Genomic DNA, 144,179 nt, shown 5'->3' with positions numbered 1-144,179 from the left:
GACTGCCAGTTGAAGTAGATCAAAAGATTCTTGGCAATAATCTTAGAATGAAAGAGAGATTCATTATTCATTTGCTGTTTATAGGACGCAGCTGTGCACAAATTGGTTGTCGTGTTTAAGACCAAACAATAGTTACTGAACTTCAAAAACTAATTAATTGGCTTTGAAGCGCTTTACGACGTAAACAGCTCTATAAAAATGCAAGTCTTTATTTTAAGCCTTACTCCTTGCACCTCACAAAACGAAATACTCGCATTCACATCAATACTATCAGAACAAAAAAACATAACAACCGCCATTGCCCAGTGCCTTCCATGTAAGATAGCAAGTTGCATGTACTTTCTGCTGCAGTGGCTCAGTGGGTGGCACTCGTCATTCTCAGTTAAAAGGTTGTGGGTTTAAGTTGCACTCCAGCAGATCCAAGCACAAAATCTAGACCTGACATTCTAGTGCTGTACTGAGGGAATGCTGCACTGTCAGAGATCCCATGGCACTTGTTCAAAGAGGAGCAGCTGGAGCTCTCCCCAGTGTCCTGGCCAATATTTATCCCACAATCAATATCACTAAAACAGATTACCTGGTCGTTACCTGAAAGGGTGGTATAGAGGCAGAAACCCTCATCGCATTTAAAAAGTACTTGGATATGCACTTAAAGTGTTGTAACCTACAAGGCTACGGACCAAGAGCTGGAAAGTGGGATTAGGCTGCATAGCTCTTTTTCGGCCGGCACAGACACAATGGCCCCGATTTTCTGCCAGCCGTTGGGTGGCTTTTCATGCGGCCGGGGGCCGAAAAAGCGGGTCGCGACCCCCCGCCTGATTCCCCGCCCCGTCCGACTTTCAGACCGTCGTTTCTCCGCGACCCGATTCAGTCCCACCCGCCGCTGGCGGGACTGGCCGTCGGAACACTAATTAACACATATTTCCATGTTTGACCCGATTTTCAGGGGCCGTTGCGATTTTGTGGGGTTCCCCACGCTAAACACGCCTGCGGGGAACCCCGCTGATGAAACCTGGCGTGAAGCTTGCCGGCTTGCTTGCTCTCAGCTGCAGGTCATTCGGGAAAGCTGCGATTTAAAGGGACAGCATTTGTTTGGTGAAGGACCTTGTTGCTGCAGGCTTGGGGCTACTTCTTCAAGGCTTAGGCACAGCTGTGGAAGGTTAGAGCCTCACACACTTCTCCAATGCGATCTCCTGGGAAGCCCCTCTCGCCACCCTCACTCAACGTTTCCTCAGCGGAGGCATCTACGCGAAGCATGGGACGCCTTTTTTTCCTTTCCTTCTTGCCATTAGAGAATCTCCAGCAACAGAGGTGGCAGCAGCAGAACCAGGAACAGCAGGATCAGCAACAGGAGCACCAGGCTGCTGCTCACTCACCTGAAGCTGCACAGGCCAGAAGGGGCCAGCGCTTGGAAGTGGCTTGAGAGCACCTTGCTGCGCTTTAGGGGGCCATGGGGACCTGTTTCTGCACTGGCAGTCCTACTCAGAAGGACTTCCATGAAGGTCTGATTTCTCTGATCAATAGATGGCCAATGCTCCTCAAGAGATGTCATTCTCTTTTTTTTTATTCATTGATGGGATGTGGGCGTCGCTGGCTAGGCCTGCATTTAGTGCCCATCCCTAATTGCCCTTGAGAAGATGGTGGTGAGCCACCTTCTTGAACCGCTGCAGTCCATATGGTGTAGGTACACCTACAATGCTGTTAGGAAGGGAGTTCCAGGATTTTGGCCCAGCGACAGTGAAGGAACGGCGATACAGGTCCAAGTCAGGATGGTGTGTGGCTTGGAGGGGAACTTGTAGGTGGTGATGTTCCCATGCGTCTGCTGCCCTTGTCCTTCTAAGTGGTAGAGGTCGCAGGTTTGGAAGATGCTGTTGAAGAAGCCTTGGCGAGTTGCTGCAGTGCATCTTGTAGATGGTACCCACTGCAGCCACAGTGCACCGGTGGTGGAGGGAGTGAATGTTGAAGGTGGTGAATGGAGTGCCAATCAAGCGGGCTGCTTTATCCTGAATGGTGTCGAGCTTCTTGAGTGTTGTTGGAGCTGCACTCATCCAGGCAAGTGGACAGTATTCCATCACACTCCTGACTTGTGCCTTGTAGATGGTGGAAAGGCTTTGGGGAGTCAGGAGGTGAGACACTCGCCGCAGAATTCCCAGCCTCTGGCCTGCTCTTGTAGCCACAGTATTTATATGGCTGGTCCAGTTCAGTTTCTGATCAATGGTAACCCCCAGGATGTTGATAGTGGGGGATTCAGCGATGGTAATGCCATTGAATGTCATGGGGAGATGGTTAGAGTCTCGTGTTGGAGATGGTCATTGCCTGGCACTTGTGTGGTGCGAATGTTACTTGCCACTTGTCAGCCCAAGTCTGAATGTTGTCCAGGTCTTGCTGCATATGGACACGGACTGCGTCAGTATCTGACGAGTCTCGAATGGTGCTGAACAGTGTGCAATCATCAGCGAACATCCCCACTTCTGACCTTATGATGGAGGGAAGGTCATTGATGAAACAGCTGAAGATGGTTGGGCCTAGGACACTGCCCTGAGGAACTCCTGCAGTGATGTCATGTGATTGAGATGAATGACCTCCAACAAACACAGCCAACTTCCTTTGTGCTAGGTATGATTCCAACCAATGGAGAGTTTTCCCCTTGATTCCCATTGACTTCAGTTTTGCTAGGGCTCCTTGATGCCACACTCGATCAAATGCTGCCTTGATGTCAAGGGCAGTCACTCTCACGTCACCTCTTGAGTTCAGCTCTTTTGTCCATGTTTGGACCAAGGCTGTAATGAGGTCAGGAGCTGAGTGGCGCTGGCGGAACCCAAACTGGGCGTCAGTTAGCAGGTTGTTGCTGAGTAAGTAAGAACATAAGAACATAAGAAATAGGAGCAGGAGTAGGCCAATCGGCCCCTCGAGCCTGCTCCGCCATTCAATAAGATCATGGCTGATCTGATCCTAACCGCCAATCCACTATCACAGAACCATCTCCTGAATCTAACAGAATTAGACACACGAAATAGGAGCAGGATCAGGCTACACGGCCCCTGGGCCCGCTCCGCTACCCACAGGGCCATGACTGATCCGAACCTAGACTCATGTCCAAATTCCTGCCCGCTCCCCGTAACCCTTAATTCCCTTTACTTCTAGGAAACTGTCTATTTCTGTTTTAAATTTATGTAATGATGTAGCTTCTACAGCTTTTTGGGGCAGCATATTCCATGGACCTACCACCCTCTGAGTGAAGTAGTTCCTCCTCATCTCAGTTTTGAAAGAGCAGCCCCTTATTCTAAGACTATGCCCTCTAGTTCTACTTTCACCCATCATCGGGAACATCTTCCCCGCATCCACCCGATCCAACCCCTTCACAATCTTATATGTTTCAATAAGATCGCCTCTCATTCTTCTGAACTCCAATGAGTAGAGTCCCAATCTACTCAACCTCTCCTCATATGTCCATCCCCTCATCCCCAGGATTAACTGAGTGAACCTTCTTTGTACTGACTCGAGAGCAAGTATGTCCTTTCTTAAGTATGGACACCAAAACTGTACGCAGTATTCCAGGTGCGGTCTCATCAATACCTTGTACAACTGAAGCAATACCTCCCTATTTTTATATTCTATCCCCCTAGCAATGAAAGCCAACATTCCATTGGCCTTCTTAACCACTTGCTGCACCTGCATACTAACCTTTTGAGTTTCGTGCACCAGGACCCCCAGATCCCTTTGTACTTCAGTACTTTCCAGTTTCTTGCCATTAAGATAATAACTTGCTCTACGATTTTTCCTGCCAAAGTGCATAACCTCACACTTTCCAGTATTGTATTCCATCTGCCAAATCTCTGCCCACTTACTTAGCCTGTCGATGTCCCCTTGCAGGTTTTTTATGTCCTCCTCACTCACTACTTTCCCTCCCATCTTAGTATCATCTGCAAACTTTGATATGTTACACTCGGTCCCTTCCTCCAAATCGTTAATATAGATTGTAAAGAGTTGGGGACCCAGCACTGACCCCTGCGGAACACCACTAGTTACTGATTGCCAGTCTGAGAATGAACCATTTATCCCAACTCTCTGCCTTCTGTTAGATAGCCAATCCTCTATCCATGCCAGAATATTACCCCCAATCCCGTGATTTTTTATCTTAAGCAATAATCTTTTGTGTGGCACCTTGTCAAATGCCTTTTGGAAGTCTAAATACACTACATCCACTGGTTCCCCTTTATCCACCCTATACGTTACTTCCTCAAAGAACTCCAGCAAATTTCTCAAACATGACTTCCCCTTCATAAAACCATGCTGACTTTGTCCTATTAAATTATGATTATCCAAATGTCCTGTTACTGTCTCCTTAATAATGGACTCCAAAATTTTACCTACCACAGATGTTAGGCTAACTGGTCTATAGTTTCCAGCCTTCTGTCTACTGCCCTTTTTAAATAAGGGTGTTACATTAGCAGTTTTCCAGTCTGCCGGGACCTTTGCCGAGTCCAGGGAGTTTTGGAAAATTATTACCAATGCATCCACAATCCCTACCGCCACTTCCCTCAAGACCCTAGGATGTAAGCCATCAGGTCCAGGTGATTTATCCGCCTTGAGTCCCATTATTTTACCGAGTACCACTTCCTTAGTGATTTTGATCGTGTTTAGCTCCTCCCCCCCTTTAACCCCCTGTTTGTCCAGTGTTGGGATATTCTTAGTGTCTTCTACTGGAAAGACTGATGTAAAATATTCATTCAGTGTTTTTGCCATCTCCATATTTCCCACCATTAATTTCCCGGTCTCATCCTCTAAGGGACCAACATTTACTTTAGCCACCCTTTTTCTTTTTATATAACTATAAAAACTCTTACTATCTGTTTTTATATTTTTTGTTAATTTACTTTCATAATCTATCTTCCCTTTCTTAATCAATCTTTTTGTTATTTTTTGCTGTCTTTTAAAGTTTTCCCAATCCTCTATCCTCCCACTAGTTTTGGCTACCTTATATGCCCTTGTTTTTAGTCAAATACTAGCCTTAACTTCTTTACTTAGCCACGGATGGCTGTCTTTTCTTTTACACCCTTTTCTTCTCAGTGGAATATATATTTTTTGGAAGTTGTAAAATTACTCCTTAAATGTACACCGTTGATCATGTATCGTCTTACCCTTTAATCTATTTTCCCAATCCACTCTACTCAATTCCGCTCTCATACCTTCATAGTCTCCTTTATTCAAGCTTAGCACGCTTGTTTGAGATCCAACCTTCTCACCCTCTAATTGAATATGGAATTCCACCATGTTATGGTCACTCATTCCAAGGGGATCCTTTACTAGGACATTTTTAATTAATCCTGTCTCGTTACACAGGACCAGATCTAAGGTTGCTTGCCCCCTGGTCAGTTCAGTTACATACTGCTCAAGAAACCCATCCTTAATACACTCAATGAACTCATCCTCAAGGCAGCTCTGCCCAATTTGATTTGTCCAATTAATATGATAGTTAAAATCCCCCATAATTATAGATGTTCCCTTATTACAAGCCTCAACTATTTCCTGATTGATACTCCGTCCAACAGAGTTGCCACTGTTCGGAGGCCTATAGACTACGCCCACTAGTGTTTTTTTCCCCTTATTATTCCTTACCTCCACCCAAACTGTTTCATTATCCTGATCTTTTGACCCAATATCATTTCTCTGTATTACAGTGATTCCTTCCTTTATTAACATAGCCACCCCACCTCCCCTTCCTTCCTGCCTGTCCTTCCTGATCGTTAAATAACCTGGTATGTTTAATTCCCAGGCATTGTCACCCTGCAGCCATGTTTCTGTAATGGCCACAAGATCATACCCATATGTAGTTATTTGTGCCATTAACTCGTCTATTTTGTTACGAATGCTACGTGCATTCAGATAGAGAACTTTCAAATATGTTTTGTGACACTTAGTTCCTGCTTTTGCCCTTTTTATTATTTTACCTTTTACTCCATACCTTCTGCCCCTTCCTGACGCACTCTGGTTTTTAATTTCCCCACTGCTACCTAAGTCTATGACCTTCTCTGTTGTCATTTTTATTATTTGCTCTCGAGGAACCTCCCCCCCACTAGTTAGTTTAAAGCCCTATCTACAGCCCTAGTTATATGATCCACCAGGACTCTAGTCCCAGCACTGGCCAAGTGAAGCCCGTCCCAACGGAACAGCTCCCTCCTGCCCCAGTACTGGTGCCAGTGTCCCAGGAAGCAAAACCCATTTCTCCCACACCAGTCTTTGAGCCACGCATTTAACTCTCTAATTTTATTTGTCCTAGCCAAATTCACTCGTGGCTCAGGTAATAATCCAGAGATTATTACCCTTGTGGTTCTGCTTTTTAATTTGGCCCCTAGCTGCTCAAACTCCCTCAGCAGAACCTCCTTCCTTGTCCTATCTATGTCGTTGGTACCAACATGGACCACGACAACTGGATCCTCCCCCTCCCACTCCAAGTTTCTCTCCAGTCCAGAGGAGATGTCCTTAACCCTGGCACCGGGCAGGCAACACAGCCTTCGGGACTCTCGCTCTCGGCTGCAAAGAACTCTATCTATCCCCCTAACGATACTATCCCCTACCACTACAACATATCTTTTAACTCCCCCCACTTGAATGGCCCCCTGCTCCACGGTGCTGTGGTCAGGTTGCTCATCCTCCCCGCAGTCCCTGTTCCCATCCTCACAGGGAGTAAGAGCCTCGAACCTGTTGGACAAGTGCAAGGGCTGCGGCTCCTCCAACACTACCTCCTGGATCCCCGTACCTGCCTCACTTCTAGTCACACCATCCTGACCCTGGCCACGGACTACATCTGAATTAATTAATCTAATTGGTGTGACTACCTCCTGATACACAGAGTCCAGGTAACTCTCCCCCTCCCTGATGTGTCTCAGTGTTTGAAGCTCGGACTCCAGCTCTTCAACACGGAGCCGGAATTCCTCGAGCAGCCAACATTTACTGCAAATGTGATCACCGTGAGCATCAATGGTGTTCACCAGCTCCCACATATTGCAGCAGCAACACATCACCTGATCTCCCATTCTATGTAATTAATTAAATATATTAATATTATTCTTAAATATCCTCTGCCCCGATTCTAGATGGTGAATATCACACCTTAGAAACTATAAACCAAAGAGATTTAAGCTTAAAAAGGGAGAAATACTTACCAACCAATCACTTACCCGCTTTCTGGTGACATCACACTTGGATTACTTTTTACCTCTCTCCTTCCAGACTGGAGACTGGTACACCTTACCTGGTCTCTGGGGACTTTTATAGCCCCGCTCTGCCGCTCAGGATTCCCGCCGAAGCTGTGAGGCCTTACCTGGTCTCTGGGACTTTTATAGCCCCGCTCTGCCGCTCAGGATTCCCACCGACGCACTGAGGCCTTACCTGGTCTCTGGGACTTTTATAGCCCCGCTCTGCCGCTTAGGATTCCCGCCGACGCACTGAGGCCTTACCTGGTCTCTGGGACTTTTATAGCCCCGCTCTGCCGCTCAGGATTCCCGCCGACGCAGTGAGGCCTTACCTGGTCTCTGGGACTTTTATAGCCCTGCTCTGCCGCTCAGGATTCCCGCCGACGCACTGAGGCCTTACCTGGTCTCTGGGGCTTTTATAGTCCCGCTCTGCCGCTCAGGATTCCCGCCGACGCACTGAGGCCTTACCTGGTCTCTGGGACTTTTATAGCCCCACTCTGCCGCTCAGGATTCCCGCCGACGCACTGTCGATGACACCTTCCATAATTTTGCTGATGATTGAGAGTAGACTGATGAGGCGGTAATTGGCCGGGTCGGATTTGTCCTGCTTTATGTAGACAGGACACACTTGGGCAATTTTCCACATTGCCGGGTAGATGCCAGTGTTGTAGCTGTACTGGAACAGCTTGGCTAGGGGCGCAGCTAGTTCTGGAGCACAAGTCTTCAGCACTATTGCCGGAATGTTGTCAGGGCCCACCCATAGCCTTTGCAGTATCCAGTGTCTTCAGCCGTTTCTTGACATCACGTGGAGTGAATTGAATGGGCTGAAGGCTGGCATCTGTGATGCTGGGGACCTCAGGAGGAGGCTGAGATGGATCATCCATGTTAAGTCTGTGTGTCCCAGTTATGCTTATTATAAATCACTGGACACAGACCACAAGAATAACTTTTAACAGGTCTTTACTATTCGGAGGTCAGGGCTGAACTGCCCAGCAAATCCCTACACAACGTTTATATACTGGTGTGGTCACCACCGGTATTACAGTATACAGCAGCCAAGAGAAAGTAGTACATCTCTTAAGGTAGTTCTCTTAAGGTGGAACAAGTTACATACACCACAATCCTCCCTTTTTAGCTTAACAGTTATATCCCCATTTAACATAACATAATAACATATCTATATATATAAATCGGTACATCTGTCTGTCTGTCTGTCTGTCTGTCTGTCATTCTGTCATTCTGTCTGTCATCACCTGTGCGTCTGTCGGGCTATGCGCTGGAAAGTTACAGGGCGTACCTACGCGCGCGTTACCTCCAAAGAAAGCTTACGCTTCCGAGACGGTTTTAAGCGTATTTACATTTCGGCCGGGCTAAAATCGCGCCCGCGGTATCTGAAAAACCTTCAACGTTCCGCTCATTAGCATCTCATTATCCGCTCATTAGCGACAGAGTGACCTTGAGGTCGACCAATCGTACGGCGGCTTGCTGCCGCGTGCGGCCGGCCCTCCTACGGTCGAGTGGCGGGACGATTGACCAATCCTACGCTTTGGTCACCTGACGGTTGTGGTAAACCACTGTTTGTATTCCTGTTTGTCCTGTTTGTATTCCACTGTGTACATGCCTGGACATGCCTCGGCTGACTCCTCCCACAGGTCCTAGTATAAAGGTGCGATAGCAAAATACTGCAGATGTTGGAAATCCGAAATAACAACAGAAGATGCTGGAAAAACTCAGCAGGTCAGGCAACATCCGTGGAGAGAAATTTGAGTTGACGTTTCGGGTTTGACCCTTCTTCAAAACTGGAGAGAAAAGGAACTAGATCGACTGCTCCCCAGCCCTTTGTATCCTGGACCGGTCGACCACGCGAGGCAGACCTCCATTCTGTTGTTAATAAAAGCCTTTAGTTACTCTTCTAGCTCTCAGTCTTTTATGAGTAATTGATAGCGCATCAATTTTATTAACAACATTTTTATAATGGAGAAGATCCTCACACCAGCATGCCTGGACTTAGATCATCGGGAGGCGGACTCATCCACCAAGTTTACTCACTGGCTTAAGTGTTTCGAAAAATTCCTGACCGCCTCCGAAGCAATCAAATCGGACGAGGACAAACTGGATGTCCTGACCTCCAAAGTGAACCACCGAGTGTACTCGGTCATCCAAGACGCGACCTCGTACGCGGACGCTATCAAGCTCCTCAAGGACCAGTACACGCGCCCAGTGAACGAAGTGTACGCCAGGCACCTCCTGGGGAGTCGTAAACAACAACCTGGGGAATCGACCGTGGAATACCTTCAGGCACTGTCTGTGCTTGGCCGGGCCTGTGGTTGTAAGGATGTAAAGGCCGCCGTGTACACAGAGGAACTTATCCGGGACGCTTTTGTAGCGGGCCACAGATCCAATTACACCCGACAGCGACTGTTGGAGCAGAGTAACCTCGACCTCAACAAGGCCTCTGAACTCGCACTATCGTTGGATGCAGCCTACCAGGGCATGGATGCCTACTCCTCTGCACCGTGGACGCCGCGGGGAATGACAGCCTGGGACACGGTAGGAACGCCTCATAGCGCCGTGCCACCCCAGCCACACCCCAACAACGGCCCAACTACCGCAGCAGTGTCCCAAGGCCAGAAATGCTACTTCTATGGCCAGGCAAAACACCCCAGAGCGCACTGCCTGGCGAAAAACGCGATCTGCTCGGGCTGCGGGAAGAAGGGACACTACGCTAGTGTCTGCAGGGCCAAAGCCACCCCGAACCCCAGCAGCGCCGCGTGTGGGCCATGCGGGCCGCCACCTTTGAGGCAAACGGCCGCCTCTATCACTTCCTTAGGGTTCCCTTTGGCGTCACCAACGGGGTCTCCGTCTTCCAAAGGGAGATGGACCGGATGGTAGATCAAAATGCGTTGCAGGCCACTTTCCCATATCTGGACAATGTGACCATCTGCGGCCGTGACTTGCAGGACCATGACGCAAACCTCGAAAAATTCCTCCGCACCGCCCAACTCCTAAACCTGACATATAACAAGGAGAAGTGTATATTCCGCACAAACCGCCTCGCCATCCTTGGCTGTTTTGTGGAACACGGAGTCATCGGCCCCGACCCCAACCGGATGCGTCCTCTTATGGAACTTCCACTGCCCCACTGCCTCAAGGCCCTGAAGAGGTGCCTAGGGTTTTTCTCCTATTACGCCCAGTGGGTCCCCTACTATGCGGACAAGGCCCGTCCACTGATCAAGTCCACCTCTTTTCCCTGGACGGCAGAGGCCCGCTTAGCCTTCCACCGTATCAAGGAGGACATTGCCAAAGCCACCATGCACGCAGTGGACGAATCCATCCCCTTCCAGGTGGAAAGCGACGCGTCCGACTTTGCCCTGGCCGCTACCCTCAATCAGGCGGGGAGACCCGTGGCCTTCTTTTCACGAACCCTCCAAGGCCCGGAGACCAGACACTCCGCTGTTGAGAAGGAGGCCCAGGCGATTGTGGAGGCTGTGCGTCATTGGAGGCACTACCTGGCCGGAAAACGATTTACCCTGCTCACTGACCAGCGTTCAGTTGCTTTTATGTTCAACAACAAGCAGAGGGGCAAAATCAAAAATGACAAGATCTTGAGGTGGAGAATCGAACTTTCCACCTACAACTACGAGATCTTGTACCGGCCCGGGAAGCTAAATGAACCCCCGGATGCGCTATCGCGTGGCACCTGCGCCAGCGCGCAGATCGATAGACTGCGGGCCCTCCACAATGACCTCTGCCACCCGGGGGTCACCAGGTTCTTCCACCTCATCAAGCCCGCAACCTGCCTTACTCTATTGAGGAGGTCAGGACCATGACCAGGAACTGCCAAGTCTGCGCTGAGTGCAAACCGCACTTTTATAGACCAGACAGGGCACACCTGATAAAAGCCACTCGCCCCTTCGAGCGCCTGAGCGTTGATTTTAAAGGGCCTCTCCCCTCCTCCGACCGCAATGTGTACTTCCTCAATATTATTGATGAGTACTCCCGTTTCCCGTTCGCCTTCCCCTGCCCGGACATGACCAGTGCCACGGTCATTAAATGTCTGAACAACCTCTTCACCCTGTTCGGCTTCCCCAGCTATATCCATAGCGACCGGGGCTCATCGTTTATGAGCGACGAACTCCGTCAGTACCTGCAAACTAGGGGTATTGCCACAAGCAGGACCACCAGTTACAACCCCCGGGGGAACGGACAGGTGGAAAGAGAAAATGCGACAGTTTGGAAGGCCGTCCTGCTAGCCTTAAAGTCTAGGGGCCTTCCAACCTCCCGCTGGCAGGATGTGCTCCCCGATGTGCTCCACTCTATTCGGTCACTGCTCTGCACTGCCACTAACGCCACCCCTCATGAGAAAATGTTTGTCTTCCCAAGGAAGTCCACATCGGGGACATCGCTACCGCCATGGCTGACGTCCCCAGGGCCGGTCCTACTGAGAAGACACGTGAGGACCCATAAAACGGACCCCCTGGTCGAGAGGGTCGACCTCCTCCACGCCAACCCCCAGTATGCTTACATCGCATACCCGGACGGACGGGAGGACACAGTCTCCATAAGAGACCTCGCACCCTCGGGGGCCGCAGTAACCCACTACCCACTACCACCCCCCCCCCACGATCCGATATCCAGCCCTAGCAGACGGCAGGCCTGGGCCCCGCGACCCGCTCGACATCTACGAGGACGACACGCCTGTGCCACAGCCTACGCTGGACTCGACGCCGGAAGCTTCACTACCCCTGCCGTCGCCACGCCGATCACAGCGGCAGACAAGACCTCCGGAGAGACTCCAATACACTAACTTTTAATACACTTCACCCCGCCGGACTCAATTTTAAACAAGGGGTGAATGTGGTAAACCACTGTTTGTATTCCTGTTTGTCCTGTTTGTATTCCACTGTGTACATGCCTGGACATGCCTCGGCTGACTCCTCCCACAGGTCCTAGTATAAAGGTGACTGCTCCCCAGCCCTTTGTATCCTGGACCGGTCGACCACGCGAGGCAGACCTCCATTCTGTTGTTGATAAAAGCCTTTAGTTACTCTTCTAACTCTCAGTCTTTTATGAGTAATTGATAGCGCATCAATGGTCGACAAATCGGTGCGTGTGTGGGCGGGCCTTATCGTTCTGAACCGAGGTGAGTAGCCGCCATCTTGCTTCCATTCTTTTTCCTGCTTTCTGCGTCTTTCTTTTCAAATATACATTTCCAGCAAAATAAAATTCAATTTATTAAATTCTTTTAAAATAAATCACTCATTTGTGAATATTTTATCTCACCTGAACATTCTTTTTCCTACCTTTGCCCGTTTTTTTCTTAGGCCTGAAAGCCTGGGCCTTTCTTGCCCAGCCAGGCCCGAGCTAGGTAACTGGGCTGCTGCTAAGCTCCTCACCAGCCCCCCCCCCGACCCCGTGTCACGTTACCCGGGGCAACGGCGTCAGCCATGAGGGTCAGGGTGCGCGCGCAGCAGGAGCAGGTGAGACTCTGTTCCGCGCTCGGCTCGGGCGGGGGGGGGGGGCCGGGCTCTCGAGAGTGCGGATCGGGTTACCCCGGCAACGGGAGTGCGGGCCGGCTGGGGCTTGGAGAGCGCGGCTCTTGGCCGGGGGGGCGGGGCTTGGAGAGCGCGGCTCTCGGCCGGGGGGGGGCGGGGCTTGGAGAGCGCGGCTCTCAGCCGGGGGAGCGGGGCTTGGAGAGCGCAGCTCTCGGCCGGGGGGGGCGGGGCTTGGAGAGCGCAGCTCTCGGCCGGGGGGGCGGGGCTTGGAGAGCGTGGCTCTCGGCCGGGGGGGGGCGGGGCTTGGAGAGCGCGGCTCTCGGCCGGGGAGGGCGGGGCTCGGAGAGCGCGGCTCTCGGCCGGGGGGGGCGGGGCTCGGAGAGCACGGCTCTTGGCCGGGGGGCGGGGCTCGGAGAGCTGGGCTCTCGGCAGTGCGGGGCGGCGCGGCAGGGTTACCCCGGCAACTGGGCGTGGCCGTGCCTGTCTCTCAGCCTCAAGCCCTACCTTCCTCCCTCCCCCCCCGCCCTCCCTCCCCCCTTCCCTTCCCCCCCGCCCCCCCCTTCCCCCCCCGCCCTCCCTTCACCCCCGCCCTCCCTTCCCCCCCTTCCCCCCCGCCCTCCCTTCCCCCGCCCTCCCTTCCCCCCTTCCCCCCTGCCCTCCCTTCCTCCCCTTCCCCCCCTCCCTTCCCCCCCTTCCCCCCCTCCCTTCCCCCCCGCCCTCCCTTCCCACCCCGCCCTCCCTTCCCCCCACCCGCGCTCTCTCTCTACCCCCCAGTCGCTCTCTCTCTACCCAGCAGTCGCTCTTTTTTTCCCCCCCAGTCGCGCTCTCTCTCTCTCTCTCTCTCCCCCCGCAGTCGCTCTCTCTCTTCCCCCCCCGCAGTCGCGCTCTCTCTCTCTCTCCGCCCCCCCAGTCGCTCTCTCTCTCTCTCTTCCAACAACAACATGCCCTCGAAAAAGCCTCGGCACCGCCGGGCACTTCAGCTAGTCTCTTATATATATATATAAATCGGTACTTCTGTCATTCTGTCATGCTGTCTATCTGTCATTCTGTCTGTCATCGCCTGTGCGTCTGGCGGGCTATGCGCTCGAAAGTTACAGGGCGTACCTACGCGCGCGTTACCTCCAAAGAAAGCTTACGCTTCCGAGACGGTTTTAAGCGTATTTACGTTTCGGCCGGGCTAAAATCGCGACCGCGGTATCCCAAAAATCTTCAACATTCCGCTCATTAGCATCTCATTATCCGCTCATTAGCGACAGAGTGACCTCGAGCTCGATCAATCATACGCCGGGTTGCTGGCGCGTGCCGCCGGGCCAATCGGTGCGTGTGTGGCCGGGCCTTATCGTTCTGAACCGAGGTGAGTCGCCGCCAGCTTGATTCCAAGCTTTTCCTTTCTTTTTCCCGCTTTATGCGTCTTAAAAAAAAACGTTGCTTTTAAAACACATAGGGCTAGATTTTCAGTATAGGCAGTTTTGGGGCGCTAACCTTAGCGCCCGCCCGAAGTTAGCGCCCGCCCCAAAGTAGCGCCCCGTTGCCGGGAATTCAGTGGCTTCGCCCTAAGAGGTTGGTGGAGCGCTAAAAGAGGCGTTCCACTACTCTCTTTAGGCGCTAAGCCGGCGGTCCAGAGGGATAGCGCTCAGGCGGGGCGCAGCACGGGTGCGGTCATTTTTGCACTGACAGCAGACCCCGTGGTGCCGACCAGCTCTTAAAGGGGGAAGGGACGAATTGGTCTGCTGCCACGCCCTGCACACTGCAGCCTTGCAAAGAGGCCTCAACACTACTGCTCAGCCCCAGGGAGTCATGGCAACGCCAGAGAAGGCCCGTCAGCGTGCCCTGCGCTTCTCAGAGGGTGATCTGGACATAATGGTCACAGCTCTGGAGGTGAGGCGCAAGATCTTGTTTCCAGAGAGTGGGAGGAATCCAACCCACCACGACTACACCAAAGCCTGGAAGCAGATCGCCCAGAGGGTGACGTTCACCGGCGAGGCCCCCAGGACCCACACACAATGCCGTAAGAAATACAACGATCTGACCAGGATTGTGAGGGTGAGTAGCCTTTCCAGTCTCCTCCTCATTCTTGCATGTACACCTGACATGATGGGCAAAGGGACCTGAAAGTCCTTTTGGCCAGCCCTCAGCCAGCAGCATTGGGACAGTCATGAGCATCAAATGGCCATTCGGCACTCTACACTTTGGCCAAGCTATTCCACCATGGGAGGCAGTGGACAGTACATCAGGGCTTCACTCTGTCCAAGCTATTCCACCATGGGAGGCAGTGCACACTACATCAGGGCTTCACTCTGTCCAAGCTATTCCACCATGGGAGGCAGTGCACACTACATCAGGGCTTCACTGCGCACTTACAGCCCGTCCTTTCTCTTGCAGGCTAAAGTAGCGTTTAATCGCCAGGCCCGTGCCAGGGGTGGCCGCGCCAAGCTGCAGAAGCTCACTCGGCTGGAGGAGCGCGTGTGTGTGCTCATGGGAGCCCGTGTGATTGTCCCCACAGCGTGCGGTGTATCCGACCCTCCACTGCCCGGCAATGGTAAGGACCTCGCCTTTTGGCCCTCTCGCGTCGCACTGGCCCATCCGAGCTACCTCCTTTGCCACTGTCCCACCAATGCGCTGAATCCCACCAGTCCTAACTCCCTCGCTGACGCCGTCTCCTCACTCTGAAGCTACTCTTGTGCATTCCTGCTTTCAGCTGGTGACGACCAGGACCCTGAGGCTGCCAGTGACAGCACCTCCAACCAGGAGGAGGAGGAGGAGCAAGCCGGACCTTCGGGGGAACAGTCACGTCCCGCAGGAGAGGAGGAAATGCTCGACACCTCCTCACTGGACGAGTGCCTGGAGGAACTGTCGCAGGGCAATGCAGCTTCTGAGACCAGTGGCGTCCAGCCACCCAGCAGCCGTGCGCGTGGCCCGCGGCCTTCCCCCCAAAGGGGGGAAGGATCAGAGGGGAGTGCTGCTGCTCGGCACACTCGCCGTCACCAACGCGGCAAGGGTCCCCTAGTTCGGCCCCCTCCTCCCCAGCGGGAGAGTCGCGACTCCAGTCCGGACACCTTCACTTCGGAGGAGGTGCGGAAGCTCGATCAGATGGCCGACGACTCGGACCGGCGCCACACGGAGCTCATGAGCGTGGTGGGGCGCATGCCTGAGGCCATCGAGTCGCTGGCGACCAGTGTGCGCGAGTTCGGGGCAGCAACTGCCGCGACTGGCCGCATGCTAACTGATGCCGTCAAGACCCTGGCGGATGTGATGCGCGCGCACACCAGGACCACAGGGCCACTCACTGCTGCCACACGCGCTGTCTCAGGCAGGCATCGCCAGGGCAGGCGCCGCGCTGGACCATCCCAGCAAGCCGGCCGTCGGCTGATTGCTGCGGATCCTGCAGTGCGGGCCCGGCCGAGTGCCACCGCGCCACAGCACCAGCCAGCGCATCCCAGACGCCAGCTGGCCCACATTGCGCCATCCGTCGCCGCCATTCCCCCTCTGGGGCGTCAAGGGCAAGCGGCTGCAGCTGATGGTGGCCAGGCTCAGGTGCGCCACTCAGGAGACGGCCCCTCGAGGCCCAAACGCCGTGTAGGCCGCCCCCCAGCGGCATCTGGCGGAAGGGCATCTGAGCCTCAGGCGCCTTCCCCCAGCCTCGCAGCAGCCACTGGGCAGAGCTTGCGAAGGAGCAGCAGGCAGGGCAGGGGAGGCAAAATGCTGGCCAAGGTCTCGCCCTCGCGGGCCACTCAGTAGAGGGTGTGGCCAGCTTTCCTTTAATATGGCGGTGGCCATCTTTATTTTGCCCATGGTTGTGCTTTTGGAGGGCTTTTTTTTTGCGTTAGGCCGACGTTGAGGCCCGGTTTCAATAAAGGTGGAGTGGCTCCTCCCCAGTTTGTGGGAGTGAGTCGTTTGTTGGGCTTTTTGTGGGGCCCGTTTATTGTTTTTGGGGATTCATGTGGGAAGGGCTTTTCATTTTTGTTTAATAAAAAATTATCTTTATTCATGCAGTCTCCATGGTTGTTCTTCTTAGTGTTTGTTGGCTTCGCCGGCTGAGGGCTTGCGGAGCGGCTGCATTCATCTTCCCTCATGGCCCCTGGCCATTCCCTGACAGGGGCTTAGAAGTACCGTGTAATAAGGTGGCGTCGTGCGGCCCTTGGCCCTGGTCGCTCCCTCCTGGGAACGTACTCCTGCTCCTCCTCCTCCTCCTCCTCCTCCTCCTCATGCTCCTCCTGCTCCTCCTCCTGAGGTGCTGGTCCAACGTCAGGTGGCAGTGCCTGAGTCCTGCGGATAGCCAGGTTGTGTAGCATGCAGCAAACCACCACAAATTGGGAGACCCGGTCCGGCGAATACTGGAGAGCTCCTCCGGAGCGATCAAGGCAGCGGAACCGCTGCTTGAGGACCCCAATAGTTAGCTCGATGATGTTGCGGGTGGTTTGATGGCTCTCGTTGTAGGCCTCTTCAGCAGCGGTCCTGGGCGCGCGGAGCGGGGGTCATGAGCCAGGTGCACAAAGGATAGCCTTTGTCCCCGAGTAGCCATCCTCTTGGGGGAGGCTGTGCCTGGAACATGTCATGCACAGTACTCTGCCGCAGGATAAAGGCATCGTGGCTGCTGCCTGGGAAGCTGGCATTGACTGCCATGATGCGCTGCTTGTGGTCACAGACCAGCTGCACATTCAGAGAATGGTAGCCCTTCCTGTTGCGATACTGCTCGCCATGCTCCAGAGGGGCCCGCAAAGCCACATGCGTACAGTCAATGGCGCCCTGCACCAAGGGGAATTCCCCGAGTCTGGAAAATCCCAATGCGCGCTGATGCTGGCTCTCCAGGGCCATGGGGAAGGAGATGAATTGGCTTCTCCTTCTGAACAGTGCTTCGGTCACCTGGCGGATGCAGCGATGCGCGCCGTACTGGGAGATGTTTGCTATGTCCCCAGCAGCGTATTGGAAGGAGCCGGTGGCATAGAAGTTCAATGCCACCGTCACCTTCACTTCCACCGACAGAGACGTCCTGCACCTGAGCTTTGGCCGCAGATCTCGGCGAAGCAGGTGGCAGATCTCTGCAATCACCCCCTTTCGGAATCGGAGCCTTTTAACACATCGCGCGGCACTCATGTTTAGGTAGGAGCGCTGCTGGCGGTATAGCCTGACTGGGTAAGGCCTACGTGGCCGACGCCTGTAGCCCCCTCTGCCTCTAGCCAGGGCTGCCCCTCTCACAATGCGTCTGCGAGCCCTACGGACATGGAGCTGCAGCTCCGCGTTGGCACCCCATGCAACCCCCATCAAATCCTGGCAAACACTCTAATTTCCAAATGGCCACTTGCAGCGCTGTTGCCTGAGTCCAAAAATACCTGGCTCTTGCTGCTTGAAACCAGTTAGCTATCCTCCTTGTTGTGTCTCCAGAAATGCGTTGCACAAGACTGTTTTCTGAAAAAAGGATGGCCTTTATACTGGAGAGGACGTTCCCTTTAATTAGCGCCCCCCGGGGCCCGCGCTGGTTGTGTTGCGTTCCTTTTTCCAAACGCTCCGGCCGCCCGCCGCACAATGGGGCGGTCCGACTGAAGTTTGCAATCGGGGCGGCCAAAGGGCGTTGCACGAGGATGTGACGTCATTTTCTGCGCGCGCATCCAGGCGGGCGCTAAACTTTGCGCCGGCGCTAACGGGCAACTTAATTTGGGGCGGGGCGCAAACTGCGCTGCGCCCGGGCGCTACACGCATAGCGCCCGGAAATCACTTCTCTTAAGGCGCTAACTGCTGGCGCAAGCAACTGAAAATCTAGCCCATATTGTTTTAAAAAAAAATGATTCAGAAAGTAATTAACTTATCCAATCTCATTAATTTTCCTACCTTTCCCCGTTTTTCCCGGTAGGCCTCGAAGCCTTGCCTTCTCCTTCGCACCCACGCCCGAAGCTAGGCACCTCCCGGCCCCACTAGAAGGCTGGAGGGCCGAGCCTCAGCCCAGCGCCGCTAGGGTGCGCGCGCAGCAGGAGCTCAGACACGGCGCCTCTCTCTGGCTCGGCCAGGGGGCGGGGCTTGCTGAGCGTCAAGCGTCACCCTGGCAACCGGCCCCCCCGGCCGTCTCGCACAGCCGCAATCGGCGGTCTTCACCTCGGGGGGGGGGGGGCCGCGACCCTCTGCGGGGACCGCGACCCTTTGCGGGGGGGGCGGCGACCCACGGGGGGGGCCGCAACACTCGGGAGGGGGCGCGACCCTCGGGGGGGGCCGCCAAGCGTCACCCTGGCAACCGGCCCCCCGGCCGTCTCGCTCAGCCGCAATCGGCGGTCTTCACCTCGGGGGGGGGGGCCGCGACCCTCGGGGGGGGTGCGACCCATGGGGGGGGCCGCGACCCTCGGGGGGGGGCCGCGTCCCTCGGGGGGGGCCCCCGCCCTCCCATCCCCTCCCTCCCCCCACGCGCCCCCCTCCCCTCCCTCCCCCCCTCCCCCTCCCCTTCCTCCACCACACCCCCCCTTCCCTTCCACCCCTTCCCTTCACCCCCCGCCCTCCCTTCTCCCCCGGATCCCTTCCCCCCCCACCCCCCCACCCCTCCCCCCCCACCCTCCCTCCCCCCCTCCCCCCCACCCTCCCTCCCCCCCCGTGCCCCCCCTCCCCTCCCTCCCCCCCGCCCCCCCCTCCCACCTCCCCCTCCCCTTCCCCCTCCCCCCTCCCCCTCCCCTTCCCCCCCCTCCCCTTCCCCCCCTCCCCCCTTCCCTTCCCCCCCTCTCCCCCTTCCCTTCCCCCCTTCCCCTCCCCCCTTCCCCTCCCTTCCCCCCCCCGCCCTCCCTCCCCGCCCGCCTCCCCCCCCCAGTCGCTCTCTCTCTCTCTCTCTTCCAACAACAACATGCCCTCCAAAAAGCCTCGGCACCGCCGGGCACTTCAGCTAGTAGATATATATATATACAACTTCAAGCAAAACAGTTCAAAGATTCAGTCTCTGAGGAGGCCTCCTGATTCGAGTTGGATAACGCCTTTCAGGGGTCTCTGATTCTCGTTGCTGGGGTGACTCATCTAGTTGATCTCTTATGGATTGGACATCATGCTCAGGTACATTCACTTCTGAGGTAGATGCTTCAGGTTCACTAACTTCTTCCACGGTTGTCTCTGCCGTAACCCTGGGTTCGACCCTTGTTCTCGATTCTACCAGTTGGTCAGCATGACGCCGTATTACATTTTCACCAATATCTACCGTGTACATCAGGGGTCCTTGTCTGGCCCGAATTGTTCCAGATTGCCATTTCTCGTTTTTATAGTCCCGGGCTAACACTGGTTGTCCTATTTCAAAACTCCGAGTGGTCTTGTTATTTATATGCTGGAACTGTTTGTTTTCAACTTCCCTCCTCGCATTTGGTTTTAGCAAGTCCAACCTGAACCGCAACCTTCTGTTATGGAACATCATGGCAGGACTTTGGTTTGTCACTGCATGAGTGGCGTTTCGATATGCCAGTAGGAATTTGTCCACCTTGTGTTGTAGTGGAATCTGATCTTCGCTCATGGCCTTTATTGCTTTTTTGAACGTTTGTACAAATCTCTCGGCCAACCCGTTTGTAGCCGGATGATATGGGGCAGAGGTATAATGTTTCACCCCATTCTTCTTCATGAATTTCTGGAATTCTACTGACACGAACTGCGGTCCGTTGTCTGAACATATTTGTTCTGGCAATCCATTTCTTGCAAATATCGTTCTTAGCACCGCGATCGTCTTTTCCGAGGTAGTGGTAGTCATCTTAATCACTTCTGGCCATTTAGAATGTGCGTCCACCGCAATTAAAAACATGGAGTCCATGAATGGACCAGCAAAGTCAATATGTACACGTTGCCATGGGGTTGAAGGCCATTCCCATGGATGCAGCGCTGCAATCGGAGGTGCATTTTGCACTTTTTGGCACCCTGAGCAGCTTTTCGTCAGATCCTCTATCTGTTGGTCGATACCCAGCCACCACACATAAGCCCTAGCAAGGCTTTTCATCTTGACGCCCCCCAGATGACCTTCATGCAGTTCCTTTAGAACTCTCTCTCTTAACTTAGGAGGAATAATCACCCTTGTTCCATACATCAATGTTCCTTGACAGACTGACAGCTGGTCTCGTCTTGCTGAGAATGCTGGTAACAGTGGATCACCATGTGCTGGCCATCCCTTCACTGTCACTTCGTAGACCCGGGACAGTGTCGGGTCGTTCCTGGTTTCTCTTTCAATACTTGCATTGGTGACTGGTAAACATTCGATGATGGTCGAGTGAAATAACTCAACAGGGTCAACCGTCGGTGCCTCCTCCTCTGTAGGTAGTGGCAGGCGCGACAGCCCATCAGCATTACCATGCTGCTTTGTACCTTTGAATTCGATCTGATATTGATGTGCCCCTAGGAAAAGGGACCATCTCTGGAGTCTCTGTGCTGTCATCACCGAAACACCCTTCTTAGGGTTAAAAATGGATACCAACGGCTGGTGGTCTGTCAGAAGCATAAACATTTGGCCGTGCAGGTAATGGTTAAACTTCTTTACTCCCCACACAAGGCTGAGAGCCTCCCTATCTATCTGAGCATAGTTGCTCTCAGCGGAGGTCAATGATCTGGATGCGAACGCAACTGGCCTCTCCAGGCCATTTGGCAACTTGTGTGAGAGTACTGCCCCAATACCATATGGAGAAGCATCACAAGCCAAACGAATAGGCAGCGTTGGGTTGAAGTGAGCCAACACTTCCTCTGAGGTGATCAATGCCTTGCTTTTGCGAAAGGCCCTCTTACAGTCCTCGCTCTACTTCCATGGTACTCCCTTCTGCAAAAGAGCGTTCAGCGGGTGCAGCACTGTGGATAAATTTGGCAGAAACTTATGGTAATAGTTAATCAACCCTAGGAACGACCTCAACTGGGATACATTATCCGGAGCAGGAGCCTTCACAACAGCTTCGATCTTGTCAGGAGACTTATGAAGCCCCTCCTGGTCAATGACATGACCACAGTACGAGATCCGCTTCTGAAAGAACTCACATTTCTGGCGATTAACTCGAAGTCCATATTCTTTCAATCTGGTGAGCACCAGTTCCAAATTTGCAAGGTGTTCCTCGTCATCATCTCCTGTAATCAGAATATCGTCCAGGTAACATTGTGTGCCTGGAATTCCCTGTAACACCTGCTCCATGGCCCTCTGCCAAATTGCTGGAGCCGATGCCACTCCAAAAACCAGTCTATTATACCGGTACAAGCCTCTATGCGTGTTGATCATGAGATACTGGCGTGACTCTTCCTCAACTTCCATCTGTAAGTACGCCTGCGCCAGGTCTATCTTGGTGAAGTGTTTCCTGCCAGACAACGAAGCGAAGATATCCTCAATCCGCGGAAGTGGATACTGCACCGTGTGAAGCACCGGATTAACAGTGACCTTGAAATCTCCACAGATGCGAACCTTCCCCGGTTCCCCCGGCTTGTTGCTCGATGAACGCTTCATGACGGGAACAATGGGCGTGGCCCACTCACTCCAGTCTACCTTAGACAGTACTCCTGAACGTTCTAGCCCTTCCAGCTCAGCTTCCACAGCAGGTCGTATCGTATAAGGTACCGGTCTGGCTTTGAAAAATTTTGGGTTTGCATGTTCTTCAACCTTGATGTTTGCCGTAATTCCTCTCAGTGTTCCCAGTCCCTGTTGGAACACCTCTTTAGCATCGTCCAATATTCTGGACAATCGTTTAGGTTTGACATCTTTTTTACCGGAATCTACCGTTAGTGCTTTTAAGGAATGCCAGTCCATATTTATTTTCCTAATCCACTCCCGTCCCAGTAGTGGTGGACCTCCCTCAGGTAGCACATATAAGTCCATTCCTCGGCTTTCTTTGCCCTTGTGGACCACCTTTACCTCTATCTTCCCGTGTATGTTTTCAATACAATCTCCGTATCCCGTAGGGGAATATGTGGGAATAACCTTTTGTAATCTTGCTTATTCATGACCGTCAATGCCGATCCAGTGTTCAATTCCATCTTCACTTGGACTCCTGATATCTGAAGTGTGACCAAGATTGTTTGGAGGTCTGCTTCCTTACCAACATTGTGTACTCTTAGACTACCCAGTTCATTACTGCTGGAGTCTGAATTTGACTTCTGTTCGTTCGAACTGTTCTCTGTCACCTTGTGTACCTTTCTGTACTTTTCCTGCGGTGACTTTTTGTTGCTGGTCTTCTTTCCTGACAGGCATACTTTAGCTATGTGACCAAGCCTGCCACATTTTCTGCATTCCTGATTTTTGAACCAGCACTGGTTCTGATCGTGCGTTGTCTTTCCACAACGATAACATTTTACTGTACCCAAGACCATTTGATTGGTGCTGAGTTCCGGTGACCATAGCTGCATTTCCGCAGTGCCTCTCGCTGCGGTTTCATGCGATGCTGCAATAGTGACAGCTTTATCAAGCGTAAGATCATTCTCCTCAAGCAGTCGCTTTTGTGTTCCTTCTTTTAACAATCCACACACAAATTTATCTCTCAGCGCATCTGCTAGTCCTGTTCCAAGCTGACAGTACTTTGATAGCTTACGCAGTTCAATTAAAAATTCAGCGTTGCTTTCGTCTTTCAGCTGCGTTCTTCTGTAAAATTTAAATCGTTCCGCTATCATCAGCGGCGTGGGGTTTAAATGATTTTTCAGGACAGTAACAATATTCGCGAAAGTCTGATCCGCCGGTTTATCTGGTGATAGAAGGTGCTTCAATAGCCCGTATGTCTTCGCACCCATTGAGCTTAATAAGGTTAGTGCTTTCTCATCATCTGGTACCTTATTTGCTTTACAATAAACTTCCATGCGTTCTACATACGTGGTCCAATCTTCGATATCGCTATCAAAGGTATTAATGTTCCCATGTTTAGGCATCCTTGCAAGTTTTAAAATTTTTCTTTTTCTCAAAATGGCGGCTTCCCGCGCTTGTTTTCTTCCCCGCCTACTAAAATGGCGGCTTCCCACGCTTGCCGGTCTTTCCCGCGCTCGTCTTCTTCCCCCGCCGACTACAATGGCGGATTCCCGCGTTTGCCTTCTTCCCCCGCTGGCTGCAATGGCGATTGCCGTGCTGCTGCCGTTCTCGCCTCCCCAGCGGTTCTCAATTCCCCGACGCTGCTTTTACTCCCCCGCGGTTCCCGTGGGCATTCACGCTTCCCCTGCTGTTGCGCCTCTCAGCCCCGCATGCAGGCCGGTCCTTTACACCGGCTGCGTTTGGGTTCTCCGCGGCTCTCGTGCCATAAGCTGCCCCAGTCGCTGCGCCTCTCAGCCTCGATTGCAGCCCGGCCCTTTTCACCGGCCGTGGTCGAGTTCTCCACCCTTTTTCCTCCGTTTTCCCTCCCCCACTCCACAGTCAACGCGGCCGACTTTCTGCTCGTGTCGCTGATCGGCTTACCCACCACCGTGGTAGAAGGGATGATCACTGCCTGTCGCTGATGGAGGGCTTCGTGGTCAGAATTTTTCTTTTTAACCCGGGTTCTCGATGCCTCCCGTGCGATGGTGCTCAGCAGGATGATGAGGGCGGATGCCTCTTCTCGACGCCCGTTCTGAGGACAAAGCTGCCTTGGATGTAAAACTGTCGCAGGGTAAGATCGGACTCGTCACCACTGTTAAGTCTGTGTGTCCCAGTTATGCTTATTATAAATTACTGGACACAGACCACAAGAATAACTTTTAACAGGTCTTTACTATTCGGAGGTCAGGGCTGAACTGCCCAGCAAATCCCTACACAACGTTTATATACCGGTGTGGTCACCACCGGTATTACAGTATACAGCAGCCAAGAGAAAGTAGTACATCTCTTAAGGTAGTTCTCTTAAGGTGGAACAGGTTACATACACCACAATCCACTCGGCACTTCTGGCTGAAGATAGTTGCAAATGCTTCAGCCTTGTCTTTTGCACTCACGTGCTGGGCTCCACCATCATTGAGGATGAGGATATTTTTGGAGCCTCCTCCTGTTAACTGTTTAATTGTCCACCACCACTCACGACTGGATGTGGCAGGACTGCAGAGCTTTGAATTGATCCGATGGTTGTGAGATCACTTAGCTCTGTCTATCGCATGTTGCTTCTGTTGTTTGGCATGCAAGTAGTCCTGTGTTGTAGCCTCACCAGGTTGACACCTCATTTTTCGGTATGCCTGGTATTGTTCCCGGCATGCTCTCCTGAACTGTTCGTTAAATCAGGGTTGATCTCCCGGCTTGATGGTAATGGTAGAGTGAGGGATATGCCGGGCCATGAGGTTACAGATTGTGGTTGAATACAATTCTGCTGCTCCTGATGGCCCACAGTGCCTCATAGATGCCCAGTTTTGAGTTGCCAGATCTGTTCGAAATCTGTCCTATTTAGCACCGTGGTAGTGCCACACAACACGGTGGAGGGTATCCTCAACATGAAGACAGGACTTCGTCTCCACAAGGACTGTGCGGTGGTCACTTCCACCAATGCTGTCATGGACAGATGCATCTGCAACAGGTAGATTGGTGAGGACGAGATCAAGTAGGTTTTTCCCTCACCACCTGTCGCAGACCCAGTCTGGCAGCTATGTCCTTTAGGACTCGGCCAGTTGTGGTGCTACCGAGCCACTCTTGGTGATGGACATTGAAGTCCCCCACCCAGAGGGCATTTTGTGCCCTTGCTACTCTCAGTGCTTCTTCCAATTGGTGTTCAACATGAAGGAGTACTGATTCATCAGCTGAGGGAGGGCGGTAGGTGATAATTAGCAGGAGGTTTCCTTGCCCATGTTTGACTTGATGCCATGAGACCTCATGGGGTCCTGAGTCAATGTTGAGGACTCCCAGGGCTACTCCCTCCCGACTGTATACCACGGTGCCACCACCTCTGGTGGGTCTGTCCTGCCGGTGGGACAGGACATACCCAGGGATGGTGATGGTGGTGTCTGGGACATTGGTTGTAAGGTATGATTTGGTAATTATGACTATGTCAGGCTGTTGCTTGACTAGTCTATGGGACAGCTCTCCCAATTTTGGCACAAGCCCCCAGATGTTGGTAAGGAGGGCTTTGCAGGGTCGACAGGGCTGGGTTTGCCGTTGTCGATGCCGGGTGGTCCGTTCAGTTTTATTCTTATTGTTTTTCGTAGTGGTTGTTTACAACTGAGTGGCTTGCTAGGCCATTTCAGAGGGCCTTAAGAGTCAACCACATTGCTGTGGGTCTGGAGTCACATGTAGACCAGACCAGGTAAGGACGGCAGATTTCCTTCCCTAAAGGACATTACTGAACCAGATGGGTTTTTGCAACAATCGACAATGGCATCATGGTCGCCATTACTAAGACTAACATTTAATTCCAGAATTAAATTGAATTGAATTTAAATTCCACCAGCTGCCGTGGTGGGATTTGAACCCATATCCTCAGAGTCATTTGACTGAGCTTCTGGCTTACTAGTCTAGTGACATAACCACTACGCCACTGCTCTTATGAGCACTCACCATGTTTTCCGTACCCAGGCAAGTTAGCTCCTCCATGGAGGTTGCCAACCTTTCCATGGTGATGCGTTCATGCGCCAATGACTCCACAAAGGCTCTGCTCATGGTCGCTATGGACTCCTCCATTCGCTCCACACTCGCAGCGACCCTGGAGACAAAACCTGCCAGAGACTCCTGCATCTGTGCATGGAGATCCATCACCTCTTTTCTTGCGGATGGACCCAGAGGCAGAGGGTCGACATGCAGCACAGCTGAGCTGAGCTGGCAGAGTCCTGCGCCCTCCGACGAGGACTCTCCACTGCTGTCCCTGTCTCCAGAATCTGCTGAGGCTTACTTGTGAGCTGTGAAACACCAGGTGACAACACTACTCTATGTCCCGAAGGTCCTCCCGAGGTGTGAGTGTCTGCGCTGGTGCTGGTGCGCTTACTTCTGCTGATGCTGCGCCCTCAGAGGTTGGAGCTTCCTCTGAGGAGTCTGGCTGCACAGCCTCTTCCTCCTCCACAGTGAGGACGGGGGGCTCTGGATGGTACTGTGGGGGAGTAAAGGAAGGAGTTAGAGATGTGATGCCAAGGTTACATGCACATTCGAGTTGACATCTGCTGACACCTGCATCCATGCAGCCTTGGTCTCAGTGGGAGGCCTCTTCCTGCCTGACCTAGGGAAGAGGACCTCCCTGTGGGCCCTAACCCCATCCAATAATGCCTGCAGTGAAGCTTTGTCGAATTTGGAGGCAGCTCGGGGTCTGGCACTGGCCACAGCTGCTGCAGGCTCCTCTGCCATCCTGTATGGTTCCTTTGGAAGTTTTCAGAGGATGCAGTGCTTGCTATGGACCTTGAAAGCACCACGAATGATCACATCATACTGTGGGGCTTTCTGACTAGTAATGGACAATTAGCAAGGCTGCCCACATGCTGGGAATTAATTGGCCACTTGAGGGAAAATTGCGTGGAGCTGGCTGACACATTTTTTTGTGTGTCAGAACCCCACATTCGGGGGAATCCGACCATTTCCCACACAAGCCACAATATCGGGCCCAATGTGCCGAATGGCCTCCTTCTGTGCCTTGTGATTCTATGATTATCACATCGCTGTTGACTCTCAGAGAGTCATGAATCTTTGGAATTCTTTACCCTAGAGAGCTGTGGAAGCTGACTCATTGAATATATTCAAGGTTGCGATAGACAGATTTTTGAGCAACAGGAGAGTCAAGGGTTATGGGGAACGGCAGGAAACTGGAGTTGAGGCCAAAATCGGATCAGCCATGATCTCATTAAATGGCGGAGCAGGCTCGAGGGGCAGCATGGCCTCCTCCTGCTCCTATTTCTTATGTTCTTATATAAATGCAAATCTTTCTTTCTTGCTTTTTCATTCTAGAATATTGTATTCACTTCTCACAGAGCTGTCTCTACATTGGGGAGACTAAGCATGCCCAGGTTGCTGAACATCGCATCCCTGTGGCACATCACTTCAATTCCTTCTCCCATTGCTACTCTGATCTTTCCCGCTTTGGCCTCCTACACTATTCCAATCAAGCTCAATGCAAGCAATATCTCATCTTTCTCCTGGGCACTCTACAACCCTCTGGTCAGAACATTGACTGCAGCCACGTTCCTCCATCTACCTTCCACCTCACTCCTCTCTATTTTGGAGGGGTTTTTTGTCCTTTCAACAGCAACACAACTTGCATTTATATAGCAGCCTTAATGAACTAAAACATCCCAAGGTGCTTCACAGGAATGTTAATCAGACAAAAAATGGACACCTAGCCATGTAAGAAGATATTAGGACCAGGTGACCAAAGCTTAGTCAAAGAGGTAGGTTTTATGGAGCGTCTTAAAGTAGGAGAGAGAGGTAGCGAGGTGGAGAGGTTGAGGAAGGGAATTCCAGAGCTTAGGGCATTGGCAGCAGAAGGCACAGCTGCTAACTGTGGGCCTTACTCAGTTATTTTCACACCCTTCCTGTTCTATCTAATACTCTTTTGCTACTGGACTGAAATGATCTTTGTACATCAGCCAGTATTCAATAAAATATGTTGACAGATTTTTAAACTCATTAGCTGCCTCTCTGACAGCAACCAGTAGATGGATTATTTTATTTTACCTGTCCTCTCCCCTGTTTCACCTTGCTCGATCTTGAAAGGGGCTTTGCTTATTTTCAGCTTCCAATTCTGATGAAGGTTCTCTCTCCTGAAACATTAAACATTTCTTTTATTCTGCTCTTCGCAGCAGAAAGCAAAGTCAAGAAGTAGAAAGGCCTAATCAGCCTATCAAATCTCAAATATTTTCCCATTATAGCATCCAGCTACATTTCAAATGTCCCTAATGCTTTGCTTCTACTACTGTGCCTGACAGATTATTCTAAACACATCACACTTTTGAGTACAAGAATTCTCCCCCATATCTCTTATAAATCCATGAATTAATTGATCCCCAGTCATTGTCACCATGGAGACCAACACTATAAATGTAAAATAGTTCAATTAAATTTCACCTTTTAATGTTTTAAAAGGTATTTACCACACTCTTTCCCTACATTTATTAAACAATACATCTATCTATAATAGAGTATTACACTATAATGGCACCATCACCACAAGCACTACAGCAGTTCAAGAAGAAGGCCCACCAACACTTTCTAAGGGCAACTAGGAAAGGGCAGTAAATGCGGCCTTGCCAGTGTCACCAACAACTCGAGTACAAAAGAAAATAAGACTCATGATAGAATTCCTGGTTTACAGTGTAAACATAAAACGCTGGAAGAGCACAGCAGGTCAATCAATATCTGAAGGGGAATGCTAGTTTAATCGATATCTGAAGGGGAATGCTAGCTTAATCAATGGCCCAGAAATTCGAGTCGGGGGCTTCCCGCGGGTGCAAGCCCCCGATCTGCTCTTACCTTGCGCGCTGGCCGTTGAGCTGTAGGCCCCCGTGGAATTCTGATCCGGGGCCTGGTCCAGCTGCCGGCGTGCAGTGCTTGCGTATCCCAGGGGCGCAGTTCGTTCGATGCGTCCCCTGGGATCACGTGGGCCATGAGGAGCCAATCGGAGCAGGGAAAAGTCCATTCATAAGTCTGACAGGAAGTGCTGTCAAGACTTATAAATACTACGGCCCCAAACTAGCACTAAAACTTCAAATACATTTCTTTTTAAATCACATTTTTAAAATAAACTATAAATTACATGAAATAACTATTTTAAACAATAATTTAAATTTTTGAAATTTTTTTTTAATTTTCTAACGGGGCTAAAAATAAACTTACCTTGCTTTAAAGTATTTAAAAATAATAAACCTGTGGAAAAAATGTTTTAATTTTAATTAATTCACCACTTACCTTGTAAAAAGCAGGCCTTACGTTCCCGGGAAAACCTGTAAAAAAAAACGAAGTTCGATGCGCATGCACAGCCTTCCCCGTGCACGCGTTCGACCTCTGAACCCCTTCGTTCAGAGGAACGGAAGTGCCGGTTTCCCGCGCATGCGCAGTGCATGCAGGAAACCGGCACTTCCATCGGGCCTACGGGTGAGTACCCTGTGCGTACGCACCCATGGAGACCCGAATTTCTGGGCCAATATCTGAAGGGGAATGCTAGCTTAATCAATATCTGAAGGGGAATGCTAGCTTAATCAATATCTGAAGGGGAATGCTAGCTTAATCAATATCTGAAGGGGAATGCTAGCTTAATCAATATCTGAAGGGGAATGCTAGCTTAATCAATATCTGAGGGTGAATGCTAGCTTAATCAATATCTGAAGGGGAATGTTAGTTTAATCAATAACTGAAGGGGAATGCTAGCTTAATCAATAACTGAAGGGGAATGCTAGCTTAATCAATATCTGAGGGTGAATGCTAGCTTAATCAATAACTGAAGGAGAATGCTAGTTTAATCAATATCCGAAGGGGAATGCTAGCTTAATCAATAACTGAAGGAGAATGCTAGTTTAATCAATATCCGAAGGGGAATGCTAGCTTAATCAATATCTGAAGGGGAATGCTAGCTTAATCAATATCTGAAGGGGAATGCTAGCTTAATCAATATCTGAAGGGGAATGCTAGCTTAATCAATATCTGAAGGGGAATGCTAGCTTAATCAATATCTGAAGGGGAATGCTAGCTTAATCAATATCTGAAGGGGAATGTTAGTTTAATCAATAACTGAAGGGGAATGCTAGCTTAATCAATAACTGAAGGGGAATGCTAGCTTAATCAATATCTGAGGGTGAATGCTAGCTTAATCAATAACTGAAGGAGAATGCTAGTTTAATCAATATCCGAAGGGGAATGCTAGCTTAATCAATAACTGAAGGAGAATGCTAGTTTAATCAATAACTGAAGGAGAATGCTAGTTTAATCAATATCCGAAGGGGAATGCTAGCTTAATCAATATCTGAAGGGGAATGCTAGCTTAATCAATATCTGAAGGGGAATGCTAGCTTAATCAATATCTGAAGGGGAATGCTAACTTAATCAATAACTGAAGGGGAATGCTAGCTTAATCAATATCTGAAGGGGAATGCTAACTTAATCAATAACTGAAGGGGAATGCTAGCTTAATCAATAACTGAAGGGGAATGCTAGCTTAATCAATACCTGAAGGGGAATGCTAGCTTAATCAATAACTGAAGAAGAATGCTAGTTTAATCAATATCCGAAGGGGAATGCTAGCTTAATCAATATCTGAAGGGGAATGCTAGCTTAATCGATAACTGAAGGGGAATGTTAGCTAATCAATATCTGAAGGGGAATGCTAACTTAATCAATATCTGAAGGGGAATGCTAGCTTAATCAATAACTGAAGGGGAATGCTAGCTTAATCAATAACTGAAGGAGAATGCTAGCTTAATCAATAACTGAAGGAGAATGCTAGCTTAATCAATAACTGAAGGAGAATACTACCTTAATCAATAACTGAAGGGGAATGCTAGCTTAATCAATAACTGAAGGGGAATGCTAGCTAATCAATAACTGAAGGAGAATGCTAGCTTAATCAATAACTGAAGGGGAATGCTAGCTTAATCAATATCTGAAGGGGAATGCTAGCTTAATCAATATCTGAGGGTGAATGCTAACTTAATCAATAATTGAAGGAGAATGTAAGCTAATCAATAACTGAAGGGGAATGCTAGCTTAATCAATAACTGAAGGAGAATGTTAGCTAATCAATAACTGAAGGGGAATGCTAGCTTAATCGATAACTGAAGGGGAATGCTAACTTAATCAATATCTGAAGGGGAATGCTAGCTTAATCAATATCTGAAGGGGAATGCTAACTTAATCAATATCTGAAGGGGAATGCTAGCTTAATCAATATCTGAAGGGGAATACTAGCTTAATCAATATCTGAAGGGGCATGCTAGCTTAATCAATATCTGAAGGGGAATGCTAGCTTAATCAATATCCGAAGGAGAATGCTAGCTTAATCAATATCTGAAGGAGAATGTTAACTTAATCAATAACTGAAGGGGAATGCTAGCTTAATCAATATCTGAAGGGGAATGCTAGCTTAATCAATATCTGAAGGGGAATGCTAACTTAATCAATATCTGAAAGAGAATGCTAGCTTAATCAATAACTGAAGGGGAATGCTAGCTTAATCAATATCTGAAGGAGAATGTTAACTTAATCAATATCTGAAGGGGAATGCTAGCTTAATCAATATCTGAAGGGGAATGCTAGCTTAATCAATATCTGAAGGGGAATGTTAGTTTAATCAATAACTGAAGGGGAATGCTAGCTTAATCAATAACTGAAGGGGAATGCTAGCTTAATCAATAACTGAAGGAGAATGCTAGCTTAATCAATAACTGAAGGAGAATGCTAGCTTAATCAATAACTGAAGGAGAATACTACCTTAATCAATAACTGAAGGGGAATGCTAGCTTAATCAATAACTGAAGGGGAATGCTAGCTAATCAATAACTGAAGGAGAATGCTAGCTTAATCAATAACTGAAGGGGAATGCTAGCTTAATCAATATCTGAAGGGGAATGCTAGCTTAATCAATATCTGAGGGTGAATGCTAACTTAATCAATAATTGAAGGAGAATGTAAGCTAATCAATAACTGAAGGGGAATGCTAGCTTAATCAATAACTGAAGGAGAATGTTAGCTAATCAATAACTGAAGGGGAATGCTAGCTTAATCGATAACTGAAGGGGAATGCTAACTTAATCAATATCTGAAGGGGAATGCTAGCTTAATCAATATCTGAAGGGGAATGCTAACTTAATCAATATCTGAAGGGGAATGCTAGCTTAATCAATATCTGAAGGGGAATACTAGCTTAATCAATATCTGAAGGGGCATGCTAGCTTAATCAATATCTGAAGGGGAATGCTAGCTTAATCAATATCCGAAGGAGAATGCTAGCTTAATCAATATCTGAAGGAGAATGTTAACTTAATCAATAACTGAAGGGGAATGCTAGCTTAATCAATATCTGAAGGGGAATGCTAGCTTAATCAATATCTGAAGGGGAATGCTAACTTAATCAATATCTGAAAGAGAATGCTAGCTTAATCAATAACTGAAGGGGAATGCTAGCTTAATCAATATCTGAAGGAGAATGTTAACTTAATCAATATCTGAAGGGGAATGCTAGCTTAATCAATATCTGAAGGGGAATGCTAGCTTAATCAATATCCGAAGGAGAATGCTAACTTAATCAATAACTGAAGGAGAATGCTAACTTAATCAATATCTGAAGGGGAATGCTAGCTTAATCAATATCCGAAGGAGAATGCTAACTTAATCAATAACTGAAGGAGAATGCTAACTTAATCAATAACTGAAGGGGAATGCTAACTTAATCAATATCTGAAGGGGAATGCTAACTTAATCAATATCTGAAGGGGAATGCTAGCTTAATCAATAACTGAAGGAGAATGCTAACTTAATCAATAACTGAAGGAGAATGCTAGCTTAATCAATATCCAAAGGAGAATGCTAACTTAATCAATAACTGAAGGAGAATGCTAACTTAATCAATAACTGAAGGAGAATGCTAGCTTAATCGATAACTGAAGGGGAATGCTAACTTAATCAATAACTGAAGGAGAATGCTAACTTAATCAATAACTGAAGGAGAATGCTAACTTAATCAATAACTGAAGGGGAATGCTAACTTAATCAATATAGAATCATTGAATCTTACAGCACAGAAGGAGGCCATTCGGCATACCGTGCTTGTGCTGGGTCTTTGAAAGAGCTATCCAATTGGGCCCACTCCCCTGCTCGTTCCCCAAAGCTCTGCAGGAATATCTGAAGGGGAATGCTTGGCCAGCATGAGTTGTGATGAAAACATTGACCCATCTTTCTTTTCCAGATGCTGACTGACTGACCTGCAGTGCATTTCTGCTTCTGATTTCCAAGGATTCTAGTTTTCCTTTTACCAACTGGGTATATTAAACAAAGACATCAGCATCTAGCTATATGTGTACAGTAACCATCCAGGAATAAACTCATTGCAGCCAGCCTAAATGGGTGCTTTATGCAAAAACATCATCAAATCAGAAATTCAGTCCAGATGTTTAGCACTATAGCATCAAGTCAAGTGATGGATTATAAAAAGGGTTCATTTTTAGTACCTTATCTCCAACTTTGCTGAAATCATTGCCTTTACCAACACAATGAAATGTCAAATCCCCTCTCTCTATTTAGTCATTTCAATGCAGAAGAATTTATTAGAAATGACACTCACGGCTGTTCACGGTCGTTGATTATTGTGTGTAAACTCAGCTGGACTGTAAAAATAACAACCACCCAATGCATTAACTACCAGCTGGTCACAGAGCCATTTAAAATGCATGCGTTCAAGGCCCCTATTAAAGTGAGTGGAAAGTGGCTTTGTATGTGGCAGCTTCTCTCTGCTGACAGGACCATTGAGGGTGATTTCCATTTAGAAGTCGGGAAGGAGGCGGGACTGCAACTTTCGGGATTGTAGTCCCGCCTCCATTGAGATGCAGCCAACCCACGTGATTTTAACTTGATTGACCTTGTTGAGCCCGCCCAGCGGGCTCAGCAGGCCAATTAAGGGCCACCCGGCAACAGGTGACGTCACAGACTGAAATTTCATCTGTCAAGACATAAAAACATAGAAACATAGAAGATAGGAGCAGGAGTAGGCCATTCGGCCCCTCGAGCCTGCTCCGCTATTCAATGTGATCATGGCTGATCATCCAATTTCAGTACCCGGTCCCTGCTTTCTCCCCATACCCCTGGATCCCTTTAGCCTTAAGAAATATATCCAACTCCTTCTTGAATATATTTAATGAATTGGCTTCTATTGCCTTCTGTGGTAGAGAATTCCACAGGTTCACCACTCTCTGGGTGAAGAAATTCCTCCTCATTTCTGTCCTAAATGGCTTACCCCTTATCCTTAGACTGTGACAGATGAAATATTAGTGTTTCACAGCTGTTTGAAGCTGTCAAACACTGACAGTCTTACTTCTAACCTGAGTCCTTCTACACAGACTCAGTTAGAAATCTCACCGGCACAGAAAGCTGCAGGCTGTCACTTTTGACAGTTCGCAGCCATTCTGCTTTCTGTGCCGATTAGGTGATGGACTCTCGAAACCTAGAGGAAGGAAGGCTGTAAAGGTAAGAACAGGTAATTTAAACTTCTTTACAAACTTTAGACACACCAAACACACTCACCTTTGCACTCATGCACCCATCACTCACCTGAACACCGACATCTCAACCCCTCCAAGTCCTTCAACCCGACGGCCCGACTCCTCTAACTTGGCGTGGTTTGGAGCTGTCGGGAATCCCACACTTCAAGCCTTAAAATAGGGATTAGGCTAAAAACTGCCTGTTTTATAGATTTTATAGATATGTGAAGAGAAAAAGATTGGTGAAGTCAAGCATAGGTCCCTTGCAGTTAACTACCTGTTAATAAGCAGTTAATTGGCACTAATCCCTTCCCGCCTCGGGTAGGCAGGTCCCAGTGTGGGGCGGATACCCGCCTCCTTTGAAACTTACATGGAGGCGGGTTGGGGGCAGGATGGTGTCGGGACCCCCGAATTCGGGACTTTAACCGCCCCGCACGCCTCCAATCCCGACTCCACGGGTCAATGAAAATCGACCCCATTGTCTCTGGGACAGTGGGCTGCGGGTTTAAATCCTGCCTCAGGATTTGAGTACGGAAATTGCTCTGAAGGATTTGAATGTGTAACCTGAACTGAAGGATTCGTGTACATTATGAAACCCGATGCTCCGGTGCAGTATTTAGGTGGGTCTACAGTGTTGGTCATTCCATGAACGTTGTAGTAGCAGACGGAAACTTGTGTGTCCACTGTCAGCTGCACTCCTGTAATGTAAACCTTCCTCAATCTGGACCAGTGGAAGGAGCAGACTCGATGGACCAAATTTCCCATTCAAAGGCTTTGTGTATTTTTTGATTTGATGTTACTGGGATCTTTATATATAGTGCCACACACAAAAGGTACATAGAAAGAGGGGGTGGACAAGGGAAGGGTCAAAAGTTCACAAAAACAACGAAGAAAAGAAAGAAAGTCTTGCATTTGTATAGCGCCTTTCATGACGTCAGGATGTCCCAAAGTTCTTTATAACCAATTAAGTACATTTGTCGTTTAATTAAGAAAGGGAAAATAGAATATGAGAGTAAGCTTTCAGGGAACATAAAAACTGACTGTAAAAGCTTTTATAGATATGTGAAGAGAAAAAGATTGGTGAAGTCAAGCGTAGGTCCCTTGCAGTCAGAATCAGGGGAATTTATAATGGGGAACAAAGAAATGGCTGACCAACTAAATACATATTTTGGTTCTGTCTTCACAAAGGAGGACACAAATAACCTCCCAGAGATGCCGGGGAACATAGAGTCTGATGAAAGGGTGGAACTGAAATAAATCAGTATTTGTAGGGAAATGGTATTAGGAAAATTCATGGGACTGAAGGCCGATAAATCCCCAGGACCTGATAATCTACATCCCAGGGTACTTAAGGAAGTGGCCCTAGAAATAGTAGATGCATTGCTGGTCATCTTCCAGAACTCGATAGACTCTGGAACAGTACCCATGGTTTGGAGGGTAGCTAATGTTACCCCACTATTCAAAAAAGGTGGTAGAGAAAAAGCGGGGAATTATAGACCAGTAAGCCTGACATCGGTAGTGGGGAAAATGCTAGAGTCCATTATAAAAGGTGTAATAGCAGAGCACTTGGAAAGCAATGACAGGATCGGACAAAGTCAACATGGATTTACAAAAGGTAAATCATGCTTGACTAATCTACTGGAATTTTTTGAGGATGTAACTGGTAAAATAGATAAGGGAGAACCAGTGGATGTGGTGTATTTGGACTTTCAGAAGGCTTTCGATAAGGTCCCACATAAGAGATTAGTGTGCAAAATTAAGGCACATGGGATTGGGGGCAAGGTATTGACTTGGATAGAAAACTGGTTGGCGGACAGAAAGCAAAGAGTTGGAATAAACGGGTCGTTTTCCGAGTGGCAGGCAGTGACTAGTGGGGTACCGCAAGGATCGGTCCTCGGACCCCAGCTGTTCACGATATATATTAATGATCTGGACGAGGGAATTGGATGTAATATCTCCAAATTTGCAGACGACACAAAGCTGGGTGGGAGGGTATGCTGTGAGGAGGATGTCGTGAAACTCCAGTACGATTTGGACAGGTTGGGTGATTGGGCAGAAACATGGCAAATGCACTATAATGTGGATAAATGTGAGGTTATCCACTTTGGTGGCAAAAACAGGAAGGCAGATTATTATTTGAATGGCAATAGATTGGGAGAAGGGGAAGTGCAAAGAGACCTGGGTGTTCTTGTGCACCAATCGCTGAAGGTAAGCATGCAGGTGCAGCAGGCGGTTAAGAAGGCAAATGGTATGTTGGCCTTCGTAGCAAGAGGGTTCGAGTACAGGAACAAGGATGTCTTGCTACAGTTGTACAGGGCCTTGGTGAGACCGCACCTTGAGTATTGTGTGCAGTTTTGGTCGCCTTACCTGAGGAAGGACGTTCTTGCCATGGAGGGAGTGCAGCGAAGATTTACCAGGCTGATACCTGGGATGGCAGGAATGACGTATGAGGAGAGATTGTGTCGATTGGGCTTATACTCACTGGAGTTTAGAAGATTGAGAGGGGATCTCATCGAAACCTATAAAATTCTGTCAGGCCTGGACAGACTAGATGCAGGAAGGATGTTTCTGATGGCTGAGGAGTCCAGAACCAGGGGTCATAGTCTAAGGATAAGGGGTAAGCCATTTAGGACTAAAATGAGGAGGAATTTCTTCACCCAGAGAGTGGTGAACCTGTGGAATTCTCTGCCACAGAGGGCGGTGGAGGCCAGTTCATTAAATATATTCAAGAAAGAGTTGGATATATTTCTTAAGGCTAAAGGGATCAAGGGATATGGGGAGAAGGGAGGGACAGGCTACTGAATTTGTATGATCAGCCATGATCTCATTGAATGGCGGAGCAGGCTCGAAGGGCCGAATGGCCTACTCCTGCTCCTATCTTCTATGTTTCTATGTAATCACTCCTGCCTTCCACCCTATCACAGACCTTCCCTTTTGTTCTTTCCTCCCCTCCCCCTTTCCCTGCCTCTGCACTTACCTAAAACCTGTTACATCTCTAACTTTTTCCAGTTCTGATGAAAGGTCATCGACCTGAAACGTTGGCCACGATTTTGTAAATAGATGTGGGTTGGGAGCGGGTCAGGTGGTTTTCGGCTTCCAGTCCTGCCCCCAACTGCATGCAGCCCATGAACGTGATTTTCCCTTGATTGACCTTGTTAAGCCCTGCGGGCATGCCGGCCTATTAAGAGAAGCCGGTCAGATGACATCATTTGATGACGCGTCATCTACCCGATTTCTTAAAGGGTCCACGCACAATTTTTTTTTTGACTGTTTATTTCTCAGTGTTTGACAGCATTGAGGTGCTGCAAACACTGACAATCACTGTACAAAGGTGAGCTCTTGCACCCAGGCTCTCCAGTGACTCCCTCCATAGGCAGCTGCAGGTGAGGTTACAGAAGCGATCTGTCACTGGTGAGAGAGGTTCTCCCAATGAGGTGGGACATCCAAATCAAAACTTGTTACCTACAGAAAAGTGTAAATGCATTATAAATGATTTTCCCAATATTTTCTTACCTCTGAAGCTCACCAGTTCACCATTGGATCCTTCATACCACTCCTGCAGCTGTCATCAATGCAGAAACACTACAGCAGACTTACAACACGCCATAATTACCTGGTGTGGTGTCCGGACGTCGAGAACCCCGAGGCAGAAGCGGCAAAATTGAAAAAGAGCCTATTAACTACTATCAAGTACCTGTTAACAGGCAGGTAAGTGGCTTTAATCCTTTACCCGCCGCTAGCTGTCGGGTCCATGCGCAAATCGGGGACCCGACACTTGGGAAGATTGATTGGAGGCGGGTTGACAGCGGGTTTCCTACCCGCTGTGAATCTTTGCGATTTTGACAGCGGTCCCACCTCCAAACCCGCACTCTGAGCACTGGCAAAATTCCGGCCGTTAACTCTGTTTCTCTCTCCACGGCTGCTGTCTGATCTGCTGAGTATTTCCAGCATTTTCTGTTTTGATTTCAGATCTCAGCTTCCCCAGTATTTTGCTTTTGAAATACTTTTGAAGTAAATAATTAAAATTAATATTAAGATCCTTTTTTTTTCCATTTGTTCTTCAGATGTGGGCAATTCTTATTTAAAAGTCTTATTTATTACCCATCTCATAGTGGCCCTGAGAAGGTAGCGGTGGGCTGCCTCCATAAACCACTGTAGTCCTTGTGCTGATGATGCTCTCATTACGTTGTTGGGTAGAGAATTCCAGGATTGCGGCCCAGCAACAACGAAGGAACGGCGATACATGTTCAAGTCAGAATGGTGTGTGACTTGGAGGGGAATTTCTACGTGATGGTGTTCCCACGACCTTGCTGCTCTTGTCCTTCACAGCAGGTTAGAATTTGCTGGGACTGGGAGATGCTGTTGAAATAAGCTTGGCGAGTTGCTGCAGCCCAACCTGTACATAGTACATACGCTAGCCATCATGTGTTGGTGGGGTAGAGAATGTATATTGAGTCCAGTGGCAAGATTCTTGAGTGCTGTGGCAACTGCATCCAACCAGGTGGAGAGTGATTATTCTATCACAATTCTGACTTGTCAATAAGAATAATGTTATTCTTTGACATTGTCCAGGCAAGGAGAGAAAGTCAATTGGGCATTGATTTCATCAGCATTCAACTCTATAAAGGATGGAATAACAACAGAAAATGCTGGAAAAACTCAAGTGGTCAGGCAACATCCGTGGAGAGAAATTTGAGTTGACGTTTTGGGTCGAACCCTTCTTCAAAACTGGAAAGAAAAGAAAATAGATTGAAGGCAGGGCTGCGATCGGACAAAAGAAGTGAAAGAGACAAAAGAAGTAGAAGAGACAATAAAAGGTGTTCGAAGCCAGACGAGATGGTAATAGGCTGAGATTAGGTGTGAAGTGTACTGGCAGGGCAAGAGATAGCTGCCAGGTGGGAGAGAGAAACAAAAGGAAAGGCGGGGGGGGGAAAGGAGTGGAAAAATTACAAGTAAAAAAGTAATAGGGGCCGAGGTTATGATCTGAAATTGTGAAACTCGATATTGAGTCCAGAAGGCTGCAAAGTGCCTAATCGGAAGATGAGGTGCTGTTCCTCGAGTTTACGTTGAGCTTCCGTGAAACAATACAAGAGGCCAAGGACGGTGAGGTCCGAGTGGGAATGGAGCGGTGAATTAAAATGACAAGCGACCGGACGCTCGGGGTCACCCTTACGGACTGAACGGAGGTGTTCCGCAAAGCGGTCACCCAATCTGCGTTCGGTCTCCCCAATGTAGAGGAGACCGCATCGTGAGCAGCGAATACAGTATACTAGATTGCGAGAAGTACAAGTAAATCGCTGTTTCACCTGGAAGGGGTGTTTGGGGCCCTGGACAGTGGAAAGGGGGGAGTTATAGGGGCAGGTGTTACATCTCCTCCGCTTGCACGGGAAGGTGCCAGGCGAAGGGGAAGGGCTGTTTGGGGTGATAGAGGAGTGGACTAGGGTGTCTCGGAGGGAGCGGTCCCTACGGAATGCTGAAAGGGGAGGGGAAGATACGTTTGGTGGTGGGATCACTTTGGAGGTAGCGGAAATGCCGGAGGATGATCCATTGAATGTGGAGGCTGGTGGATGTTGCCTGACCTACTGAGTTTTTCCAGCATTTTCTGTTGTTATTTCGGATTTCCAACATCTGCAGTATTTTGCTATCTATAAAGGCTGGACTAGTCATGGAAGGGAAGTGGAGGAAAGATCACTCAGTCTTATCAAGCCACCTCCTTCCAAAATACTATGGGGGAGAAATTCAGTATCGCCACGTTTGGGGCGTTATACTCGAGCAGGCGCGAAATTTAGCGCCCGGCGCAAATTATCGCCACCTACTGCTAAATTGACCTGCTTCGCCCCAGGAGGTGCTTGGAGCGCTAAAACAGGCGCTGCACGACTGTCCGAAGGCGCTAAGCCGGAGAAGCGAGGCGCTACCACCGAGGGCGGGCACGGCGCAGGTGCGGCCAGTTAGCGATTGCAGGCAGACACACTGGCGCCGGTCAGCTCTTAAAGGGGAGGGTTGATCTTGGATTGCAGCCACACCCTGCGCATCAGAGCCCTGATTCTCGGCCTGGACAGACCTGCTGCCACATTCTAACGCCTAGGACCATGGAGAGGGCCAGGGAGCGAGCGCAGCGGTTCAGTGAGCGGGCCCTGCAGGTTCTAGTTGGCGCAGTGGAGCGCAGGCGATCTATCCTGTTTCCGGACAGTGGCAGGAGGCCGCTGCCCAACGACTATCGCAAAGCTTGGAGGGAGGTGGCTCACAGAGTGACCTCCAGCAGCATGGTGCCTAGGACCATGCTGCTGGAGGTCACTCTGTGAGCCACCTCCCTTGACACGATGGGCCGAAGGGCCTCTTTCTGTGCTGTATAACTCTATGACCCCTGTGCAATGCAGGAAGAAATTCAATGACCTCACTCGGGTCATCAGGGTGAGTACCCTTTTCAGTATCCTCTTCATCCCTGCATGTGCACCTCACTTTATGGCCAAAGGGTCCTGAAAGCCCCAAAGCCCAGCCCTCATCCAACACCTATGGGCCTTTCATGAAACTCACACGCACATTCACCACTTTACACACTGTAAGGGCTAATCGACCATGGGAGGCAGTGCAGCCAAGATCAGGGCTTCACACTGTAAGGGCTATTCGACCATGGGAGGCAGTGCAGCCAAGATCAGGGCTTCACACTGCAAGGGCTATTCCATGATGGGAGGCAGTGCAGCCAAGATCAGGGCTTCACACTGTACTCAGAGCCCATCCTTTCTCTTGCAGGGCAAGCTGGCCCATAACAGGAGGCAGCAGCAACGGACCTGGGGAGGCCGGCCTCACCTTCAAGACCTCAGCGATCTGGAGCAGCGAGTCCAGCAGATTATGGCAGGCCGGATGATTGAACCCGTCACCACTGGAGATGCCGACCCCATTCTGGACAGCAATGGTAATCTTTTTGACCTCTCTCCTTCCACTTGTGCCTCACACCAGCATCCTTTGCCACTATCGAACCAATACAGTGCATTGCAGCACTCATGCCTCCCTTGCTGCCGCCCTGTCCTCACGCTAAAGCAATTCTTGTACCTCCCTGCTTTCAGATGCTGATTCACCAGGTGAGGAGGCGGGCCCTCAAGCTGCCACTGTGAGTGATTCTGAAGGCGAGGAGGAAGAGGAAGCCGAACCATCAGTGCCACCCTCAGCCGAGGCAGCCCATGGCCATAATGGGGACACGTCTTCCCTGGAGGGGAGCAGGGGGGAAGGGTCTGAGGAGGGTGACGCTCCGGGGCCCAGCGGGCTGCAGCAATGCGGGGGGCGGTAGGGAAGCTCGGCGGCCTTCTCCTCAGAGGGAGAGTCTGGCCTCCAGCCCTGCTACAGTGAGCGCAGAAGAGGTGTGGCTCCTCGCTGAAATGGGCGCCCAGGCGGAGCAGAGGCACACTGAGCTCATGGCTGCAGTGGTAAGGATGCCCGAATCCATTGAGCCACTGGCAAGGAGTGTCCAGGGCTTCAGTGCAGCACAGGCAAGGAGCCTGCAGGACTTCGGTGCAGCACTGGCAAGGAGTCTGCAGGACTTTGGTGCAGCACAGGCAGCACAGGCGGCCTCCACGCAAGTGCTTAGTGGTGCAATGCAGTCAGTGGCTGGTCTGATGCAGACGCAGATTGAGGCCACACGAGCACTGACTGCTGCCACCCTCGCTGGATCGGGCACGAATCGCCGGGGCCCTCACCACGCCACAGCAGGCCAGCAGTCTGTGCTTCAGCAGATTGCTCCGCATGCTGCAGTGCTGCCCCGTGGGAGTGCCAGTGAGTCGTCCGACCAGGGAGTGGCTGTCCTCTGTCAGGATGGCAGCATTCCTGCTGCCAACACTGTCACTTCTCCACTGCAGCTGCCACCACCTGTAGGATACACTGCTGCCGCCCATGTAGAGTTGGAGCAGTCAGCAGCCGGGCCCTCCAGGCCCAGAGCTGGTCCAGGCCGTACCTCAAGGGCATCTGCTGACTCAGTTTCTGACACTCAGCAGCCTTCCCCCAGCCTTGCTGCGGCCACTGGAGTCCCATTGCGGAGGAGCTGCAGGGTGGGAAGAGGCCAATCTCACAAGCGAAGCAGATCACCCTCGAAGGGCAAAAAGTAGGGGGTCTGGCAAAATGCTGTTAATTTTTTTACTGAAGGCTGAGGATCGTGGTAATTTTCTGTTTACTCTTTTGTTCATTGTCTCCAGGTTGTGAGAGCCAGTTATGTGTCTGACTGCTTTTTTGGGGGTTTCTCTCTATTACTTTGTCATGCGGGAAGGGCACACAGTTTGTTAAATAAAGAAGTGTCTTTATTCAGATTGTGCATGTTTGCTCTTTGAACTATTTGTTGCCTTGACCGGCTCAGGGTTTGCGGAATGGTTCCATTCATGTTCTTTCAATGGCACAAGCCATTCCCTCAGGTGGGGCCTAGAACCGACTTGCAATAAGCTGCTGACGGATGATCCTTGCACTTTGTGCCTCCCTCCCGTCTTGGTGCTCCTCCTCCTCCTCTGCTGGTGCTCCAATGTCTGGTGGCAGTGGCTGAGTCCTGAAGATTGCCAGGTTATGCCGCATGCAGCACACTACAACGAAATGGGAGACTCGCTCAGGTGAGTACTGAAGGGCTCCCCCGGAATGGTCCAGACAGCGGAACCGTTGCTTTAGCACGCCGATTGTGTGCTCAATGATGTTCCTGGTCGCTTGATGGCTCTCATTGTATCATTCTTCAGCAGGGGTGCTGGGCGCACGGAGCGGGGTCATCAGCCAGGTGCACAGAGGATAGCCCTTGTCCCCGAGAAGCCAGCCTCCTGAGTGAGCCGGGGCTTCGAAAAGGTCTGCCACAGAAGTCTGGTGCAGGATGAAGGCGTCATGGCTGCTGCCTGCAAAGTTGGCATTGACAGCTAGTATCAGCTGTCTGTGGTCACACACCAACTGGACGTTCAACGAATGGAACCCCTTCCGGTTGCGGTAATCCTCGGCATTTTCTTGCGGCGCCCGCAAAGCCACATGCGTGCAGTCAATGGCGCCCTGGACCATGGGGAAGCCCACTATTCTTGCAAATCCCATTGCGCGCTCTTGCTGCTTGTCCAGGGTCATGGGGAAGGAAATGTACTGACGTCTCCTTTTAAAGAGGGCATTCATGACTTGGCGGATGCAGCAATGCACCGCGAACTGGGAGACATTGGCAATGTCCCCAGTAGCGGATTGGAAGGAGCCGGTGGCATAGAAGTTGAGAGCCACTGTCACCTTCACTGCCACCGACAGAGACGTCCTGCTCCTCAGTTGAGGCTGCAGATCTGGCTGAAGCAGGTGGCAGAGCTCAGTGACCACCTCCCTGCTGAATCGAAGCCTCCGAAAACACTGCTCCTCAGACATGTTGAGGTTCGAGAACTGTTGGCGGAATACCCTGGGATGGTAAAGTCTCCTGTGCCGACGCCTGTTGGTCCTCCTCCGTCTGGCCATGATTGGCATTCTCTCTTGGCGTCTCTGAGCCCTCTCAATGCAATGGAGAAACCCAACGTTTCCACCCATTGCAGCCCCCAAAATATGTGGCCACTCAAGGTTATGCCAGTGAAAAATCAAACCAACTACAAAGTTCTGGGCCGAAGCCAGAAATACCTCTGCGAGCGCTGACTCAATGCAGAAAGCTCTCTCCCTTTGTCTCTCTGCAAATCTCTCTCTCTCTCACAGAAGGAGTGGTCCAAAAATGGCTACCACAAAGAAGCTAGGAAGAGCCCCCTTTAAATAGCGCCCCCCCCCCCCCCCAGCCCCACAGCGTCTGGGAACCGTTCCAGTCAACCAGTCGCTGGGAGCGCCAGGTGGAAAGGAGGGGGGCGCCACTGAAGTTCCGGTTTGGGGCGCCCCAAGGTCGTTGCACCATGAAATGACGTCAGGATCTGCGCGCGCAGCTGAGCGGGCGTTACGGTTTTGCGCCGCCGCTAAATGTCCGCTCAATTTCGTGAGATGCGCAGGTCTCACCGTGCCCGGGCGCTCGCCGCATCGCGCCCCACTTATCGCCCTCTTAAGGCGCTAACGGGTGGCGCTAACAACTGAATTTCTCCCCCTATGTATGATCTGCGCTGTCATAGGCTCAGTCCAAAAACCAGCAGACTTACAAGAAAATAAAACTCTTGTGAAATTTCTCCCACTGTTGAGTTGAGGGTGGGTGTTTTGAATGGGAGAGGAATAAGACCATGTCACCTATGTAGGGGGTGGTGTGGTTGGCGCGTGTGCCCAGTCAGTTATGCCCCTGACTGTTTGCAAGCGGTTCAAATCGCTCCCACGCCCCTGGGTTCTAGACACCGGACTTATGTACAGGCGGTGATACAGAAAAGACTCGAGTAGACAGGTGGTTTGGATGTGAGAAAACCAAGATTTTATTGAAAAAGAAATTAACACAATCTTATGAGAAGTTACTAGTATGGAGTTACAGGCAAATACAAAATAACTATACTTATACAGGGAATGGGGAACACACGGCACATTGAGGGAAAACAAGCTATCTTAACAATCCCCTTATCCTTATCCCACCCCTTATACCTAACTAGATTAAGCTATGAGGGGCCAGAATTCATGCTCACCAATCAAAGATCTGCTGAATTCAAACAGCGGTGGGGCTTGGGGTTTGCTCTTTGTGCTCTCTGGGGCCTGCCATCATCACGTGGTCCCAGGGCGCTGCAAGGGCATCGTCCAGGTACAAGTACCCCAAGGTTAAAGTCTTTGCTTGGGTACTTTACCTCGCAGGGTTGATGGTTCCTCTTCCTCGGGCGGCAGTTGGAGTTTGCATGAAGATAGTCGCAGGTCAGCTGGATTGAAGGCCCGATTATTCAAAGCGTTCTTCAATTGTCTTCCCAATTTATCTCACCACCTCGCCTCTTCTCGTCCCGCCTGGCCTGGCCTGGTTTGTCCGTGTCTGCCTGGTGCAATGCCGGACGTTCCTGATAGGATGGGAAAGGCACGGGCAGTGGCCAGGCGGTAAGCGCGGGACAGAGAAAGAGCAGCAGCCACGAGGGCGAGGGGCCGAAGCAGGAGCCAAGAGCAAGAGCAGAGCAAGAGAGCGTCGGTTGCTGGTGGGCCTACAATTATACTCTTTCGGATGGCCCTTATCTGCGCGCCAAATCAGGTTAGTTCATTGTCTCAATCTTGGCGGGCTAGTTTAAATAATTGTAGCAATCTAAACTAACTGTTTTTAGATGGTCGGTGATCACACCTACTGGCCTGATGTCTGAGCTGTATTGTTATTAATGCATCTTAATCGGCCTGTCCAGCCTCGATGGCTTCCTTAAGCTGTTTCCGATTATTTATGTTCAACAACTTGATGGCCTCAAGTATAGGCCTAACTGGTTTTGGTCTGTCTACGATTTGGCTTAATGCATAATTCAGAGTCCTGCTGTCTGCTTTTCAAAATACAAAGTCCTTTTTCACAGAAACTGCAGCTTAGGTTTCGATTTCCCCAAAAGCTGACTGTGCCACAGAGCATCAAGCTTTTAAAATCTTGCAGGCTTTTGGCCACGAGGTGTGGACGCCATCTTTGGGTACCCTTTTTTCTTAAAAAGTCCGCGCAGGGTCCCTTTTATTAATAATAACCTTTGGGGAAATGTAGAAATTTTGCGAATCTTACACCTAGCATGGCGGTCAGGATTTTAAATTCTCACTGAGTGAACAGACTGGTTCGGGGAGGTTTCTTTCTGTAGAGAATTGTTAGAGCTTGGAATGCTTTGTCACAAGGAATGGTTGGGACGGGGCCTTTTGCATCTTTTTAAGAGAAAATTGGAGAAATATTTGAAGCAGAGGAAGGCACACACCATGGGGTGAGACTGGGGCAGTGGGGTTGGTTTTAGATTGCTGTAGTAGAGCCGGCACAGATATGATGGACTGAATGGCCTCCTTCTGCACTGTGAACTGTGCTGAGCTTCTGACACCATATCCTCTCCATCACTAAGACCACCTACTCCCAGCTCCCTAACATCACCCGTCTCAGCTCATCTGCTGTTGAAACCCTCACCCTTGCCTTTGTTACCTCGAGACTCGACTGTTCCAATGCTCGTCTGATACACCCCCAAAAACTTGAGCTCATCCAAAATTGTGCTGCCCGTATCCTAACTCTAACCAAGACCCGATCGCCCGTCACCCCAGTGCTCACTGACCTGAGTTGGCTCCTGGTCCGGCAACAACTTAATTTTAAAATTGTCATCCGTGTTTTCAAATCCCTCTATGGGGTGGCCCCTCCCTATCTCTGTCACCTCCTCCAGGCCTACAACCCTCCGAGATCTCTGTGCTCCTCAAATACTGGCCTCTTGCCCTGATTTTCTTTGCTCCACCCTTGGCGGCCGTGCCTTCAGCTGCCTGCGCCCAAAGCCTCTCTACGTCCCTCTCTTCCTTCAAGATGTACCTTAAAACCTACCTGACATGAATCTTGTCATTCATGTGGAAATGACTTATGAAATAATACTGGGCGGCCTGCTGGTGGCGCTGTCCAGGGAGAGTAGAAATACTCGGGCATGGGCCCAGCTTGCTCAGGACATTCTTTAACAGGAACTAGTGAAGGACACAACTAGATCTCCATGTTGTGAAACAGTTGATTAAAGCCTTGTTTAATACTCAGACCAAGTGCCTAATAGTTTTCTTACATCACTACCTTTTTGACCAAACTTTCAGACAGTTGTCATAATATCTCCTTGTGTGGCTCGGTGTCAAATTTTGTCTGATAATGCTCCTGTGAAGCGCCCTGGGACGTTTTACTACATTAAAGGTGCTGTATAAATGCAAGTTGTTGTTGTTCTATGGTACCACTTTACAGTGTGATATTATCAGTGAAGAAATTCACCCCCCCTGCAGAACACAGGATGTGGCATTTATTCTTACCTAATTAATCAGTTAGTTTCTCAAGAGCAAAGGCAACCAAACCCCTTTGAAGTAAAGCAGCGAGCACCCTGATTCTAGCACAAAGGCAAAATACTGCGGCCGCTGGAAATCTGGCCCTGATTCTAGCTCTAGTTTGGAAGCAGACCGCTGACATCTTTTACAAGCACTAAAAATAAAATGGCACGAAATTTCATGCTTTGTGACAGTGGGGTGCTAAATGCATGCTATTAAAATAGGATTTAATATCACCCACTGACTTATGTAAATTTGTATTATTTTTACATAAATATTAATTTGCTGTTAGGCAGATAACCATAGGGCATCATTACCCTTCAGTATAATGCAATACCCAATGCATTATTAGATTATAATCACTGTTTTACTTCTTTTGCAAGGATTGACCTTATTACGGTGTTGGATGCACTGATGTTGCATTCGAATAACAGAATTCTTCATCCAACACTGCAGTCACTTGCAATTGAATGAATTGGCGACAGCCAATATACCTCCAACTTCCATAAGTTTAACAAGTTAGGATCCCAATGAAAACAGGAGCATGTGTTAGACCGTTCCAGGAAAGGTGCGCGTCATAGAAGAGGAGAATCAACCTGAATATAAGTTGGCGTTTATGCTGTGACTACAGTGTCACTGCAAAAGAAGTTTCTGATCCAGTATAACTCCATAGTCAAGGCCTGACCAGAGCCTGTGGCAAAATGGGCCAAGAAATTCGGTCATCACCGAAAACCAGCAAGAAATCAGTGACGGGTTGGAAACGCGCACCTGGAGGGGTTGGTGAACTCGGCACGCGGGCCTCATTTTGATATGCACGGTGAGTTTCCAGTGCTCCTGTTGATTGGCAGATCACCAATTGGGGAGGGCAGGAAATCATGCATCAGTGAGGCTATTTAAAGGCAACCTGCCTCTTTTAAAAGGCAGGTGCACTTTGACTGCTGTGAGCTGATTTAACTTTAGACAGTGAAAAATTACAATCGGAGGAGCTGCATGATTCAACGCTGCACTGGAAATATTGGTGCCAGAAGTAGCCAGGAGGAGGGAGCTGCTATTTCCTCCTGATGGCAGAATGGCACCTGGGTAAGTTGCCTGGCAACAGTGGTCAGAGCAGTTGAATGCCAGCAGCATTGATCCCAGGACCTGGCTACAATGGCAGAAGAAATTCAATGATCTCACTAGAGCTGCTAAGGTAAGACTCCTGCTCACAACACTCCAGTGCAGTACTGAGCGAGTGCTGCACTGTCGGAGATGCCGTCTTTCGGATGAGACGTTAACCTGAGGCCCAATCTGCTCTCTCAAGTGGACGTAAAAGGTCCCACGGCAGTATCGAAGAAGGGCAGATTGTCTCTGGTATCCTAGCCAATATTTAAATGCAAGACTTTTACTTTTTCTTTCTTATTCCTGCACCACCTGTAGCCCCAGCACTCAAAAGCTTACCTGCCCCACTTCTCAACACTCTCCTCCAATCACAGCACCACACTTCTCTCAACCTCCTTCTGCTGCTATTGGCACACTCTGTACCTGCTACTGTCCTTATGATCGCTCCCCTCGCCCCTCACGCCTGTGCCCTGTCTCACGTACCAGCAACACTCTTCTACCCTGAAAGCCGCATCTACACAACCTTTCACCAACCCGCACACTAACGTACTCCTTTTGTTCTTGCAGGACAAGCTGGTGCACAACAACATGGAGCAGGAATGAGTGGGAAGAAGGAGACCATTCATCCATTGGAAGAGGCCACCATGGATATTGTGGTCGGGGGTGCGTCAGGAGCGATACGACTGGCAAGGCTGGAGGACATGCTCCGTGGGGAATTTGGCCATCTTACCCTCTTTTATCTCGTTTCACTGAAATCTCTTACTATACACACACTGCACGACAAAGCGGTCCTTACACTCGTGTTCCCGCTCACCCTTGTCACTAACTGCTAACCCTTGGGGAGGGGGATAGAGTTGGTGGCAAGAGTATGGAATGTGTGGTGGGTGCCAAAGACAATGGCTTTGGTTTTCCCAATGTTTAACGGGAGGAAATTATGGCTTATCCAGGACTGGACGTCAGACAAGTGGTCCGACAACACAGAGATAATGAAGGGATGGAGAGAGGTGGTGGAAAGGTAGAGCTAGGTGTCGTCAGCATATATGTGGAAGCTGATCCCATGTCTTCAGATAATGTCCCCAAGGGGCCGCATGCAGTTGAAGAAGAGGATGGTGGACCAAGGATATATCCTTAGGGCAGAGGTTCTCAACCTTTTTGCTTCCTGTGTTACAAAAATTCCACGGACCCCGTGTAACATAGCACAAGTCATTTTTCTGTATAAAAATTCTCTCAGCGCCGCTCCCACTCACCATGTTACTGCTGCTGCTGCCATCCCAGCACTGCAGAAAATACTGGTCCCCAAGCCCATCCCACTCCCTCTTTCCCTCCACCTGAACCCCCAGTCTCACTCTTTCCCCCGCAACCCCCGGCTCCCTCACCAACTGCTCCCGGCACATCAACTGGTCCCGGTTCTACGTTTGATTGTCAGTCGAACAGCCTTTTTTCCCCATCTCCAATATTTTCATAACGAATAAACAAAAGTGTACAATGAAAATGTAAAAAAACCCACAATTTTATTAAGGCCCATATGATTTTTCTCCCAAATAACTCGCAGCAGCGTCCAGATTAATGTTTGTTTCGTGGCAACTCCAGGACGATCCTAGAAGGTTGAAATCCTAGCTGGAGGCCAACACTGGGCGTGAACAATCAGTTCTGCCTGTGATGCCCTCCTTGGTAGAGCCAGACTGCAGACACTCAAGGTATAGGCTGGCAGGTGAAGATGAATGAGATTGGGCACCAAAGGGCAGCCAGCAGCTACACTACAGTGTCAGTCAACACTCTTGCTAAAATCTATTGGCTAACCAGGAGTTTCTGATATTGTACAGAGTAAGTTAAGGGTGCAGTCGGACGCTTTTGGTCCCCGAGTCTAGACGTCGAATCGGTTGGACGCGTAGGTGGTTCCGGGGACGCTCGGCCGGTTGTACCGCAACTGTCCAAAAGGCCGGTCCGCCCATATATACAGCGGGCCCTGGCGAGAGGAGAGAGGAGAGAGGAGGACGGAGAGCTCGAGCCGGGGGGTTCTGCGCTCAGCAACCAGCGACCGCCACCTCTCTCCCTTCTCAGCGAGCGGGGTCCTGGGCTCAGCCTCGGCTGCTGCTGTCCTCGCACAGACCTTCGGGAAAGGGGAAACAGAGGTCCGCGTCAAGGCTGGAGCCGCCAGTTTGCTCAGCTGGATCTCACCTTTACGCGACAGTGTACTTTTCTTTTCTTTTTAAATCCCGGAAATTAATTATGGCGGAACACCTGAAACCCTCTCACGGACCCCACTAGGGGGCCGCGGACCCCCGGTTGAGAACCGCGGCCTGAGGGGGACTTCAAAGGTGGGGCTGAGAAGAGAAGCCATTGGTAGCGATGCTCTGGCTGCGATTGGATAAATAATAGTGGAACCAAGCGATGGAAGTCATGGTGACGGTTACAGAGGATTTCATTTTTGACTTTGATTAGAGTTATTTCAGTACTGTGGCAGGGGCGAAAACCTAATTGGAGAGATTCAAACGTGGAGTTGCGGGAAAGTTCGACACCGATAGGGGAGGCGACAATATGTTCAAGAACTTTGGAGACGAAAGTGAGGTTGAAGATGGGGGAAGTAGTTTTCAAGGACAGAGGGACGGTTTTTGAGGAGACGGTGTGATGATGACAGTTTTGAAAGGGAGAGGGACAGATGCAGGAAGGGGCAGGACCGAGGCCAGGGGCAAAGACTTTCAATGCCAGGGGTTCCCACATGGCAGGCTCTCAGAATCGGTGGCAGAAGACCTTAGTGTGACCAGGCCTATAAAGCATTCCTCCAAATTGACCCGTCTGTAAAGAAAGAAAGAAAGACTTGCATTTATATAGCGCCTTTCACGACCACCGGACATCTCAAAGCCAATGAAGTACTTTTTTGGAGTGTAGTCACTGTTGTAATGTGGGAAACGCGGCAGCCAATTTGCACACAGCAAGCTCCCACAGACAGCAATGTGCTAATGACCAGATAATCTGTTTATAGTGATGTTGGTTTGGGCAGGACACACCGGGGATAACTCCCTTACTCTTCTTCGAAATAGTGCCATGGGATCTTTTACATCCAAATCCAGGATGCAGTTTGATCCCTGTAGATCTCCACAGTTTGTGAGTGTGTTTGGACAGGGTGGGTGGGGGGGGGCAACACCCCCCCGAAGTGGGCTAACTTTATCCGGAATTCCCACAAACGGGTGCCCAGTTGCTGCATGCCATTCACATATTGATCAATAGATCTCCCCCTGACTAAACACGCTTTGGCTGGGTTAGTGGACGAGGTCCCAGATGAGTGGCTTTCCAGCATTTATGCCGCAATGTGCCGCCCCGCAACTCCTTCGGATTGTCAGTCCCCTGTTCCTGACGTTTAACTGTTTTCGCCCCTTCCCCTCCTTGTTTTAGTCAGTTCACTGGAGCCTTTACTTTCTTCACTTTCTCATTAGAACATAAGAACATAAGAAATAGGAGCAGGAGGAGGCCATTTGGCCCTTTGAGCCTGTTCTGCCATTTAATAAGACCATGGCTGATCTTTTACCACATCTCCACTTTCTTGCACTATCCCCATATCCCTTCATTCCCTTAATATCCAAAAATCTATCGATCTCTGTCTTGAATATACTCAACGACTGAGACTCCACAGCCCTCTGGGGTAGAGAATTCTAAAGATTCACCACCCTCTGAGTGAAGAAATTTCTCCTCATCTCAGTCCTAAATGGCCAACACCTTATTCTGAGACTGTGACATATTTTGTATGTTTCAATAAGATCACCTCTCATTCTTCTAGACTCCAGAGAATATAGACCTAGTCTACTCAATCTCTCTTCATAGGACAATCCCCCCACCCCAGGAATCAGTCTGGTGAAGTATATGGCAAGTATATCCTTCCTTAGGTAAGGAGACCAAAACTGTACACAATACTCCAGGTGTGGTCTCACCAGGGCCCTATATAATTACGGTAAGACATCTTGGGGGAAAAATTGGGTGAGTAGCGCCACCTGTTAGCGCCTAAAGAGGCAGTCAGTGGCTGTAGCGCCACTGGCTGCGCCTCCCGCGATATTCAGCAGGGGCGCTAATGGTGGCATTAGCCATCTGCGCTGCGCCACCACCGATGACGCCATCGGTGTGTGCAGCGCCCCATTCGCACCCCGAACGCGATATTTGGTAGCGAACGCCGCTGTAGCGCCATTCGCTACCCACGCCCGGTTCACGGGGCCTTGCTGCGCCGGCAGAGGCGCAAGTTAAGGTGGAGGTGCGGGGCGGCTGCTTTTTCGGCGGCCGCCTGCCAGCACCCCCGTCCCCGGCCTCCTGGTCCCCCCCCCCCGCGGCATTGCTGGCTGTTTCCTGAGAGCCCGGCACTTCTCCTTGGTGCCGGGCTCTTTTGCCGGCACTTGCGATCGGGGTTCGCGCTGTTGCAGGCCCCTCCCCCTTAACAGTTGGAGGAAGGCCTGCAGTACCGCAGCGTGCCATGCCGCAGCGTGTGGCGCTGCGGCACGTTGCGCTGCGATATTCAGTTTCAGCGCCCTAAGAGGGACGCGGAGCGCCTCGAGCCTCACCCCGTCTCCCTCTAGGGGCACTTCAACTGAATTTCTGACGATCGCTACAGCTTCGAATGCTGCGCAAAAACCAGCGCCCAGGCGAACTTGGCGCCAGTTTGGCGTCTCAACCTCATTTCTAGGCCCTTTACTCTTATACTCAAATCCTCTTGTAATAAAGGCCAACATACCATTTGCTTTCTTAATTGCTTCTGTACCTGCATGTTAACTTTCAGTGATTCGTGTACAAGGACACCTAGGTCCCTCTGAACACTAACATTTTCCAATCTCTCACCATTTAAAAAATACTCTGCTTTTCTATTTTTCCTACCAAAGTGGATAACTTCACATTTCTCCACGTTATATTCCATTTGCCATGTTCTTGCTCACTCACCTAGCCTGTCTATATCCCCTTGAAGCCTCTTTGCATCCTCCTCACAACTTACATTTACATTTGGTCCCCTCATCCAAATCATTGATAAAGATTGTGAATAGCTAAGGCCCAAGCACTGATCGTTGTGGTATCCCACTAGTTACAGCCTGCCAACCCAAAAATGACCCACTTATTCCTACTCTCTGTTTTCTGTCCATTAACCATGCTAATATATTCCCCCCCAATTCCATGAACCCTAATTTTGTTTAATAACCTCTTGTGTGGCACCTTATTGAATGCCTTCTGAAAATCCAAATACACCACACACCCTTATCTATTCTGCTAGTTACAACCTCAAAAAACTCTAACAGATTTGTCAAACACGATTTCCCTTTCATAAATCCGTGTTGATTCTGCGCAATCCTATTATTATTTTCTAAGTGCCCTGTTACCACGTCTTTAATAATAGATTCTAGCATATTCCCTACTATTGATGTCAGGTTAACTGGTCTGTAGTTCCCCATTTTCTCTCTCCCTCCTTTCTTAAATAGTGGGGTTACATTTGCTACCTTCCAATCTGCGGGAACCGTTCTAGAATCTATGGAATTTTGGAAAATGACAACCAATGCATCCACTATCTCTGTAGCCACCTCTTTCAAAACCCTAAGATGTAGGCCATCAGGTCCAGGGGATGTATTGGCTTTCAGTCCCATTAATTTCTCCAGTACTATTTCTTTACAATTACTAATTTCTTTCAGTTCCTCATTCTGGCTAAACCCTTGGTTCTCCATTATTTCCGGGAAGTTATTTGTGTTTTCTTCTGTGAAGACAATCACACAGGCTGGAATTTTGCCGGTCCTCAGAGTGCGGGATTGGAGGCGGGACTGCTGTCAAAATCGCAAAGATTGACAGCGGGCAGGAAACCTGCTGTCAATCCACCTCCAATTAATCTTCCCAAGTGTCGGGTCCCCGATTTGCGCATGGACCCGACACCTAGCGGCGGGAAGAGGATTATAGCCACTTACCTGGCTGTTAACAACTACTTGATACTTGTTAACAGGCTCATTTTGAATTTTGCCGCTTCTGGCTTGGATTCCCCAACGTCTGTATACCACGCCAGGTAAGTGTGGTGTGTTGTGAGTCTGCTGTAATGTTTCTGCATTGATGACAGCTGCAGAAGTGGTGTGAAGGATCCAATGGAGCACTGGTGAGTTTTAGACGTAAGAAAATGTTGGGAAAATCATTTTTAATGCATTTACGCTTTCCTGTAGGTAACAGGTTTTGTATTGGCTGTCTATTCCCACCTCATTGGAAGAACCTCTCTCAACAGTGACAGATCGCTTCTGTAACCTCACCTGCAGCTGCCATCTATTCTAGCCTATGGAGGGAGTCATTAGAGAGCCTGAGTGCAAGATCTCACCTGTGAACAGTCATTGTCAGTGTTTGCAGCACCTCAATGCTGTCAAACACTGAAAAATGAGCTGTCAAAGAAAAATTGTGCGTGGTCCCTTTAAAAAAACCGGCAGATGACACATAATCAAATGATGTCATCTGACCGGTTTCCTCTTAATTGGTCGGCAAGCCTGCAGGACGGGCTTAACAAGGCCAATCAATGTAAAATCACATCCGTTGGCCGGATGCAGTTGAGGGCTGGACTGGAACTCAGAAACCAGCTGACCCGCTCCCAAGCTGCATCCAGTGGCAAAATCACGGCCAAAGGATTTGTTTAATTTCTCTGCCATTTCTTTATTCCCCATTATAATTTCTCCTGTCTCAGCCTGTAAGGAACCCACATTTACTTTCGCTAATCTTTTCCTTTTTACATACCTATAGAAGATTTTATAGTCTGTTTTTATGTCTCTTGCTAGTTTACTCTCATATTCTATTTTCCCTATCTTTATCAATTGCTTGGTCTTCCTTTGCTGAATTCTAAAATCCTCCCAATCCTCAGGCTTACAACTCTTTTTGGCAACATTTTAAGCCTCTTCCTTTGATCTAATACTATCTTTAACTTCCCTTGTTGGCCATGGTTGGACCACTTTTCCTGTGGGGTTTTTGTGCCTTAAAGGAATGTATATTTGTTATAAATTCTGTATTAATTATTTAAATGCTTGCCATTGCTTGTCTACCATCATAAATTTTAATGTAGTTTCCCAATCTACCTTAGCCAACTTGCCCCTCATACCTATGTAGTTTGCTTTGTTTAGATTGAAGACCCTAGTTTCGGATTTAACTAAATCACTTTCAGATTTAATATAAAATTCTATCATATTATGGTCACTCTTCCCTAAGGACTTTTACTACAAGGTTATTAATTAACTCCTTCTTGTTGCACAATACTAGATCTAAAATAACCTGTTCCCTAGTTGTTTCCTCAACGTACTGATCTAGAAAACTATCTTGTACACATTCCATGAATTCATCCTCCACACTAATACTGCAAACTTCATTTGCCCAGTCTATATATAAAAGTCCCCCATGATTACTGTATTACCCTTGTTACATGCGCCTCTAATTTCCTGATTTATACTCTGCCCTACATTACAACTATTGTTTGGGGGCCTATAAACAACTCCCACCAATGTTTTCTGCCCCTTGCTGTTTCTTAGCTCCACCCAAACTGATTCTACTTCTCGTTCTTATGAAGGGTCCCCATCCAAAATTTTACTCGCTATTTTCTCTTTTGCTGGGTAATTGATAATCTGGTACATTTGCAGCATTTTCTGTGTTTTCATTCCTTCTGGATAGCAGTCTTAAAGCGGCTCTATTCCTGTTCTTCCAGCGCAGCTTATAAAATGCCTCTTCTGGTGCCCAGGCTGCTATTTACACTTGTCCACCACTATTAAAAGAATATCTGTAATTCTTGCTGCAAGTGCTCCTAACTGCAATATAGCCAGAGTCAACTGTTGTACTTACGGCGCAAAGTGGGCCTGTATCATAGTCTAGGGTTGAGTAGGAGGGTACGAGCATCCCCTGGTCTTCCTAATGCCTCTTGACTGGCTGCCAGTGTACATTGTATCACTTTGTTGTGTCTCTTCACCTCTGATTTATGAGGAAAGCAGGAAAATAGGAGTCTTGTCAAGTCGAAGCAGGGCGAAGGCTGCCTTTGTGAACGGAGACACATGGCTCACCTCTTTTATTCCTCTCTTACAATCTTCTAAGTCCATCCATGTGAAACCACTCGGAATTATGAGTTTTGTAAGTAAGTACAGTTATTAAAGTAAAAATTCTATTTGCAGTTATCCTTCCACTTTTGCCCTCCTACGCTGAGATACAGTTCCATGGACCACTTGTGACAGTAAAACTTTCAAGACTAAGATCGATAGATTTCTGTTGGGCAAGGGTATCAATAACAACAACTTACGTTTATATAGCGCCTTTAATGTAGTAGAATGTCCCAAAACACTTCACAGGAGCGTTCTCAAACAAAATTTGACACCGAGGTTATTGATCAAAGGATGTAGAATTGGGTCAATCTGCTTAGGCTTCAATTTTCCTTTATTATGGAGCAGATATTTCTTTTCGCCGCCTGTGTCAACAAAGTACAGGCTGTCATCTGTATTTTCAGATGCAAGACCACCGACCATCAGTTCCTGCAGCCACACGTGCTCCAGAAACTCCTTCACTTCGGTAACATCACTGTGTTTGAAAAGGATAAATGGAGTTAAGACACAGATCAGCCGTGATAATTGAATGGCGAAGAGGCTCGCGAGGCTGAATGGCCTACTTCTGTTCATTTCTTCCTCTGCCATCCCGCCCCAAATCGGGTAGGATAGTGGTGGAAGCAGCACGGAAGATCCGGCAGCTTTCATGCTTCGACCTGAGTTTCACTCCCCCTGCCCCGCACACACTGGGACTGCTGCTGGCCACCCTTTCCCCGCTCGTCACCAGCAAATGCTGGCGACTTTTTCCTCCCATCTGCCCCTCGAACCATTGGGACTGCTAGTTGAAGCCTTTGGGGTCGTCGCTGGGGTAACTGTAAGAAGGCCCTTGTGATAAATCCAGAAAGTGGAACAAGGAACTCAAAGAGGCTAGATGTTAGAATTAACAAGAGCACTTTATTAACAACTGGGAAACACGTTTACAGGCAGCCTGCATCAGCATCCTGGCATTCCAACTTGTGCTGACCTATACAGGAAGCAAACCTCTGACCTTAACAGGAAGCAAACCTCTGACCTTAGTAGCAGCATTGGCTACAGCACCACCTGGTGGATAACCTTAATCATAACATCCCAGATTAATGATCATCTAATGATTTTTTTAAATTCATTCACGGGATGTGGGTGTCGCCATCCCTAATTGCCCTTGAAAAGTTGGTGATGAGCCACCTTCTTGAATACAACTGAGCAGCAGAGGGACAGTTAAGAGTCAACCACATTGCTGTGGGTCTGGAGTCACATATAGGTCATATGGTAAGTATATTGGTAAGGATGGCAGATTAATGAACCAGATGGGGTTTTACAACAATCCAACAGTTTCATGGTTCCATTACCATCACCATTACTGATACCAGCTTTTTATTCCAGATTTTTTAATTGAATTTAAATTCCCCAGCTGCTGTGGTGGGATTTGAACTCATGTTTCCAGATCATTAGTCCAGGCCTCTGGATTACTAGTCCAGTAACATAACCACTATGCTACCGTACCCCTAATAATGGAAGAAGAGGCCTTCTCTCCCTTCATTTTTTACCGAATCCTTTACCTGCTGCAGGCCTCAGCCTCAGTCAATGATTTGTCATCATTTTTAAGGCCCCCGTGTCTCCTTTGACCCGACGGTGGTGGCCCTCCTGCAGTGACGTCTGGATTTTCCAGCAGGCCGCTGATGTGTTCGAAGCCCGCCATGCATAGATAATGACCCCTGGCCCAGGAAATTGGGCCAGTGCTGGGGTGGTGGGCGGAAGTCCCTCCCAACGCTGTAGGGGCAGATTAAGGAAAACCCAGCCCTGAGTGTCACTGGGCAGTTCTACTTAATTGTTGGGGCAGGGTGGGTGGGCAGAAGTCCCTCCCAACACTGTAGGGGCAGATTAAGGAAAACCCAGCCCTGAGTGTCACTGGGCAGTTCTACTTAATTGTGGGGGCGGGGTGGGGGGGCATCACCACTCTGCCTCTCCTGTCCATAATTTCCAGCAGTCATCAGTGGAGTCATCTGGAAGGAGGAGCCATGGCTGATTTTCCACACTCCCTAGCCCAACAGCAATGAGCTAAATTTATAGTATGCCCTAATGGCACCCCAAATGAGATCAAGTGCAAATTTAGTGATCAGATCTGTACAGCTGAGGTCCACAACAGTTAGTATATTTAGCAATAAGCCATAGGGATATTCAATATAGTGTGCAGCTTAAAGTATAATGAAACCTCTTCCATTTTTATTTTTCCAATCCCAGTAGTTCAATTACTTTTTGAAATTGTTGAAATCCAACAATTTCTTTGGTCACTTGATCTGCTCACACACGCCGAGCAATAAAATGAATGGGCTTTCAACGGGAAAAGTTTCATTGACCTTGTCACCAAAAAAAAATTGATCCTGATTTCCTTCTACATTTCTATTTCAATAAAAGACATATTCTGTAAATTACGAAGATTGCGTGTCTGAACCTTGTAATTGTTGTACTTTTTCACAGATATTAGCTTTAGGACAAGGCCACCCTATCTTTACCAGCCTGTCCTAGTCAATTCACACTGCAGCAATTCCAGGCACGCAAGCAGCTAGCCTGGTGTTTGAAATCAATACCATCATTACACCTTTAGCGGGGGCTATAAGTCCCACCATTATAAATCATAACCAGTTCATTAATCCTAAGAAACTAAAATTGTCCTAGCAGTTGCAAAATAATTAATTCATAGTTTGACGCTTACACAGGGGATGATTTTAACCCGACCTGCTCAGCAGAAACCTGGTGGGTGGGCAGTTAAAGACAAGGGAACTAGATGTAATATCTCCAAGTATGCAGACGACACAAAGCTGGGTGGGCGTGTGTGCTGTGAGGAGGATGCCGAGAAACTCCAGGATGATTTGGGCAGGTTGGGTGATTGGGCAGATGCATGGCAGATGCAATATAACGTGGATAAATGCGAGGTTATCCACTTTGGTGGCAAAAACAGGAAGGCAGATTATTATCTGAACGGCAATAGATTGGGAGAAGGGGAAGTGCAACGAGACCTGGGTGTCCTTGTGCACCAGTCGCTGAAGGTAAGCATGCAGGTGCAACAGGCGGTTAAGAAGGCAAATGGTATGTTGGCCTTCATAGCAAGAGGATTCGAGTACAGGAGCAAGGATGTCTTGCTGCAGTTGTACAGGGCCTTGGTGAGACCACACCTTGAGTACTGTGTGCAGTTTTGGTCGCCTTATCTGAGGAAGGATGTTCTTGCCATGGAGGGAGTGCAGCGAAGATTAACCAGACTGATACCTGGGATGGCAGGAATGCCGTATGAAGAGAAATTGGGTCGATTGGGCTTATATTCGCTGGAGTTTAGAAGAATGAGAGGGGATTTCATTGAAACTTATAAAATTCTAACAGGACTAGACAGACTAGATGCAGGAAGGGTGTTCCCGATGGTGGGGGGGTCCAGAACCAGGGGTCACAGTCTAAAGATAAGGGGTAAGCCATTTAGGACTGAGATGAGGAGGAATTTCTTCACCCAGAGAGTGGTGAACCTGTGGAATTCTCTACCACACAAGGCAGTTGAGGCCAATTCATTAAATATATTCAAGAAGGAGTTAGATATATTTCTTAAGGCTAAAGGGATCAAGGGATATGGGGAGAAAGCAGGGACAGGGTACTGAGTTTGGATGATCAGCCATCATCTCATTAAATGGCAGAGCAGGCTCGAGGGGCCGAATGGCCTACTCCTGCTCCTATCTTCTATGTTTCTTTGTTTCTATGCCCTGGTTCTTACCTGTCCGAAAGCTGCCGCAATCGCATCATCTGCAATTTTAACGAGCTCTCCTGAGCAGGCAGCAGGGACAGGCACCCGGAGCCAACAGGGTCCTTCTTTACACATGCATGCTGCGGACCGATGGCATCATTGAGGCCCGACTGTAATTTTAACTCAGGCCTGAGCGGGGGAATCCACCTGGAGTTAAAATCGGGCTGCTCAGTCTATAGCACAGAAAAAGGCCATTTGGCCAAACTGGTCTATGCTGGTTCCACATGAGCCTCCTCCCACCTCTCTTCATCTAACCCTATCAGCATATTCTTCTATTCCTTTCTCCCTCATGTGTTTATCTAGCTTCCTCTTAAATGCATCTCCGCTATTTGCCTCAACTACTCCTTGTGGTAGTGCGAGCCATATTCTAACCACTCTCTGGGTAAAGAAGTTTCTCTTCATGCTCGATCTTTTTTTGCTCGCTGGGGGTTTTGGGGTCTGTTTTGCATGATACCATAATGCTTCTGAAGTTCGTAACACTCTGGTCCAAAGCACAATCATGAACAGCTTCTTTTTGTGAAGGTTCATGCTTCATTAATATCAGGCTTCCCAAATTTCTACCAAAGACAAATTGGTGCCTTTATAAAACTGCTTAGCCCACTTTTACCTTGTTTTCTGATCTATGAGGCCTGCATTAGTATCTGCTACTCTCCTGTGTATAGCACTGACTCTTCAACCCCCGGCCTCCATATATAGATCAACTCACCAACACCTCCAGCCCCCATATAGTATCAATTATCCAACTCCCAGCGCCACATAGAGCATCAAATCCCCAACGTGCGCAGAACCGACTACAGGAACGCTCTACGATCCATTAAAGTGCAAAACCCACAAGCGACTGCCATCAATATGTTCTCAAAAGCTCCAACCGGCTTTCAATAGCTGCGGAAATGGTCTCCTCCTGATTTGTGCCGCCCGTGGTCAGCGAGCAGATCTGGAACTGGCGGTAGCCAGGCGCGCAGAGACGAAAATGGCATCGGGGATCTTGACCAATCTTCCCTCTAATTTATCTTTGGGCACGCACGGCCCCTTTAACTGATGGTGCGGCCCATTCAGATTTCCGTGCACGCGCAGTTTTTTCCCATTTAAAAGTCATTGAATGGCCTCTGCGGGACCTCCAGGCTGCTGCGCAGCTGCACAGCTTAATGGAAACATTGTTCTTGACTGCATCATTTGAGCCCATTTTGTGTACATCTATGAGGCCCCTGTCAGCTTCCAACGGGGGATCCAGCTCCCCAGATATCGCCCTCATACTGTCAACTCCCCAATTCCCCAGTACCTGATACAACCTCAATGCTCCAAAAACAGATTGCAGCCATTTACCTTCTTCCTCTTTTTCCATGTAACTAAAGTTTGAATAACTTGAAGTCCAAGTGAATATTGTTATGGAGGCAAATGCACCAGGGGCCATTTAACATGTTGGCCCGGATTTTCCAGGGCCTACGGGTGCGTATGTGATATGTACCTCCATGGCCTCACCCCCTCCCTATCTCTGTAATCTCCTTCAGCCCCACAACCCTCCGAGATATCTGCGCTCCTCTAATTCTGCCCTCTTGAGCATCCCTGATTAAAATCGCTCAACCTTTGGTGGCCGTGCCTTCTGTTGCCTAGGCCCTAAGCTCTGGAATTCCCTGCCTAAACCTCTCCGCCTCGCTACCTCACTTTCCTCCTTTAAGACGCTTCTTAAAACCTACCTCTTTGACCAAGCTTTTGGTCACCCGCCCTAATTTCTCCTTATGTGGCTTGGTGTCAAATTTTTTGTCTTTTAATACTCCTGTGAAGCACCATGGGACGTTTTACTACGTTAAAGGCGCTATATAAATACAAATTGAAGGCCCTTGAGAGGGTGCAGAGGATATTTACCAGAATGGTTCTGGAGATGGGGGATCTTAGCTACAAGGACAGGTTGGAGAAGCTGGATTTGTTTTCATTAGAGCAAAGGAGGTTGAGGGGTGATTTGATAGAGGTGTACAAGATTATGATGGGTTTGGATAGGCTAGACAGGGAAAGGCTGTTCACACTAGTTGATGGTACAAGGACTCGGGGACATAGATTTAAGATTTTGGGCAAGAGATACAGGGGGGATGTGAGGAAAAACTTTTTTACACAGCGAGTGGTGATGACCTGGAACTCGCTGCTGACGGAAGTGGTGGAAGCGGAGACACTCAGGCCTAGAAATTCGGTTGTTTGCGCCAGCGGTTAGCGCCTAAAGAGACCGAGAATTGGGGCGTTACCCAATGTTGGGGCGGGCGCAATGAAGATAGCGACAACTCCCATATTGACTATACATTTAACGCCTGCGCTAAGTGTTTGCGCGCGCCCGCGAGCGCAAGCAGATCATGACGTCATTTCAGTGTGCAACGCCTTTTAGGGGTGCCTGAGCAGATATTGGGTGGCGCCCGGAGCCTTTACGCCTAGCGCTATTAGTGACAGTTCGAAGGAGCGTTAGCAGGCCCTTCTCGGAGTCGGGGGGCGCTATTTAAAGGGGACAGCTCTAGTATAGAAGCTTCAGCCACTTGGCCTGTTCATTGCGATCGTTGGTGGAGAGAGTTGGTGAGCTACTGTGGAGCAGAGTTTTTGGAATTTAGCCTTAGAGTGCTTGAGACCCTCAAACCTGTCTGGAGCAGTTGGAGCACTAGATCTAACAGCCTTTTGACCAACTGGCATCGGAATGGGAGATGCTTTGGAGGGCGACGGCCTCATGGCCAAACTCTATGAAGGGGCAGAGAGACGGCGGGAGAGAGGGCCGGGATTGGCCAGAAGGAGGAGGGGCAATGGAGGTCGGCCAATCCGAGGGTATGCTGCGAGGGTCTTTAGGCAGCAGGTGTCATACCTTGACATGTCGGAGGAGCAGTGTGTGCGAAGGCTCCGAATCGGGAGGGACGTTGTTACTGAGCTGTGCCACCTGCTTGCTGAGGATCTGCAGCCGCGTCTACGGTGCAGGACCTCTCTGGCGGTGGCCGTTAAACTGACTGTTGCCCTCAATTTTTATGGCAACGGATCCTTTCAGTCAGCCATTGGGGACATTGCGAATATCTCTCAGGTTGCAGTGCACTGTTGCATCCGGCAAGTTACAGCTGCCCTTTATAGGCGAAGGCGTCAATTCATCACCTTCCCTCTGACCCTGGAGAAGCAGGCGGAGGAGGAGGAGGAGCATGCAGACGAGGAGGAGGAGGAGGAGGAGGAGGAAGATGGAAGGGCTCCTGAAAGTGGAAGGACCATCCATCAGAGGCTCATGAGGACTCGTATCGAGGCCCCTCTGGCGGAATGATGAGTGTCTTTACTCCTGCGCACTTTGGATGTTTGAAAGCCTCTGAAGGGCAGCATCACTGTAATTAGTCACGTGCACCATAGCACATTAAAACTTCTCTTTATTGTCACAAAAGTCTTTCATTACAGCAAAACAACGTCATGTCAACAGAAACCATAACTAACAAAATAACAGTTAACTCTTTGGCAAAGCCGCAAAACTAAACAAACCATTTCCAACAATTACAGCAGGTGAGGGTGTCCTTGAATTTGGCCAAAGAAACGTCTCAGCACCTCCCTCTACTGCTGGCCCCTTGATGGAGAACGACTTCTCTTTTGCAGTCGGCCCCTTCCCTCCCTGCTGCTCCTATGTAATTGAACCCCAGTGGCGGGGTCAAGGCTGGGGGACGCCTGCTGACTGTGTGGAAGTGCAGAAGCCCCTGAGGGACGACCTGGACAACCTCTGGTCTTGGAGGGTGCGGACGCAGGCTGCTTGATCTGAGCATGGCTGGAAGCAGTGTGCCCTGCAGGTGGTGGCAGCTGCACTGCAGACGTACCAGCGCTGGCATGTGCAATGGTCACCTGTCGAGAGAGGACACCTGCACCATGGTCGGACGACACACTGACTCTCTGAGGGGACCGGCTCGGCTCATCCGCCACAATCGCATGCTCCACTGATTCCTGGCCTTGTATGGGACTGGAAGGGCCCGGGGTGATCCTAGCTGATGCAGATAGGGTGGCTGCAGTGAGAGCTCGCGTTGCCTCAATCTGGGTGTGGACGAGGCCGGCAAGTGACTGCGTGGCAACAGTGAGGACCTGTGTGCCAGGTGCCAGTGCTTTGGAGAAGCCCTGGACAGCTCTTTCCATTGCTTCGGACAAGGCCGGTGCCGACCGCTCCACTGCCTCGGACAAGCCTTGGACAGACCTTTCCAGGGATTGTCCGAAGCCCTGAACAGTCCTTTCCATAGTGGCCTCGAAGCCCTGGACAGTCCTCTCCATTGTTGGCCCAAAGCCCTCGACAGCCCTCTCCATTGTTGCCCCGAAGCCCTGGAGAGTCCTGTCCATTGTTGCCCCGAAGCCCTGGAGAGTCCTGTCCATTGTTGCCCTGAAGCCCTGGAGAGTCCTCTCCATTGTTGCCCAGAAGTCCAACACACTCTTTGCCAGTGTATCTATTGACTGAGGCATCCTCCCCACTGCAGCCATCAGCCCAGTGTGCCTGAGCCGGGCCTGGGTGCTCACTTCAGCCAGGCGACGCACCTCCTCTGCACTCTGTGCAGCAGTCATCACTACCTGCCTTGCCCTCCGGGGAGACGGTGGCCGAACTTGCCTACCCCCCTTGCGTTGCTGCATGCCGCTTGTTCTGGCAACTGGCTGATCCTCAGAGCACCCCCCCGCTCCCCTCCAGGAAACTACTATCCCCATTCTGTAGATGTGTATGCTCCCCTGAGATTGGAATGGATGGTCCGGCTTCCTCCTGATCCTCGCCTCCGGAGACACTGGCACTGGCAGCTTCAGGGCGTTGAGCCCGAGTTGGTGATGCATCATCTGAAAGCAGGGAGGTGGAAGAGTGGCTTTAGCAAAAGGACAGGTTGGTGGAAAGGCATGCCAGATTGCAGCAAGGCTCTGACATGGTTGCACACTGAGGAAGCATGCTGGCGGGGGGACAAGGTGGAAGGAGACAGCTGAAAAAGGTGAGACCCTTACCCTCGCTGTCGAGAATGGGGTCGGCAGCTGCAGTGGTAACAGGACCAGACAGAAGTCCTCCAAGAATCTGGTGCACTCTCTCCTCGAGATCCGTGAGAGTGACCACTTGTGGAGGTCCGCCACCGGTTCGACGCTGGTCCTTTCGGATCGTCGCCAGTTTGGACTGCAAGTGAAAGAAGGGGAAGTTCTGTAACATGATGCCTTGAGAGATCATCTCATGCCCCCCATGGTGCAAGAGCCCTTACATGAGGCCTTGAGAGATCATCGCATGCTCCCCATGGTGCAAGAGCCCTCACATGATGCCTTGAGAGATCATCTCATGCCCCCCATGGTGCAAGAGCCCTTACATGATGCCTTGAGAGATCATCTCATGCCCCCCATGGTGCAAGGGCCCTTACATGTGGCCTTGAGTGAAATGTCCATGTGTGTGCCCAGAAAGGGCCATGGGTGCTTGCTGACAGATGGCCATTGGGGCATCATGGCAACAGGGTCCTCGAAGTCAGGTGCAGATGGAGGGAATCAGAAGTTTGCATAACCAACACTCACCCTAACGACCCGAGTGAGGTCGTTGAATTTCTTCCTGCACTGAACAGGGGTCCTGGTCGCCATGCTGCTGGAGTTGACCCTCAGAGAAACCTCCCTCCAAGATCGCCGGTAATCCTTTTGATTCGGCCTCTTGCCATTGTCAGGATACAGAACATCTCGACGGCGCTCAACTGCAGACACCAACTGGTCCAGAGCCTCAGTGCTGAAGCGCTCTGCTCTCTGTCTTACCTTCTCCATCCTGACCAAGTTTCTTGCGCCAGAGAAGGGCGAGCGCCGATTCTGAGGCCTACAGGGCGTTGAGTGTGGCAGCTCAGGCTGACTGACCCACCCCTTTAAGAGCCGGCTGGCGCCTGGAAGTCTCGTGGTTTCCGGTTATTGAGATCACCTGCGCTGCGCCCGTCCGCGCCGATATTGGGTAGCGCCTGAACTTTTGCGCCTTAGGAGCCCCGTGCAACGTCTGATTTCGCGCCTCAATCCCCTTTGGGGGCGATGCAACCCAATATCTCGCCAGGCAGCGATAAGTTTCGTCTGGCTATAAACTTTGCGCAGCGCCAGTTCTAACGCCTCAAGCGGGGCTATACCCAATTTCTAGGCCTCAATGTTTACAAGGGGAGACTGGATAGGCACTTGAGGGAAATAAACTTGCAGGGCTACGGGGATAGAGCGGGGTAATGGGACTGACTGGATTGCTCTACAGAGAGCCGGCACGGACTCGATGGAGATGAATCGAGGGCATGGGGAGAGAGCGGGAATATGGTATTGAGATAGAGGATCAGCCATGATCATAAGGGCTCGAAGGGCTGAATGGCCTACTCCTGTTCATATTTTTCTATGTTTCTATGAATGGCCTCCTTCTGTGGCGTTATGACTCTCTGGCCTAGAAATTCACTGGCGCCCGTTTGGTGAAGTACCGCCCCGGAAGGAGTCGCCCGCCGGAAATTCAGTTTCAGTGCCCCAGACGGAAGCGCAGTGCTACTCGAGGCGCCCGCATCCCTCTTGGGGCACTGCAACTGAAAATCGCAGTGCAACGTGCCGCAGCGCCACACGCTGCGGCACGGCGCGCTGCGGTACTGCAGGCCTTCATCCCCTTCTTAAAGGGGAGGGGCCTGTTGCAGTGCGATCGGCGATTGTGAGTGGCAGCAAAAGAGCCCGGCACCGAGGAGAAGTGCCGGGCTCTTGGGACACAGCCGGCACAACGCGGGGGGGGCGGGGGGTGCTCAGGAGGCCGGGGATGGTAGCACGAAGAGGTGCTGGCAGGCGGCCAGCAAAAAAAATGGCCACCACGCACCTCAGCGCCTCTACCGCCGCAGGTAGGCCCCCCTAAACCGGTCGCAAATTGCGACCGGCATTAAAGCATGGGGCGCTACCAAATTTCGTGATCGGGGCGGTAGCGGGGTGCTGCACATACCGATGACGTCATCGGTAGCGGCGCAGCGCTAACGGCTAGCGCCGCCATTAGCGTCCCACTAAATTTAGTGGGAGGCGTGGCCAGTGGCGTTAAACCCACTAAGTGCCCTCTTTGGGTGCTAACGGGTGGCGCAGCCTACTGAATTTCTAGGCCTATGATTGTTATGACTCTAAGTTGTTGTTGTGTACGCGCCCGTAAGGGACCCGCAGGTTCGCGAAAACTCGGAACCTGCGATCTGTCAAGAATCTTCTTGACAGATCCTCCGCATGACCAGGAAAAGGGCACCCAGGGGCGGAGAGTTGGGCGACTTGCCCATCTTCTGCCCAGCGAATGCCCGTGAAATTCTTATGCCTGGTAAAAGCAAGCGTAAGGCATGCTTCTACCAGCAGAAGAGTTTAAGTGAATATTAAAATCTTTTTTTTTTAATTATCTAAACATTAAAACACCTGTAAAATAAGTTAAAGTTATTTTTAGCCCCTTTTAAAACATTTAAATTGATTTTTCAAAAAAATAATCTTTTGTTTTAAATGTTTAATTAAATTGAATTTTATTTAATTTACAAAATGTAATTTTTAAAATTTATTTATCATGTAAATGTGTTTTTATAATGTGATCGGTTGGGCCAATGAACTTCTTTCATTGGTTAGGCCGGGCCTATGTGATCCCAGGGGCGCTTGCGAACCACCTGCTCCCCGGGATACGTGGGCCTTTACGCAGGCCTACGCAGAGAGGCCCAGGAGCGCGTGTCTCCATGGATCCAGGACCATCAGGTAGGTTCGTAGATTTTTTTGCCGTTCGGAGGCATCCGCCCGCAGGAAGCCTCCGACCGCAAATTCAGGTCCCAGTGTGAGATCCCACGAGCAGCACTGAGCTAAATGGCCAATTAATCTGGTTTTGTTTGCAAGAGAAATAATGGGGGAATTTTAACATCAACAAGAGAGCGGGTTTGGGAGCGGGTGCAAAGTAAAAAAGCGCCGAAATGGACAGCACGTCAGGAAGCCGGGCTCCAACCCGCCGACTTCCGCATTTCACTGGAGTGCGTTAGGCAGCGTGCACGCAACCCCCTCGGGAGAGGCGGGTTACCAATTGAAAGCAATTAAGAAGTAGCTAAGAGGCAGTTAAGAGTTTTTTAACAGGGGTTTCTAACTTCCAATGTGGGTCCACGGGTTTCCCGAGCTTACTGGACCTCGTCAGTGAAAGCAAGGCGAGAGCACAGCGGCAAATGAGGTGGGCTGAAGAAAGGACAGGCAAAAAACAGACCTCACACCTGCTTCCTTGCCTAAGTGGAAGACTTTTTGCTCACAGCACTTGTTCTGAGACTTTGCTTTCAGTACTTTGCAGGTGATTTCTACAACTTTGGAGGTGGTTTCTACTATTTTGGAGATGACTTTGACTATCTTGAAGGTCGCGCTCACTGCATTGGAGGTGACTTTCGCTACTTTGAAGGTTTGTGCGTCTGATCATCACTTTAGATCTGTCATATATCAGATCAGCAAGGGAGAGCTCTTTGCCACAGAACCAGCAGATGTGGCCTCAGCTTCGCATCTCTTCTGTGAACCTCAACTGTCATGCACTTGAGTCCTAAAGCTGGGCTTGAGCTCACACCTTCTGACTAGGCTAGCAACTCATGCAGGTTAATGCTGTGAGGGAAGCAGAGGGAAATCCTTTAGTAATGACTGCACGGGCACGGTGAAGCAACTTAACGCCTCTTTTGTATTATTATAATATTCTAATAAAACCAGAAGCAAACAAGAAAAGGTAGAGGCCCCAATTATAAATCCACCCACCCCGCCCAACCTCCCCCCACCACCGCCCCCCCACCACCCCCGGCCTGGGCCTAGCAAAAAACTGGTGGGGGGGGTTGTCGGGGGTCAGGCAGTTAAAGCGAGGGCAGTGACTTCCCGCTATGCCCCGATGCTAGCCTGGTCTTTTGAGCAGGCGAGCAGGACGCCCGCAGGAAGGCAGCAGGGTCCAATTTAAATATGCAGATTGGGTCTCGAGGACATCATCAGGACCCGGCCTGCAGTTTTAGTTGGAGGCCTGAACGGGGCAGCGGTGACGGCTTCCATGTCAGGCCAGGCCTGCCGGGAGGAGGATCCTGGGCCAGCAGGGGCCCGGCAAGGGGGGATTTTTCAATTTTATTGTCGATTTACTCGTGGGCCATGAGGGGGCTGGAGTGCTCCCTTCAGGCCTCACAGGGAAACCTTGGGCCTCCCTTGGGCTCCCCCCTTCCTCCAGCGCCCACTGCGGCCACCTTCCCGCTTACCTGCCCGCCAGGGACCATTCCTGGGGGTTCCCGGCTGCAGCCCACCTGCCGCAAAATTACCGCTTCCACCAGCCGGCCAGGCGATGGATCTGGCCGGGTTCGGATGGAAGTCAGAGAAGATTTCTGGCAATGAGGCCCGGCCGTTAAAATCGTCAGCCTCTCAGTTACGCGGGTGGGATGCTCGCTTCAAGACTCGCACGCACCGTCCCGCTTGGCTCAACTGGTCGCTGTCTTGCCACTTGAGTCAGAAGATTGTGGATTCAAGCACCACTGTGGATTGACGCACTTAACCTAGGCTGACGCTTTGGTGCAGTATTTATTTAAAAGATCGCATGACATCATTCAAAGAGGAGCAGGGAGTTCACCTGCTGTCCTGGTCAGAATTTATCCCTCAACCATCAACACCAAAATGGATTATCTGGTTATTCATTCATTTGTTGTTTTTGAGATCTTGCTGTGCACAAAGTTAACTGCCACATTTGACTACATAACATTAGTGACAGCCCTTCAAAAATAATCCATTAGCTGTAAAATGCTTAAGGCAAGATATAAATGCAAATTCTTTCTTTCTTAAACATGAGAAAAGATCATTTGATGCTCATTGCTCCAGTACACTAGGATGTTTTGGCATCTAATTATATTTTGAATTACCCAATATTTTTGCTGTATTACCTTCGTTGGTAAATTATTTCAAACATTTGTCACTCTTTGAGTAAGAAATTTTGTGCTATCTGTTCTAAATCTACGTTTCATTATTTTGCACTTGTGCCTTCTGATCCTACTTTTTTGATTTACTTCAAAGTAAAAATCTTGGTTTAATTGATCAAAAATATGACATTTTATATATGCTTCAATTAGGATCTCCCAAATTGACTCCTCTCAACTGTAAAGCTTAAGTTACTCCAATTAAAGCAGCGGCGAGAGCATAAAGAGCAGCCCGAGAGCGGACCTGAATTAAAGCAGCGGCGAGAGGATAAAGAGCGGCCCGAGAGCGGACCTGAATTAAAGCAGCGGCAGCGGCGAGAGGATAAAGAGCGGCCCGAGAGCGGACCTGAATTAAAGCAGCGGCAGCGGCGAGAGGATAAAGTGCGGCCCGAGAGCGGACCTGAATTAAAGCAGCGGCAGCGGCGAGAGGATAAAGTGCGGCCCGAGAGTGGACCTGAATTAAAGCAGCGGCAGCGGCAAGAGGATAAAGAGCAACCTGAGAGTGGACCTGAATTAAAGCAGCGGCAGCGGCGAGAGGATAAAGAGCGGCCCGAGAGCGGACCTGAATTAAAGCAGTGAAAGCGGCGAGAGGATAAAGTGCGGCCCGAGAGTGGACATGAATTAAAGCAGCGACAGCGGCGAGAGGATAAAGTGCGGCCCGAGAGCGGACCAGAATTAAAGCAGCGGCAGCGGCAAAAGGATAAAGAGCGGCCCGAGAGTGGAGCTGAATTAAAGCAGCGGCAGCGGCGAGAGGATAAAGAGCGGCCCGAGAGTGGACCTGAATTAAAGCAGTGACAGCGGCGAGAGGATAAAGTGCGGCCCGAGAGTGGACCTGAATTAAAGCAGTGACAGCGGCGAGAGGATAAAGTGCGGCCCGAGAGCGGACCTGAATTAAAGCAGTGACAGCGGCGAGAGGATAAAGAGCGGCCCGAGAGCGGACCTGAATTAAAGCAGTGGCAGCGGTGAGAGGATAAAGTGCGGCCCGAGAGTGGACCTGAATTATAGCAGTGGCAGCGGCGAGAGGATAAAGAGCGGCCCGAGAGCGGAGCTGAATTAAAGCAGCGGCAGCGGTGAGAGGATAAAGTGCGGCCCGAGAGTGGACCTGAATTAAAGCAGCGGCAGCGGCGAGGGGATAACGAGCGGCCCGAGAGCGGACCTGAATTAAAGCAGCGGCAGCGGCGAGGGGATAAAGAGCGGCCCGAGAGTGGACCTAAATTAAAGCAGCGGCAGCGGCGAGAGGATAACGAGCGGCCCGAGAGCGGACCTGAATTAAAGCAGCGGCAGCGGCGAGAGGATAAAGAGCGGTCCGAGAGCGGACCTGAATTAAAGCAGTGACAGCGGCGAGAGGATAAAGAGCGGCCCGAGAGCGGACCTGAATTAAAGCAGCGGCAGCGGCGAGAGGATAAAGAGCGGCCCGAGAGCGGAGCTGAATTGAAGCAGTGGCAGCGGCGAGAGGATAAAGAGCGGCCCGAGAGTGGACCTGAATTAAAGCAGTGGCAGCGGCGAGAGGATAAAGAGCGGCCCGAGAGCGGAGCTGAATTAAAGCAGCGGCAGCGGTGAGAGAATAAAGTGCGGCCCGAGAGTGGACCTGAATTAAAGCAGTGGCAGCGGCGAGAGGATAAAGAGCGGCCCGAGAGCGGACCTGAATTAAAGCAGCGGCAGCGGCGACAGGATAAAGAGCGGCCCGAGAGCGGAGCTGAATTGAAGCAGTGGCAGCGGCGAGAGGATAAAGAGCGGCCCGAGAGCGGACCTGAATTAAAGCAGCGGCAGCGGCGAGAGGATAAAGTGCGGCCCGAGAGCGGAGCTGAATTGAAGCAGTGGCAGCGGCGAGAGGATAAAGAGCGGCCCGAGAGTGGACCTGAATTAAAGCAGCGGCAGCGGCGAGAGGATAAAGAGCGGCCCGAGAGCGGACCTGAATTAAAGGAGCGGCAGCGGCGAGAGGATAAAGTGCGGCCCGAGAGCGGACCTGAATTAAAGCAACGGCAGCGGCGAGAGGATAAAGAGCGGCCCGAGAGTGGAGCTGAATTAAAGCAGCGGCAGCGGCGAGAAGATAAAGTGCGGCCCGAGAGCGGACCTGAATTAAAGCAGCGGCAGCGGCGAGAGGATAAAGAGCGGCCCGAGAGTGGACCTGAATTAAAGCAACGGCAGCGGCGAGAGGATAAAGAGCGGCCCGAGAGCGGAGCTGAATTAAAGCAGCGGCAGCGGCGAGAGGATAAAGAGCGGCCCGAGAGTGGACCTGAATTAAAGCAGCGGCAGCGGCGAGAGGATAAAGAGCGGCCCGAGAGTGGACCTGAATTAAAGCAACGGCAGCGGCGAGAGGATAAAGTGCGGCCCGAGAGTGGACCTGAATTAAAGCAGTGACAGCGGCGAGAGGATAAAGAGCGGCCCGAGAGTGGACCTGAATTAAAGCAGTGACAGCGGCGAGAGGATAAAGAGCGGCCCGAGAGCGGACCTGAATTAAAGCAGCGGCAGCGGCGAGAGGATAAAGTGCGGCCCGAGAGCGGACCTGAATTAAAGCAGCGGCGAGAGGATAAAGAGCGGCCCGAGAGTGGACCTGAATTAAAGCAGTGACAGCGGCGAGAGGATAAAGAGCGGCCCGAGAGTGGACCTGAATTAAAGCAACGGCAGCGGCGAGAGGATAAAGTGCGGCCCGAGAGTGGACCTGAATTAAAGCAGTGACAGCGGCGAGAGGATAAAGAGCGGCCCGAGAGTGGACCTGAATTAAAGCAGTGACAGCGGCGAGAGGATAAAGAGCGGCCCGAGAGCGGACCTGAATTAAAGCAGCGGCGAGAGGATAAAGAGCGGCCCGAGAGTGGACCTGAATTAAAGCAGTGACAGCGGCGAGAGGATAAAGAGCGGCCCGAGAGTGGACCTGAATTAAAGCAGCGGCAGCGGCGAGAGGATAAAGTGCGGCCCGAGAGTGGACCTGAATTAAAGCAGTGACAGCGGCGAGAGGATAAAGAGCGGCCCGAGAGTGGACCTGAATTAAAGCAGCGACAGCGGCGAGAGGATAAAGAGCGGCCCGAGAGTGGACCTGAATTAAAGCAGTGACAGCGGCGAGAGGATAAAGAGCGGCCCGAGAGTGGACCTGAATTAAAGCAGCGGCAGCGGCGAGAGGATAAAGTGCGGCCCGAGAGTGGACCTGAATTAAAGCAGCGACAGCGGCGAGAGGATAAAGAGCGGCCCGAGAGTGGACCTGAATTAAAGCAGCGACAGCGGCGAGAGGATAAAGAGCGGCCCGAGAGCGGACCTGAATTAAAGCAGCGGCGAGGCTCCGATTCAAAAACAACAAAAAAATCAGAGTGATGTCACAGGAGAGCAGGTAGGTGATTGGTTGGTGAGTATTACAGCTTTTATTTTGCTCTCTAAGCTAAGGAAGGGGATTAAATTAAGAGCTGAGAAACTGTAACTTGCTTGTACTTATTAAATTAATAACTTAAGCTAGATAAAAATAATCAAACAATAAAACTCAAATATCGATTGAATAAAAGCTTTAACTAATTAATTAATAAATAAAGCATCGTGGGTGTACCTACACCATATGGACTGCAGCGGTTCAAGAAGGCGGCTCACCACCATCTTCTCAAGGGCAATTAGAGATGGGCACTAAATGCAGGCCTAGCCAGCGACGCCCACATCCCATCAGTGAATATAAAAAAAACAAGGTTAGAGATGGCAGGGCAGGGCAGGTGGTGTGTCGTAACTGCAGCATGTGGGAGTTTGTGGAGAGCATCGCGATCCCGAGCAACCACATCTGCAGTAAGTGTCTGCAACTCGAGGAACTTTGGCTCAGAATTGTTGAGCTAGAGTACGAGCTGCAGACATTGCGATGCATCAGGGAGGGAGAGAGTTACCTGGACACTTTGTTCCAGGAGGCAGTCACACACTTCAGGTTAAGTAGTACTTTAGAGTTCATCAGTAATCAGGGACAGGAAAGTGTGACCACGAGTTAGGATGGACTGGGGACCCAGGATGTAATGATGGAGGAGCCTCAGCCCTGGACCTTGTCCAACAGGTATGAGGTGCTGGCTACTGGTATGGATGAGGATGGGCAAACTGACCACGGCACTGTGGTACGGAGGGCCAAGTGGGGGGGGAGAAGGAAGGAATGTGGTAGTAATAGGGGACAATGTAGTCAGGGGGATAGATACTGTTCTCTTCAGCTGCGAAAGAGAGTCCCGAAGGCTGTGTTGCCTGGCCGGTGCCAAGGTTAGGGATGTCTCCTCGCGGCTGGAGAAGAACTTGGAGTGGGAGGGGGAGGATTCAGTTGTCGTGGTCCATGTAGGAACCAATGACATAGGTAGAACTAAGAATGAGGTTCTGCTGAGGGAGTTTGAGGAGCGAAGGTGTAAATTAATAAGCAGAACCTCAAGGGTAATAATCTCTGAATTACTACCTGAGCCATGCGCAAATTGGCATAGGGTCAAGCAGATCAGACAGTTAAATGCGTGGCTCAAACAGTGGTCTGGGAAGAAAAGGTTTCAATTCATGGGGCACTGGCACCAGGGAAAGAGGGAGCTGTTCCGTCGGGACGGGCTCTACTTAAACTGGGCTGGGACCAGCGTCCTGTCGAATCGAATAACTAGGGCTGTAGATAGGGCTTTAAACTAAAAAAGGGAGGGAGGGGTCAGGTGAGGGGAAATTTAGAAATCTAAAGAGAAAGGTCAAGGCAATAGAGCATTATAGAGATTTGGGTAAAAATAAGCAGAGTGTGACAGGAAGGGACAGAGGCCTAGAAATTGGGTTGAAGTGCCAAGTTCGCCTGGGCGCTGATTTTTGCGCTGCATTGGGAGTAATACTGATCGCCAGAAATTCAGTTTCAGAAACCCTCGAGGGAGACGGGGCGAGGCTCAAGGCGCTCCGCGTCCCTCTTAGGGCGCTGAAACTGAATATCACAGCGCAACGTGCCGCAGCGCCACACGCTGCGGCACAGCACGCTGCGGTACTGCAGGTCTTCCTCCCGTTGTTAAGGGGGAGGGGCCTGCAACAGCGCGATCCCTGATCGCGAGTGCCGGCAAAAGAGCCCGGCACCGAGGAGAAGTGCCGGGCTCTCGGGGAAACAGCCGGCAATGCCGCGGGTGGGGGGGGGGGCGGTCAGGAGGCCAGGGACGGAGGTGCTGGCATGCGGCCACCGAAAAAGGCGGCCGCCCCGCACCTCCAGCTTAACTTGCGCCGCTGCCGGCACAGCAAGGCCCTGTGAACCGGGCACGGGTAGCGAACGGCGCTACAGCGGCGTTCGCTACCAAATATCGCTAATGGGGCACTGGGCACACCGATGATGTCATCGGTGGCGGCGCAGCGCAAGAGGCTAATGCCACCATTAGCGCCCCTGCTGAATATCGCGGGAGGCGCAGCCAGTGGTGCTACAGCCACTGACTGCCTCTTTAGGTGCTAACAGGTGGCGCTACTCACCCAAGTTCTCCCCCAGAGAGTTTAACAGTAGCAGTGCAGCAGAGAATAAGGTCAAAGCAGGGAATAAAGGTAATAAATTTAAATTAAAGGCTCTTTATCTGAATGCATGAAGCATTCATAACAAGATAGACGAATCAGTGGCACAAATAGAGATAAATGGGTTTGATCTAATAGCCATTACAAAGACGTGGTTGCAAGGTGAACAAGGTCGGGAACTAAATGTTCCAGGATACTTGAAGTTTTGAAAAGACAGGCAGAATGGAAAAGGAGGGAGAGTAGCCCTGATAATAAAGGATGAAATAAGGACAATAGAGAGAAAGGATCTCGGCTTGGAAGATAAGGAAGTAGAATCAGTATGGGTGGAGATAAGGAATAACAAGGAGCAGAATACACTGGTGGGAGTAGTATATAGGCCCCCTAACAGTAGTTATACCGTCAGACAAAATATTAATCAAGAAATAGTGGGAGCTTGTAACAAAGGTAATGCAATAATCATGGGGGACTTTAATCTTCATAGAGACTGGATGAGAGATTGTGTAGAATGGGCCAATGCTCTCTGGAGTTTAGAGGAATGAGAGGTGATCTCACTGAAACATATATAATTCTCTATCCCAGAGGGGCTGTGAATGCTGAGTCTTTGAGTATATTCAAAGCTGAGATAGATAGATTTTTGGACTCTAGTGAAATCAAGGGATATGGAGCTCAGGTGGGAAAGTGGAGTCGAGGTTCATCAATTATTACACTTGGGATCAGCCTTACTGCTTGTACTCCTTTTAATGAAAGTATGGGGGAGAATTTCTGCAGGATTCTCCCGATCCATGTCTATATTAGCCGACTGCTGGGCAAAGCCTTACTAAGTCCACTGATCTGTGTGGGGGCAGACCTCTGGGCAGGGATGAGGTCTCTGGAGCCTGTATAATGGCTCTCTGCATCCAATGCCCCAACATGTTGAAGCCGTCTGCAACATAGGAACTTAGGAACAGGAGAAAAGCCATTCAGCCCCTTGAGCCTGTTCCGCCATTCAGTTAGATCATGGCTGATCTGTATCAACTCCATCGATCTGCCTTGGTTCTGTAACCTTTAATAACCTTGCCTAACAAAAATCTATCAATCTCAGTTCTGACATTTTCAATTGACTGCCCCCAGCCTCAACAGGTTTTTGAGGGAGAAAGTTCCAAATTTCCACTTACCGGTGTGTGAAGAAGTGCTTCCTGACATCACCTCTGAATGGCCTAGCTCTAATGTTAAGGTTGTGCCCCCTTGTTCAGGACTCCCCCCACCATAGGAAATAGTTTCTCTCTATCTACCCCATCAACTCCTTTAATAATCGTAACAGGTTAAGACAGTACAGTTAGCAAACACAATTTTCAGAATTATATTAACATAGGTCGATGACTGATCTAACTATTGTAATTAAAGTGGAGCAAATGACTATCAATATTAACTCTGAGTTAAAAGGTACAACGTTCAAGGATAAAACCTTTTAAATCTAATAACATGGAATAAGTCAGCCCTTTCTTCATAGCAACAGGCAATTATATATATTATATAGAATCTACAGCACAGAATCAGGCCATTAGGCCCAACTGGTCTATGCCAGAGTATCTGCTCCATATGAGCCTCCTCTCATTCTAATTACCTCTTCCCACTGTGCCCCCACACCCTTCTATTCCCTTCGCCCTCACGTATGCATCAAGGCTCCCCTAAATAAAAAAAAAGACTTGCATTTATATAGCGTCTTTTATGACCACCAGGCATCCCAAAGCACTTTACAGCCAATGAAGTACTTTTTGAAGTGTAGTCACTGTTGTAATGTGGGAAATGCGGCAGCCAATTTGCGCACAGCAAGCTCCCACAAACAGCAATGTGATAATGACCAGATAATCTGTTTTAGTGATGTTGATTGAGGGATAAATATTGGCCAGGACACCGGGGATAACTCCGCAGCTCTTCATCAAAATAGCACCATGGGATCTTTTACATCCACCTGAGAGAGCAGACGGGGCCTTCGGTTTGACATCTCATCTGAAAGACGGCACCTCCGACAGTGCAGCACTCCCTCAGCACTGCACTGGGAGTGTCAGCCTGGATTTTGTGCTCAAATCTCTGGAGTAGAACTCAAACCCACAACCCCCATGACTCAAAGGTGAGGGTGCTACCAACTGAGCCACAGCATCAATGCTATCAGCTGCAATCACTCCATGTGGTAGCAAGTTCCACTTTCACTGTGTAAAGAAATCCCTCCTAAATTCTTTATTTGATCTGTTAGTGCTTATATTATATTTATACCCCCTTGTCTGGACTCCCCCACAAGTGGAACCAATTTCTCCACCTCCACCCTATCGAACATCTCCATCATTTGAAAGACCACTATCATGACTCCTCTTAAGTCTTCTCTTTTCCAGATAAAAAGAGTTCGAGCCTGCTCAAACTTTCCTGCTAGTTGCACCCTCGCAATTCTGAAAATATCCTTGTAAATCTTTTCTGTACTTTCTCCAGTGCTTCAATATCTTTTTTTTGTAGTATAGAGACCAGAACTGCACACAATACTCCAAGTGTAGTCTAACCAATTGATTCACTTGTAAAATTCAGCAACGATTTAAAAGCTTTTTTCAATCTATTTGTGAAACAGAACAATCAATGTAGAATGGTTGGACTTAACAATTTTCATTTTCCAGAATTTTGCATTGGTTTACAGTGTAGTTGTATATTTTGTTCACAGCTGCATATGCTGCTATAGTGGGCAAGAAATAAATCACTATGATTTTGCAAACAATCACTTAATGCATTCCTAAAGTATTTCATCTGTCCACTATTTAATGAAGGCATCAACCCGCTTATCATAAATAGGTTAACAACTCCATTAAAACAATAGATAGGTGACTGTCCTATGAATGTTAATTGTTCGTAGGTTAATAATGCAGGCACAGTTCTACACACATAAATTGTTGTTTGATGGTAGCACTCTTTCCTGTGAGTCAGAAGGTTTTGGGTTCAAGTCCCACTCCAGGGACTTGAGGACAAAGTCTAGGTTGACCCTCCAGTGCAGCACTGAGGGATTGGTGCCCTTTTGGATGTGATATTAAACAGAGGCTCTGTTTGCCCTCTCACCTGGACATAAAAGATCTCATGGCACTATTTCGAAGAAGAGCAGGGGGGTTCTCCTGGCCCACATTTAACCCTCGGTCAAAATCTCTAAAGCACATTATCTACCCATTATCACATTGCTGGTCGTGGTCACATTGCTGCACAGGGGAACCTTGCTGTTTGCAAATAGGATGCAGCATTTCCTAAATTACAACAGTGTCCACACTTCAAACAACTGCTTCATTGGCTGTAAAGCACTTTGGGACGTCCTAAGGTTGTGAAAGGCGCTATATAAATGCAACTCTTTCTCCTTCTTCTATTTTTTCTCTTTCAAAGAATCTTCCTTTCCCTCACCAGTATTCTCTCCTTTGCAGTATTGAAAAGAGCAATATTTCATCTGTCTTCTCCTTCCTCACTGAGCGGATAATGTGATAATGGAGGACTGGGTGAAGTGTGACTGGAGCATTCCTGTCCTGTCAATGTTGATTACCTGGAAGTAATAAGTAAATGCAGGTTTCAAAGCCACATTACTGGGCACATTTGTCAAACTAGATCACTTTGCATTTTTTTTTATTCGTTCGCGGGATGTGGGCATCGCTGGCAAGGCCAGCATTTATTGCCCATCCCTAGTTGCCCTTGAGAAGGTGGTGGTGAGCCGCCTTCTTGAGCCGCTGCAGGCTGTGTGGTGAAGGTACTCCCAGAATGCTGTTAGGGAGGGAGTTGCAGGATTTTGACCCAGCGATGATGAAGAAACGATGTTTGGACCAAGGCTGTAATGAGGTCTGGTGCCAAGTGGTCCTGGCGGAACCCAAACTGGGCATCAGTGAGCAGGTTATTGGTGAATAAGTGCTGCTTGATAGTACTGTCGATGACACCTTCCATCACTTTGCTGATGATTGAGTCTAATGGGCCGGATTGGATTTGTCCTGCTTTTTGTGGACAGGACATATCTGGGCAGTTTTCCACATTGTCGGATAGATGCCAGTGTTATAGCTGTACTGTAACAGCTTGGCGATGTGCGCGGCTAGTTCTGGAGCACAAGTCTTCAGCACAACAACCGGGATATTGTCGGAGCCTTTGCCGTATCCAGTGTGCTCAGCCATTTCTTGATATCATGCGGAGTGAATCGAATGGCTTAAGACTGGCTTCTGTGGAGTTGGATACCTCAAGAGGAGGCCAATATGGATCATCCACTCGGCACTTCTGGTTGAAGATGGTAGTAAACGCTTCAGCTTTGTCTTTTGCACTCACGTGCTGGGCTCCACCATCATTGTGGAAGGGTATATTCATGGAGCCCCCACCTCCCATTAGTTGTTTAATGGTCCACCACCATTCACGATTGGATGTGGCAGGACTGCAGAGCTTTGATCTGATCCATTGATTGTGGGATCGCTTAGCCCTGTCTATAGCATGCTGCTTCCGATTTTTTAGCATGCATGTAGTCCTGTGTTGCAGCTTCCCCAAGTTGGCACCTCATTTTTAGGTACGCCTGGTGCTGCTTCTGGCATGCTCTTCTACACTCCTCATTGAACCAGGGCTGGTCTCCTGGTTTGATGGTAATGGTAGAGTGAGGGACACGCCAGGCCACGAGGTTACTGATTGTGGTGGAATAAAATTCTGCTGCTGCTGATGGCCCACAGTGCCTCATGGATGCCCAGGTTTGAGCTGCTAGATCTGTTCTGAATTTATCCCATTTGGCACAGTGGCAGTGCCACACAACACAATGGAGGGTGTCCTCGGTGCGAAGATGGGACTTTCTCTCCACAATGACTGTGCAGTGGTCACTGCTACCAATACTGTCATGGACAGATGCATCTGCGACAGGTAGATTGTTGGGAACGAGGTCAAGTAGGTTTTTCCCCTCGTGTTGGTTCTCTCACCACCTGTCGCAGGCCCAGACTGGCAACTATATCCTTCAGGACTCGGCCAGCTTGGTCAGTAGTGGTGCTACCGAGCCACTCTTGGTGATGGATATTGAAGCCCCCCACCCAGAGTACATTCTATGCCCTTGCTACTCTCAGTGCTTCTTCCAAGTGGTGTTCAACATGGAGGAGTACTGTTTCAGTGTAGACAAAGCAATATTAAAAATCATTTTAGGGTGTTGTTTAAGCATATGTGGAACTCAGAAACTTACACATATAACACTTGTATAACACTTTATCACATCTCTCAGAAACATCTTGGAGTACTCTGAAGTGCAATGACTGCTGGGATGCAAATTATAGGAAACTTTTTTATCCGGTGCCGACGGGACCGGCGTGGTGCCGGTTTATCAAAAAGTCCGGATTACAGAGAGTTATAGTTAAAAGGTACGAGAGCTCCATACACAGCAACAAATCCAGGCTTCCCTGTTGCTTAGTAACAGGTGCAAGAAGCCTGGCCACAGACCAAGCGTCCCTGTTGCTTAGCAACAAGTGCAGGAACCCCCAATTACACAGCCAAGAATCAAGAAACGGCCACTAATATGAAGAAAAACTTAACTGAACCTACTCCTGCATTTTGCCGGTTAACCGAGATTTCCGGTTGTTTGGGTGCCGGTAAATCGAGAGTTTCCTGTAAGTGGTTTTTGTAGTGTATGTAACCTGTACTACCTTAAGAGGATACCTTAAGGTGATGGACTACTTTTTGATGGCTCCTGTATCTTGTAGTACCGGTGGTGACCACACCGGTATATAAACCCTGTGGAGCAAAGTGTATCTCAGTTCAGCCCTGACCCTCAATCACTAAAGACCTGTTTACTTACTTCTGTAGTCTGTGTCCTGTTATTCAGTATAACTGCATTTGAAAACACAGACTCAACAGTGGCGACGAGTCTGATCTTACCTAGCGGCAGTTTTGCATCAAAGGAAGCTTCGTCCTCAGAAACGGGCGTCGAACAAGGGCATCCTCCCTCAACATCCTGCTGAGCACTGCATCGCATGGGAGGCCATCGGGAACCCGGGTTGGTTTCTGGCCACGAAGTCAAACATCAGTGAGCATCCCTTCGACGACAGCGGCGGATAAGCCCGATCGAGCGGCACGGGGGGGGAAGTCGGCCGAGTTGTCAGTGGGAGAAGGGGAGGGAAAATGACGAAAAGGGCGGAGAACATGACCACAGCCGGTGTCAGGGGCCGGACTGCAATCGGGGCAGAGACGCGCAGCAGCCAGAAAAGCGTTGATGGCCACAAGGACCGCAGGAGCGGCGGGGAACAAGAGCAGCAGCGCAGGGGAAAATAAAGGACCGCTGGGAGGCATGGACGGCAACAGCACGGGAATCGCCATTTTGAGTCGGCGGGGGAAGAAGACAAGCGCGGGAAAAGCCGCCATCTTGAATTTTAAAAAATTTAAAAAATAAAAAAAATAATAATATCCGAAGGGAAAGGAGAAACTCAGCAAGGATGTGTAGGGGGTTTCTCTTGCTCTTTCTGGTCTCCTGCCAGGCTTCGTGCAATAATTACCCTTGAGTGGTTCGACCCACTCCCCCCTACGGTTCTCGACCTTGGACTTAGGTGCACAGAACAGTAGTGCAGAGAAAGAACTCAATAGACCAGGTTGAATAGCACGAAATGGATGCTTTTATTTTTAAACAGTTTGAAGCATTACAAAATACATGTCATAGGCACAGATTAAAGTTACTACAATCATGCACAAATTTATGAACTTGACTCTATGGAAATGGGGAACACACGGCACATCGAAAAAGGGGAAACACATTACGATTTCTCTTAACTCCCTCCCCTATACCTAAACTAAGGTTCGACCTGGGGAACTTGGGATCATGCTCACCACTCTCGAAATCGCGAGAAAGGGGGTTCGCAGCCTTTTTGGCACCGCTTTCCGTCGTCACGTGGATTTGGAAACTTCTGGCGCAGTCGATATTCTCTCCTCCCTCGAGGCGGTGGGGTAGACCCAGCCTCGATGAGCGCTCGTTAAGGTTGAGATCCACTAAGTCAATTTGGGTTCATGGAGCAGACCCAGATGCAGGCTATGCACTTGGGAGAATCTTGTGGCATCGATCGCCGGTTCTCCAGAGGGTTTCTTCTCCGTCGGCCTGGGTCGTCGATGATCTCCCGACCCCAGTACCCGGGCCACCCTCGTCGTCTTCTCGTCGTGGCCGAGCCTTGTTTGGCTGAACACCGACCACGTTGTCCTTTTACCGAAACCGTCCGTCTTTAAAAAAAACGAAAACGTTTTCATCGATCTGCCGAAGTGGAAGAGGCGCCGATCCGGGCACCGTCCGCCCTTCGTTCGTTCCTCGTAGAAGAAGGTTCTTGAAGAAATGGAAGCCTGAAGTCGCCCAACAAGAAGCCGTGGCAGTGAAGAAGAAGTTGTTCAAGTAACCCGGAGTCCGAAGTAACTTAGATGGACTTTCAATCCATAGTTATACTCTTTTGGGACAGTCTTATCTCCCGCCAAATCATAGTCCTGTCTTTGTATTAATTTTGGCGGGCAGAAATCTCTGTAGGGGCGCTTTGTCTTGTAACGGAGCCGGTGATAACTTAAACTGGCCTTCCTGGCCGATAATGTCTTTCAATGTCTTTTGCATTGTCACCGTGGCTCGGTTCGCATATTGATCGGTCCGGACATTTTCCTTGATGGCTGCTAAACGGTTTTTCCTTTGTACGATAAATGGGTATAAGTGTTTTTACATTGTCCGCCCATATCTTGATGGGCCCCATCCTGTACTTATAATCCATTGAATATGTATGCTGTTGCTCTGAGTTTCGGTTCCCAGAGACTGGCTTTCGTGGGCTCACTGTCTTCAATCCACAAGCCTGTCTGGCTTGCAGTAACAGAAATAAAATGGTTCATAAACTGATCACGGGGCCTGGCGGCCATTTTGTATGCCCTTTTATCAAAGGTTTTTCTGTGCAAGCTTACCCCGGTCAATAAACAGTCTTATTTTATCCAGTTTTCTTGCGTGATTTTTGCTGAAAATTGCGAATCTTACAGGCCCCCCTGTGATACTGATAGCTTGCTTAAAGTATCAATAATCCTTGAGCAAATTTTCCCTGATTCCCCACATCCAAACATTCCTGGCACTTAACTATCTATGCCCCTCACGACACATGCAGTTCCCATTTCCGGAGAAAATGAAAATTACTTCATGCACATTTGGAATCATAGACAGCAAAACTTAAACTATAACATCTTCACCTGTCAGATGGGCAGGGGTTGATACCCTTTTGCGCCATCTGCATGCATCTTTTATTAATCCAAAAAACTTACTAACAACTAATTACATAACCATACTTATTTCCTTTATAACCCAAAACAATCAACAACAAAAAATTTTTTTAAATGGAGAGACGCTTAATCTTATACTAGCAGCTTAGAGTGGGGTATCTGCTTCCCCCATCTGCACATAGCGTTCTCTCCATTCTCCTGTGTTCTCGTGCCTCTGGAGGCGTTTGCCTCTTTTGCAATGCACGAAGAGCAAAAATATCACAATCAAAACCTGACATACTACTAGGATATGGGATGCTATTCTAATCCAGGCGGGGACCTCTATGTTGGTGAACAAGTCCCACCATGGTGGGATGGTTATGTCCAATATGTCTTTTCCTATCTCTAAAGTCTTCTGCTCCAGTGTATAGAAATGTTTCTGCGAAACTATAACGGCTTTTAAAACCTTGGTGAGGTGTTCGGGAAGAGGGGGAATGACATAACCAAAATGCGCGACAAATCGTTGTAAGTCTGTGAAATTCTCTTTGATAGTGATGTGTACAGTGGAGGGCGCAGGAATGGGAACAATTCGTTGTTGTGCCACTTGAACCTCGGCCCTGGGTTTGAAACAGAAACTGCTATCACCGACCGAACACCACTCGTGTTGTCCATATCGGTACTGAGGCGCTGCAGTGGTGACGCAGTATGTCCCACCCCCGATATATGCTACCTGTGGGGGCACATGGTCCTCTGCCATTGCCTCCATGGTGCAATTCACCGGCTTCGCGCTAGCGGTTCTGAACCCGCACTGTGGTTTCAAAAAGGCATTCAAGTGCTGGGGACACAGGATGATGTGTGCTCCCCGGCTCCGACATCCCGAGAGGTCGGTGCCTGTCATCGTACGCTCCCATCTGATGACGTAAGGCGGGACCACTGCGTAACGAATGTGTGCACCCCCCTGAATGACTCCAATGTTCTCTACTCTGTATACCGGGGCGGGCTTTGCTGCGGGACCCAACACCGGCATTCTTACTACTATTCCCATAATAGTGTGATTCGAATGTCCGCAGTCCACTGGAACTGGGTATGCTTCTGCGGCTAGTCTGAGCTGGCACGGGCTTAATGCATTCTCAAAAGGGTGGAGCGCTTGCAAGTGCTTGTTGCTGATCCAGGACGGGACCAAACCCTGTTTTAAATCCTCAAGATTACTGCGGCCCTCGCCCAATAACCACGCCCCGTACAGCACACAGGCCTCGTTTTGCGCAGCTTGATCGGACGCATTCCGATCCTCCTTAATGAGTGCATTTACCGTTCTCGCGTGTTTCTCCAGCTCAGCAATTATGTCCTTAAAGTGTAGTGTCATGGCCTGGTCCTCATGCAACTCAGAACCCACGACCTTGTTTTCGTCTGTCAATATGTTCCTTAACTGGGCTTTTAAACCGTTGATCTGTGTCTGCAGCTCCACGTTATCTAGAGCGTTGACAACAGATGTCCCGGTATTAAAAGCAGTGAATATGTCATTTACAGTACCCCTTCTTTGCCTCCCGACTCGATCCAAAACTTCTGGCGGTGTGGTGTATAATTTGTCTCTGTCGATGTCGGCAAAGTCAAATTCGTAAAATTGTCTAAACATACTGGTTAACAGGACCTGGTATAATTGTTCCGTTTCTTTGGGACACCACTCCGGCAATCTTACCTCAGTGAGATTTAAAATCACTGAGGCCACCGCGTAGTGTACCCCTTGGTACAGCACCTGACCGGTGGGTACCAATACTAAACCGTTCCCGGGTCCCCTGGTGGTGGTTGGGCACCCTCCTTTCTGGGCTAGTGCTACCGGAAGCGTGGGCAGGGGCTTGCGTGGGCGGGTGATGAGTTCAGTGGCGTTCACCGGAATAGGGGAGTATGGGGCTCCGCACGCTCCAGTGCTAACATCCCATCTCATCCCCTTCCCTTCATCCTGCCACTGCCTCTGGAAGAAGATGGACATGCCCTTGGGGCAGACGCGTCTCGAACCCCACATACAGACATATATTCCCTCATCCGGTTCCCACCATTTGTCCCAACACACACGTAATTGTCCGTGAGTTCCCGTAATAGTCCGATGGGTATTATTACCCAGTCGCTCCCACTCGACCGTAGAGTTTCTCATGTCCTTTCCCAGCTTTCGTAGCCACCACCATCGCCTTGGTGGTACGTTCCCATTGCACACCAGACAAATCCTCTTTCCCACGGTGACGCTGACTCTGGGCGCTAGGATCCTCACTCGAGGGCACGTTAATGAAGTCTCTTGGTAGGCAAAACCGAAATTGCTGGAATATTCCGTAGAATTCGTTCCCAGCCAACCTGGCCATCTCCCTTGGTGGAAGTAGGTGGCGGTTTCCTCTACCTCTCGCTCCCCCGTCCCATCCGTTGCGATGGGGGCCGTGTCCCCGGAGCACCCGAAAATGATGACGTCCTTGGTGCGGCCTCGGTAGGCCCACCCGCACCCGATCGCCATGAACGCGACGACAATCCTTTCCATCGTATCCCAGGTTTCTGTAACCAACAAAATGATGTAGCCGGGCTCCCGATAGGTGCTGGCCTAAATTAATTGGACGCGCGGGTTCCTGGACCCCGCTCCCTAACAAACACACATACCGGGCAGACTTCAAAATTGTACTCTTAACACCATATACTTTACATTCCTTAAACTATGACCATAATTACCTATCTTAACTTATGTACAGCGCCGCCCTCCGGGGGGCGGCTTTCCGAATCCCTGTGAGGTCTGTCGTGTGCCACACCCTGCGGTGGGGCTGCATTGATCTTTGGCCTTGATCCCCCGCAGCCTGTCGCTGCTGAACGGGGATCATGGCTTCCTGGGGCTGCTTTAAACCGTGGTTGGGGAGGATGGGGAGAATCTGGACAAAATTTTCTGGGCTGGGGCGCTCGAGCTGACCTACGAGGGGCTGCTTTGGGTTGGGCTCCCGGGGCCGATGGACCTGGGGTCGTGACTGTTACCGTCACAGCCTGTGGTTCCTCCACAGCTGCCGGCTCCAGCTCCCCTTCCTCAGGCTCCGCCCCCCCGGGGTCGGGATCTGTGGCTTCCGACTCCACCTCACCTGTCCCTACAGGTAACGAGTCTCCACCCCCACTCCCTACCTCCCCCAAGCTTGAGTCGAGGGCGGGACTGCCGTCCTCTGACTCTTCCTCCTCCGTGATTGGGTCTAAAGCGAGGTTGAGCTGTTCGGGCTCTCCCCTGCCTAAATCCCATTCAAAAGATGAGACCTCCCACTCCAATGGGATGGCCTCTCCCTTCACGCAGGCTACTGCTCCAGCCTGTGTGGTCTGTGACTCTGTTACAGGCTGAGGATCTTTGTTCTCAGACCTGGTCCCCTTTGGTGGCCCTGGTGTACCCGGTTTAAACAGTTTACACTGGTTGATGTGAAACCATTTGGTACGTCGGGGCGTCTTCACTGCATAAACCATGGGGCTGGCTTTGTCTACAATGCTGTATGGCCCCATGTACAGTGGTTCAAAACTCCCTACCCTGGCGTAGTTTCGGACCATGACCTGGTCCCCGACTACCCACTCTTGTTGTTTCCGAGGTTCCAACAACAGTTTATTTCCCTGGTGCTGTCTTCCCATGTTCCCAGCCGCCTGCCCATAAATCTGTCTCAGGCGCTCCAAGAGGGTTTGGGCGAATTTGTCCCGTTTCACCTCTCGGAGCTGGCCCTCAGTGAGCACCGGGGCTAGCACATGGGTGGGTGTTCGCATGATCCTTCCAGTCATTAACTCGTGCGGGGAATACCCCGTGCTTTTGGACTGGCTGGCTCGGATCCCCATGAGGACTAAAGGCAGGACCTCCGCCCATTTCTGGGGCGAGCCCATTGTCTCTTTCCTCAGCTTTTCCTTGAGGGTCCGATTCATACGCTCAACAATCCCGGATGACTGGGGATTGTATGCTACGTGCCACTTTCCCTCAATGCCCAAGAGCCTGAGGGCGTTCTGCATTACTTGACCGGTGAACTGACTCCCTTGGTCGGACTCTACAAAACGGGGGAGTCCCCACCGTGAGAACACTTCCCGAATCAAGATCTTAGCAGTACCCAGTGCCGTAGCTGTTCTGCACGGGAAGGCATCTACCAGGACAAGGCAGTACTTATAGCCTCCCTGGGCGGCGGGCAGGGGCCCTATGTAGTCGACCTGAATCGACTGCCATGGTCCCTCTACCCTCCTGATGTGCCCCATGGGCACCTTCCTTTTGTGGGGGTCTGGGTTGTTAGCAGCACACACAAGACAGCTTGCGCAGAACTCGCGGACATCGTCCCGAAGTCCCGGCCACCATCCCGCCTGTTCCACCCGTTGCCAGGTGACCTCAGGTCCGGGGTGTCCCGCTCCTGGACCCTCGTGGGCCAATTGCAGGAATTCCCTTCGATGCTGCTGCGGCACAACCCACTGCTCCTTTCGGAACAGCATACCTTCTTTGACTGTGAGGGCTGCCGTACTGTACGGACCTTCTACCTGTTTGCCCTCTGTGATGGCTTTTAGGACTGCTTTTAGGGCGGGATCCAGGGTTTGGACGGTCTTTAGGTCTGGGGGCGGTGTCACCCCTGTGTTCCCGGGAATTCCCTCCCTGCCTTGGATCGCCGCCACGGGTCCGGGTTCGTATGGGTCCCAGAGAATGCCGCTGCGGGCACCCTCCCTGGCTAGCGCATCCGCCTGCTGGTTGCCCTGACTGCGGGGTTCTGTAATGGAGTGAGCCTTCACCTTATGGATGAACACCTCTCCTTTCCCCCCCACAGCTGCTAGGATCTTCTCCAGCAAGGGCTTAACTGTTAAAGGCCGCCCGTCCGCGGAGGTGTACCCGCGTCGGGACCAGATGGCGAGGTACTCCATACACGAATTGCACGTGAACATGCTGTCTGAGCAAATCGTGTATGGGGTTGGGAAAATCTCGGGGTGGGTAACCACGTACGCCACCGCGGACAGTTCAGCCTGCTGCGCGCTCATAGTGCTGGGGAGCTTAATTGCCAGGGCAATGTTTGTCGCAGGGTCATAAACTCCACACCCTGTGAGTCGCTTGCCGTCAGCTACAGTGCTAGAACCGTCTACGTAGATCTCGCGGCCCGTGGGATGTATCCCGGCCCGTAAACCTATGTTAACTTCCCATACCCCTTCTACGGAACATTGATGGGCTGTCCCGGGATATGCCATATTGGCTGCGAGCCTTGGCGCGCAGAGGCCTTTAACTTTGAGATCCATCTGGGAAAGGAGGAGGGTCCAGCGCGCAATCCGAGCGCTGCTTACGGTCCCATCCTTAATCCTCCCGTCCAGAAGCATCTTCGTGGGGGTGTGATGGGTGAGGAGCGTAATGGGAGAGGTCCCTGTGAAGATCACTGATCTGTTCACAGCCCAATGCGTGGCCAGGAGATGCCGTTCGCAATTGGAGAAACTCCTCTCCACATCCGTGAGCACCCTGGAGGAATAAACTACTGGTCTTAGCTTGCCGTGCCGCTCTTGGAGCAGTACTGCGCTCAGGCTGTCCCCACTAGCGGCTACCTCCAGAAAGAACTCCTCTCCCCCATCTATGGCCCCTAGGGCTGGCGCGGTCTGCAGATCTCTTTTCAACTTCTCGAATGCTGCCTGGCACCCCTCGTCCCAAGACCACTCGACTCCCTTGTGTAAGAGTCGAAGTAGCGGGGCCGCTGTGGCAGCATAGTCCTCGATGAAATCTCTGCAGTACCCGGTCAATCCCAAAAAGGACCTTACACCCGTTACTGTGTTGGGAATCGGCAGATCTTGTATAGATTCCCGTCTGGCCTTATCTATGGCTCTTTCCCCAGCGCGGATGGCCAGACCCAGGAATTTGACTTCCTGCTGGCCGATCTGGGCTTTCTTTGGGTTTACTTTGAAACCCTTCCTTTCTAACAGTTCCAACAATTCGGCTAACAGTGGGCCGTGCTGCTCCCTTGTATCTGTGAACAGGAGTAAGTCGTCCACATACTGCACTATCTGGTTGGGCTGGCTGAACTCTTTCAAACTCCCCGCCATACACTGATGGAAAATGCTGGGGCTGTTGTGAAAACCCTGTGGTAAGCAGTTCCAGGTGTACTGTTGCCCTTTGAAAGTAAAGGCAAACTTGTACTGGTCCTCCCGCCGCAGCGGAATGGACCAAAAACCGTTCGAGATGTCCAGCACCGTGAATGTGGTCGCCGATGCTGGAATACTCCCTATTAAGTCTGCAACTGCTGCTACCGTGGGCGCGCAGGCTGGGATATTACTATTGAGGACTCTATAGTCCACCGTGGCTCTCCACGAATTGTCCGGTTTCTTTACCGGCCATAATGGGGAGTTCACGTGGGTGGCTATCGTCCTCAATACGCCCTGCTGTACCAATGAAGATATTGCTGTCTCCATGTCGGGTTCTGCCTCCTTGGGGAAATTATACTGCTTTTGGGGTCGGATCATGGGGTCCCCGTCTACGCTGACTTCGAACCCAGTGACTCTCCCGCAGTCGTGCTTGTGGGTGGCGAACGCGGTCAGATTTTCTGACACACGCGCCTGCAAGTCCGTTGGGACGTTTGTTATCATGAGCTCGAGATCGTAACCTCCTGATGGCTTCATAGTGCACAGGGCCCCCTTTTCTTCCTTCCCCGGGATTACGACTACCTTACCTAAACCGCCCTCGGCTCCCCAGAGACAGTGATTTCTCAGGTCCACGAGGATCCCGTGTTCCACCAAGAAATCAGCCCCGAGGATGCCTTTCCCCCCCCCCTCTTTCCACTTCAATAGGATGCACGTCCATGTGGTGTGGAGCGCTGCCAACTGAATGGAGAGCGGGAGGGAGTGCGCGCCAGCCTGTGCTCTACCTGTGAAACCCGCTACTAAATATGGAGCCTGGGCGGACAGAGGTGAGGCAAAAGGTTTGTCCGTGTGGATCAAGGTACACGAAGCTCCCGTATCCAACAGGTAACTACCCCTTTGTTTCTCCACCTCCATCTCCACCACAGGTCTTCTCCAAGCGTCATAGCGGAGCGGACACAAGTAGATGGGCTGCGCGGGCGTCAGTCATTTAGGTGTTTCGGCTGGGGTCTCGGGGGCGATAGGGCTGTTAGCAACCGCTACCTTCCCCTGCCAGGTCATCAGAGACCGCATAGTCTCCAAGACTGACTCGATCGCAGCGGGGTCCACAACCGCACCACCCCCTTTATTCGGGGCAGAGGCTACGGTTGGGTTCTGGACTGGTGTTGGGGCAGCGGCCTGCACTTGTGGTTGTGCTGGTGTTGGGTAAACTCTCGGGCCGTTGGCGACTCGGGCTTGGGCTTGATCTTGGGCTGCGGCGAACGCTCTCTCCCTCTTATCCTTCCAAGGATTCCTACAGTCCTTGCGCCAATGACCCTCCTTCCCACACCCGTAACAACTGCTATTTGCTTGGGGATGGCGATTTCCCTCCTGACGCCATTCCTTTTTAGCAGAGGCTGCGGGTCTCACCTCATTCACCTTTCCTTTCACAACAGGCGTTTTCTTGCCCTTGTTGTTTCTATAACTGATCGTGAGCTGATCTAGTACTACTTCCTCCGTGGAGCGGGCGTTAGTGGGGTCAAACCATGCTTTGGCCTGTTCCTTCACTACTGGCAGGCAACCTGCTACCAGGCACCGAAGCCAGTGAGCCCTTTGTTCGCCATCCAGCCCGGCCCGGGCCGGCCCGCCCGGGCAGCTGCGCCGATACACTGGCCACAACCTGTCGGCGAAAACCCGTGGGGGTTCTCCCTCTAGCTGCACTGTCTTTTCTAAACGGAGGAACGGAGTTCCGTCCCCCTCTCCCATGATCTCCAGAATCTCATCCCGTAGCAACTCATAGTCCCTGTGCCCTCTCTTGCTCTCGTCAGGGAGACACTGGAGGAGCGAACTGTCCAGGGAGAACAGCAGCATTTTAGACTGTTCAACCCCGTCGCAGTCATTGACTGCTGCGGTCTGCTCCACGTCCCTGAAATGCACGGAGGGATCTCCTGACTCGGAGAGTTTTGGGATGTGACTTATCATCTCTCTTAGCTGTCGTGCGCTATGAGGCATTATGATCTGACTCTCAAGGGGTCCGTCATCGCCATTTTCTTCATTTGGACCGATCCTCCGGTGTCTCGTTGGACACATTGGCGCCGACCCCGACTCTACTATCTGGGGTTGCTCTACCTCAGGGCTCTCTTCCTCTACCGTCTCCGTCTCCTGTCCCGGAGTCCAAGACTCCTCATAGGCAGGAGGCGCAGAAGGTTCGGGGGTTGGTACCCCAACTGCCTCTTGTGGAATCGGTCTTTTGGATTCCTTGGCTAGCAACAGCTGACTCGCTGGTGGATTTATGAGACACACCAACCCGTTTGCCTTCGCTAGGGCCTTTCTCAGGTCCTCTAGCTCCCGGCGGCAAGTGCTGTGGTCGGTGTTCTCAGATCTATCCTCCATGGCCATTTTATATGCTGCCCTGGCTCCCAGGAGCTTTTCCTCTTGGGCATCTACTTGTTTGGCTAGACGGGAACACCTCTCTCTCATTCTACCTTCACTGGCCTTGGCCTCAACGACCTGACATTTTAAATATTCTACCCGGGTTTCGTGGCAGCGAATTACAGAGCGGCGTTCCTGGTTCAGCGCGTCAAGCGATTCAATCAGTTTTTGACCTCCCGCAACCTTTTCCTCCACGCCTTTAAGCAAGCCGTTGATCTGGACTGTCTGTGCTGCAACTACCTGGTCCAAAAGCTGGACTTGCTTCTTGTAGCACATCAGCCAGACCGCCTTTTCTACAGATTTCTTATGCTCTCTACCCGCTGTCCACTTGATGGCTGCGTCTAGCGGGCGCCTATCCCTTAGTAGATCAGATATCCATTGTTTTGTGAGGTTGACTTTTCCGAAAACATAATCTGCTATTCTTTCATCCATCACATTTCGTTTATTCAGATCTTGATCTAACACACGACTTTCCTGCTGCCAAGGTCCTGCCGCGGTCGCCATTTCTGTAGGGAGTTTCTCTTGCTCTTTCTGGTCTCCTGCCAGGCTTCGTGCAATAATTACCCTTGAGTGGTTCGACCCACTCCCCCCTATGGTTCTAGACCTTGGACTTAGGTGCAGAGAACAGTAGTGCAGAGAAAGAACTCAATAGACCAGGTTGAATAGCACGAAATGGATGCTTTTATTTTTAAACAGTTTGAAGCATTACAAAATACATGTCATAGGCACAGATTAAAGTTACTACAATCATGCACAAATTTATGAACTTGACTCTATGGAAATGGGGAACACACGGCACATCGAAAAAGGGGAAACACATTACGATTTCTCTTAACTCCCTCCCCTATACCTAAACTAAGTTTCGACCTGGGGAACTTGGGATCATGCTCACCACTCTCGAAATCGCGAGAAAGGGGGTTCGCAGCCTTTTTGGCACCGCTTTCCGTCGTCACGTGGATTTGGAAACTTCTGGCGCAGTCGATATTCTCTCCTCCCTCGAGGCGGTGGGGTAGACCCAGCCTCGATGAGCGCTCGTTAAGGTTGAGATCCACTAAGTCAATTTGGGTTCATGGAGCAGACCCAGATGCAGGCTATGCACTTGGGAGAATCTAGTGGCATCGATCACCGGTTCTCCAGAGGGTTTCTTCTCCGTCGGCCTGGGTCGTCGATGATCTCCCGACCCCAGTACCCGGGCCACCCTCGTCGTCTTCTCGTCGTGGCCGAGCCTTGTTTGGCTGAACACCGACCACGTTGTCCTTTTACCGAAACCGTCCGTCTTTAAAAAAAACGAAAACGTTTTCATCGATCTGCCGAAGTGGAAGAGGCGCCGATCCGGGCACCGTCCGCCCTTCGTTCGTTCCTCGTAGAAGAAAGTTCTTGAAGAAATGGAAGCCTGAAGTCGCCCAACAAGAAGCCGTGGCAGTGAAGAAGAAGTTGTTCAAGTAACCCGGAGTCCGAAGTAACTTAGATGGACTTTCAATCCATAGTTATACTCTTTTGGGACAGTCTTATCTCCCGCCAAATCATAGTCCTGTCTTTGTATTAATTTTGGCGGGCAGAAATCTCTGCAGGGGCGCTTTGTCTTGTAACGGAGCCGGTGATAACTTAAACTGGCCTTCCTGGCCGATAATGTCTTTCAATGTCTTTTGCATTGTCACCGTGGCTCGGTTCGCATATTGATCGGTCCGGACATTTTCCTTGATGGCTGCTAAACGGTTTTTCCTTTGTACGATAAATGGGTATAAGTGTTTTTACATTGTCCGCCCATATCTTGATGGGCCCCATCCTGTACTTATAATCCATTGAATATGTATGCTGTTGCTCTGAGTTTCGGTTCCCAGAGACTGGCTTTCGTGGGCTCACTGTCTTCAATCCACAAGCCTGTCTGGCTTGCAGTAACAGAAATAAAATGGTTCATAAACTGATCACGGGGCCTGGCGGCCATTTTGTATGCCCTTTTATCAAAGGTTTTTCTGTGCAAGCTTACTTTGGTCAATAAACAGTCTTATTTTTATCCAGTTTTCTTGCGTGATTTTTGCTGAAAATTGCGAATCTTACAGATGCCAAAAACGGGTAACATCACTGCTTTTGATAACGATGTGGAAGATTGGGCCACTTATGTGGAACGCATCGAAGTTTACTGTACAACGAATGAGGTACCGGATGATAAGAAAGCACTAACCCTATTAAACTCGATGGGTGTGAAGACGTACGGGTTATTAAGGAACCTTTTAACCCCAGACAAACCGGTAGGGAAGAGTTTCGCGGATATTGTTACTATCGGGAATACCATGGAAGTGGAGCGATGATTGTAAGCGGGCTTTTCAAAAGAGCAAGGCACTGATCACCTCTAAGGAAGTGTTGGCTCACTTTAACCCAACGCTGCCTATTCGCTTAGCTTGTGATGCTTCTCCATATGGTATCGGGGCAGTGCTCTCACATAAGTTTCCAGATGGCTCGGAAAGGCCAGTCGCTTTCGCATCCAGATCATTGACCTCCGCTGAGCGCAACTATGCTCAGATAGATAGGGAGGCGCTCAGCCTCGTGTGGGGAGTTAAGAAATTTAACCATTACCTGCAAGGCCAAAAGTTTACGCTGCTGACAGATCACCAGCCGTTGGTTTCCATTTTCAACCCTAAGAAGGGTGTTCCGGTAATGATGGCGCAGAGGCTTCAGAGATGGTCCCTTTTCCTAGGGGCACATCAATATGATATTGAATTCAAAGGTACAAAGCAACATGGTAATGCTGATGGGCTGTCGCGCCTGCCACTACCTACAGTGGAAGAGGCACCGGCAGTTGACCCTGTCGAGATATTTCACTCGACCATCATCGAATGCTTACCAGTCACCAATGCGGGTATTGAGAGAGAGACCCGAAATGACCCGACACTGTCTCGGGTCTACGACTTGACAGTGAAGGGATGGCCAGCACATGGCGAACCACTGTTACTGGCATTCTCAGCCAGACGAGAACAGCTGTCCGTATGTCAAGGAACATTGATGTATGGAACAAGGGTGATTATTCCTCCTAAATTAAGGGAGAGAGTTCTGAAAGAATTGCACGAAGGTCATCTGGGGGGAGTCAAGATGAAAAGCCTTGCTAAGGCTTATGTGTGGTGGCCAGGTATCGACAAACAAATAGAGGATCTGACTAAAAGCTGCTCAGGGTGCCAAAAAGTTCAAAATGCACCTCCAGTTGAACCGCTGCATCTGTGGGAATGGCCTTCAGCCCCATGGCAACGTGTGCATATCGACTTTGCAGGTCCATTCATGGATTCCATGTTTTTGATAGCAGTAGACGCACATTCTAAATGGCCAGAAGTGATTAAGATGTCGACCACTACCTCTGAGAAGACGATCGCAGTTCTAAGAACCATATTTGCAAGGAATGGGTTGCCGGAGCAAATATGTTCAGACAACGGACCACAGTTCGTGTCAGAAGAATTCCAGAAATTCATGAAAAAGAATGGGGTGAAACACTATACATCTGCCCCATATCATCCGGCTACAAATGGGTTGGCCGAGAGATTTGTACAAACGTTCAAAAAGGCGATAAAGGCCATGAGTGAAGACCATATTCCACTACAACACAAGGTGGACAATTTCCTGATGGCGTATTGAAACGCCACGCATGCAGTGACAAATCAAAGCCCTGCCATAATGTTCTATAACAGAAGGTTGCGGTCCCGGTTGGATTTGTTAAAACCCAATGTGCGACGGGAAGTCGAAAGCAAGCAATTCCAGCATGTAAATAACAAGGCCACTCGTAGTTTTGAAATAGGACAACCAGTGTTGGCCAGGGACTATAGGAATGATAAATGGCAACCTGGAACAATTCGTGCATGCCAAGGACCCTTGATGTACACGGTAGACGTTGGAGAGAACGTAATACGACGTCATGCTGACCAACTTGTGGAATCGAGAACAAGGGTCGACCCCATGTCTACGGCAGAGACACCAGTTGAAGAACTTATTGAGCCTGTAGCATCTACCTCAGACTCGAACGTATTGGATGATGTTAAATCCATAGGAGATCAAGTGGATGAGTCACCCCAGCAACGAGAACCAGAGACCCCTGAAAGGCGTTATCCGGACCGGATCAGGAGGCCTCCTCAGAGACTGAATCTTTGAACAGTTCTTGTGTGTAAATTGTATATATGTTATCCATGTAATGTTTTAATTTGGGGTGTACACTGTTAAGCTAAAAAGGGAGGAATTGTAGTGTATGTAATCTGTACTACCTTAAGAGGATACCTTAAGGTGATGGACTACTTTTTCATGGCTCCTGTATATTGTAGTACCGGTGGTGACCACACCGGTATATAAACCCTGTGGAGCAAAGTGTATCTCAGTTCAGCCCTGACCCTCAATCACTAAAGACCTGTTTACTTACTTCTGTAGTCTGTGTCCTGTTATTCAGTATAACTGCATTTGAAAACACAGACTCAACAGTTTTGAGGGAATCACAATGCATGTACCAGTTCATATAGAGCCACGGTGCATGAATTCCTTTGTAGCGTCTTGGAGTAGTTCCACTAAATGAAGGGCCTACAAATAACATTAAAGATAGTAGTCAACCTTTTGACCTTGATACTAAGATGCCTGGGAAATAAAAGTATATTGTTACTGCAATGAGATCTACTCATTGACATCAATGAGAAGAGAGACAGAAAGAAAGAAAGAAAGAAAGAAGGATCAGTATATGGTAACCCAAGTAAACCTTTGTTCCATAAAGGATCGATCGTTATGTGCTAATGCTTTCTGCCATGGCCAATTAATGCATTTGGAAATGAGGATCCTGTTTTAACCGAAGTTAGGTTACATTGGTTCTCTGAAAGAATAGGTCTACTTGACTCCAATCAAGGATAGAAAAAGATGGACTGCAGCATCATTAAAAGATTTTAAATGTTGACAGAGAATTAGTTAAAGGGTCATCAGTTGGATTTTCTGGACTTCTTTACCTGATTGTCCATGGTTATAACTCAAAACTAGAAACAAGTCCTTTTTGTGCTGACTTAAACAAGGCCATAATTCAAAACTGTAAACCTCGTACTCTATATACCATCATAGTATTTCCTATATTTAAAGGTTTTGGCATTAAATAACATTAAATCCTAAGGTTGATTTGTTCCTTCCTTGATTTTTTAAAAATTTATATTTTTCCTCTCAGAGTGAAATTACTTTTCACCTTGCTTTAGGCCCTTTAATCTCCTCTTACCATCCACCGCTCCTCCAGACAAAAGCAGATAGCTGGATCCTTCCAGCCAGTCTAGGGTGACCGCTGTCACATCGGACAATCAGCTGCCCAACACTTTATTGAGAAGGCTACCGATGCTATGTTCTGGAAGGTGCATGAGCTTATCATATTCTCATTGGACTTTGCAAAGTAAGGAGAGCGAACAGTAAACTTTTCTGGAGTAGCAGGATACCTTTGGTTTTTTTTACAGGGAAACAGACAGAATTGTGGAACTTCCCCAAATCACGGGTTAACATTTTGTTACAAGAACAGAATTTGTCGTACTTGGTCACCAGGAACTTGTAGCCCTGAACATAGAAAAACAGCAGTTCATAAGCATAAGGTGGGCAAGACCGTCGGTTTTTCCGTTTTCAGAGAAACACTGAATGCGCTGTCCAACTAATAAATGAAAAAAAAAATCCAAATCGCATGTAATGAGATTTAAATTGACTGGTATAGTCGCCAAACCATTGGCCCTGCTGATTATCTCTTAAACCTCAAATACCAGACAGATTCGAGTCTGTATGTATAAACATCAAATGGATAAGATTGGAGCAGTTCAGGGTTGGTTTCATTAGAATGTGTGTGGAACAAGTAAAGACCAGACAGCCAAATAAGTCTTTCCACAGAGCGCCAACAAGCAAGCCTTATCGCGATGGCCCTGTGATTTTTTTTTTCTCCAGATGCTTGTATATAACTGATCCCAAATCTCATTTAAATAAATATAAGAAGAAACATAAGAAATAGGAGCAAAATTTGGCCATACTGCCCCTCGAACCTTCTCCACCATTCAATAAGATTGTGGCTGTTCTTCTACCTCAACTCCACTTTCCCGCCCAATCCCCATATCCCTTGATTCCCTTACAGCCCAAAAATCTAATGATCTCTGCCTTGAATATACTCAACGACTGAGCCTCCACAGTCCCCTGGGGCAGAGAATTCCAAAGATTCACAACTCTCTGAGTGAAGAAATTCCTCCTCATCTCAGTCCTAAATGGCCAGCCCTTTATCCTGAGACTATGCCCCCTAGTTCTAGACTCTCCAGCCAGGGGAAACATCCTCTCAGCATCTACCCTGTCAAAAGAATGTATTTTTTTGTCGGTGTTTTCTATTGACCTTGCCGCTTTAGCAGCATTAGGGTAAAGGTCAACCATTTTATCTGAGAACGGCCGAAGAAATTATTTATCTTCCCAACGCCAGATATACTTTGAGCAATTTAAATATATAATTGTCACTATAGGCACAAATATTTCAAAATTAATGGAGCAACAATAATGGCATTTTGTGGTGAATTAATTACACACTGTAATTTAGTTTTAATGAATACTCTTTATGCTCCATTAGGAAATTGTTTTTCCTAGGCCCCTCTGTGGCCATATTTCATCGCACTTACCATCTTATTCTGAGCCCGGTGTACATTACTTCAAGCTTTGGAAGTAATAAAGAAAACTTTATCAGAGGGAAAGACAAAGGTCTACAAGGACACCCACTGTGAAGGAACAAATCAACCTTAATTATGGCGGTGGAGGAGCTGATTGAACATCTACTTACTGCGGTTGAACCTCATTAGCACAGATTACGATCATCAGTTTCCTCTGAGTAGGGTGGTTCCCGAAATCTAGCAAAAAAAAAATGTTTTTTTCAAAATCAAAGAGAAGAGCCAGGACCCAGAGCATGGGACATCACCATATCTGAAAAGAAAAGTAAAAGGGAAGACGAGGTCAGAAGATAATAATTAGGTGGCGTCAATAATTGGATGTCAAATGCCTGAAGATAGCAGGAGGAAGGACAGACTTGGGGAGGCAAGGAGTTCCATCATTTTGAAGTCCTGGGAATGAATGAATTAAAGGGGCAGACTATCTAAATTTCAGCACAGTGAGTGACGTAATAAAACTCACTACGCAATTGGTTTGAGCATAAAGCAAGGCTTTAATCAACTTGTTTCAGAACATGGAGGTCTAGTTGTACTTCACTAGTTCCTTGCCTTACAAAATGTCCCTGGCGCCCGAGTATTTATACTCCTTGGACGGCGCCACCAGCTGGCCGTCCAGCGTTATTTCATGAGTAGTTTCTTGATGAATGATGAGATTTATAACAGCGAGTATGCAGGGAAAAAGAAGAGGAGGGCAGCCTATTTTCAGCTTCGGAGGAACAGAGGAGCACTGACTATATAGAACTACCAATAAAACAGAGAAAGAAGTGAAAGGAGATGGAGGGGGAGCTTGGCGGCTGGAGGTGCGAGAAGAACCTCATTTTCTCGTATCTTTCTCAGTGTCAGAGGGATGTTAAAAGAACCATCAAAAGATACATTGAACATCTGACATTTGCCACCCCACTCCATCACCAAGACCTCCTACTTCCACCTCCCATATAGCCCATATCCACCCCTTCCTCTGGCATCTGCTGCTGAAATGTGCATCCATCCTTTTACTACCTCCAGATTTGACAATTCCGAACTTCTCCTGGCCAGCCTCCCATTTTTCACCCTCCGTAAACTTGAGCTCATCCAAAACTCTGCTGCCCATATCCTAACTCACACCAAGTCCATTTGCCCATCACCCCTGCGCTCGGTGACCTATATCGGCTCCCAGTGCACCAACGCCTCAAATTAAAAATTCTCATCATTATGTTCAAATCCTTCCATGGCCTCACCCCACCCTATCTCTGTAGCCTCCTCCAACACAACAACCCTCTGAGAACTCTGCATTACTTCAATTCTGATCTCTTGTGCATCCCCGACTTCCTTCGCCCCAACATTGACGGCTGTGTCTTCAGCTGGCTCGGCCCTAAACTCTGGGATTCACTCCCAAAAGTCTCTCCGCTTTTCCATCTTTCTCTCAACCTTTAAGTCGCTATTTAAAACCTAGCTCTTTGACCAAGTTTTTGGTCAGCTGCACTAATATTTCCCTCTTTGTCTCTGTGTCAATTTTTCTCTGAATATGCTCCTGTGAAGTACCTTGGGACGTTTTATTACATTAAAGGTGCTATATAAATGCAAGATGTCATTGTTGGATAAAACGGATTACACCAATATTGTCACTAAATTGCACACGAGAGCATCGAACATTGAAGTGTTTTTTTTTATTCATTGATGGGATGTGGGCGTCGCTGGCTGGCTAGGCCTGCATTTAGTGCCCATCCCTAGTTGCCCTTGAGAAGATGGTGGTGAGCCACCTTCTTGAACCGCTGCAGTCCATATGGTGTAGGTACACCCACAATGCTGTTAGAAAGGGAGTTCCAGGATTTTGGCCCAGCGACAGTGAAGGAATGGCGATACAGGTCCAAGTCAGGATGGTGTGTGGCTTGGAGGGGAACTTGTAGGTGGTAATGTTCCCATGCGTCTGCTGCCCTTGTCCTTCTAAGTGGTAGAGGTCGCGGGTTTGGAAGGTGCTGTTGAAGGAGCTTTGGTGAGTTGCTGCAGTGCATCTTGTAGATGGTGCACACTGCAGCCACGGTGCGCCAGTGGTGGAGGGAGTGAATGTTGAAGGTGGTGGATGGAGTGCCAATCAAGCGGGCTGCTTTATCCTGGATGGTGTCGAGCTTCTTGAGTGTTGTTGGAGCTGCACTCATCCAGGCAAGTGAAGAGTATTCCATCACACTCCTGACTTGTGCCTTGTAGATGGTGGAAAGGCTTTGGGGAGTCTAAACATTGGCCTAACACAATACTGCATTTAAAACCTGATCGGGTTAGATGAGGAGGGCTGGGCGGAGGCTGACGTGGAGCATAAACAATGGCATGGACCAGTACGGCCGAATGGTCTGTTTGTGCTGTAAATTCTATGAAACTCTATATAAATGGGAGAAACTAGTGGATAATTCTGAATAGCAATGTTTAGTCATGCCCTGCAAATGTCAGAGAGACAGGGGCCAGAATTTTTACCTTGGAGTCAGGTTGGGTGCGTGCGGGCCATGTAATGGATCGGGAACGCGATGATCTGAGCAGCACGTTGTTCAGTGAGACTTTAACTTAATGGCCCCAATTGAAAGACTCATGAGCATTTCCCGGCCCTATTAAATGGTGCGGGTCTGATGATGTCATCGATGACTTGTTTCCAGCGCTGATATTTAAAGCACTCAACTCATTTGAAGGTTGCTAGAGGAGGGTGGAACCTGACAAACAAAGGCCCGAGTACTGTTACAAAGTAGCAAGGATGGATAGCCAAAGGCAGAGGGCTGCACCATGCTTCTCAGATTCATCGCAGCAAATTCTGGTGGAGGCTGTCAGAGCACGTACGGAGGTCCTGTTCGCCACTGATAGGCGAAGGAGACCTCCACAAGAGACCAAGAGAGCCTGGCTGGATATAGCTGAGGAGGTCAGCAGCGGGGATGTGGTGAGCAGGACCTGGATCCAGTGCAGGAAATGGTTCAATGATCTTATGAGGTCAGGAAAGGTGAGTGCAATGCCACACTCACCTTCATCCTGCTGTGCCTGTCACCACATTTCCATCACTCTGCCTTCCCAAGCCTACTCCAGCACATCATTCCTCACACCAACGTACCTTTCACATCCACCCATCCCTCTCTCTCTATCTACATACTCACATCCCCATCTGACTAAATACCCCTCACACTCACCCTCATCTTAATGCAATCATAGCAAGTAACACCACAGCAGAAGGCCATTTGGCATTGGCTCCCCATTCCCTCATAGTCACCCTCTACAGATGTAACCCATCCATTTCTTACACTCATTCCATCACTCTCACTCAAGCTCCTCTTCTTTCCCTCCTTGCAGGAGAAAAGAGCCCAGAACACACAGGAGAGACAGAGAACCGGAGGTGGCCCTCCAATCTTCACACAACTAACACCAGCAGAGGAGGGGGCTCTGGAGATCACGGGAGTTGCATAGATGCTGGCAGTGGGAGATGGAGAGAGGGGGACATCCCAGCAACCTGGTGACAGAATCACATCTCATAAAGTCACATGGCATACAACAGTCACTCATATGGTGCACAGTCAGCACACCCAAGCACCCCCAACACCAGCGCAGATACGCACACCTCAGTGGATCCTTTACGCTATAGTTTAGAGTTGACACCTGGTGTATCACATTTCACAAGTGAGCAAGAGGAGAAGGTGGAGACAGGGACAGCAGTGGAGATTCCTCACTGGAGGGCGCAGGACGCTCCAAGCTCTGCTGAGCTGCATGCAGACGCTGAGCCTCGGGGACCATTGAGAAAGAGCGTGATCCTGGAGGGGCAGCAACAATTGCATGAGGCTCTGGCAGATTTTGCAGCTGCGATGTCTGAAAATGTTCAGAGAATGGAGGAGTCCATCTCCAACATGAGCAGCACCATGTTGCAGGCGATGGTGACGATGCGCTGTTCCATGGAAAGAATGGCCACCTGCATAAAGCAGCAAATGCACCAGTCACATGAGCACATGCTAGCTGTGGACAACAGATGGCTGGTGCTCATAGACCTCCTCTCAAGGAAGGATGTAAATGTAGACTTGGGTGTTCATCACCCTACTGCTATGCAGCAAGGTGCGCGCCAGCTTCTTGCTATCAGGGAAGTGCGGGTGGCCCATTAGAGGGAGGATGGTGAGAGGGGACATGGAAGTGGGGGCTTCTCTCAAAGCCCTCCCACTTCTCTCCCGCGGCCTCCCCCTCAGTCAGTGCCGCACATGCTGCCTCGGATCCCAATGGCCGAGTCTGCCCCTGCACAGTCGCAGGAGGAGCAGACTTTGGTGGGGCCATCACAGGCCCCAAAACCCAGAGGACGTCCGCCAAGAGTGTCTAAGCAGTCCCAGCAGTGAAGTCAGCAGGCTGCCTCTACCTCTGCTGAAGCCACGGGGTTTGCACCTCGTAGAAGCACTCGGAAAAGAAAAATAACACAAAAGTAGGTGCACATGGGCGTGTGAAAAAAATGTTAGTAATAATAATAATAAATTTAATTAATTACATAGAATGGGAGATCAGGTGATGTGTTACTGCTGCAATATGTGGGAGCTGGTGGACACCATTGATGCTCACAGTGATCACATTTGCAGTAAGTGTTGGCTGCTCGAGGAACTCCGGCTCCGTGTTGATGAGCTGGAGTCCGAGCTTCAAACACTGCGACACATCAGGGAGGGGGAGAGTTACCTAGACTCTGTGTTTCAGGAGGTAGTCACACCAATTAGATTAACTAATTCAGATGTAGTCCGTGGTCAGGGACAGGAGGGTGTGACTATGAGTGAGGCAGGTACGGGGATCCAGGAGGTAGTGTTGGAGGAGCTGCAGCCCTTGCTCTTGTCCCACAGGTTCGAGGCTCTTACTCCCTGTGAGGACAGGAATGGGGACTGCAGGGAGGATGAGCAACCTGGTCACAGCACCGTGGAATGAGGGGTCATTCAAGTGGGGGGAGTAAAAAGAAAGGTTGTAGTGGTAGGGGATAGTATCATTAGGGGGATAGATAGAATTCTTTGCAGCCGAGAGCGAGAGTCCCTAAGGTTGTGTTGCCTGCCCGGAGCCAGGGTAAAGGACATCTCCTCTGGGCTGAGAGAGAAACTTGGAGTGGGAGGGGGAAGATCCAGTTGTCGTGGTCCATGTTAATAATAATTCAACTTTATTGTCATTGTACAATGCACAAGTGCATGAACAACAAAATGTGATCTTGCAAGCTCCCATGAGTCCAGTACAAATAACATTAACATTAAACGTAAATAGCACCGTCCTGGGAGAAGCAAAGCCGCTGCGTCTGTGCGCACCGCCATTCACAACAATCTTCAGCCCAACACCCGGGCCTGCTCACCAGCCACCCCTCCCGGGGCTCCTTCCGTAACCTTCTCACCAACCGCCCCTCCCCAGGGCTGTTTCTGTGACCTTCTGCACCTGGTCTTATCCTAATGGTCACCCCTCCAGGTACTAACCAGGCCAGGCTCTGCTTAACTTCCAAGCCTTGCCAGTGACCCTGTCCCTCAACGACATAGATAGGACAAAGAAAGAGGTTCTGCTGAGGGATTATGAGCAGCTAGGGGCCAAATTAAAAAGCAGAACCACAAGAGTAATAATCTCTGGATTACTACCTGAGCCACGAGCAAATTTGGCTAGGATAAATAAAATCAGAGAGTTAAATGCATGGCTCAAAGACTGGTGTGGGAGAAATGGGTTTTGCTTCTTGGGACACGCACCAGTACTGGGACAGGAGAGAGCTGTTCCGTTGGGACGGACTTCACTTGGCCAGTGCTGGGACTAGAATCCTGGCGAATCGAATAACTAAGGCTGTAGAGAGGGCTTTAAACTAATTAGTGGGGGGGGAGGTTTCAAGAGAGCGAAAAATAAAAATGTCAACAGAGAAGGCAATAGAGCAAGGTAGCAGTGGGGGAATTAAAAACCAGAGCATGTCAGGAAGGGACAGAATATATAAAGATAAAGGTAAAGTAGTAAAGGGGTAAAAGCAGAAATAAATTGTCACAAAACATATTTAAAAGTTCTTTATCTGAATGCACGCAGCATTTGTAACAAAATAGACGAGTTGACGGTACAAATAACTACACATGGGTATGATCTGGTGGCCGTTACAGAAACATGGCTGCAAGGTGATCATGACTGGGAACTAAATATCCAGGGGTATTTGACTATGAGGAAGGACAGACAGGAAGGAAAGGGAGGTGGGGTGGCTATGTTAATAAAGGATGGAATCACTGCAATAGTGAGAAATGATATCGGGTCAAAGGATCAGGATAGTGAAACAGTTTGGGTGGGTGGAAATAAGGAGTAATAGGGAAAAAAGTCACTAGTGGACATAGTCTATAGGCCTCCTAACAGATGCAACTCTATTGGTCGGAGTATAAATCAGGAAATAGTTGGGGCTTGTAATAAGGGAACAGTTATAATCATGGGAGATTTTAACTTTCATATTGACTGGACAAATCAAATTGGGCAGGGCAGCCTTGAGGAAGAGTTCATAAAGTGCATTAGGGACAGGTTCCTTGAGCAGTATGTTACTGAACCAACCAGGGGGCAGGCAATCTTAGATCTGGTCCTGTGTAATGAGACAGGATTAATAAAAAATGTCCTAGTAAAGGATCCCCTTGGAATGAGTGACCATAACATGGTTGAATTCCAAATTCAGTTGGAGGGTGAGAGAGTTGGATCTCAAACCAGCGTACTAAGCTTAAATAAAGGAGACTATGAAGGTATGAGAGCAGAGTTGACTAAAGTGGACTGGGAAAATAGATTAAGGTGTAAGATGGTACATGAGCAGTGGTGTACATTCAAGGAGATATTTCACAACTTTCAAGAAAAATATATTCCACTGAGGAAAAAGGGGCGTAAAAGAAAAGACAGCCATCCGTGGCTAAGTAAAGTAATAAAGGATAGCATCTGACTGAAAACAAGGGCATATAAAGTAGCCAAATCTAGTGGGAGGATAGAAGATTGGGAAGCATTTAAAAGCCAGCAAAGAATAACTAAAAGATTAATTAAGAAAGGGAAGATAGATTATGAAAGTAAACTAGCAAAAATATAAAAACAGATAGCAAGAGTTTCTACAGTTATATAAAAAGAAAAAGGGTAGCTAAAGTGAATGTTGAGACAAGACTGGGAAATTAGTAGTGGGGAACATGGAGATGGCAAAAACGCTGAACAAATATTTTGTATCAGTCTTTACAGTAGAGGACACTAAAAATATCCCAACACTGGACTAACAGGGGGCTATGGGGGGGAGGAGCTAAACACGATTAAAATCACCAAGGAGATGGTACTCGGTAAGATAATGGGACTTAAGGCGGATAAATCCCCTAGACCTGATGGCTTACATCCTAGGGTCTTGAGAGAAGTAACGGTAGGGATAGCGGATGCATTGGTGGTAATTTTCCAAAACTCCCTGGATTCAGGAAAGGTCCCAGCAGATTGGAAAACTGCTAATGTAACGCCCTTATTTAAAAAGGGAGGTAGACAAAAGGCTGGAAACTATAGACCAGTTATCTTAACATCTGTGGTTGGTAAAATGTTGGAGTCCATTATTACGGAAGCAGTAACAGGACATTTGGATAAGCATAATTTAATCGGACAGAGTCAGCATGGTTTTATGAAGGGGAAGTCATGTTTGAGAAATTTGCTCGAATTCTTTGAGGACATAACAAACAGGGTGGATAAAGGGGAACCAGTGGATGTGGTGTATTTGGACTTCCAAAAGGCATTTGACAAGGTGCCACACAAAAGATTACTGCACAAAATAAAAAATCACAGGATTGGGGGTAATATACAGGCATGGGTGGAAGATTGGCTAACAGAAAACAGAGAGTTGGGATAAATGGTTCATTCTCGGGTTGGCAATCAGTAACTAGTGGTGTTCCGCAGGGGGCAGTGCTGGGACCCCAACTCTTTACAATCTATTTTAACAATTTGGAGGATGTAGTGTCCGTGTGTAGATAAAGACACTGAAGACAGGAGTTGGTTCATAGGTATTTACTAAGCAAGTCTGGGGGGGGTTCTAAAGGATATACACAATACACAGGCTTATATAGCCCAAGTGGCAATTACGCACACCTGGGGCTCTTAAAGGCACATACACCACAATTGCTCTTAAAGGCACATCCACCACAATTCCTCCCCTTCTAGCTAACTAGTACATCATATTTTAAGTAATTATTAATTACATGTTATATGCAAAATAATATACATTGCTGTATTAATTAATTATAAGTTAGTCTCTCAGGAGGCTTCCTGACTCGGTCCGGATAACGCCTCGGGGGTGTAGTAGTTTCTGGTGGTGTAGTAGGTTCTTCTGGCAAGGCTGATTCGGCTTGAAGGCCAGTGTCGGGTTCATCGGGTTCCAGTATCACCGGATCGGAGGTAGATATGGGTATCTCTACTTCATCGTTAGATGTATAGCGTGGTGGTGTAGGTTGTCCCTTTTCGGATGACTTGATGATTTGGTCAGCATGGCGCCTTATTATGCTTTCTCCGATGTCCACGGTATACATCAGTGGTCCTAGTCGTGTGCAGATAGTTCCAGGCTGCCATTTCTCAGTACGGTAGTCCCGGGCCAAAACCGGTTGGCCTACCTGGAAGGCCCTAGTTGGCCTTTCATTCATGCCCTGAAACTGTCGGTTCTCCACGTCCCTTCGGATGTTGGGCTTGACCAAATCCAGCCGGCATCTTAGGTTTCTATTGTAGAACATCATGGCGGGAGTTTGGTTTGTAACCATATGTGTTGCATTCCTATATGCAAATAAGAAGTTATCCACCTTGTGCTGAAGTTTTATGTCTTCATTACCCATGGCCTTGATGGCCTTCTTGAAGGTCTGGACAAACCTTTCAGCCAATCCATTGGTGGCGGGATGCTATGGGGCGGACGTGTAGTGCTTTACCCCATTGTTCTTTAAGAACTTTCTGAATTCTTCGGACACAAATTGCGGTCCATTATCAGAACATATCTGTTCCGGCAGCCCATTCCTGGCAAATATGGTCCTTAATACTGTGATGGTTTTTTCCGTGGTGGTGGAGGACATCTTTATTACCTCCGGCCACTTGGAGTGTGCATCAACTGCGATTAAGAACATTGAGTCCATAAATGGACCAGCAAAGTCGATGTGCACCCTTTGCCAGGGAGACGAGGGCCACTCCCATGGATGTAGAGGGGCCTGTGGCGGAGCATTTTGGACCTTCTGGCACCCTAGGCAGCTCTTGGTCATGTCTTCGATGTCTCCATCGATACCTGGCCACCATACAAATGCCCTAGCTAGGTTCTTCATTTTCACTCCACCCAGATGCCCCTCGTGAAGCTCCTTTAGCACTTTATCCTGGAGTTTGGGTGGAATCACCACTCTGGATCCACACATCAAGGTTCCTCGGCACACTGACAGCTGTTCTCTTCTTTGCGAGAATGCTGGCAACAGTGGTTCGCCATGTGCTGGCCATCCCTTCATTGTTAAATCGTAGACCCGTGAGAGAGTAGGGTCATTTCTGGTCTCCCTTTCAATGGCAGAGTTTGTCACCGGTAGACAGTCCACTATGGTAGAGTGGAATATCTCTACTGGGTCTACTGTAGGTGCCTCTTCTATCGTTGGCAACGGCAGGCGCGATAAACCGTCAGCATTCCCATGCTGTTTTGACCCTTTGTATTCAATGTTGTATTGGTGTGCCCCTAGAAAAAGGGACCACCTCTGTAGTCTTTGTGCCGTCATAATGGGGACACCTTTCTTAGGGTTGAATATGGAGATGAGGGGTTGATGGTCAGTCAGCAAGGTAAATTTTTGTCCGTGTAGGTAATGGTTGAATTTCTTCACTCCCCATACCAGGCTGAGTGCTTCCCTGTCTATCTGGGAATAGTTACGCTCAGCTGAGTTCAATGAGCGTGACGCAAAAGCTATCGGCCGTTCCGAGCCATCAGGGAATCTATGGGACAATACCGCTCCTATGCCGTAAGGGGATGCATCGCACGCCAGTCTGATTGGTAGTGATGGGTTGTAATGAGCCAACACTTTCTCGGATGTGATTAAGTCTTTACATTTATGGAAGGCACGTTTACAGTCTTCGTTCCATTTCCAAATCACTCCTGTGTGTAGAAGATCATTAAGAGGGTGTAGAATAGTTGATAAGTTCGGTAAAAATTTATGATAGTAATTTATTAATCCCAGGAATGACCTCAATTGTGAAACATTTTCAGGTGCTGGGGCTTGTTTAACTGCTTCAATTTTTTCAGGTGACTTATGCAACCCTTCCTTATTAATTATGTGGCCACAATATGATATCTGATTTTGGAAAAATTCGCACTTGGGGCGATTTGCTTGTAGGCCCCGTTCCTTCAGCCTAGTGAGCACCTGCTCCAAATTGGCAAGGTGCTCGTTGTCGTTTTCTCCTGTTATAAGGATGTCGTCTAGGTAACACTGAGTCCCCGGAATCCCTTGCAGGACTTGCTCCATAGCTCTTTGCCAGATAGCTGGAGCTGATGCTACTCCAAAAACCAGTCGATTGTACTGGTACAGGCCTTTGTGTGTGTTTATTGTGAGATACTTTTTAGAGGTCTCCTCAACCTCCATCTGTAGATATGCCTGTGCCAAGTCAATTTTTGTGAAACGTTTTCCTCCGGATAGTGAGGCGAAAATATCTTCTATCCTCGGAAGAGGATACTGTACCGTGTGAAGGACCGGTTTTACAGTCACCTTAAAGTCCCCACAGATGCGAATTTTTCTCTGTTCCTCAGAGTTATTTTTCAATGTTTTTTTCATGACTGGAACGATGGGTGTTGCCCATTCGCTCCAATCTATTTTGGATAATACGCCTGCCTTTTCCAAATTCTCCAGCTCTGCCTCGACTGCCGGACGTATTGCGTATGGCACCGGTCTTGCCTTAAAAATTTTTGGAATTGCTGCATCTTCCACTTTTATTGAGGCGGTGATGCCTTTCAAGGTTCCTAGTTTCTCTTGAAACACTTCTTTGGCGTTGGCCAAGATGTCTTTTAATCGTTCAGGTATGATGTCATCATTGTTTTTTTCCTTACTGGTCACCGTCAGTGCCTGAATGGAGTGCCAGTCTAAACGTATCTTCCTTATCCATTCACGTCCCAACAACGGTGGACCACCATCTTGTAGAATGTATAAATACAACTTTTGTATTTCTTTGCCGTTGTATACCACAGGCACCTTTATTTTTCCTTTGGGGTATACTTTCTGCCCCGTATATGTTTTTAAGATAATGGATGTGTCTTTTAGAGGTATATGCGAAAATAGCCTCTCGTAATCTCGTCGATTTATTACGGTTAGAGCTGATCCTGTATCTAGCTCCATTTTAACTGGGGACCCTGCTATTATGAGGGTAACCCAAATGGTCTGGTAATCTTCATTGGCAATTACATTATGTAATTTGAGAGAGCTTAGTCTCTTGTTCCCGGAGTCGCTGTCGCTCTTCTGGTCTTTGGAGCTACTGTCCGTCATCATTTGTACCTTTCTGTGCTTTTCCTTATTGATTCTTTTCCCGTTAGTGGATTTTTTATTTTCAGATTGGCATACATGTGGAATAGAAACATAGAAACATAGAAACATAGAGATAGGAACAGGAGTAGGCCATTCGGCCCTTCGAGCCTGCTCCGCCATTCAATGAGATCATGGCTGATCTTCGTCTGAGATCATAGCTGATCTTACCAGTTCAGTACCCCGTCCCCGCCTTTTCTCCGTAACCCTTAATCCCCTTAGCCTTCAGAAATATATCCAATTCTCTCTTGAAAATATTTATTGAATTAGCCTTCACAGCCCTCTGTGGCAGGGAATTCCACAGGCTCACCACTCTTTGAGTGAAGAAATTCTTCCTCATCTCTGTTTTAAATGATTTGCCCGCTATTTTTAGACTGTGGCCCCTGGTTCTGTGCTCCCCGGCCATTGGAAACATTCTCTCTGAATTCAGCCTGTCCAGGCCTGCCATAATTTTATATGTTTCGATGAGATCCCCTCTCAATCTTCTAAACTCCAGTGAGTACAAGCCCAAACTATTTAATCTCTCTTCGTAGGTCATTCCCGCCATTCCAGGTATCAGCCTGGTGAATCGCCGTTGCACTCTTTCCATGGCAAGAACATCCTTCCGCAGATGGGGCGACCAAAACTGTACACAATACTCCAGATGCGGTCTCACCAGCACCTTGTACAGCTGTAGTAAGGTATCCCTATTCCTATACTCGAACCCCCTTGATATGAAGGCCAACATACCATTTGCCTTCTTGATCGCCTGTTGCACCTGCATGCTCTCCTTCAGTGACTGGTGCACAAGAACACCCAGGTCCCTCTGCACTTCCCCATCTCCCAATCTATTGCCATTTAGATAATAATCTACCCTCCTGTTTTTACCCCCAAAGTGGATAACCTCGCATTTATCCACATTATAGTGCATCTGCCACGTATCTGCCCATTCCCCCAACCTGTCCAAATCGCACTGTAGCCTCCTGACATCCTCATCAGAGCCCACCCCTCCTCCTAGTTTAGTGTCGTCAGCGAATTTGGAAATATTGCATCCAATTCCCTGATCCAGATCATTTATATATATTGTGAACAGCTGGGGTCCCAGGACAGATCCTTGCGGCACCCCGCTGGTCACTGCCTGCCACTCCGAAAACGAGCCGTTTATTCCAACTCTCTGTTTTCTATCCGCCAGCCAGTTCTCTATCCACGTTAATACTTTGCCCCCAATCCCATGAGCCTTAATTTTGCATGATAATCTTGTGTGGAACCTTATCGAAGGCTTTCTGGAAGTCAAGGTACACCACATCCACTGGCTCTCCCCCATCTATTTTACCAGTTACTTCCTCAAAAAATTCCAGCAGATTAGTCAAACACGATTTACCCTTTGTAAATCCATGTTGACTCTGTCCGATCCTTTCCCCATTTGTCAAGTGCTCCGCTATTTTATCCTTAATAATGGACTCTAGCATTTTGCCCACAACCGATGTAAGGCTTACTGGTCTATAATTCCCTGCTTTCTCTCTACCCCCCTTTTTAAATATTGGGGTAACATTAGCTACCCTCCAATCCACGGGTACTGTTCCCGAGTCAATGGAGTTCCGGAAGATGATCCTTAGAGCATCTGCTATCTCCAGGGCCACCTCCTTAAGTACCCTAGGATGTAGTTTATCAGGCCCCGGGGATTTGTCGGCCTTCAGTCCCCTCAACTTACCCAACACCATATCCCTAGAGATACTAATTTCTGTCAGCTCCTCCCTCTCATTAGTCCCTATGTTTGCCGATATTCCTGGGAGGTTATTTGTGTCCTCCTTTGTGAATACAGAACCAAAGTATGAGTTTAATTGGTCTGCCATTTCCTTATTCTCCATTATATATTCTCCCGAATCGGACTGCAAGGGACCGACTTGGGATTTTACCAGTCTTTTCCTCCTGATATACCGATAAAAGCTTTTGCAGTCTGTCTTTATGTTTGCTGCAAGTTTACTTTCGTATTCTATTTTCCCCTTCCTGATTAATCCCTTTGTCCTCTTTTGCTGTATCCTGTACTGCCCCCAATCTTCCGGTCTGGTGCTTTTTTTTGCCAGTTGATATGCCCTTTTTTTTGATTTTATGCTGTCCCTAATTTCCCTCGTTATCCACGGTTGAGTCACCTTTTTAGGTTTATTTTTATGCCAAACCGGTATAAACATGTTCTGGAATTCTTCCATTCTATCTTTGAATGCTTGCCATTGTCTCTCCACTGTCAATCCCCCCAGAAACACCACCCAATCAATCTTACCCAATTCCCGTCTCAGACCCTCGTAATTCCCTTTATTTAAGTTCTGGACCTTAGTCTCTGATTCAATTTCCTCACTCTCCATCTCGACTGAGAGCTCGATCATATTATGATCGCTCTGACCCAAGGGGCCTCGTACAAGAAGATTGCTGATAAGTCCCTTCTCATTGCACAATACCCAGTCTAAAATGGCCTGATCTCGAGTCGGCTCCTCGACATATTGGTCCAGATAACCGTCCCGAAAACATTCCAGGAATTCCTCCTCCTCAGAATTTTTACTAATTTGGGTAGTCCAATCAATATGTAAATTAAAGTCACCCATGATGACAGCTGTGCTCTTATCGCACGCTTCTCTAATTTCCCTTTTTATGCCTTCCCTCACCTCCATATTACTATTTGGAGGCCTATATATCACACCCACTAACGTTTTCCTCCCCTTGCTATTTCTCATTTCTACCCATACAGATTCCGTTTCATCCGAGTTAATATCCTTCCTTTCCATTGCATTAATCCCCTCCTTTACCAGCAATGCTACCCCACCTCCCCTACCTTTTTGCCGATCCTTCCTAAATATTGTATATCCCTGGATGTTAAGTTCCCAGCCTTGCCCACCCTGCAGCCACGTTTCTGTAATCCCAATCAAATCATACTTGTTTACCTCTATTTCCACAACTAATTCATCCACCTTGTTCCTAATGCTTCTAGCATTAAGATACAAAGCCTTCAGGCTTGCTTTTTTCACACTCTCATTATGAATTAGTTTGGCCCTTTGTGTTTCTCTCCTTTGCTTATTGCTTCTCACCTTTCTACCATCTATTTCTGACTTCATATGACTTCCCTCTTTTCCACTACCTAGGTTCCCATCCCCCTGCCAAATTAGTTTAAATCCTCCCGAACCGCCCTAGAAAATATTACCCCGAGGACATCGGCTCCCTCACAGTTCAGGTGTAGACCGTCCCCTTGGTACAGGTCACTCCTCCCCAAGAACTGGTTCCAATGCCTCGAGAATTTAAATCCCTCTCCCTTGCACCACTGCTCAAGCCACGTATTTAGCTTATCTATCTTACTCTCTCTAAACTTATTAGCTCGTGGCACTGGTAGCAATCCAGAGATTACTACCTTTGAGGTCCTACTTTTCAATTTAGCTCCTAACTCCCTAAATTCAGCTTGTAGGACCTCCTCCCTCTTTTTACCTACATCGTTGGTACCTACATGTACCACGACAACTGGCTGATCCCCCTCCCCCTTCAGAATGCTCTGCACCCGCTCCGAGACATCCTTGACCCGTGCACCAGGGAGGCAACATACCATCTTGGAGTCTCGGTCTCGGCCACAGAAACTCCTATCTATCCCCCTTACAATTGAATCCCCTATCACTATAGCCCTATCCCTCTTTTTCCCGCCCTTCTGTGCAGCAGAGCCAGTCATGGTGCCCTGAACCTGGCTGCTGGTGCCTTCCCCTGATAAGTCATCTCCCCCAACAGTACCCAAAACGGTAAACCTGTGTCCCATCTTTCCGCATCGCCTGCATGCTTTTTCTTTGAACCAGCAATCCCTCTGGTCATGGTTGGATCTGCCGCAGCGATAACATCTCTCGAAACTCCGTGTCATTTCATGGGTGCCGAAGTCCTGTGGCCTTTGCTGTATCTTTGCCGCTCCTATTGCACTGAAAGCCTTGTCCAGTGTTAAATCTTTTCTAGAAGATACCTTTTTTTGTGTTTCTACACTTAGGGGATCGCAGATGAATTTGTCTTGCAGAGAATCTGCCAGTCCTGCCTCGAATTGGCAGTGTAGGGTATCAACAATCTCTTCAAAATTCTTGTCCATCAGTTCGGCTGGAGTGATTAAGTTGCGTAACAGCTTGTATGTTTCTGCGCCCATTAGATCCAGAAGCACTGAAGCTTTTTTTTTCATCTTCTATTCCATTTGCGGTGCAAAACACCTCCACTCTTTCTACATATGTGGTCCAATCCTCTATCTTGTTATCAAAAACATCAATATTGCCAAAGTTATGCTCTGTTTCGTTATCAAAAGCATCAATATTGCCAGACTTAGGCATTTCAAAAAAGATATGGCGCTTCCCGCGCTTTTTTTTTTCTCTCTGTAGCAACGATATGGCGCTTCCTGCGCTTTCCCGCCGCTGCTACCGATAACAACGCTGTTTTACTGTGGTTTCCGTTCATTCACTGTTGGAGACTCGTTCCCGATGGAGGTCCAAACGCTGACCTGCTTGCCGCGCCGGCCGTCTCCCGAGTGCACCCTCCCAGTCCGTTATTGCTTGCCTCCGATTTCGCTGCCTGTCTCAGCTGTAGAGCCCGCCGCTGGAGCCTCAGCCTGACGCCCAGGAAGGATTAGCGCAGTACCTGCCACCAGCTTGGCCAGCTGGTGAAACCACAGTTTCTATTACTTCCTTGAGTCTTCTGGACGCTGGAGGAATCGATGTCCTTGAGGTGCTGCCGAATTGCAGGTAAGTCCGTTTCCACTTCGTCGCCACTGTAGTGTCCGTGTGTAGATAAAGACACTGAAGACAGGAGTTGGTTCATAGGTATTTACTAAGCAAGTCTGGGGGGGGTTCTAAAGGATATACACAATACACAGGCTTATATAGCCCAAGTGGCAATTACCGGCATTACGCACACCTGGGGCTCTTAAAGGCACATACACCACAATTGCTCTTAAAGGCACATCCACCACAGAGGAGGGGACCAAGTGCAACATATCCAAGTTTGCCGACGATACAAAGATGGGAGGGAAAGCAGTGAGTGAGGAGGACATAAAAAACCTGCAAAAGGACATAGACAGGCTAAGTGAGTGGGCAGAAATTTGGCAGATGGAATATAATGTTGGAAAGTGTGAGGTTATGCACTTTGGCAGAAAAAATCAAAGCGCAAGTTATTATCTAAGTGGAGAGAAACTGCAAAGTGTTACAATACAAAGGGATCTGGGGGTCCTGGTGCATGAAACACAGAAGGTTAGTATGCAGGTACAGCAGGTGATCAGGAAGGCCAATGGAATCTTGGCTTTTATTGCAAGGGGAATGGAGTATAAAAGCAGGGAAGTCTTGCTTCAGTTATACAGGGTACTGGTGAGGCCACACCTGGAATACTGCGTACAGTTTTGGTTTCTACATTTAAGAAAAGATATACTTGCTCTCGAGGCAGTTCAGAGAAGGTTCACTCGGTTGATTCCAGAGATGAGGGGGTTGACTTAAGAGGAAAGGTTGAGTAGGTTGGGCCTCTACTCATTGGAATTCAGAAGAATGAGAGGCGATCTTATCAAAACATATAAGATTATGAGGGGGCTTGATCAGGTGGATGCGGGGAGGATGTTTCCACTGATGGGTGAGACTAGAACTAGGGGGCATAATCTTAGAATAAGGGGCTGCCCTTTCAAAACTGAGATGAGGAGAAACTTCTTCACTCAGAGGGTAGTAAATCTATGGAATTTGCTACCTCAGAGAGCTGTGGAAGCTGCGACATTAAATAAATTTAAAATGGAGATAGACAGTTTCCTAGCTGATAAGGGAATTAAGGGTTACGGGGAACGGGCAGGGACGTGGACGTGAGTCTAGGTTCGGATCAGCCATGATCCTATTGAATGGCGGAGCAGGCCTGAGGGGCCGTATGGCCTACTCCTGCTCCTACTTCTTATGTTCTTATGTTCTTAAGTTTCAGTTATTTTGATGGATCTTGCCCATTTTGGTCTCAAACCTTGGAAGTGGCTTTGTCACTTGGAATGAACGGTGAAACATTACTTAACCTCTAGCATTGGGGCTTTGGGTGAGAGGAATGGCTTGGTCATTGTAGGGATTGTATGGTGTTGTTGGGGGCTGAACTTTGTACAGCATGTGTGTGGTAAACCACTGTTTAGTATTGTTGTTCACTGTTGTTCACTGTTGTTCACTCTTGCACATTGTTGTACTTGTCTGTGCATGCCTCAGCTGACTCCGCCCCTGGCTCCACCCTCATGGCCGGGTATAAAGGTGACTGCTCGGCAGCCCCCTGCCCTTTTGGATACCAGGCAATCACGAGAGGCATGCTCTGTTCTTTGGTAATAAAAGCCTGTTTGTTACACTCTCGACTTCCAGTCTTTTGTAGTAATTGAAAGCGCATCAATTTTATTACCAAAGTTAAATGTTGGCTCCGAATGCTGATCAACCGATGGCGCAAAACGCTGAGCAGCAGGAGCTGCTGCGAGCCCTCAGGCCAACATGCCTGGACCTAGACCCCCAAGAAGCGGGTTCATCAACTAAATTCGCACAATGGCTGCATTGCTTTGAGGCGTATCTGGAAGCCTCAACCGTGACTCTCGATAAAAATAAACTGAAAATCCTGGCCTCGAAGGTGAGCCACCAAGTCTATACTTTAATCCAAGATGCGACGACCTACGCGGCGGCTATCGACCTACTGAAAGGGAAGTATGCACGCCCGGTTAACACGGTCTATGCCAGGCACCTTTTAAGATCTCACAGACAGCAGCCCGGGGAATCGGTGGAGGCCTTCCTACGGGCACTGCGGGTACTCGGACGCGGCTGCGAGGAAGTATCGGCCGCGGCACATGCGGAGGGACTGATACGAGACGCTTCCGTTGCGGGTCTAAGGTCCGACTACTCCCGGCAGAGGCTGCTGGAGAAGGGTGAAATAGACCTGACAAAGGCAGTGTCCCTCGCGCTCTCGCTCGACGCGGCCCACAGAAATATGGACGCTTTCTCCCCTAATCGCCCCGCGCCGTGGACGCCAATCTTGGGCCATGGGACCGCCACCTCCGACTGCTGCAGCGATGTCCAAGGCACAAAAATGCTATTTTTGTGGCAAAGCTAAACACCCTAGAGCACGCTGCCCCGCGAAGAATGCTACCTGCTCCGGCTGCGGGAAGAAAGGTCACTACGTTAGCGCCTGCAAAGGGAAGACCGCTAACTCCAGCAGCGCCGCGTGCGAACCGTGGGCGCAGCCATCTTGTTCGCCATCTTGGGCTCCCCCAGCCGCGTGGGGATCGGGACCATGGGCGCCGCCAGTTTGTCCGCCATCTTGGACACCTCCGACTTCGGTTACGGGGGACCCGGACTCCACCACCGCCTCATCGGACGACCGCATCGACGCGCTTGAACATACGCTGGCTTCCGTGACGCTGGATCAATCTCTCCCGCATCAACTGTCCAGGTCCATGATGGACATTACGGTAAACGGCCGCGCCACTACCTGCCTTTTTGACAGCGGGAGCACGGAGAGTTTTATACACCCCAACACGGTGCGCAGTTACTCTCTCCCGGTCCTGCCGACGCGTCATCACATCTCTATGGCTTCCAAAGCCCAGTCAGCGGACATCGGTGGCTACTGTATGGTGACTCTTTCAGTGCGGGGTAATGAATACAAAAATTTTAAACTTCTGGTCCTGTCCCATCTCTGCGCTGCCGTCCTACTGGGGTTGGATTTTCAGTGCCACCTTAAGAGTGTCACTTTAGCATACGGTGGACCCCTCCCCCCTCTCACAGTCTGCAGCCAGCAGTTTTTAAATCACCCGCCACGCGCCATTTGCAGCCTCTCCACCCTTAAAGTCTCCCCCCCCCCTTGTTCGCTAACCTCACCCGCGACTGTAAGCCCATCGCTACCAAAAGTAGGCGTTACAGTGCCGGGGATAGGGGTTTCATTAAATCCGAGGTAGCGAGACTCCTGAAGGAAGGGATTATCGAGAGCAGCAATAGCCCATGGCGAGCACAAGTGGTGGTGGTGAAGGCTGGCGGCAAACAGCGCCTAGTTATTGACTACAGCCAGACGATCAACCGCTACACCCAACTGGATGCATATCCACTCCCCCGCATATCTGACATGGTCAATCAGATAGCACAATACCGGGTGTTCTCGATGATTGATCTGAAGTCGGCATACCACCAGCTCCCCATCAGGGCTGAGGACCGCCAGTACACAGCTTTTGAAGCAGACGGTCAGCTCTATCACTTTCTCAGAGTTCCCTTCGGCGTCACCAATGGAGTTTCTGTCTTCCAACGGGAGATGGACCGGATGGTTGACCAGAACGCGCTCCAGGCCACTTTCCCATATCTAGACAACGTCACCATCTGCGGCCATGACCAGCAGGACCACGACGTTAACCTAGAGAAATTCCTCCGGACAGCCCAGCGGCTGAATCTCACATACAACAAAGACAAATGTATGTTTCGTACTATGCGCCTTGCTATTCTTGGCTGCATAGTGGAGAACGGAGTCATCGGCCCAGACCCCGATAGAATGCGCCCCCTTATGGAGCTCCCCCTCCCCCACTGCCAGAAAGCACTGAAGAGATGCCTGGGGTTTTTCTCTTACTATGCTCAGTGGGTGCCCAACTATGCGGATAAAGCCCGACCCCTCATCAAGTCCGCCTCCTTCCCCCTGACAACAGAGGCCTGTGCAGCCTTCACTCTCATAAAAGGAGACATTGCGAAGGCCACAATGCACGCTGTGGATGAGTCCCTCCCTTTTCAAGTGGAGAGCGACGCATCCGACTTTGCCCTAGCTGCAACCCTTAACCAGGCGGGGAGACCCGTGGCCTTTTTCTCAAGGACCCTCCAGGGCCCCGAAATTCGACACTCCTGTCGAAAAGGAGGCCCAGGCCATTGTGGAAGCCGTGCGGCATTGGCGGCATTACCTAGCCGGAAAACGATTTACCCTGCTCACTGACCAGCGTTCAGTGGCTTTTATGTTTCATAATAAGCAGCGGGGCAAAATCAAGAATGACAAGATCTTAAGGTGGAGAATCGAACTCTCCACCTACAATTACGATATCTTGTACCGGCCCGGGAAACTCAATGAGCCCCCAGATGCCCTATCACGTGGTACGTGCGCCAACGTGCAGGTTGATAGACTACAGACCCTCCACAATGACCTCTGCCACCCGGGGGTCACCAGGTTCTTCCATTTTATCAAATCCCGTAACCTGCCCTACTCCATCGAGGAGGTCAGGACCATGACCAGGAACTGCCAGATCTGTGCCGAGTGCAAGCCGCATTTTTATAGGCCAGACAGAGCGAGCCTGATCAAAGCCACGTGCCCCTTTGAGCGGCTGAGCATCGATTTTAAAGGGCCCCTCCCCTCCTCTGACCGCAATGTGTACTTCCTTAATATAATTGATGAGTACTCCCGTTTCCCGTTTGCCATCCCTTGCTCGGACATGACCAGTACCACGGTCATTAAATGTCTGAATGACCTCTTCGCCTTGTTCGGTTTCCCTAGCTATATCCATAGCGACAGGGGCTCATCCTTTATGAGCGACGAACTTCGGCAGTACCTGCTCGCGAGAGGCATTGCTACAAGCAGGACCACCAGCTACAACCCCCGGGGGAACGGCCAGGTGGAAAGGGAGAATGCGACGGTCTGGAAGGCAGTCCTTTTAAACTTAAAATCTAAGGGCCTTCCGACCTCCCGCTGGCAGGAGGTCCTCCCTGCGGCGCTCCATTCCATTCGGTCGCTGCTCTGTACAGCCACCAATGCCACTCCTCACGAGAGAATGTTCTCCTTCCCCAGGAAGTCCACGTCGGGGATTTCGCTACCAACATGGCTGACTTCTCCTGGACCCGTCCTACTGCGGAAGCATGTGAGGACCCATAAGGCGGACCCCCTGGTCGAGAGGGTGAGCCTCCTCCACGCCAACCCGCAGTATGCTTACGTGGTGTACCCGGACGGGCGGGAGGACACAGTCTCCATTCATGACCTCGCACCTGCGGGTGCTCTTGAAGCACCCTCTTCGCCACCCACCGCTACTCATGCCTACCCCCAGGACACAGTCCACGCACGAGACCTTGCACCTTTGGGTGCCTCTGAGAGACCACCATCGCTACCTCCCATTACCCGCGCTCCGACCCCTGTAGACGGCATGCAGCAGCCCCAGGGCCTGCCACCAGCTACACCTCCTCTGAACGAGACACCGGGTTCAACGTTGGATGCTGCACCATCACCGCCGCTGCTGCGATGCTCAGGACGGCTTACAAGGCCTCCTGATAGACTTCAGTACACGAACTTTTAGTGCACTTCACCCCGCCGGACTCAATTCTAAACAAGGGGTGAATGTGGTAAACCACTGTTGTTAGTATTGTTGTTCACTGTTGTTCACTGTTGTTCACTCTTGCACATTGTTGTACTTGTCTGTGCATGCCTCAGCTGACTCCGCCCCTGGCTCCACCCTCATGGCCGGGTATAAAGGTGACTGCTCGGCAGCCCCCTGCCCTTTTGGATACCAGGCAACCACGAGAGGCATGCTCTGTTCTTTGGTAATAAAAGCCTGTTTGTTACACTCTCGACTTCCAGTCTTTTGTAGTAATTGATAGCGCATCAATGTGGCAGCCATGTGGCTGCATTTGTGCAAGTTAAGTAAATCTGGCCATGATGAGGCCATCCTGGGCCTCCCGGGCAGCAATGTGTGCCGCTGCCGGTGCCATCTGCACCTCAGGTTCCTCATCCCCCTCCTCCTCCTCGCCTTCCACCTGCTCCTCCACCTCCTCCTCTGAAGAGGCTGTGTGTTCCGCACCTTACTCCTCCTGCAGCTCTAATCCTCGCTGCTGCGCTATGTTGTGCAGCTCGCGGCAGACGACGATGATTCTGGAGACCCTGGCTGGTGCGTACTGAAGGGTTCCTCCAGACCTGTCAAGGCATCTGAAGCACATCTTCAGCATGCCTATTGTCTGCTCTATGACACATCTGGTGGAGATGTGGATTTCATTATAATGCTCCTTGTCATTCTCAAGGGTGTCATGAGCCATGCCTTTAGTGGATAGCCCTTGTCTCCAAACAGCCAGCCAGTAAGTCTGTTTGGAGGTGCAAAGAGCTGAGGGAGGGTGGACTGGCACAGAACAAAAGAGTCATGACAGCTTCCAGGGAATTTTGCGCACACATGCATAATCATCTTTTTATGGTTGCAGACGAGCTGCACATTGAGGGAGTGGAAGCCCTTGCAGTTCACAAACATTCCTGGGTGATGATGGGGCGCCTTCATGGCCACATGTGTGCAGTCGACGATGCCCTGCACCCATGGGAAGTCAGCCAGAGCCGCAAAGCCGAGTGCCCGCTCAGTAACACTGGTCTCATCAGTGACAAAGTTGATATAATTAGCTGACTTGTGAAACATGGCATCGGTAACCAGTGTGATGCATCTGTGCGAGGTCGACTGCGAGATCCCACAAATGTCTGTTGCAGGTTCCTGAAAGAAGCCTGAGGTGAAGAAGTTGAGGGTGGTGGTGACTTTGACAGCCACTGGTAAGGCATGTCCACCAGGTCCTCTGGGCTGCAGTTCTTGTTCTAGCAAGCTACAAATGTCTGCGATGACCTGGCGCGATAGCCTGAGCCTCCTGAAGCACTGCTGCTCAGTCATGTTGAGGAAGCTCATCCTCTGCCTGTATACCCTGTGTTGGGGGTATCACCTCCGGCATGCTGCAGCCCTGTGGTGCCCCCCTCTCTCCTGTGGAGCATCAGGTCGTTGAGCAGAAGGCTTCTGTTGTGGTTGCTGCTGCTGCTGGTGTGCCTGCTGTTGGTGGTGGGGCTTATTTTGGTCCAATTCTGAGGACCAAGGTGAGACAGTATAAGCAGCACCCATGCTGATGTAGATCTCAGATAAAGTGGCAATCAGAGGACCAATCCCTCGATGTTGTGATAGTGATATCAATGTGGTGAGTGTGGCTTCCGAGGTTTCAAAAATGACCTGCAAGCTGCAGACACCCAAATCTGTGGACAAAATAGAGTGAGCAAAAGCCTTTCCATGAGGCAAGTAATGAGGTGTAATTTGGGAGTATTTCTGTGCTTTTCCCAGCTCTCAATGAATGAACTCGTCAATGGCCACTGAGCTTCCACCTTCCCTTCACAGGCGAGGTACCTGACCTCTGTGAATCCCATGCTCCTGCGGTTAAAGTCTAAAGCTTGCATTATTATCACTCTTAAGGGTCTCTCAACAAGCATTTAATGATTTCAATGAGGTCGCCCGCCTCTGCCGCTCAGGTCAGTGTTGCACCTTCAAAGCTGCCCGAGTTAAACGCACGAGGAGGCTGGATGATGGCGGGTTCCTGACATGCTCACTATTTCTGGGATTTTTACTGCCGACTTGCCCCCAAACTTGCACGCTCGGCAACGGGAAAATTCCAGCCAGTGTGTTTGAATCACCAAACATGATTATTACGGATGCAGTGTAACCCAGAATAAGTGCAATGATTACAAGTATTTATTCAGTAATAGAAAATCTATTGGGGGAGTATTTTGCAGCTTGCATTGTTCCAACATGCAGGTTCAGAATAAATTCTAATCTCCTTATTTTACTTTCAATGGCTTGACGCTGTTGTTAGAAACTGCACGGAATGCATTAAATGTTACTAGAACAGCACCGGTTGGAAGCTCCTGACCACTATCCAGTGACTCCTGTCCCGTGACTGGAATTGAATTGGCTATGACACCCTCTCCTGGTAGAATAGTCTGTTGCCACTCGCCCATGTGTGTAGAATGGCCTCTTCGGTGAGGTATCAGAGGGCAGCTGATGAAACTCTACCTCCCCTGGCTTGAGTCAATGCCTTCAGCAGGGGAGACACCTGGAGATGTTAACAATATACCTAGCTGACCAATTCTTCCTGTACTCGCTCTGGAGCTGTCAGCTCCATTCCAATCAGACTGCGATTTCGCTCCGTCCCCTCAGGAAGAAGGATGGAAAGAGATAAGAAAAAGCTTAAATTGATCTTTAGAAATTGGAAAAATGGAGGAAATATATAGAGCAGGCGGTGGAGACGGACTACTGAAGTTCAATATTAAATGTGCACTTCAGCTGATTTAGATGGGTCCACAAGGAAAGGCGAGAAGCTACAGAAGCTGTGACAAAATGTAATCAGTAAGCTCTGTGACCTTTTTAAATGATCAACTCCAAGTGCGTGAAAATCTCTCCGAAGATTTAAAAATGAAAATCCAACAAATTAATCTTTCAAATTGATTATGTTGTTTTTTTGTTTTTGGGTTAACCAGCTACCTGGACGACGTTCAGGCTTGGGCTGATAAGTGGCAGGTAACATTCGCGCCACACAAGTGCCAGGCAATGACTGTCTCCAACAAGCGAGTGTCTAACCAAAACTCCTTGACATTCAATGACATTACCATCATTGAATCCCCCACCATCAACATCCTGGGGGTTACCATTGACCAGAAACTGAACTGGACCAGCCATATAAATACTGTGGCCACAAGAGCAGTTCAGAGGCTGGGTATTCTGTGGTGAGTGTCTCACCCCCTGACTCCCCAAAGCCTTTCCACCATCTACAAGGCACAAGTCATGATGGAATACTCTCTACTTGCCTGGATGAGTGCAGCTCCAACAACACTCAAGAAGCTCAACACCATGCATGTAGTCCTGTGTTGAAGCTTCCCCAGGTTCGCACCACATTTTTAGGTATGCCTGGTGCTGCTCCAGGCAAGCTCTTCTACACTCCTTATTGAACCAGGGTTGGTACACTGGCTTGATGGTAATGGTAGAGTGAGGGATATGCCAGGCCATTGTGAGGGAATAAACCATATTTCAGAAAGATACACCTGTTGAGATACCGCGGCAAACGTGGGAGTCGAGACCAGAGTTGATGGAACGCAACTGCTTTAATTTACATCATGGCAAAACAAGTGCTTAAAAAGCCCGCGCAACCACTTAAATACTTCCCAGACAGGAAGTGCTCCCGGCAGCCTGTCCCTGCGGGAAAAAAGTTGCCGGAGGAAAGGGCCCACGGCTGGGGGCAGCTGCTGCCGGCAGTGCGCCTGCGTAAACTGTCCATGCCGCCGTGAGCGGATTATGTCCAATGGTGGCGCGTCACCACAGGGCTCCCCCCAGAATCCACTTAGGAGGAGTGGACGAGTCGTGACGGTGGTCTAATGGTTCTGCCGGAGCGGCTCTGAGTGGCCGCCGGTCTAGTTGGTGGGCCCGGGCGGTTCACCGCCAGCTGTGCTGGCTTGCTGGCGGGACGGCCTCTAGTTGGAGGTCAGGCCACGGGGACCTGTTCCCCTGGTTCTGTGTGTGCTGGTTTGAGTCGGTCGATGGAGGCCGTTTTGACCCTGTCGCCGAGTCGCAGCTTGAAGACCTTGTCCCCGGTTTGTGGTACCTCGTACGGTCCATCGTACGGGGGTCGCAGGGGTCCGCAGTGTGCGTCGTGTCGCATGAAGACAAAGCGTGCCTGCTGTAAGTTTGGCGGGACGTGAGGTGCGTGTTCGCCGTGTCGGTTAACCGGAAGTGGGGCGAACTGTTGAGCGGAAGAGAAAGAGTTGAGCCGCTGCTGTTCGGCCGACCAATGCGTGGTAGCCTCCGGGAGGAATTCGCCTGGTACGCGCAGCGGTTGTCCGTAGATTAACTCCGCTGCTGAGGACTGGAGGTCTTCCTTGACCGCGGTGCGTAGGCCTAGTAGCACCCACGGTAGGCGGTCAGTCCAGGTACTGTCCTGCAGGCTGGCGCGGAGTGAGGCCTTGAGTGACCTGTGGAAGCGTTCACACAGCCCGTTGGCCTGCGGGTGGTACGCTGTGGTTCGGTGGAGCGTCACCCCGAGGTTGCGTGCTGTGGCCGTCCAGAGTTCGGAGGTGAACTGGGCGCCTCTTTCGGAGGTTATGTCGGCCGGTACGCCGAACCTCGCGACCCAGGTGTTAACGAACGCCCTGGCGATGTCGGCTGTGGTGGTGGAGGTCAGCGGCACTGCCTCAGGCCAGCGTGTGTAGCGGTCGACCATCGTGAGGAGATAAGTTTGGCCTTGCGATGGCGGCAGAGGACCGACGATGTCGACGTGTACGTGGTCGAAGCGGCGGCTGGGTACCTCGAAGTCTCCCAGGGGTGCTTTTGTGTGCCGCTGCACCTTAGCCCGTTGGCAGGCGAGGCAGGAGTTGGCCCAAGTCCGAACATCTTTGCTGAGGCCGCGCCAGACGAAGCGCTGGGAGAGGAGTTTTACGGATGCGCGGGAACCCGGATGGAAGAGCCCGTGGAGCGCGTCGAAGATGCGGCGGCGCCAGGTTGCAGGGACAACCGGCCTGGGTTGGCCGAGTGAGACGTCGCAAGTGACTGCCGTGGCTTCGGGCCCGTGCGCGACCTTGGCTAGGCGTAGCCCTGGCAGGCTGGTAGCCGCCGAGAGGAGGTCTGGGTCCGTGAGCTGGGCCGCTGCTAGTTGCGCGTTGTCGACCGCTAGGCGATTCGCGCAGATGGCGGGACGGGAAAGGCAGTCGGCGACAACGTTGTCTCTACCGGAGACGTGCTGGATGTCCGTAGTAAACTCGGACACGGCCGCGAGCTGGCGTTGCTGCCTAGCGGACCAGGGGTCGGTGTTCTTGGCCATCGTGTATGTGAGCGGCTTGTGGTCCACGTACGCGGTAAAGGGGCGGCCCTCCAGGAGGAACCTGAAATGGCGGACCGACAGGTGGAGCGCGAGGAGCTCGCGGTCGAAAGTAGAGTATTTGACCTCCGGGGGGCACAGTTGGCGGCTGTAGCAGGCAAGTGGCTGCCACGCGCCATTGACCCACTGCTCGAACATGGCTCCGACTGCATGGTCGGAGGCGTCGGTGGTGAGCGCAACCCGGGCATCGGCCCTCGGGTGCGCGAGCAGGGTGGTGTCGATGAGCGCGTTTTTGGTGGCGTCGAAGGCGGCTGACGTGTCAGCGGTCCAGGCTACGGCCATCTTGCCGGATTTACCTCGGAGGGAGTCATATAGGGGCTTCATGAGGGCTGCAGCTCTGGGGATGAACCTGTTGTAGAAGTTCACCATCCCGAGGAACTCCTGGAGGCCCTTGATGGTTTTGGGGCGGGGGAATTGCTGGATGGCCTGCACCTTGTTGGGCAGGGGGATGGCCCCAGCAGGGGTGATGTGGCGGCTGAGAAAGTCGATCTCGGCTAGGCCGAATTGGCACTTCGCCAGGCTGAGGATGAGCCCGTGTTGGGCTAGGCGCCCGAACAGGATGCAAAGGTGTTCGAGGTGTTCCTGTTTGGAGGAGCTGGCCACGAGAATGTCGTCTAAATAGACGAATAGGAAGTTCAGGTCCCGGAGGACTGAGTCCATAAGGCGCTGGAAAGCCTGGGCTGCATTCTTGAGGCCGAAAGGCATCCTCAGGAACTCGAACAGGCCGAATGGGGTGATGATGGCCGTTTTGGGGATGTCCGCGGGGTGTACGGGGCCTTGGTGGTAACCGCGCACCAGGTCGACCTTGGAGAAGACGGTTCGTCCGGCCAGTCGGGCCGAGAAGTCCTGGATGTGCGGCACCGGGTATCGGTCGGGGGTGATGGCGTCGTTGAGGCGGCGGTAGTCCCCGCAGGGGCGCCAGCCTCCGCCGGGCTTGGGGGCGATGTGGAGGGGCGAGGCCCAAGGGCTGCTGGAGCGGCGGATGATGCCGAGTTGCTCCATGATGGTGAACTCGGCCCGCGCGATTTCCAGCTTGGCCGGGTCGAGTCTGCGGGCATGGGCAGAGACCGGGGGGCCGGTGGTGGGGATATAGTGCTCCACACCGTGTTTGGCGGCTTTGGCCGAAAAGGTCGGGTTAGTGAGGGCGGGAAACTCGGCTAGTAGTGCCGAGTAGTCGTCCGTGGCTCTGGCGAGGCAGTAGGTCGTCAGGCCGGCCGAACGGGCCGGGGTGAATGCACCAGGGATGGGGGCCATAGTGTTGATGTCGACGAGGCGGTGCCTCGGAATGTCGACAAGGAGGCCGTGGGCGCATAGGAAGTCGGCGCCGATGAGTGGGCAGAGGACCTTGGCTGTGAGGAACTCCCAGCGGTAGCGGCGGCCTGCGAGGTCAAGCGTGACCATGAGGGTGCCGTATGTGCGGATGTCAGAGCCATTGGCTGCGGCCAGCGTGATACCCCGTGCGCCGCATTGGATTTTGAGGGCGGAGGCGGGGGTGATGCTGTGCTGGGCTCCTGTGTCGCACAGAAATCGGCGGTTGGTGCTGTCGTCGGTGACGTACAGTAGGGGCCCCTTTTGCCCCGCGGCCATCGTGGGGGCCGGTGCGGGGGGGGGTTTGAAAGTGCACGGCGGCGTGCAGAGTTGGGCCCTAGTGCCAAAACGGGTGTGGTAGTAGCAGTGACCCAGAGTGGAAGGGCAGTCGGGCCTAGTGGGCCGGGGGGACTGCGTGGTCATTGCCGTGAGGTCGGGTGCGACGTCGCGGGCGGTCTGCGCGGAGAGCAGCCGGTCGGCCTTTTCGGCTATCTCATTCAGGTCCATGGAGCCAGACTCCACAATGAGCGGGCGGATGCTGGCGGGGAGCTGCCGAATGAAAAGCGTGCGAAAGAGGGCGCCGGGTTTTTTGTCGTCCGAGAGGGACAGCATGTGGGAAAGCAGGTCTGATGGTGAAGCGTCACCAAGGCCTGGGAGGTCGAGGAGTTGGCAGTTGCGCTGGTAGGAGGACGCCTGAAATTTTTTAAGGAGCGCGGCCTTCAGATGTTCGTACTTGCCTTCCTCTGGTGGATCCTGCAGCGCTGCCCAAACCTTGGGGACTGTGGCGCAGGTGAGAGAGGCGACGAGGTAGTCGTACTTCGTGGCATCGACTGTAATGCCTCTCAGCCGGAATCTGGACTCGGCTTGAACGAACCAGGCCTCGGCCAGGTTCTCCCAAAAGTCCGGTAGTTTAACCGTGACTGCGTTTGTATCCGCCATGCTAGCTTAGGATTTGTCCTGAGCGTCGGGGTCACCAGTGTTGAGATACCGCGGCAAACGTGGGAGTCGAGACCAGAGTTGATGGAACACAACTGCTTTAATTTACATCATGGCAAAACAACTGAAGTTAAAAAGCCCACGCAACCACTTAAATACTCCCCAGACAGGAAGTGCTCCCGGCAGCCTGTCCCTGCGGGAAACAAGTTGCCGGAGGAAAGGGCCCACGGCTGGGGGCGGCTGCTGCCGACAGTGCGCCTGTGTAAACTGTCCGTGCCGCCGTGAGCGGATTATGTCCAATGGTGGCGTGTCGCCACACACCATAATATAAACAGAATTCTGATATTATTAATACATGATATATTGGGTTTAAAGGTCTGGAAAACCTCGGAGACACAGGCTGCAAACAGAAAACAGGCTTCTGAGATGGGATGGTTTGATAACAAAGTTGTAAAAACCAAACAAGCTTTGAAATGGGAATTAGTTAAATATACTAAAACAATGACCCTATTGAAATTCTACTGCTGCTGATGGCCCACAGTGCCTCATGGATGCCCAGTTTTAAGCTGCTAGATCTGTTCCGAATCTATCCCATTTAGCACGGTGGTAGTGCCACACAACACGATGGAGGGTGTCCTCAGTGTAAAGACGGGACTTTGTCTCCACAATGACTGTGCGGTGGTCACTGCTACCAATACTGTCATTGGACAGATGCATCTGTGACAGGTAGAATGGTGAGGACGAGGTCAAGTAGGTTTTTCCCTCATGTTGGTTCTCTCACCACCTGTCACAGGCCCAGACTGGCAGTATGTTCTTCAGGACTCGGCCAGTCGTGCTGCTACCGAGCCACTCTTGGTGATGGACCTTGAAGTCCCTGACCCAGAGTACATTCTGTGCCCTTGCTGCTCTCAGTGCTTCTTCCAAGTGGTTTTCAATATGGAGGAGCACTGATTCATCAGCTGAGAGAGGGTGGTAGGTGGTAATCAGCAGGGGGTTGGCCTGAAGCCATGAAACTTACGGTCCACAGTCAATGTTGAGGTCTCCCAGGGCCACTCCTTCCCGACTGTATACTACTGTGCCACCATCTCTGATGGGTCTGTCCTGCCGGTGGGACAGGACATACCCAGGGATGGTGATGGAGGAGTTTGGGACATTGGCTGAAAGGTATGATTCTGTGAGTATGACTATGTCAGGCTGTTGCTTGACTAGTCTGTGGGACAGCGCTCCCAATTTTGGTACAAGTCCCCAGATGTTGGTGAGGAGGACTTTGCAGGGTCAACTGGTCTGGGTGTGCCGTAGCCGGTGTCGAGGTCAGGTGGTCTGTCTGGTTTCATTCTTATTATTATTGCATTTCGTAACGGTTTGGTACAACTGAGTGACTTGCTAGGTCATTTCAGAGGGCAGTTAAGAGTCAACCACATTTCTGTGGGTCTGGAGTCACATATAGGCCAGGCCGAGTAAGGACGGCAGATTTCCTTCCCTAAAGGACATTAGTGAACCAGATGAGATTTTACGACAATCCGATAGTTACCATTACTGATACTAGCTTTTTTTATTCCAGATTTGTTTCATTGAATTTAACTTGCCGTGGTGGGATTTGAACTCACGTATCTTGGATCATTACGTCCAGGCCTCTGGATTACTAGCCCAGTGACATTACACTACCATTCCCACTGAGGCCGAGGATCCACAGAAACCCGGGAGGAGCAGCGTAAATAGTGTCTATATCCTTTCTCCAGAGTCCCCACGGATCTTACGCCGAAGCTACGGCGGATGAGCGAGAAAATCCCTGGAGAAATTCAACTCCTAAGAGAACGTCTCTAAATTTTCATACTCAGACTGGCCCATCAACACACTGGGGGTAGATTTTGACTTTGCGACAGTGTAAAATGGGTGCTAGCTGTTAAGTATGTGTATTGTATTGAACAATTAACACAAAGACTTAAACGTATAACTCAAACAGGTCTTTACTGGTTGGAGGTAGGGACTATACATAGGTCTTTACTTCATGCCCACAGGCGGGAACTGAGGGGAGATCAGTACCCACAGTACTATTTATACCCCATGGCCAGGAGTGGTACTGCGTATCACTACGCCCTACAAGTAGTGCAGTCCTGTCCATAGGTTCAAAGTAGCACACATATTACATACACAACATTCCTCCCTTCTTAGCTTTACAGTCATCTCCCCATTTAACATAACGTAATAACCTATATACATATATAACTTCAGGTTTACATAACAGAATAACATAGATACATAGATAACTTCATGTCAAAACAGATCACAGATTCAGTCTCTGCGGAAAACAGTTCACAGATTCAATCTCTGTGGTGTAGTCGGTTCACGTTGCTGGAGTGACTCATTCAATAGTCCTTCCATGGATTTAACAGTTTGAACTTCCGAACTGAATTGGCTCCGTTCGGAGGGACCACGTGTGTGATCTGGTAGAGGTAATAATGGTTCAGATGGGTCATCTTCTGTTTCGACTTTTCCTTTTCTGCTTCTTGGAGACTCTCTGGGCTCCACTGTCAGCTGCCAGCTGCATGCGCAGTTCCTCCTTCTCTTCCTCCTTTTTCTGTAGTAGAGCCACCTTCTCCCGATGTTCCGTAGACTTTCGGTGCTCCTCCATGATTTCTGTATGGTGGGAGTCGAAGTTACAAGTTGGGCAGGACAGGACATAGTAATATTCGGTGTCGTCCTGATCTAGGCCAGCGAGAGGGTCTTCTATTTCCTCCATACCCAGCTGGGCGTTAGCCAGCTTTTGTTCCAAGTCCAGAAATCTTTCCTGAAGAGACTTCTTCATGCGTACCTCTTCATCCAGCTTTTTCTGGGCTTTCAGCAAGTCGTTTACTAATGACCTCATTTGAGATTTTACTACTTCAACTTCTTTTGGAGATTGATTGATCGGACTATTCAATCCCTCTACCGGAGCAGCTGTTTCAGCGGTCTGTTGTTCTACGTTGACGTGAGTCAGCGTACTTTTGGCATCCAAGGGCTGCTCTGTTGCAGTCATCTCAGTCTGTGTTGCCACCTCAGCTCTTCCAATAACCTTTGAGAGCTCCGAACCCCTTTCGTTTGAATATTGAAGTTCATGTTCAAGTTTTTCCCATTTCAGAGTCCTGTCCTTCAGCATATGCAGGAGTTGGCTGACCGTTAACTCCTCTGACATCAGACGTTTTGTGTGCTCCTGCTCCATTTTCTCCATCAGCTGCTTCTGTTGTCTTTCCAGATTCTCCAACTCTATATCAAAGAACTCTTTCGTTGCATTCAACTCTTGCTCACAACGGCGAAGCATTTGTTCTAATTGCTGTTGTAGTTTGAAATGGAGTTGAGTTCGAGCCCGGTGTCCCTCAGAAATGGGCACATCAGTAGACTTGCCAGACTCAGAATCCACAGTTAAACTATGTTGTTGTTGCTCAGTGGAATTCTGTGCTGAAACTTTGTCTTTTGCACCTGAGTTGGGCTTACCATCATCCGTTCCAGAGTCTGGGCCGACTATCTTCACCGAGTTCTCACTCGTTATTGTTTGTAGGAAATGCCAGTCCATATTCATTTTCCTAATCCACTCCCGTCCTAGTAGTGGAGGACCTCCTTCAGATATCACATATAAGTCCATTATTTGACTGTCTTCGCCCTTGTGGACCACTGCAACCTCTATTTTCCCGATGGGGTACACTCTTTGCCCCGTGTATGTTTCCAATATAATCCCTGTATCCTGTAGGGGAATATGTTGGAATAACTTTCCGTAATCTTTCTTATTTATGACCGTCAATGCCGATCCAGTGTCCAATTCCAGTTTTACTTGGACTCCTTCTATCTGAAGAGTGACCCAAATTGTCTGGAGGTCTGCACCCTTACCAGCGTTGAGTACTCTTAAGCTAGCCAGTTCATTACAGCTTAAGCTAGCCAGTTCATTACTGCTAGCGTCTGAATCGGACTCCTGTTCGGTCACCTTGTGTACCTTTGCGTATTTTCCTTGCGGTGACTTCTTGTTGCTGGTCTTCTTCCCTGACCTGCATACTCTAGCTATATGTCCAAGCCTACCACAAGTTCTACATTCTTGGTTTTTAAACCAACACTGGTTCTGATCATGCGTTGTCTTTCCACAACGATAACATTTGCCAGAACTCACACCCAATTTGTGTGCACTGAGCTCCGGTGACCGTAGCTGCATTACTGCCGTGCCTCTCGCTGCGGCTTCGTGTGCTGCTGCCATAGTGACCGCCTTCTCAAGCGTCAGCTCATTCTCCTCTAGCAGTCGCTTTTGTGTATCCTGTTTAAATAAACCACACACAAATTTGTCTCGAAGTGCCTCTGTCAGTCCCGTTCCAAACTGGCAATATTTCGCTAATTTACGCAATTCCAGCAAATAATCAGCATTGCTTTCATGCTGTAGCTGCCTTCTGTCGTAAAATTTAAATCGTTCCGCTAGCATCAGCGGCGTGGGGTTTAGATGATCTTTCAGGACAGTAACAATCTCATCGAACGTCTTATCCGCCGGTTCATCTGGTGATAACAGGTGTTTCAATTGCCCGTATGTCTTCGCACCCATTAAATTTAATAATGTTAGAGCTTTATCTTGGTCACGAATTTTATTGGCCTTACAATAATTTTTTACTCTTTCAACATTTTTGGCCCAATCTTCGAGGTCACTATCAAAGGTGCTAATATTCCCGTGTTTAGGCATTGTAGATTTGCAATTTCTCAGATTTTCTTTTCTTTACTTGTTATCAAAGATGGCGGCTTCCCGCTCTTGCCGTCGTCCTCCGCCCACAAAATGGCGGTTTTCCCGCGCTTGGCGGTCTTCACCCGTCCCCCAACGCCGTCTCCCTTCAGCCCCCAAGTGCGGCCCTTATCTTCGCCGCGATCGCCCGAGTGCGGCCCTTATCAGCGGATGCGATCGCTGGATCGCGAAGCGGCTCTCGGCTCTTATCAGGAGATGCGATCGCTCCGTTGAAACGCCTCCCGCTCGAAGCGGCTCTCGCGCCCTATTCCTCCAGCTCCCCCAGCCCCGTTCGTGCGGCCAACGCGGTCGACTGCCTGTCGCGTCGCTGCCCGGCTCAGACAACGGCTTACCCACCACCAAGCTGGAGAAGAAGCTGACGGTCGCCGATGGAGGCTCCGAGGTCAGGATGTCTTCCAGTGGGGTGGAGAGGGTGGAAACCTCTCTGCAACGTCCTGGCTGTGGACGAAGCTGCCGTGGAGTGACTGCCGCAGGGTCCGAATCAGACTCGTCGCCAGTGTTAAGTATGTGTATTGTATTGAACAATTAACACAAAGACTTAAACGTATAACTCAAACAGGTCTTTACTGGTTGGAGGTAGGGACTATACATAGGTCTTTACTTCATGCCCACAGGCGGGAACTGAGGGGAGATCAGTACCCACAGTACTATTTATACCCCATGGCCAGGAGTGGTACTGCGTATCACTACGCCCTACAAGTAGTGCAGTCCTGTCCATAGGTTCAAAGTAGCACACATATTACATACACAACACTAGCGAGTCAGCAGCCCTGTTTTACAACCCTCCCTTTCACTTCAATGGAAATTAAAATGGGGAGAGATATAAAATGGGCGGCGGACTTGCTATCAAAGAAAAAAAAGAATTACATTTATATATCTCACTTTTCACGACCACCATCGTCTCAAAGTGCTTTACAATGAAGTACTTTTTGAAGTGTAGTCACTGTTGTAATGTGGGAAATGCGGCAGCCAGTTTGCGCACAACAAGCTCCCACAAACAGCAATGTGATAATGACCAGATAATCTGTTGTTTGTTATGTTGATTGAGGGGTAAATATTGGCCAGGACACCGGGGATAACTCCCCTGCTTTTCTTCGAAATACTGCCCTGGGATCTTTTACATCCACCTGAGAGAGCAGACGGGGCCTCGGTTTAACGTCTCATCTGAAAGACGGCACCCAGATTACACTATCGCACCAAGTCAAAATTACCTGCACTGTGTTTGAAAACTGGAATATCAATAGATGAATCACTGTCTGAAAGAGCGGTGGAAGCAGATTCAATAGTAACTTTCAAAGGGGAATTGGATAAATACTTGAGAAGGAAAAATTTCCAAGGCTATGCGGAAAGCGCGGGGAATTGGGACAAATTAGATCGCTCTTTCAAAGAGCCGGCACAGGCGCGATGGGCCAGGTAACCTCCTTCTGTGCTGTATGATTCTGTAATTCTACTAATACTGTTAGCCTGTTATTTCCCTTTGGATTCCTGTTAACATAATGATGCCAATTGGCTGCAGTTTTTACCTCAAATTAACAATCAATCCAAAGTCATGCGAAACCTGACGATCCAGGCCTGTATTATTGTTGAACTTCAAGAAAAGCACTGGAAATTTCTTAATGTACAGTCTGCAAGGCAAGGCAAGGACAGATGAATGACTCGAGAGGTACCATTACCTCTTGAACATCTGAAATACAGAAGCCTTTCAACTTATGGGTGGCTTTGGGTCTTTATCTCCTGGAGTCCCCCTCTCATTTGGCCTGTCAACTTTTACTGTGGAAAGACCCACCAGCCCCGCCACCCAAAGTTTTGCTGAACAAACATCGGTAAGAATGTATAAGGTAATGAGTCCCTTCAGGAGTAGAGCTTTGGGCACGTTATTTAAAGTTGTATAACAAGGTACACACTGACCCGGAAAAATGAAACAACCACGACTTTTGATTTAGTTGAGATAGGAAGTTCTTGTGGTAAACCACTGTATTGTATATTGCCACCTCTGGGTGGCGCTGTGTATGGAGGCATGCCTCAGCTGACTCCACCCACCACTGTGTGGGTTTCGTTCAGACTTGTTCAGTCACTCACGAAGAAGCATGGTCTCTTCTTAGCTAATAAAAGCCTTATTCATCTCTTCTTTCGACTCATCATCTCTTCTTCGACTCATCACCTTTTATGAAGTAATTGATAAGCGTATCAATTTTATTAGCTAAAAGTTAAATGGCGACACCTGAGGAGCAACAACAGCAACGGATACAGCAGACATTGCTGAGAGCCCTCAGACCACCACGCCTGGACCTCGACCCTCAAGATGTGGGTGCATCAGCCAAGTTTGAACACTGGCTGAGCTGCTTTGAATCCTTCCTCGCAATCTCACAGGTTACAGAGGAGGATCACAAACTGAAAATTTTGACCGCCCAGGTGAGCCATCAAGTATATATGCTAATCCGGGACTCTAATACGTACGTGGCGGCCCTCGAGCTACTAAAAGGGCAATATACGCGCCCAGTGAACACAATTTACGCCCGACACCTCTTGGGATCCCGCAGGCAGCAACCGGGAGAATCGGTAGGGGCATTTGCACGGGCGCTACTGGCACTCTGCAGAGACTGCGATTGTAAAGCGGTAACGGCTGTGGAGCACGCGCAGGGACTCGCCTGTGATGCCTTCATCAGGGGCCTCCAGTCAGACCACACCCGGCAGAGACTGCTAGAAAGCAAGGAACCCGACCTGAAGACGGCCATTGCCCTTGCGCTCTCGTTAGAGGAGGCCCACCGAAACCTCGAGGCATACCCCCGTAACGGCGCCGAGACATGGCAATCGAAACCGTGGGACACGGGACCGCCGCCCCCGGCACCAACCGCTGCAGCGACCCAACCGAGACAGCAGCCTCCGGTAAGAACTGCTTCGATGCCCAGTAACCAGGCCCAAAAATGCTATTTCTGTGGCCAGTTAAAACATCCCAGAGCGCACTGCCCAGCTAAGACAGCTACCTGCTCGGGCTGCGGGAAGAAAGGCCATTACGCTAACGCCTGCAAGGGGAAGCCAGCCAGCAGCGCAGCGTGCGGGCCGTGGGAGCAGCCATCTTATCCGCCATTTTGTGTACCCCCGGCCGCATGGCATCCGCCGCCATCGTATCCAACGCACTCAACCGCCATTTCGTCACCGGAACCGACCACCGTCTCGGCGGATGACTATAGTGACTCACTAAGCCACATACTGGCCTCCGTGACGCTGGATCAAGGCCACCCTCACCATCTATCCAGCTCCATGATGGATATCGCGGTAAACGGCCGCGCCACCAGTTGCCTGATCGACAGCGGGAGCACAGAGAGTTTCGTCCACCCCGACACGGTACGTAGCCACTCCCTCACGATTCTGCCAACGCACCATCGCATTTCTATGGCGTCCAAGTCCCAGTCAATGGACATCAGCGGCTACTGTGTGGTGACCCTGTCAGTAGGGGGCACTGAATATCAAAAATTTAAACTGCTAGTCCTGCCCCGTCTTTGCGCTGCCGTCCTGCTAGGGTTGGATTTTCAGTGCCACCTTAAGAGTGTCACACTAGCATACGGTGGACCCCTCCCCCCACTCACAGTCTGCAACCAACAACTTTTAAATCGCCCGCTGCAAACCACCTGCAGCCTTTCCACATTAAAAGTCCCCCCCCCTCCCCTGTTCGCTAACCTCACCCGCGACTGTAAACCCATCGCTACCAAAAGCAGGCGGTACAGTGCCGGGGACAGAGCTTTTATCAGCTCTGAGGTGGAGCGGCTCTTGAAGGAGGGCATTATCGAAGGTAGCACTAGCCCCTGGCGAGCCCAGGTTGTAGTCGTTAAAACCACTGCAAAACGCCGCATGGTAATCGACTACAGCCAAACCATAAACCGGTACACCCAGCTGGACGCGTACCCCCTCCCTCGCATATCTGATATGGTCAATCAGATTGCGCAATACAAAGTATTCTCCACCATCGACCTTAAGTCAGCGTACCACCAGCTGCCCATCCGCCATGAGGACCGCCAGTATACTGCCTTCGAGGCAAACGGCCGCCTCTACCACTTCCTTAGGGTCCCCTTCGGCGTCACCAACGGGGTTTCGGTCTTCCAAAGGGAGATGGACCGAATGGTTGACCAGAACGCGCTGCGGGCAACCTTCCCCTATTTGGATAACGTCACCATCTGCGGCCACGACCAGCAGGACCACGACGTTAATCTAGCAAATTTCCTCCGTACGGCCCAACGGCTGAACCTAACGTACAATAAGGAAAAATGTATGTTTCACACCAAGCGCCTGGCCATCCTCGGCTGCGTGGTGGAGAACGGAGTCATCGGGCCCGACCCCGACAGAATGCGCCCCCTAATGGAGCTACCCCTTCCCCACTGCCAAAAAGCACTGAAGAGATGCCTGGGGTTTTTCTCCTACTACGCCCAGTGGGTGCCCCTCTATGCAGACAAAGCCAGGCCCCTCATCAAAGCCACCTCCTTCCCCCTGACACCAGAGGCGTGTGCAGCCTTCACTCTTATCAAGAACGATATCGCGAAGGCCGCAATGCACGCGGTGGATGAGTCCATCCCCTTCCAAGTGGAGAGCGATGCCTCCGACTTCGCCCTAGCCGCGACCCTTAACCAGGCGGGCAGACCCGTGGCCTTTTTCTCAAGGACCCTCCAGGGCCCCGAGACGAGACACTCCTCCGTCGAAAAGGAGGCCCAGGCTATTGTAGAAGCGGTGCGTCACTGGAGGCATTACCTGGCCGGGAAACGATTTACCCTGCTCACTGACCAGCGTTCAGTAGCTTTTATGTTTAATAATAAGCAGAGGGGTAAAATCAAGAACGACAAGATCTTGAGGTGGAGAATCGAACTCTCCACCTACAATTATGATATCTTGTATCGGCCAGGGAAACTCAATGAGCCCCCAGATGCCCTATCACGTAGTACATGCGCCAACGCGCAGAGTGATAGGCAGCAGTCCCTCCACAATGACCTCTGCCACCCGGGGGTCACCAGGTTTTTCCATTTTATCAAATCCCGTAACCTGCCCTACTCCATCGAGGAGGTCAGGACCATGACCAAGAGCTGCCAAATCTGCGCCGAGTGCAAACCGCACTTCTATAGGCCGGACAGAGCAAGCCTGATCAAGGCCACCCGCCCCTTCGAACGCCTGAGCGTCGATTTTAAAGGGCCCCTCCCCTCCGCTGACCGCAATGTGTACTTCCTCAACATAGTTGATGAGTACTCCCGTTTCCCCTTTGCCATCCCTTGCCCAGACATGACCAGTACCACGGTCATCAAGTGTCTGAATGACATCTTCGCTCTGTTCGGGTTCCCCAGCTATATACATAGCGACAGGGGCTCATCGTTCATGAGCGACGAACTTCGGCAGTACCTGCTAACAAGAGGTATCGCCACGAGCAGGACCACCAGTTACAACCCCCGGGGGAACGGCCAGGTGGAAAGGGAGAACGCGACGGTTTGGAAGGCAGTCCTCTTAGCACTAAAATCTAAGGGCCTTCCGACCTCCCGCTGGCAGGAGGTCCTCCCTGCAGCGCTTCACTCCATTCGGTCACTGCTTTGTACTGCCACTAATGCGACCCCTCATGAGAAAATGTTCGTTTTCCCCCGGAAGTCTACATCGGGAACCTCGCTACCGGCATGGTTGACTTCTCCTGGGCCCGTCCTACTGCGGAGGCACGTGAGGACGCATAAAACGGACCCCCTGGTCGAGCGGGTGCACCTCCGACACGCCAACCCCCAGTATGCCTGGGTGACATACCCAGACGGGCGGGAGGACACGGTCTCCATACGAGATCTCGCACCCTCGGGTACCCCTGAATTACCACCGTTATCCCCCTTACCACCGTTATCCCCCTTACCACTGTTATCCCCCACCACCCCTCCCAACCCAACCCCTGCAGACGGCATGCCAAAGCCCCAGGAATCTTCGCCAACCACCCAGACACCAGACCCGACGTCGGATGCTGCAACACCACCGCCGCCACCACGATGATCAGGACGTCAGACAAGGCCTCCTGATAGACTTAACTTGTAGTACCCTTCACCCCGCCGGACTTCACATTAAACAAGGGGTGAATGTGGTAAACCACTGTATTGTATATTGCCACCTCTGGGTGGCGCTGTGTATGGAGGCATGCCTCAGCTGACTCCACCCACCACTGTGTGGGTTTCGTTCAGACTTGTTCAGTCACTCACGAAGAAGCATGGTCTCTTCTTAGCTAATAAAAGCCTTATTCATCTCTTCTTTCGACTCATCATCTCTTCTTCGACTCATCACCTTTTATGAAGTAATTGATAAGCGTATCAGTTCTTGAGCTCAGTTCTAGAGAGACATTTTGATGGATTCTTGTACATAAGGCCTCACTGTTGCTGCTTCCATTCACTCTTCAGGGTTGTCTATTTCAGTCCGTGCAGTTAAATATACTCCATTAGGCTAATGCAGTCAAGACCATGAGAATCTATTTATATCTGATTACTTTAACTGGTTTAATGTATAAGAGGCTCTTTAGAGGTTACATTATGAAGATCTGTGGGATAAGATATATATCCGGTTAATGGGGTGACCTGATAGTGCCAGTCGGTGTCACGAGTGGGATATAAATCATATCATCCACCCCCACCCCCAATCATCACAATTTATTCTGTTTAAACCACTCATAAAAAAATAAATCAGCTTCAGATCATTTGGTTTAACAAAAAGTGTAGCTTGTCCAGTGAGTCACTGAGCCATTAAGCTGAAGAGGATGGCTGGTTATAGAATGATACCACAACTTGCATTCATATAGCGCCTTTAATGGAGTTAAACGTCCCAAGGTGCTTCACAGGTGCAATTATCAAACAAAATTTGGCATCGAGCTACATAAAGAGATATTGGGCCGGATATTCCGATCTCTACGGGTGTGTACACGCTGTGCAACCCACCCATAGGGACATCGGGAATGCCGGTTTCAGGCATGCACTGCGCATGCGCCGAAAACCGGCATTTCCGATCTGTCAAGGGTGCTCTTGACAGATCCTCCGGCTGCCCTGGAGAAGGGCCTCTGCAGGCGGAGAGTTCCGCTTTTTGGAGACCCTCCGCCCGCAGAAAACACTTACAATTCTTGCGCAGAGTTGAAAAAAGTTTTAAAAAAATTTCACTGATTTATCATTTAAAAATACTTTTTAAAAAAGGTAAGTTTATTTTTAGCCCCGTTAAAAACTTCAATTATTTTTTTCAAAAATTTAAATTTTTGTTTAAAATAGTTAATTTATTGCAATTTCCAGTCATTTTAAAAAGGTGAAGGTTCTTTAAAAATTTATTTGAACTTTTACTATGTTTTGGGGGTTAAAAAACTGGTTTCCACTGCCTGCTGTGCCAATTTACTCCTACTGCAGTGCAACCTTGTTTTACTCTTCTTAAACCAACAGAATCCCACATATTTAACTTTTCCCCTTTACTTAAACTGCTTAAGTAATCTTATCAAGAATGATTTAAAGAGAAATAACAATCTGCTCATCCAGTACTGGATGTTGGACAAGCAATCTGACAATTTAGAGACAATGGAGGGGTCGAGAGCGGTGGTGGTGAGGTAGAGCTTGGTGTCTTCAGCGTACATGTGGAACCTGATGTGTTTTTGGATGATGTCGCCAAGGGGCAGCATGTAAATGAGAAATAGGAGGGGGCCAAGGATAGATCCTTGGGGGACACCAGAGGTAACGATGCGGGAATGGGAAGAGAAGCCATCGCAGGTAATTCTCTGGCTACGATTAGATCGATAAGATTGGAACCAGGCGAGCGCAATCCCACCCAGTTGGACGACGGCGGAGAGGCCTTGGAGGTGGATGGTGTGGCCAACCATGTCAAAGGCTGCAGACAGGTTGAGAAGGACGAGGAGGATAGTTTATCACGGTCACAATCACAAAGGATGTCATTTGTGACTTTGATAAGAGCCGTTTCGGTACTGTGGCAGGGTCGGAAACCTGATTGGGGGGCTTCAAACATGGAGTTCTGGGAAAGATGTGCATGGATTTGAGAGGCGACAACACGTTCAAGGACTTTGGAGAGGAAAGGGTGGTTGGAGATGGGATGGTAGTTTGCAAGGACAGAGGGTTCAAGGGTTGTTTTTATGAAAAGAGGGGTGATGACGGCAGATTTGAATGGGAGGGGGACAGTACCCGAGGAGAGGGAACCGTTAACAATATCAGCTAACATGGGGGCCAGGAAGGGAAATTGGGTGGTCAGCAGTTTAGTGGGAATAGGGTCGATGAAGCAGGAGATGGGTCTCATGGACAAGATGAGCTCGGAGAAACTGGAGAAATAATCATACAGCACAGAAGGAGTCCATTCGGCCTATCGTGCTTGTGCCGGCTCTTTGAAAGAGTGATCCAATTAGTTCAGTAAAGAACGTGCATTTGTGTAGCACCTTATCATGTCCTCCCTTCATCTAAAACACTTCACAATTCCTCACTATTAAAGCATACTCACTATTATTTAGGTAAATGCGGCAGCCACCTTGCGCACAACAAGATCCCAAAAAATGCAAACAAATAAATCTAGTTTTGGTGGTGTTGGCCGAGGAACAAATATCGGACAGGACACTGAAAGGATTCCCCCCTGCCCCCACTCCTTGAATAATATCGGCCAGGACACTGGGAGGATTCCCCCCTCCCCCCACTCCTTGAATAATATCGGCCAGGACACTGGGAGGATTCCCCCCCCCCCACTCCTTGAATAATATCGGCCAGGACACTGGGAGGATTCCCCCCCACCCTCCCAACTCCTGGAATAATATCGGCCAGGACACTGGGAGGTTTCCCCCCCACCCTCCCAACTCCTGGAATAATATCAGCCAGGACACTGGGAGGATTCCCCCCCCCGCCCCCCGCCACTCCTGGAATAATATCGGCCAGGACACTGGGAGGATTCCGCCCCCCCCCCCCACTCCTTGAATAATATCAGCCAGGACACTGGGAGGATTCCCCCCCCCCCACTCCTGGAATAATATCGGCCAGGACACTGGGAGGATTCCCCCCCCCCTCACTCCTTGAATAATATCGGCCAGGACACTGGGAGGAATCCCCCCCCCTTCACTCCTGGAATAATATCGGCCAGGACACTGGGAGGATTCCCCCCCCCCCCCCCCGCCACTCCTTGAATAATATTGGCCCGGACACTGGGAGGATTCCCCCCCCCGCCCCCGCCACTCCTTGAATAATATCGGCCCGGACACTGGGAGGATTCCGCTCCCCCCCCCCCCCCTCACTCCTGGAATAATGTCGGCCAGGACATTGGGAGGATTCCCCCCCCCCCTCACTCCTTGAATAATATCGGCCAGGACACTGGGAGGATTCCCCCCCCCCCCCCCCCGCCACTCCTTGAATAATATCGGCCCGGACACTGGGAGGATTCCGCTCCCCCCCCCCTCACTCCTGGAATAATATCGGCCAGGACACTGGGAGGATTCCCCCCCCCCTCCCCTCACTCCTTGAATAATATCGGCCAGGACACTGGGAGGAATCCCCCCCCCACTCCTTGAATAATGCCTCGGGATCTTCCACATCTATCAGAGAGGACAGAAGGGGTCTCGGTCCTCCCAAAAGATGGCACCCGACAGTGCAGCACGCCCCTAAATTTGGTCTTCAGCCTGTGCTGAGTTCAGACAAGGCACTGGTAGAGGGACTATAATTCATCTCGGTGCTGCTCGGTTAGATATAGGCAAATACCCAGGCTTCTTTCCCCTGATCACTACACCGTGACCCTTGCTGGAAATAGATAAATGTGGGCTTCAGCTAAGGACGTATTCAGCACCAGCTGCAATGCTCCCCATGGTCTCTCACCCAGTTGGCCCTCACTGTTAAAGTTCACACATGAATAATGGCCACATGAGCAAGGTACCAGAGGATGAGCGTGTCAATGACGACTAACCATTCAGAGAGTGGAGTCCTTGCCAATATGCAGTTTGTGACATTGTAACACCCCTGCTTCAGGGGCCCATGCCCAACCCATTTCTCTCCCATCCACTCCTGTTATCACCATTCCTTGAGACCACTAGGGAATGCCTACTGGTAGTCTCTGGAATAGCAGCAGGAAGACCCCCATGTGTCAGAATGAAGGGAGAGTGGCCTCCTTGCCCTCCAATTGGCCCAGAAACCTACCTTTGTGCGCCTTGGTCTTGGCTGAGGCCTACAAACACATTACCCAAATTCATCTTCAGGACTTTACATGGTCTCTTCTGGTGCTGCAGTGGCATTCTTGCTGCAGGACCACCAGGTTTCTCCTCCGACAGTGGTGGGCTCCCTTTAGGTCACTCGGTTGATTCTTGAGTTGAAGGAGTTGTCTTATGAGGAAAGGTTGAGCAGGTTGGGTCTATACTCCTTGGAGTTTAGAAGAACGAGAGGTGATCTTATTGAAATGTATGACTCTGTAAGAGCCATAAAAGCTTAAGAAAATACTTTAAAATAGTGGCTAAATGGCATAATACAGTTAATTTACCTGAACGACTTATTGTATTAAGAAACCCCCTATTTTCTTGCTCCAGTAGTATAGTCCGACACCCCCTTCATTCTTGCCACAATGGAACAGTCCCTAAGCCACACATGGGTGCAGCCATCTTACAGTTTTAAACTGCACGTGGTGAAAGAGGCAGAAGCTGTGAGGTTTGGAGTAGTACAGTTTTTGACCGTGTTCGTTTATACGTGTTTGCTTTGTAATTCTGTTTGTTAAGTGTTATAGTAAACCATTTAAAAGACAAAGCTACGTTTGGGAACGTTTTATTTCGACACGCATCTACTCGATGTTAAAAGCCCCACAGCTCAGTGGCCTGCCTGTTTGGAAACTAAGAAGCGCCACTACATTAGTCAAAAACTAGCTCCCTAAGAAGGAAGGGACGGAATCGTCGGCGAACGTATACATGAATGGTCACGGAGCCAGACGACAATTTAAGAAAGCGAAGGTACAGTGACTGTTACTTGCTTTGTTCATT

The sequence above is a fragment of the Somniosus microcephalus genome, chromosome 2 (genome assembly GCF_052327205.1).
Source record: "Somniosus microcephalus isolate GS21.2 chromosome 2, FLI_Smic_1.0, whole genome shotgun sequence".
Taxonomy (NCBI): domain Eukaryota; kingdom Metazoa; phylum Chordata; class Chondrichthyes; order Squaliformes; family Somniosidae; genus Somniosus; species Somniosus microcephalus.
Note: the sequence above shows the minus strand (reverse complement) of the source record.